Source organism: Phoenix dactylifera, chromosome 7 (assembly GCF_051530095.1).
Source record: "Phoenix dactylifera cultivar Ajwa chromosome 7, Ajwa_hap1_PhDact_Kaust_v1.1, whole genome shotgun sequence".
NCBI classification, from domain to species: Eukaryota; Viridiplantae; Streptophyta; class Magnoliopsida; order Arecales; family Arecaceae; genus Phoenix; species Phoenix dactylifera.
In genome coordinates this window covers 19563123-19707301 of record NC_143196.1, presented here as the reverse complement: position 1 = coordinate 19707301, position 144179 = coordinate 19563123, and positions in this window count along the sequence as shown.

The following is a 144179-nucleotide window of genomic DNA, read 5'->3' as shown; positions in this document are numbered from 1 at the left end:
GTGCTTCCTCTCCTCTCTTCAGCCGTCATCACCCCCTCTCCTCCCTTGGTTCGGCTGCAAGCAAAGGAAGAACAACTCCAAGTGTTGGCGGCCTCCTCCCCTTCCCTTCCTTCATCCAACGCAAGGAAGAAAAGAAGGCTGCGTGGGGATTCTTCTTCTTCCTCTTCTTCATCCTTCTTCTTCCTCCTCTCAAGTACATTCAAGAGTTGAAAGAAAGAGAGGAGATCAGCCATCAAAAGAAGTCTTTGCAAGGGAGCTAGCACCCCGGGAAGACGAGAGAGCTTTGATCGGATCTCTGCTTCGTGTGGATACCTGTAGAGGCCGGACACTTGAACGGCTTCAAGGGAACCCTCTTCCTAAAACCACGAATTCAAATTTGCGGTGATCATCTACCCGCACAAGGTGAAGATCTGATCTTCTTAAAGTTATAAAAAGTTTTTAATCCTTACCTATCTACGAACGGTTATCAAACGACGTTCATGCGATGAACGTCGATCCCGCACATGCCCCTTCCGCTGCCATCTGATTTTTATTTTGAAATATCAGCGGCATGGGCGGTTTTATAACAGTGGTATCAGAGTCTGGGCTTCGTAGATTAAGGTAAGAATTAATTATCTAAAGGCTTATTAGATCTGAAAATTGAATGATCATGCATGCTGAAAATTTCTGCATGCAGATTTTTCACGGTTGCTGAATTTTTGCATGCTGATTTTTATGTGATAAGATGATGATTCTAATTGCATTGATAGTGAGATTACAAAGTTTAGAATCATGATTGGCATGATCAGCAACCTATGTCATAACATAATCAATTAATTCTCAGATCTGAAAATTATAATTGTTGCATATGGTGATAGGAAGTCAACATCTGGATATGTGTTCTTGTGCAATGGTGGTGCGGTGAATTGGAAGAGTTCTAAACAACCGATCATTGCTGATTCTACTATGGAATCTGAATACATCGCCGCCTCTGAAGCTGCTAAGGAAGGCTTCTGGTTCAAGAAATTCATTGCGGAATTGGATGCAATGTCATCAGATGCCATAACACTCTAATGCGATAATAATGGTGCCATAGCTCTTGCTAAGGAGCTAAGGTCTCATCAGAAGTCCAAGCATATAGAGCGGCGCTTCCATCTCATACGCGACTATGTTGAGAAGAAGTATGTCGAAGTGCAGAGAGTAGACTCCACGGATAACGTGGCAGACCCGTTCACTAAACAGCTAAGTCAGCAAAAGACTGAAGCCCACCTTGAGAAGATGGGACTAAGATATATGACTGATTGGCTTTAGTGCAAGTGGGAGATTGTTAGATGTATGCCCTAGAAGCCAATTTTGGCTGACACATTATTAATTCTAGGACATAATTTGTACTTGATTTTATTATTATTGAATAAATGAAAGGCATCTTTTTCATTCATATTATTATTGTGTCTATGAATCGTCCAAGGAATTAATAAGATGATGATGCATATTCTCAAGAGTTGAGAATTTGAGCCATGTATCATTAGTGATTAATTTCTGAACGCTCCTGATCGATGGATCATCACGAGGACGGTGATCGATCCGATGAGATCAGTGCACAGATTACTTTCCTTATGGATGGACGAGACTCGAGTCCACAGTGTGGCGACACTAAAGTAATAGTGCAGGTGCGTGTTAAGAACAAGGGTACTGAGCGTGACCAATACAAGAAGTCACTTGGATGTCTATCCACTCGTCAGTGACTTGCTTGATGTTGCAGTAGTGTGACTGGTCCTTTGACCTGCGGTGCTTCGGCTACTCACAGTGAGGTTATTGTAGTTTGACTGCACACATACACGGTCTCTAGCCATATGGGTTCATGCAGTGTAGTTTGGCTGCAGTAAGTTCACTGTAGGAGTAGGATATGCACCTATAAGGAATCTATCGACCTTGATAGATAAGGAGAGATCCTATGTGATTTATAAGAGAGAAGGAGGCCGGCGCCCCCTCTTAAGGAATCTAGTCTAGGGCTCCTAAATTGTAGGAGCCCTAGATGGCTATAAAAAAGGGAGGGATCATGGGCTGACGCCCTAAGGTGCTTCCTCTCCTCTCTTCAGCCGTCATCACCCCCTCTCCTCCCTTGGTTTGGCTGCAAGCAAAGGAAGAACAACTCCAAGTGTTGGCGGCCTCCTCCCCTTCCCTTCCTTCATCCAACGCAAGGAAGAAAAGAAGGCTGCGTGGGGATTCTTCTTCTTCCTCTTCTTCATCCTTCTTCTTCCTCCTCTCAAGTACATTCAAGAGTTGAAAGAAAGAGAGGAGATCAGCCATCAAAAGAAGTCTTTGCAAGGGAGCTAGCACCCCGGGAAGACGAGAGAGCTTTGATCGGATCTCTGCTTCGTGTGGATACCTGTAGAGGCCGGACACTTGAACGGCTTCAAGCGAACTGTGGAGTGATTGATTAAAACCCCATTTGATTTTGATGAGCTCAAAGCATTTGAGTATATCTTGTGATTACTAATGAATTCAATTGAGTGTTTCAGTGAAAATCCTGTCCAAGTGTCTCTAGATTTGGTTCATAGTATTTTGGATAAGGTAAGAAGTCTGCTGATCCAAAGTCTGAGACTCGAGTCGACTCCCGAGTATCACGAGTCGACTCCAAGCGTATCAAGTTCACTGGCACGAGCTCGAGTCGACTTCAGATCAGTACGAGTCGACTCCGACTGAGAACAGACAGAAGGACAGAAAGCTTCAACTCAGAAACTGTCAACGAGTCGACTTCCGAAGAACGCGAGTCGACTCCAATGGTTGGCAGGTCGACTCCAAAGAAGGTAAGAGTCGACTCTCAGAGGAACACAAGGAAAAAGTCAGAGAACGATTTTCGGACTCTGAGATTCGAGTCGACTCCCGCAGTACGCGAGTCGACTCCGAGACTGAGCGACCATCAACAGACAGAAGACCAACTTTCGGAAACTGAGAGCCGAGTCGACTCCAAGGAAGTTCGAGTCGACTCGAAGACTGGATGAGCCAAAAGACAGAGAATCGGGAGTTCGGGCTCTGAGATTCGAGTCGACTCCCAGGACAGTCGAGTCGACTCGAGTGGACAAAATTCAAAATTGGATCCACGGACTTCAGTGGATGAGCCGACTCCAAAATTGCCAGGTCAGCTCCAAAAGTTGGCGAGTCGACTCCAGGTCAAGACGAGTCGACTCCCAGTCTAGACGGCAACTTTAATTCAAATTTGGAACAGTTGCCGAGTCGACTCCGGAAAAGCGTGAGTCGACTCCTGCTACAGCCGAGTCGACTCCTGATCGCGCGAGTCGACTCCAACCCACCAACGGTCATATTGTCAGGCTGCGCAGAGTGTGCAGAGCGGCCAGAAAAAGTAGAGTAACGGCTAGTTTCCGTGGGGGTTGGCTTAAATAGCCACAGAGGACTGTAGCAAGGTAGAAAATAGATATTCCACTCCAAGCATTCAAGTTTTCAAGCTCTCCAAGTGCTCTTAAACGAAAAAGGGAAGATCTGCATTTACTGCTCCAACAACTTCTTCCCAACAATCAAAGCTTCCTCCTCCTGCATTCAAGTCGACCACTCTTTCAAGAGGAGACCGGAGTTCCAGAAGCCATACCTCTTCACCAGCTTAAAAGCGTTTGAGGGCTTCTAACTCCTTTATGATTATATTGTTTTAAATCTGCTTTTTGAGAAGCTATTTTCTGTTTTCTTCTATCTCTTGTATTTACTTGATTCAATCGGGGGATTGAATCAAGGGGTTTAAGGTTGGTTGGTGATCCAAGTTAAAACCAACGTGTGTAAGGGTTTGATTGTGAGCCCGGGAAAACAATCGAGGTTGGTTCTAGTCGGTGAACCTGGGAAAACCGACCGAGTTCGTTGTGAGCTCGTAAAACAACAAGTTTGGTTGTGAGCTTGCAAAACAACCGGCTGTAATCCAAGGGGGTTATAGTGAAATTCCCAAGTGAGACTTAGGGAGTGGACGTAGGAGCAAGGGTTAGCTCCGAACCACTATAAAACTTTGTGTTTGTAGTGCATTGTCTCTCATCTTCTTCCCCGCACATTACTCACAGCACTAGGCTTTAATTAAATAACTTGCTATAGTTTTTAATTAATCATCCTCAAAGTTTTAATTAGCCAAATTATTTTAAAAACCCAATTCACCCCCCCCTCTTGGGTTGTCTATTTGGGCAACACGAACCCTCTTCCTAAAACCACGAACTCAAATTTGCGGTGATCATCTACCCACATAAGGTGAAGATCTGATCTTCTTAAAGTTATAAAAAGTTTTTAATCCTTACCTATCTACGAACGGTTATCAAACGACGTTCATGCGATGAACGTCGATCCCGCGCATGCCCCTTCCGCTGCCATCTGATTTTTATTTTGAAATATCAGCGGCATGGGCGGGTTTATAACAGTTTGCATGTGATGTGAATGAGAGTCGGGTAGATAGGTTTACATGTGATGTAGCAAACCCAATTGAGACCTAAATTAAAACCTCCTCAATCAAGTCGAGAGTGAACCAATATGAGTGAGTCATATTAGATTAATTGATCTAATTGATGTCTAGGAAAGCATGAAAGGTGGTTACTTAATTAGGACCTTACTCTCTGAGTAAGGGGAGCCTCCCACCTGCTTACCTGGCCAATTGTTCGATTACCTCTTATGAAGAGCTCAAGTTGCAAACACTAAGACCTGATTAACCAATATTAAGTCAATAGGTCTTACCACTGTAGTAGAGCTGCTAAGGCCTTTCTGATGTTGATTTGTCTCGACTGGATACAGTGGTCAAGTTGCATCGGGCGGTTGGACCTCTCTATAGACGTGAGATGTTGTAGGATAAAGGTGGGGTTGGGCACCAATAACTGTTAGGTGAGGACCCAATGACGACTTTATTCCTACGGTTATACGGTGGATCTGACTTAACTAAAAAATGAGACCAATAACTGTTAGGTGAGGTTTTCATAGCTTAGAGACCAAGTTACACTACAACATGCTTGAGAAGCATTGTACAAGAGTTGTATATTCATCAATCTATTTGTCACCAATAACTGTTAGGTGAGGTGGCATGTAAATCGGTGGGACCGCAGTACCCACTAGAAACTCTAGTCGTGTGGGATTTTCGTTTTCCTACCAGGGGAGTGTGAAGAATTCGAAAAAATAGTGGGAGTTACATTTGTTCTAAAAGACCTTAGAACAGATTAGGATCAAGTACAAAAGTCTAACTAGAATCTTTACTCTCTGAGGATTATAAAGTTAGCTTCTAAACTCTTAACTCATATCCTATAGAACAACCGTTTGACCAAACTCAATTATAAAGATTGGCTCAGCAAATTTCAAAAATAGTTTTAAATTGTGAGAAATTCGGGTATGTGCTAGACCATGAAATCTCCGTGTTACCAATCCGTCCGATCACTGATCGGCGTAAGATGCTTGTTAAGTGGATGAACAATGACAATAAAGTTAAATGCTGCACAATGGCATCCATGTCCAATGCATTACAATGCCAGCATGATACATGAAGACTGCCAGGGATATATTAAATCACCTGCAAGAGTTGTATGGTGATCAGAGTCACGCAGCTCGGTTTGAAGTGTCCAAGAGGCTCTTCAAAACCAAGATGCACGATGGGCAGTCTGTCCATGATCATGGTTTGACCATGATAAAGGACTTAGAGAAGCTTGAGAAGCTTGGCATGACCATGCACAAGGAATTGCAAACGGATTTGATCCCGCAATCCCTTCCAGCTTCATATGAATAGTGTTGCTGGGGGTCCAAACCGAGAACGATTGGCACAGCGGTATGAACGGGGTTCCCTTGGAATTACTTCGGTTGCGCTCCACCTTCCGCCGGAAAACCTGCAAGCAAGCCTCGCACCACCACCGGGGTAGTGGGGGCCCTCCGACGATCAAGTTAGGGGAGATCGAAGGAGAAGAAGAGGTAGCAGGTAAGATAATACTCTGGAAAATCTTGCTTACCCTCCCCTTCCCCCCCAGCTGCATATATATCAGGCTGGGGGATTTTTTTGGGGATTGGTCATCGTGTGGCACGATGGGGTTGCCACTGACATGGTCGTTACAGGGCATCATGGGGCAGCGCTGGGTACGGCCATGGCAGGGCGTAGTGGAGCTCCGCTTTGTACGGCTGTTACAGGGGATCGTGTGACGCAATCGGGGTGGGCTGCAGATTTTTTTTCTTCTTTGAGGATGGCTAAATCTTTCTTCTCCTTTTTTTTTCTAAGCAATGGCAATGGAGGCTAGGGTTCTTTGTGGTGGAAGGAAGAAGAAAGAGGATGGGTTGGAAAAATTGATTTGAATTGGCAGCAATTGGCTCCAAAGAAAGGTTGGCGTTGGGCGGTTCTAGATTGCAATTGGATTCGTTGAGAGGAATCAATTCGAACCAATTGGATTGATCAATATAAGGTCTGATGGCTTGAGAGTTTTTTTTTTGAGTATTAGATGGATTCTGAAAGCGATGAAGTATTAAAGAGGATGGAAGAAACTTTACTTGAATTTAATCAGGATTTCTAATAGGTTGGTGATGGAAGAACTAGGGCACAATCAGTACACCAAAAGGAACTAGTATGAACCCAATTTGATGATCAATATGTTGGCTATATGAACGTAGATTTTTCTGAAGAATATGAAGGTTGGAAGCTCTTGTGGACGTGAGGGAACAATGGAGTATTTTTTTTTTTTTTTGGAATTTATTTCTAAAGGATAACTAAAGAAACTAGGTTGAGTCTCACACCCTAGGTTCCTAGAATTTGAGGAGAAGGTTGGGGCGTCTCACCTTTATCTTCTTCTCTCCAATGGTGTCTCACCAATGGCTGGAAAAGAGCACTTCTTTTCGTGGTCTCTCTCTCACAAATCTCTAGAATTTTTTTTTCAAATAAATTTGATATCATTTCATTCATCGAAACCTCCTCTTATAAAGAGAAAGAGGTTGGAAGTTACAAACAGATTTACTTGGACTCAAAATCAGATAAGGACATTTTTTAAAATTCAAATCTAATGATAAACTTCCTAAACAACTTGCCAACTAAAGGTTGGACAAGTGTCAACCCTTCATGGTGTGTGGGTTGGAGATTAGGAGCAGGAAACCCCAACCGCACCATTACTCAAACACCTTCTCGAGTACCAACATCAGCATGAAGTTCGGGAGACTCCTCAAATGTCATCTGATCTCCAAATTTTATGTTCTTATAGTCATTGGAAAGCTACGGATGTCTACTTTCCAACAAAATTTGAATCAACTTAATCAGACTTCTGTAGCTCTCGAAATCTTCAAAATACCATATGATGTTCAATCTGTCACGGATTTCAACTGGATCTGAACTCTGAATTTCTTCCACATGTGAGAGATCTTCATGGTTGAACTTCTCCACGTGATGAGTGATGATCTTCACGGTATTAGGAATCCTTCTTAATGGCACTCAATCATAAGGACTCAATCTTAAACACATGGACTCAATCCTCTCGCATAAGGACTCAATTTCACTCATACGACTAAACTAAATTCTCCACATATGACCCAATATGACTTGACTCAATCCTTGCATAACATGGACTCTTTTGATGCCACTTGGCATTCAATTACAAACATAAATCAGCAAATTGCAAACCCAAAATAAGAACTCAAGTAAACCCAAAATAAAAGGACTCAATGTGACCAAAATAGAATAGACTCAATCCAATTAAATGCTAGAAATTATGAACCCAATGTGTTTTCGGGCACTCCCAAGCAAGAATCCAAACTCGACGTACATCCATTATGATTTGGGCTCGTGCTCCTGCATCAATTCCCCCCTTCTGGAAAAAAGACTCGACTCCGTCGAGTTTCACAACTGATAGAGCTTGTAGAAGTTTGGGTTCAGCTGTTGGACTTCCTCCATCTTTAATCATGAGCGATCTGAATTTAGTCGGTCCTCCAATGAAAAACTTCTGATATCCTCCTCGGTGGGTGGACACTATCTGAACAACTAGGATGTCCTCAATGATGTCTGTCGGGGCTGATCGTCGAAGAAGTGAAGATGGTACAGATGGGATGTCTTCATCTTCAACATAGTGAGCATCATAGGGCTGCAACTCTTCAACATAGAAGATGGGGCTAACCTGCAAATCATCTGGTAACTCGAGCACAAAGGCCTTGGGTCCCATCCACTTCAGCACCTTGAAGAATTCGACTTGGCAAGGTTGAAGCTTCTGAAAATTTCTGCATTCAACACTCAACCACATCAACACAAAGTTTGCTTCCTTGCGTAGGGTCGGCAAATAGAACTTATCCTCCACCATGGTGACTGTTTTGACGTAGCCAAAGTGACCACCAAGGTCTCCGCCATGGACCTCTCGAACAATATGATCACCAAGTGAGGTCTCCGGGACACATAAAAGAAAGCAATCCTGGGTCAAAAATTCTGAATGCTGCCACTGATCCACTGCTGAAACTTCTGCATATATGGGCTGAAAATATACTTCAGAGGGGTACAAAAATTTTAGATTGGCAAACCCCATTACCTCAACATTCAAAAGAGTTAGAACATATGAATTTTGACTGAGGGCATCAGCAATAAAATCTTCTGCATGCGGCCCATGCTTCAGGACTTGGCGACGAGAATCCTCGTGTTCTTTTGGGTTCAACCAGCATGCAGGAAGGTTCGGCAAGCTTGATCTGGGCACCAAATCTATGGTGCGCTGGTTGTCTCTCATCAGTGGAAGATTCTTGGAAAGACTCTCAAGGGTTATATTAGAGGAATCATCCAATATGGACTTGAAATCAGGAGGAACAACTTCTGAAATTTCAGAACTAGCACCCTTGGCAACTGATGCGAGTAGGGCTTCATCCGTAGGGGTTTCTTCTTCGTCTCCTTCATTTTCTTCATCAACAGTGGGCTGAGGAGAAGGAGGAACTTCAGAAGGCTCTATGATCTTGTCCTCCTCACATACCAACGTGGAACGTTGGTCTCTGGTGGGGCAAACAACGGCGGAATGGCCTCGACCGCCGCACTTGTAGCAATCTGTAGAGTTACTTTCTTGCAGCATGGATTGGGGCATACATCCTTTACCCCTTTCATTGGCCCGTAAAGCACCTCTTTCTTGATAAGCACTTCGATTAAAAGAGGTTTTAGATCTGAAAGTAGGGGCGTTACCTTGAGGAAAAGGGACTCCTTGGCTACTGCGTTCTAGAGGCCGTCGCACGATCGGTGTTTGTGCAGGGCATCGTTGTCGCTGCTGTGACTCCATACGAAGCGCGAGTTGGTATGCCTCCTCCTTTTGCCGTATAAGATCCATTCGATGGAGAATTTCAGCCAGCTTCTTATCTTGTTGGCGACGATGTCGTAGTCGTGCCTCCGTACGATCCATCTCTTCTACTTCTCGTTGTTGATCATCATTGTAGGGATGGCAACGATCATCGTAGTAGGAACGACATCGATCGACATTGTAGGGATAATGTCGATCTTCATAGTAGGGATAGCGACATCTTGTACTCATGATGGTGCAATAGAATCAGCAACAAAATCAGAGATAATAAAAACCCTTTGGCCGTCACCCAAGGGATGAACCGACCCTCCTTATGGCTTCTTTCTCAAACTCTAACCCCCAGTGGTCGTCACCCAAGCGATGATCTGACCCACTTCAGATATATATTTTTTTCTTTTTACACCACTCATTCAACCTCCAACTCTTCCACGGTATGGGGTTTACAAAGATGAAGAACAAAAATTAAAATACCCCAAACCAAACTCAAACAAGAATTATTACTGCAGAAATTTCTGTATGATTCCAAACAAGTATAAGATGCTGAATTTTAATTCCCTTTAACTTCTATGAATCAATCAGATCTACCCAACACACCAAAAAATCAGATCTGAAAGTTCAAGATATGGATGTTACCTCCTAAGGGAAGATCTTCTTCTAGTACTCCTGTGGATCGATTCGCTCTGATACCAATTGACGCAATCGGGGTGGGCTGCAGATTTTTTTTCTTCTTTGAGGATGGCTGAATCTTTCTTCTCCTTTTTTTTTCTAAGCAATGGCAATGGAGGCTAGGGTTCTTTGTGGTGGAAGGAAGAAGAAAGAGGATGGGTTGGAAAAATTGATTTGAATTGGCAGCAATTGGCTCCAAAGAAAGGTTGGCGTTGGGCGGTTCTAGATTGCAATTGGATTCGTTGAGAGGAATCAATTCGAACCAATTGGATTGATCAATATAAGGTCTGATGGCTTGAGAGTTTTTTTTTTGAGTATTAGATGGATTCTGAAAGGGATGAAGTATTAAAGAGGATGGAAGAAACTTTACTTGAATTTAATCAGGATTTCTAATAGGTTGGTGATGGAAGAACTAGGGCACAATCAGTACACCAAAAGGAACTAGTATGAACCCAATTTGATGATCAATATGTTGGCTATATGAACGTAGATTTTTCTGAAGAATATGAAGGTTGGAAGCTCTTGTGGACGTGAGGGAACAATGGAGTATTTTTTTTTTTTTGGAATTTATTTCTAAAGGATAACTAAAGAAACTAGGTTGAGTCTCACACCCTAGGTTCCTAGAATTTGAGGAGAAGGTTGGGGCGTCTCACCTTTATCTTCTTCTCTCCAATGGTGTCTCACCAATGGCTGGAAAAGAGCACTTCTTTTCGTGGTCTCTCTCTCACAAATCTCTAGAATTTTTTTTTCAAATAAATTTGATATCATTTCATTCATCGAAACCTCCTCTTATAAAGAGAAAGAGGTTGGAAGTTACAAACCGATTTACTTGGACTCAAAATCAGATAAGGACATTTTTTAAAATTCAAATCTAATGATAAACTTCCTAAACAACTTGCCAACTAAAGGTTGGACAAGTGTCAACCCTTCATGGTGTGTGGGTTGGAGATTAGGAGCAGGAAACCCCAACCGCACCATTACTCAAACACCTTCTCGAGTACCAACATCAGCATGAAGTTCGGGAGACTCCTCAAATGTCATCTAATCTCCAAATTTTATGTTCTTATAGTCATTGGAAAGCTACGGATGTCTACTTTCCAACAAAATTTGAATCAACTTAATCAGACTTCTGTAGCTCTCGAAATCTTCAAAATACCATATGATGTTCAATCTGTCACGGATTTCAACTGGATCTGAACTCTGAATTTCTTCCACATGTGAGAGATCTTCATGGTTGAACTTCTCCACGTGATGAGTGATGATCTTCACGGCATTAGGAATCCTTCTTAATGGCACTCAATCATAAGGACTCAATCTTAAACACATGGACTCAATCCTCTCGCATAAGGACTCAATTTCACTCATACGACTAAACTAAATTCTCCACATATGACCCAATATGACTTGACTCAATCCTTGCATAACATGGACTCTTTTGATGCCACTTGGCATTCAATTACAAACATAAATCAGCAAATTGCAAACCCAAAATAAGAACTCAAGTAAACCCAAAATAAAAGGACTCAATGTGACCAAAATAGAATAGACTCAATCCAATTAAATGCTAGAAATTATGAACCCAATGTGTTTTCGGGCACTCCCAAGCAAGAATCCAAACTCGACGTACATCCATTATGATTTGGGCTCGTGCTCCTGCATCATCGTGGGGCAGCGCCGGATACGGCCGTTGCAGGGAGTAGTGGAGCAGGGGGCCGCGGCGTGCCTCAGGGGAACAGTCTGTTGTTGTCAAGAGATTGCCGACCTGGGGTCGGATTGCTGGATCAAGGGGCATCCGACTTGGGGTCGGGCTGCGGAGCCGAAGATATCCGACCCGAGGTCGGATTGCTGGATCAAGGGACAGCCGACCCGGGGTCGGGCTGCGGAGCCGAAGATATCCGACCCGGGGTCGGATTGCTGGACCAAGGGGCAGCCGACTCGGGGTCGGGCTGCGGAGCCGAAGATATCCGACCCGAGGTCGGATTGCTGGATCAAGGGGCAGCCGTAGTCTTCCTGGGCGCGCGTGCCGGTCACGTGGGGCATGGTGGCTAAGTTCCCCCGTAACAGTAGCCCCCCACTTCCGAGCCTGGAACCAGGAGGGGAACGGGTGAAGGGAGTGATGCTTCGAGATTGCCGCCATCCCTCGGAAAGGCGCGCGCGCTCCGAGCTCCCCGCCTTCTTTATGGCGTATGGCGGTTGTCGCTGATCTGGCGGTCTGCGGATTTCGGCGGACATCCTTCCTTAATGGCGTCGATTCGCCTTTGGGGCGCGAACGATCCTTCGGTAGCCAGGCGTCCTCTAGCGTCACCGAGGCGTCACCCGCCTTTCTGCCTATTTAACCGGGGGCCCTCCCCCGTCCGCCTTTCTCTTCACAGGCATCCTCGAGTTTCTCCCTTGTGCTGCTGCCGTTGCCGTCGGACTGTTCGTTCGCTCCTCCTTTGACGCTCTCGGAGCCGTTCTTCCTTCCCTTCCGGTGAGTTGCCCCACTCTTTAATTTAGGGCTCTCCGTACTTTCTCCTTTCGTATTAGTGTACCCCAGTCGTTCCGGTCCTTTCTCCCCTCTTGACCCCGTCCTAACCGTAGATTCACTGGCCGTTAGGGATGGACGAAGTAGGAGCGGACCGCATTCAGTCGGAGCTGGTCCCCGAAGACCTAGATAGGTTCGTGGCCCGGTACCACCTTCCCGAAGCCTGCAACGTTACGCTTCCGGGGCCTGAGGAGAGGATGTCCCATCCTCCTCCAGGGAAGGTCGCCATCAATGAGGACATCCTTCGGGCTGGGTTCCGCTTTCCCCTCTCGGACTTAGTCGTGCAGGTGCTTCGAGGTTTAAGAGTGGCGCCGACGCAACTGGTGCCGAACTCATGGCGTACCCTGACGGCCTTCCGGGTTCTCTGCCGCATGCACGAGGTTCCCGCCACCCTGAACGTCTTTTGGGAATGCTACGGCCTGAACGGCCACCCCCGGGACAGAGGGTGGTGGTGCTTTGCGGCGCGGCGAGGGTGCAGCCTCGTCAAGGAGGCTCCTTCCTCCATTCATGGCTGGAAGGAGCGTTTCTTTTTCATCGACGTAGATCCCTCTTGGGGAATCGGGACAACCTGGGAGACGCCGATGAAGTCCCCGATCGGCCTATCGAGATTGTCGAGGGAGGAGTCCGATGGCGTCGCCGTCTTGAGGGGGTTGGTTGCCGAGGGCCGGCTCCCCCCGGTGGCTCGCCTTATTTCCGAGGATGCCTTGGTGAACGTCGGTCTGAGCTCGGTCCCCGCCGACCGTGAGCCCGCCACCACTTCTTCTTTTTAGCTCTTTTCTCCTCTTTCATTTCTTCTTTCCATCAGTTTCTCGGTTTCTAACCATCTCGTCCTTTTTGCAGAAATCGACGACATCATGCAGTCGGACAAGGCAATGGCTGTTAGTAGGGCGTCCCTACTCGAAGCGGTCCGGAGGAAGAAACGGACTCCTCCGAGCGGGGTCCCACCGGCGAAGAAGCCCCGCCAGCAGGCGACTCCGACGCCGACAGACGGGTCCGGGCCCACCGATCAGGGGGATGGCTCGGACCGACAGTTGACGCCGCATCAGCCCTCCGGTGATGAGACTACCGTTTTTCTGGAGGTGTCATCCGGGCGCGCCCGAGACGGCCGGGTCGGATGCGGTCGGTCCCCAGCCCGGCCTTCGACTCGGTCGGCTTCGGATGATACGGGAAGGAGGGGCGCGCCGAGGCCCCGGCCGAGCGGAACCCTGTCGATTTCTGGCGTGGCCCCCGCCCCGAGCACGGTCGGCATGACTCTCCCCCAAGCGATGGGTAAGGGTAAGGCTGCAGAACCACCATCCGGCTCCGGGGCGAAGTCGGGGTCGGCCTTCACTTTCGCCGGCGCCCGAAACCTCGTCGAGACGGTGCTGCTGGAGGGGGACCGTAGGCAGGTCCGGCAGATGGGTATCCCTGAAGTTGGAGCTGCCAGCTGTGTCTGTCTCATGTCGGTGAGTGTTCTTTTGGTCGCTTTCGTCATTTATAGGCTCTATTGATCCCCGTCTGACGCTCTCATTTTTCCTACCTCTTAGCTCGCCCAATACATGATCCGCCTGGAGGAGAGCCACGAGGAACAGGCGAGGCTTCTGGCGAGGGCCGAGAGCCGATTGAAAGCTGTAGAGGAGGGAGGCCGGGCTGCGGCGGGGAGGACGACCAGGGACCTCGAGACGAGGCTCCAGGTGGCCGAAGAGCGGGCACTCGGCTTCGCCGCCCTCGAGAGGCAACTGTTGGAGGCTCAGGAGCAACTCAAGGTTGCCTCGGGTCTCGAAAGCGAGATCAGGAAGGCGGAGGAGCGGGCCGAAAAGCAGTCCCGGAAGGCTGCCGACTTCCGGGAGAGGTGGGAGAAGGCCCAGCAGTCGGCCGACAACGCCCGCAGCCGAACCCGATCTCTTGAAGCCAAGCTGGCCGAATTGGAGTCGGCCTTTGAGGGGACTCGTGCGAGCAACCAGGAGCTTCATTCGCGCCTGGAGGAGGCTGAGGCTGCTCGCGTCGCTGCCGAGGCGAAGCACATGGAGGCTCGGGCCGATCTGCTGAGGGTCTCCTCCGAGGCGGACGACCGGATTGTGGCGAAGGTCATGGAAGCGAAAGCTCAGATTACGGAGCGAGCGGAGGCGGCGCTGGCCGAGAAGAGCGCGGAAATCGGGCGTCAGGCGGTACAGGCCTATCGTCAGTCCGCCGAGTTCATCCGTGACATGTCGGACGTGGGGTCCGACTCCTTTGCCTTAGGCTTCGATGAAGGCCTGGCAAGGGTGTCCGCTAAATACCCCGAAATTGACCTGAGTGGGGTCTCCCTCCTTGACTCCCCTCCGATGCCATTGCCTACCGATTCTCCAACCGTCTCCCTACCCTTCGCGGATGCGCTCGCCGTTCCCGACCCAGGGGTTCCTCCAAGCTGACTCTCTGTACTTTTTTTTGTTCTTTTCTTTGTATGTTGGCGTTTTGCCACGTTGTATGGGTCTCGACCCTGATGCAACGAAAGTTAATGCAAACAAAGTGTTTCCTCATTTCACTTTCGTCCTTCCTCTTTTTAACTCCTGGTAGCGCCTCGCCGACTCCTGACTCTTGAAGTTCTTCCGGCGCTAGGCATCCGAGGGTTAGGCCTCAGAAAATTCTTCCGGCACTAGGCCAGGCGTCCGAGGGTTAGGCCTCAGAAAATTCCGCTCGTTGGTCGGCCAAGGCTGGCGCAAGCCGAGGCGACCGGTCGGGGCTTCAGGCTAGTCTGCTCCCGGGATGATCATCGGGTTAGCCTGGCATCCGAGGACCGAGCCTCGGAGAATTCTGCTCGTTGGTAGGCCAAGGCTGGCGCAAGCCGAGGCGACCGGTCGGGGCTTCAGGCTAGTCTGCTCCCGGGATGATCATCGGGTTAGCCTGGCATCCGAGGGCCGAGCCTCGGGGAATTCCGCTCGTTGGTCGGCCAAGGCTGGCGCAAGCCGAGGCGACCGGTCGGGGCTTCAGGCTAGTCTGCTCCCGGGATGATCATCGGGTTAGCCTGGCATCCGAGGGCCGAGCCTCGGGGAATTCCACTCGTTGGTCGGCCAAGGCTGGCGCAAGCCGAGGCGACCGGTCGGGGCTTCAGGCTAGTTTGCTCTCGGGATGATCATCGGGTTAGCCTGGCATCCGAGGGCCGAGCCTCGGGGAATTTCGCTCATTGGTCGGCCAAGGCTGGCGCAAGCCGAGGCGACCGATCGGGGCTTCAGGCTAGTCTGCTCCCGGGATGGTCATCGGGTTAGCCTGGCATCCGAGGACCGAGCCTCGGGGAATTCCGCTCGTTGGTCGGCCTAGGCTGGCGCAAGCCGAGGCGACCGGTCGGGGCTTCAGGCTAGTCTGCTCCCGGGATGGTCATCGGGTTAGCCTGGCATCCGAGGACCGAGCCTCGAGGAATTCCGCTCTTGGTCGGCCAAGGCTGGCGCAAGCCGAGGCGACCGGTCGGGGCTTCAGGCTAGTCTGCTCCCGGGATGATCATCGGGTTAGCCTGGCATCCGAGGGCCAAACCTCGGAGAATTCCGCTCGTTGGTCGGCCAAGGCTGGCGCAAGCCGAGGCGACCGGTCGGGGCTACAGGCTAGTCTGCTCCCGGGATGGTCATCGGGTTAGCCTGGCATCCGAGGGCCGAGCCTCGGGGAATTCCGCTCGTTGGTCGGCCAAGGCTGGCGCAAGCCGAGGCGACCGATCGGGGCTTCAGGCTAGTCTGCTCCCGGGATGATCATCGGGTTAGCCTGGCATCCGAGGGCCAAACCTCGGAGAATTCCGCTCGTTGGTCGGCCAAGGCTGGCGCAAGCCGAGGCGACCGGTCGGGGCTTCAGGCTAGTCTGCTCCCGGGATGGTCATCGGGTTAGCTTGGCATCCGAGGGCCGAGCCTCGGGGAATTTCGCTCGTTGGTCGGCCAAGGCTGGCGCAAGCCGAGGCGACCGGTCGGGGCTTCAGGCTAGTCTGCTCCCGGGATGATCATCGGGTTAGCCTGGCATCCGAGGACCGAGCCTCGGGGAATTCCGCTCGTTGGTCGCGCCCCTATCACTTGCCGCTCGACGGGGTTTCTCCGTGGCCAGCTGCGATCGTGTTTCTCCTCCTCTCGAAGCGTCGTCTGGGGAACACCAGAAGGCCATTAAATGCTAATTGAGGCGTTACCTGGGAAATCGGACCGAGCAGTTGCTGCTTGCGAGGAGTGCCAGTTAAGCGGCCGCGATACGCGCGTTCTTCGAGGCGGATGCGGCCTGGACGCGTGCGGAGATATGTGGGCCGCGGGATACACACCGCCCGGAGTGTCCTGCACGAAGAATGCAATTAAGGAGAACGACGCTTAGGAGATCGTGGGGGGATAAACCTCGAGAGCCGGAACGGCTCCTGATTCGTTGTGCCCGCATTTATTGGAGCCACCCGCATCGAAACGACCAGGGGGCCACAGTTTGGCTATAAATATAAGCGCAGGTGCGGTGGAGCCTGCCAAGCCGGAGCTGTTCAGGTTGCCATGGATCGTGGACCTCCTCTCCGGCGCGTGGCTGGGAAACCCCTGCCGGAGGAACGGGAGGCACGCCCCTCGCAACTTCCGCCAACTAGTCGTTTCATCTGGGATCAACAGGGAGATTCTCCCCAGTGGAACTCCGCTCTAGGCGTTTCATCCGGGATCACATCCCCCCTCTTTTCAGTCCCACCTCCCGATTGAGCTCTGCGCTAGACGCTTCATCCGGGATCGCGCCTCCTCGTGCTCTTCTCCCTTGTATTCCTTTCCTCCCCTTCTCCTGGGGAGGACCGGAATATCCCTTGGAGGTGGCGTTCCTCTAGAAGCAGTGCGAACTTCTTCTTCGTCCGCGCCGGCTCTTCGTCTTTTGTGTGAGGCGTCGATGGCGCCTCCGGGGGGAAGCACCCACGTCCGGTGGGAATGCAGCTGCTTCGGGTGGAGGGTTCGGGATCCCGGATCTTCAGCTCCACGGAGTCCCCACCTCTTCCTTACTTTCTTTACTCTCCAATTCCCCTCCGAGAATTCTTTGTAATCACACGAACACGCCATTGTAACCAGGAATTATTGAGATGAAAAGGACTATACATTTTTTGAACTGTCTTTCTGGCTTTGTCTTTCTACTGGCAATATACCCGCAGGTTAGCGGAATTCCAGCTCCTTGGAATTTCTCGACCATCTAGGGCCTCCAACTGGTAGGAGCCAGGTCGGTTTACCCAGCGAACCCTATACGGGCCTTCCCAATTTGGCGCCAGCTTCCCACCTTCCGCGGGTTGAGATGCTTTGGCTCGCCTTAGCACCAGATCTCCGATTCTGAAAAGTTTTGGTCGGACCTTGGAGTTATAATATTGGGCCACCCTCCGCTGATACATCGCCATCCGGACCTGTGCCATTTCCCTCGCTTCTTCCAAGAGGTCCAGGTTCCCTCGAAGTTGCTCCGAATTGGCCTCGGGTCGGTGCGCAGCCACCCGGGGCGAGGGGAGTCCGAGCTCCACGGGGACAACCGCTTCCGTGCCATAGGTTAGGCTGAAAGGCGTCTCCCCGGTAGGGGTCCGATGCGTGGTCCGATACGCCCAAAGGACGTTCTCGAGTTCTTCGACCCAAGCTTGCCCCGTCCGACCGATTCGCGCCTTAATTCCTTGGAGGATTGTCCGGTTTGTCACCTCGGCCTCACCGTTGGTTTGGGGATGCGACACAGATGTGAACCGATGCTCGATCCCGAACTCCTCGCAGAAGTCACGGAAATGCTTGTTGTCGAACTGTCGACCATTATCCGAGATGAGGACCCGGGGTACCCCAAATCGGATAATGATGTTTTTCTTCACGAACTTCCGGACTTGCGCCTCTGTGATAGTGGCCAGCGGCTCTGCCTCCACCCACTTGGTGAAGTAGTCGATTGCAACAATCAAGAATTTCTGCTGGGCTGAAGCGACGGGGAATGGTCCGAGGATATCCATTCCCCACTGTGCGAAGGGCCAGGGTGCGGTGATTGGTGCCAAGGGGACAGAAGGGACTCTCTGGACGTTGGCGTGGCGCTGGCAGGCATCGCATTTCCGTACATAATCCTTTGAGTCCTCCAACAAGGTAGGCCAATAATAGCCTTGCCTCATGATCTTGTGCGCCAAGGACCTAGCCCCCGAGTGCGATCCGCAGACGCCCTCGTGGACTTCGCCGAGGATGTAGGCCGCCTCCGAGGGGCGGAGGCACCTTAAGAGGGGGGCGGTAAACGAGGTCCGATACAGCCTCCCTTCATAGAGTACGTAGTGGGCGGACTTCTTGACAAGTCGCCGAGCTTGATCTTCGTCTTCAGGGAGGATCCCTTCGGCGAGGTAGGCGACGAGCGGGTCCATCCAAGACGGCTCCGGATCAATCGCCATCACCGCTCCAGCCTCGCCGATGCTCGGGGCATTCAGGGTCTCCAGGTAGATTGCCCTCGACAAGTTGTGCGCCTCTGCGCCCACCAAGCGGGACAAACTGTCGGCCCTGGCATTTTCGCTTCTGGGGACCTGCTGGATGTCGACACTGTCGAGGTCGGGAATGAGTGCTTGCACCTTCCGGACGTAGTTCTGCATGGTCGAGCTCCGGGCCTCGAACTCCCCACGGACCTGCCCGACCACCAGCTGGGAGTCGGTGAAGACCTTCAAACGCCGGATGCCGAGCTCCCCGGTGAGTTTGAGCCCCGCGACTAGGGCCTCGTACTCCGCCTCGTTGTTGGTAACTGGAAATCCAAACCTCAAGGCATACTCGGCTATCACTCCATCAGGACTGGTAAGGACCAGCCCGGCCCCTCCACCCTCGGGGTTCGACGACCCATCGATGTGAAGCGTCCAGGTCGGGAGGTCGAGGCTGGGCGTTTCCGGCGGTCCAGGTTCCGCCTCCTGCACCGTGCACTCAGCGAGGAAGTCCGCGAGCACCTGGGCCTTGATGGCGGGTCGAGGCTGGTAGCGGATGTCGAACTCACCGAGTTCTACTGCCCACTTCACCAGCCATCCCGCATTCTCGGGGTTGCTGAGGATCTGTCGTAACGGTTGATCAGTTAAGAGGGTGACAGAATGGGCCTGGAAATAGGGGCGGAGCCTCCTGGTCGTGGTCAGCAGCGCGAAGGCGATCTTTTCAGCCTTCGTATACCGCGTCTCGGCGTCCCGTAGGACCCGGCTGATGTAGTACACAGGCTTCTGGAGCTTTGCCTCTTTCCGAACCAGCACCGCACTGACCGCGGTTGGGGAGACCGCCAGATAGAGGTAGAGCATCTCCCCTTCCTGCGGCTTGGATAGCAGGGGAGGAGACGCCAGGTATTCCTTGAGCTGGTTGAACGCTGCTTGACATTCGGCCGTCCAGAGGAAGTCTTTCGGGCGTTTTAACACCTTGAAAAATGGTTGGCAGCGTTCGGCCGATTTTGCCACAAATCGTCCGAGCGCGGCGACCCTTCCAGCGAGCTCCTGAACCTCCTTCACTTTGGTCGGAGGGGACATACCTTGGATAGCCTTGATTTTGTCCGGGTTGGCTTCGATACCCCGCTGGTTGACAATGAAACCGAGGAACCTCCCGGCCGAAGCGCCAAAGGCGCACTTCGCTGGGTTCAGCTTCATGCGAAACTTCCGCAAGGTGGTGAAAGTCTCCTCCAGATCCACGATGTGCTGGTCTGCCTGGCGGCTCTTCACCAGCATATCGCCCACGTACACCTCCATGTTCCGGCCGATTTGCTCTTTGAAGATCTTGTTGACAAGGCGCTGGTAAGTGGCGCCAGCGTTCTTCAGACCGAAGGGCATTACCTTGTAGCAGTACAGCCCCCGGTCTGTTATAAAGGCAGTTTTCTTCTCGTCCTGTGGGGCCATCATTATCTGGTTGTAACCGGAGAAGGCGTCCATGAAAGACAGCAGCTGATATCCGGAAGTCGCGTCGACCAGTTGGTCTATCCGCGGAAGCGGGAAGCTATCCTTAGGGCACGCCTTGTTCAGGTCGGTATAGTCGACGCACATCCTCCACTTCTCGCTCGCCTTCCGGACAAGTACAACATTTGCCAGCCACTCGGGGTAACTCACCTCCCTTATGAATCCTGCCTCCAAGAGTTTGTCTACCTCCTGGTCGACCACCCGGATCCGATCCGGGGCACAGTGTCTCTTCTTCTGCTTCACTGGCCGGTGGGTCGGGTCGACGTTGAGGGCGTGAGAAATGACCTCCGGGTCGATCCCAGGTACATCGGCCGCCGACCAGGCAAATACATCGGCATTGGCTCGGAGGAATTCCACCAACCGGGCCCGAGCTCCCGGGTCGAGATTGGCGCCGACCCGGACCACCCGGTCCCGGCTGCCTTCCTCGAGGGGAACTTCGACCACACCCTCGGCCGGCTCCCCTGCCGCAAGGCCACCTCGTCTCTGGCATCAAGGGACTCGACGCTTAGGACTTCTGCGGGCTTTTTCCCTTTGAGGGTCGCTAGGAAACATTGCCGTGCGGTCGGTTGGTCGCCTCGGACCTCTCCGATCCCGACCGCCGTGGGGAACCGCATGAGCAAGTGGTACGTAGAGACCACCGCGCGAAGGGCGTTCAGTCCGGGTCGTCCGAGGATAGCGTTGTAGGCCGAGGGAACACGGACGACCAAGAACCCGAGTCGCACCATGGCTTCTGCGGGTGCGACGCCCGCAGTCACAGGCAGCTCAACGACACCTTCCGCCGGGATAGCGTCACCGGTGAATCCTATGAGGGGGGTGGATATTTTGTGCAACAATTGTCTGGACAAGCCCATCTTTTGGAAGGCCTCGTAAAACAAGATATTAGCTGAGCTTCCACTATCCACAAGAACACGCCTTACATCATAGTTTGCCATAGTGAGGGAGATCACCATGGCGTCATCGTGGGGGGTCTGAACCCCCTTTACATCCTCATCACAAAAGGTGATTACATTGCCGACCCTCTGCCTCTTTGCGACGGCCGCCCCTGACGCCTCCGTCGAGCCCCCTGCGTTCCTCACGGGCCGGGGGCAGCCCCCAGTGATAGTGTGGATCACGCCCGCAACGGGTCGATTCTGCTCCCGAGGCTCCGGAGGAGCCGGGTCGGCCGGACGCGGGTCTGCGGGGGGACGTCGGTCGCTCACATATCGACCGAGACGCCCCCGACGGATGAGAGCCTCGATCTCGTCCCGAAGCTGGAAGCAGTCCTCTGTGTCGTGGCCGTGGTCTCGGTGGTACTCACAGTACGCCCGGGAGGGCCTCTTCCCAGGTATCCTCCGCATCTGTCTCGGGGCCGGGAGGTCCTCCCGCCCCTTGATCTCCATAAGGATCTGGGCCCGGGGAGTCAGGAGAGGGGTGTACCGGTTGAAACGTCGGGGCGGAGAACGAGGGCGTGGGGCGCCGTGGTTCTTCGCCGGCGACGGGCTTCTGCGCCGACGCTGGGGCGTCGGGCTCCTCCTCTGGCGTGCCTCTTTCCGCCTTTACTTTCCAAGCTTTGGAGGGATCTCGACGGCCTCCTTGCTCCGGTGGGCGGCCGCCTCCTCGGCGTCCGCATACTGGTTCGCCCGGGACAACAGCTCTGGGAAGCTCCGCGGCAGGCGTTTGTCCAGGGAGAAGGTGAGTCTGCCCTTCCGGAAGCCATGCTTCAGGGCTGAAAGAGCTACCTCCTGACTCAGGTTCCGGACCTTCAGCGTAGCCCTGTTGAAGCGGGTAAGATAATCCCGCAGGCTTTCTCCCTCATTTTGTCGGACATCAAAGAGGGAGTCGGAGACCAGTCGCCGCCGGCTACTGACGGCGAAATGAGTGATGAAGAGGCGGGTGAACTGGTCGAAGGACCGGATTGAGTCAGCCTCCAGCCCGGCGAACCACGCCCTCGCCGGGCCATGGAGGGTTGCCGGGAAAGCCTTGCAGAGAAGGGGAACTGATGCTCCGTGGAGGAGCATAAGGGTCCTGAAACTCTCGACGTGATCCCGCGGGTCCGCCGTCCCGTCATAGGGCTCGATCGCCGGCATTTTGAATCCCGGCGGATTCGGGGTCCGCAGGATCCTCGAGGCAAGCGCCGGCTGGGAGGAGATCTCTAAGTTGGCGAAGGGATCTTTGGAATGGCCCTTCAGGACCTGGAGTTGTCGGTGGAGATCGTCCACCCGCCGGTCCAGGGAGCGCGACCGGTGGGTGGGAGACAAGGAGCGGCGAGAGGGGGACCGACTGGAGCGCGGGTTCCTCAAGGACTGGGGGGTCTGGGAACGCGCCCGGGCCCGCCTCTCGTACCCCGCGCAGCTCCGGTGGGAAGGTCCCGGTAGAATGGAGCGTGCTCGAGAATCCTCCTTGCGCCGGCGTTCCTCCCCATGGGAGAGGAAGGAGCGCGGGTTGAGGAGGACAGGCGAACGCTCAGGCAGCGGCGGCTCCTGAGCCCGCTGCGGCGCCCGGGACATCGCATCCTGCAGATTCTGCACCGCCTCCGCAAGGGTGCGAACCTGCTGGGTTAGCTGGTCGAACTGGGCGGCTTCGACCGTCTGAATGGGCGGTGGGGCGGTGGAGTGTTGCTGAGAGTGTGTTGGAGATGCAGCGGCCTCCCGGCCAGAGGCGCGAGAGGCCCCACGACCGGGAGCATTGGAAGCTCCACGACCACCTCGCCGTGCCATTACGATCGCTCTGAGATCCGGGCCCTTCCTCTAGCGCCAACTGTTGCTGGGGGTCGAAACCGAGAACGATTGGCACAGCGGTATGAACGGGGTTCCCTTGGAATTACTTCGGTTGCGCTCCACCTTCCGCCGGAAAACCTGCAAGCAAGCCTCGCACCACCACCGGGGTAGTGGGGGCCCTCCGACGATCAAGTTAGGGGAGATCGAAGGAGAAGAAGAGGTAGCAGGTAAGATAATACTCTGGAAAATCTTGCTTACCCTCCCCTTCCCCCCCAGCCGCATATATATCAGGCTGGGGGGTTTTTTTGGGGATTGGTCATCGTGTGGCATGATGGGGTTGCCACTGACATGGTCGTTACAGGGCGTCGTGGGGCAGTGCTGGGTACGGCCATGGCAGGGCGTAGTGGAGCTCCGCTTTGTACGGCTGTTACAGGGGATCGTGGGGCGGCGCCGGATACGGCCGTTGCAGGGAGTAGTAGAGCAGGGGGCCGCGGCGTGCCTCAGGGGAACAGTCTGTTGTTGTCAAGAGATTGCCGACTTGGGGTCGGATTGCTGGATCAAGGGGCACCCGACTCGGGGTCGGGCTGCGGAGCCGAAGATATCCGACCCGAGGTCGGATTGCTGGATCAAGGGGCAGCCGACCCGGGGTCGGGCTGCGGAGCCGAAGATATCCGACCCGGGGTCGGATTGCTGGACCAAGGGGCAGCCGACTCGGGGTCGGGCTGCGGAGCCGAAGATATCCGACCCGAGGTCGGATTGCTGGATCAAGGGGCAGCCGTAGTCTTCCTGGGCGCGCGTGCCGGTCACGTGGGGCATGGTGGCTAAGTTCCCCCGTAACAAATAGTTTATAGTAAACTACCATATGAACAAGGTTGTATGCACTAAAATAGAATTGTTAAATAAATTGGTAACTACCTTAGGGACCTTAAAGAGTTCAAGGGGCATCGTTCTTGCTGTCGAGTTGGTTTCTACTTCCAAGAGAGAGTCTACCTGGAAGAAGAAGAAGCCTGCGAAGAAGCAGAAGACCGAGAAAAGGTCAAGCAAGGAAGTTCCAAGAAAAGGCCGAATGCAAGGGAAAGCATTTCCATTGCATCATGAAATGGCCATTGGAAGATGAACTGTCCTACATACATGGGAAGCATAAAAAGCAATAAGGGTGATAGACCTTCAGAAGGTATGTCAGATATGCTTAGGATACTTAGAGACTGTTACCTACTACTAGCAGAAATTTGATTTCTGTATTTTGTTTAGCATAGGAAGAGTTTTGTAAAACTACTGTTCTATTTATTTGATAAATAAATGGGTTTCATATGGTTTTATGACTGACAGTCTCTATCACTTACATATAGATGTATCGGTGAATGTATCTGAGCAAACATTGAGTGCCATAGGATCAAGAAGATCTAGAGATGAGATAAACCAGAAGTATTTGTGGCACCTCAAACTTGGCCATATAGGAGAAGACAGAATAAACAAATTGGATAAATATGGGCTTTTGGGCTCATTGACTTTCGAGTCATATCCGATTTGTGAATCCTGCCTTCAAGGAAAGATTGCCAAATTATCCTTTGTAAGGACACAGGGGAGGTTCACTGAAATACTTACCCTAGTACACACAGATGTGTGTGGCCCATTCGATGTGCAGGCTAGGGGTTGTAATTTTTACTTCATTTACCGATGATTTCTTTTGGTATGGATATGTGTATGAGACACAAGTCTGAATCTTTGGAAAAGTTCAAAGAGTTCAGAAATGAACTAGAAAAACAAACTGCAAAAACCCTTAAGGCTCTTCAATCAGATCGAGGAGGAGAATACCTTAGTGGAGAATACCGGGCCTATCTCAAGGACAATGGCATAGTCTCACAATGGACACCTCCTGGTACACCTCAACTCAACGGGGTGTCAGAGAGGAGGAATCGGACCCTATTGGATATGGTCAGGTCCATGATGAGCTTCACTGATTTACCTATGTTTCTTTGGGGAGATACCTTACTTACCACAGTATACCTACTGAATAGAGTTTCCTCTAAATTCGTTCCTACCACACCGTATGAGATATGGCATGGTAAGAAACTAAGTCTTGGTCATCTCAAGATTTGGGGATGTCCGGCCCACGTCAAGAGACTACAGGCAGACAAGCTAGAGGCTAAGACCATAAGTGCTCGTTTTATATGATATCCTAAAGAGTCATTAGGATACAATTTTTACGTCTCAAAGGATCACAATGTGTTTGTGAGCCGTCACGCCATCTTCTTGGAAAACCAGTTTATCCTTGATAGAGGCAGTGGAAGGAAAATTGAGCTTGAAGAGAAAGTCTCTGAAAAGCAACGAGTCATGGATCCTATCAAACCCATTCATACAGAGCCAGTACACGATGTCCCTCAACCATCTCGCAGATCTAGTAGGGTCTTCCATCCTCCCGATAGATACTTAGGTATACTAGAAGAGGATACCGAGGAAATGTTCCTAGTGGGAGATAGGGATCACACGCAGGATCCCAAAACCTACGACGAGGTGATATCTGATATCGATTCCGAGAAATGGTTGGAAGCTATTAAATCAGAGTTAGACTCCATGCATTCCAACCAAGTCTGGACCTTAGTAGATCCACCAGAAGGTATTGTACCTATTGGATGCAAATGGATCTACAAAAGAAAGATAGGTTCAGATGGAGCGGTAGAGACCTATAAGGCAAGGCTTGTGGCGAAAATGTATAGTCAGCGCGAAGGCATTGACTATCAGGAGACCTTTTTCACCTGTAGCCATGCTGAAATCCATCCGAACATTGCTGGCCATTGCAGCATTTCATGATTATGAAATCTGGCAGATGAATGTGAAAACAGCTTTCTTGAATGGATATCTTGATGAAGACATCTATATGGAACAGCCTTTGGGTTTCACTTCCAGTGATGGAGATCACAAGGTCTGCAAGCTGCAAAGGTCGATCTATGGACTAAAGCAAGCATCTCGGAGTTGAAACACTCGTTTTGATGACGCAATCAAAACGTTTGATTTCATCAAAAATGAAGAGGAATCGTGTGTTTACAAAAGGGTTAGTGGGAGTACTGTCGTATTTCTCGTACTATACGACATCCTCCTGATAGGGAATGATATTCCCATGCTAACCTCGGTCAAGGTTTGGTTGTCAAAAGGGTTCTCCATGAAAGACCTTGGGGAAGCATCTTATATTTTGGGAATAAAGGTCTATAGAGATAGATCTAAAAGGATGCTTGGCCTATCACAGAAGATGTACATAGAGGAAGAGCTGAAAAGGTTCAGCATGGAAAACTCTAAAAGGGGTCTCTTACCCCTAAGGCATGAAATTAATCTCTCCAAGAAGATGTACCCCAACACATTTGAAGAGATTCAACGCATGAGCAAGATCCCCTATGCATCAGCAATAGGGAGCCTCATGTATGCCATGCTATGTACATGACTTGATATAGTACATGCTGTGAATGTCACGAGCATATGTCAATCAGATCCAGGCAAAAAGCACCGGATAGCTGTGAAGAACAGTCTTAAAGTACTTGAGAAGAACTAAGGACATGTTTTTGGTCTTTGGGAGAAGATCAGAGTTGAAGGTAGAAGGATGCACACATATTGATGATAGAAAGTCTACATCAGAATATGTGCAATGGTGGTTCAGTAAATTGGAAGAGTTCCAAACAACCGATCATTATAGATTCTACCTTAAAAGCTGAATGTTAAGCCGTATCTAAGGGTGCAGTGGAAACCTTCTGGTTAAAAGTTCATTGCAGAGTTAGGTGTAATGTCCTTAGATGCCATAACACTTTACTGCGATAACATTGGCACCATAGCACTAGCTATGGAGCCAAGGTCTCATCAAAAGTCCAAGCACATAGAGCGGCGCTTCCACCTCATACGCGACTATGTTGAGAAGAAATATGTAGAGTTGCAGAGAGTAGACTCCGCGGATAACGTGGCAGACCCGTTCACCAAGCAGCTAAGTCAGCAAAAGACTGAAGCCCACCTTGAGAAGATGGGGCTTAGATATATGACTGATTGGCTTTAGTGCAAGTGGGAGATTGTTAGATGTATGCCCTAGAAGCCAATCTGGCTGACACATTGTTAATTCTAGGGACATAATTTTGTACTTAACTATTTATTAATGAATAAATAGAAGGCATCTTTTCATTCATATTATTTATGTGTCTATGAATCGTCCAAGAAATTAATAAGATGATGATGTATATTCTCAACAGTTGAGAATTTGAGCCATGTATCATTGGTGATTAATTTCTAAATGCTCCTGATCAATGGATCATCACGAGGACGGTGATCGATCCGATCAGTGCACAGATCACTTTTCTTCTGGATGGACGAGACTGGAGTCCATAGTGTAGGAACACTGAAGTGATAGTGCAGGTACTTGTTAGAGAACAAGGGTACTGAGCGTGACCAAGACAAGAAGTCACTTGGATGTCTATCCACTCGTCAGTGACTTGCTTGATGTTGCAGTAGTATGACTGGTCCTTTGACCTGCGGTGCTTCAGCTACTCATAGTGAGGTTATTGTAGTTTGACTACACGTATACATGGTCTCTAGTCATATGGGTCCTTGTAGTGTAGATTGGCTGCAGTAAGTTCACTGTAGGAGTAGGGTATGCACTTACATGGAATCTATCGACCTTGATAGAAGAGGAGTGATCCTATGTGATTTGTTAGACTGAGTTCTAAGACCTAGGCCAAGGTACTAATATAAAGTGGAGAAAGAGTTTTCCACTAACGAACTCGAGTCGAATAAATCTTGACATATGACAGACGAAGGGGTTTGACGAGTTATCCATGACCTCCGTCCTATAGGGATCCACGATAGTAGGACTGTATCACACGATAACTGCACCTAGAGGTTCATCATTCTATTCTACTGGGTAGCCACTACATGCTGCTAGGTGTCACTGGTGGATGGTGGGACTCATAGGGATTATCTCGATGATCGATAAACCCTAATGAGTAGAGTTGGAATCGTTCCAATCCATTAAAAGGAGTTTTCAATGATATTGTGATAGAGATCATAATATATCTCACTATCAGTCAGAGTAGAACCTATGGGGTCACACACACTAGAAGTATTGACCGATCCGATGGTTGAATCGTGATTAGGAATCACAAGTAATCAATTCGATTGATATTCAGTTGAAGAAGGAACAAAGGAAATTAATTAATTGGACTTAAACACAAATCCTACTTCGAGTAGGATTCCTAGAGTCCTAATTGGATTAGGACTGGGAATCCTAGTTGGAGTAGGACTGGAATTCCTACTTGGAATAGGATTCCTACAATCCTAATTAGATTAGGAGTTTTGAATTAAAATTGGATTCCTACTTGGAGTAGGATTCCTAGAGTCCTAATCGGATTAGGACTTTGGATTCAAATTTGAGTCCTAATTGGATTAGGACTAAAATTAAATAAGTCCTAATTGGATTAGGGTTTCTTAAGTCCTAATTAATTATTAATCTAATGAATCAACATGACTCCTAATTGGGTTAGGATTGAAGAGTTCAATTGAGTCATGGTTCACTCAAGTTCTAATTGGATTAGGACTAGTATAGATTGAACCCAATTGATTCATGATTTGGTTAAACCCTAATTGGATTAGGGCTAAACCATATTAGGGGCTCCCAATCCTCATTAGATGAGGATTAGGGCAACACAAGAAGGAGGGGCTCAAGCCCCTCCTCATTTGCTTCATTGGTGCGGCAACACAAGAGGGACCGGCGCCCCTCTTGGAAAAAGGTCTAGGGCTCCTAACTTGTAGGAGCCCTAGATGCTTTATAAGGAGGTGAAAGGGGGCTGACGCCCTAATGCATGTGATGCTCTCCTCCTTGCAGCCGTGGCCTCCCTCTCCCCTCTCCTTGATTCAGCCGCAAGCAAGAGCAAAAGAAGAAGAAGGGTGGCGGCCTCCTCCTCCTCTCTTCCTCCTTCCAACGCAGGGAGAATAAAAGAAGGCTGCAGGCTTCATTCCGCTTCTCTCTATCCCTCCTTCTTCTTCCTCCTCTCAAGCACAATCGAGGGTTGATTGAAAGAGAGAAAATCAGCCATCCAAAGTTGTCTCTGCAAGGGAGCTAGCACCCCGGGGAGACAAGGAAGCTTTGATCGGTTTCTGCTTCGTGTGGATACCTGTAGAGGCCGGGCACTTGAACGGCTTCAAGCGATCCTTCATCCTAAACCACGAACTTCAGTTTGCGGTGATCATCTACCCGCATAAGGTAAAGATCTGATCTTCTAAAGGTTTTAAAAGTTTTTAATCCTTATCTATCTACGAACGGTTTTTGAACAACGTTCATGCGATGAACGGTTGATCCCGAGCATGCCTCTTCCGCTGAATCTGAATTTTTTAAAATTTCAGCGGCATGATCGGGGTTTTCTAATACTAGAGCCTCTCTTAGGAACTTAAATAATCATCTTGTATTTGTTTCACACTTAGAACCTAAAAACATAGAAGAAGCTGAAAGTGATGTAAATTGGATAAATGCTATGCAAGAGGAACTTAACCAATTTACAAGAAATAAAGTATGGAACTTAGTTGAAAGACCCACTGAATACTCAATAATAGGAACTAAATGGATATACAAAAATAAACTTGATGAAAATGGAATTGTGATTAGGAACAAGGCTAGACTAGTAGCAAAGGGCTATAATCAAGAAGAAGGTATAGATTTTGATGAGACTTTTGCTCCTGTAGCTAGACTTGGGGTAATTAGATTGTTACAAGCATTTGCATGCAATAAAGATTTCAAATTATTCCAAATAGATGTAAGAAGTGCCTTCTTGAATGGGTACATTAATGAGGAGGTTTATGTAGAACAACCTCCTGGTTTTGAGAATCATCAATACCCCATTCATGTTTATAAACTAAACAAAGCACTTTATGGTCTAAAACAAGCCCCTAGAGCATGGTATGAAAGACTTAGCAAATTTCTATTAGACCATGAATTTTTTAGAGAAAATGTTGATACAACTCTATTTTTGAAAAAGGAAAACAAAAATATGTTGGTAGTGCAGATTTATGTAGATGATATTATTTTCGGTGCCACTAACAATCGCCTTTGCGAAGAGTTTGCTGAGTTAATGCAGAGTGAAATTTGAAATGAGCATGATGGGAGAGCTGAATTATTTTTTCGGACTTCAAATCAAACAATCTAAGGAAGAGATTTTCATCAATCAACCTAAATACATCAAGAAAATGCTAAAGAAGTTTGATATGGATGGAAACAAGTCAATTAGCACTCCCATGAGCTCATCATGCAAACTAGATAAAGAAGAATCAGGTAAATCAGTAGATCAAAAGCTGTATAGAGGTATGATAGGATCTTTACTATATCTTACAGCAAGTAGACCTGATATTATGTTTAGTGTATGCATGTGTGCTAGGTATCAATCTAATCCTAAGGAATCACACCTAATTGCAGTAAAGAGAATCTTTAAATATCTAATAGGAACAAAAACCATAGGTCTATGGTACTCTAAAGAATCAAGCATAAATTTAATAGGATACACTGATTCAGACTTCGCTGGTTGTAAACTTGATAGAAAAAGCACCAGCGGGTCTAGTCAATTTTTAGAAGAAAACCTAATTTCATGGTTTAGCAAGAAACAAAACTCGGTTGCACTATCTACGGCTGAAGCCGAATATGTTGCTGCCGGGAGTTGTTGTGCTCAAATTTTATGGATCAAACAACAACTTGAAGATTATAGCATTAAACAAAATAAGATTTTCATAAATTGTGATAATACAAGTGCCATAAATCTAACTAAAAATCCAATTCAACACTCAAGAACTAAACATATTGAGATAAGACATCACTTCATAAGAGATCATGTGTTAAATGGTGATGTAATGCTTGAATTTGTTTGCACTGATGATCAACTTACTGACATCTTCACAAAATCCTTGAGTGAAGATCGATTTTGTATTCTTAGAAGAGGGTTAGGAGTAATTGATCCATTCTTGTGATACTCCCCTATAATTTATTGATTTTGATGATTAGCTTACATTGGATATAGAATTTCTTGTCTATGGTCATCAAATCATTCCTTAAGTTATAAAGATTTCCATATCTCTCTCCTTTGACACGGAATTAACTGAGTTATTTGGTTGTGTGCCAGAGTTCGAGTCGACTCGAATAGATTTTAGAGTCGGCTCATGAGCGAGTCGAATCACGCATATTTAGGAGTCGACTCGAGGTCGAGTCGACTCGCGACATACCAAAGTCGACTCAAGGTCGGGAATCCAATTTTTAACCCTAATTGAAATATTTATTCCTCACTTCTATTCTCGGCCGCCACTGTTCCAAAAATCCTAGAGTCGTCTCCGACCCGTTCTAGGTCCACTCCCTCAAGTTTTCTTCCATTTTTCTTGTCCATCCCTCGGTTTTTAGGTCAAAATGCCTAGAAAAGCCGTTGTCCCGAGCCGGAAGAGATCTCTCTCCGCGAGCAGCGCCGAGCGATGGTCCAAGGCACGGAACGAACCCGTGAGGCCACCACCTCCGGTTCCTTTCCCGCCTAGGCCGGTTTCCTCGCGTCCATGCACCGGAAGGGCAGTCTATACCGGGAGGAAAGTCAACTTTGACTTCCTCTTCCGGGAAGGGTTCACCCTAGGGCATCATCTTAGGGCTCAAGGGTTAGAGTTGTTCTGTTCGTTAGACCTCCCTACCTACCCAGGGTTAGTTAGGAAATTTTATGGAACTGTAGCCCGAGGTAGTGGGGTTATCCAGGGAACCGTAGCGGGTGTCCCTATTTTTATCTCGGAGGACTTCATTGCTCGAATCCTCCATCTCTCCCGAGAGGGAATTTTTTCCACTCATTCCCATGATAGGACTGAGGCCCTTACGACCATCTTAGGAAGCCCACCTCAATCCCCTATCGAGGAGGTGTTTGCAAATCAGCTTTCAGCTGAAATGCGGCTCCTCCTAAGTTCATTTCTAGGACTCTCTTTTCCAAAACTAGTAGGTTTGACTTCATCTCTGAGAGAGACCTAGCATTGATGTTCCACATTCTCCAAGACACTCCCATCAACTTTCCCAAACTCATCTACAAATATATCTGTGAAACCCTAGATAAACCTAGGTTGAGTCTCCCTTATGGCATGCTATTCACACTCTTCTTTAGGGAGTTAGAGGTCCCTATCCCTGAGGGGGAACCCTTTCATTCACTTCAAAATACTGATCACATGGATGAGGGGACTCTACACAGAATGGGGTTCCATAAAGTTGAAAATGTCTGGGTTAGGAAAACTTCTTCATCCACACCATCTGACCCTACCACTCATCACTCACCTAGTCCTGATCATGACCAGGACCACTACATAGCTCCTCCCACTTTTTCTTCCAAATATGGTCCATCATTCCCATCTACTTCTGCTGGACCATCTATAGCTCCACCACCTCAGCAACCTTTCGAAGTCCGGATCAGCATTGAGCAGCTCCGGAAGATGAGATAGGCGATTGTGAGGGAGATGAGAGATGATTTGTGACCCAGCTCACTTCGATACAGTCTAGGGCCACCTTGGAGATCATCGAACAGCTAGGGAACGTCTCTGAGGGGATAAGCTTGGTCATGCAAGTTAATAGACTGAGAACGGGAGCCACATCCTCCACTACAAAGAAACCCTAGAGGACTTTTTCTGTTATGTAATCACACTTGTACTCAAATTTGACTTTAATACAATGAGTAGAAATTTCCTTTCAAAACTGTGCAATTTGAGTTCTTATAGTTTTCTGTGTTTTGTGCCTTTTTGCTATGATGACAAAAAGGGGGAGAAAATATGTTGAATTGAAATGTAAAGGGAATCACTAAAAAGAAAATCCTTAAAGCAAAAATTAATTTGTTCTTAGTGGATTCGATACCTCGAGGCTCATTATCTCTCTGTTGGGGCTCCTCAAGGAGTAATCTCCAGAATCTATTCAAGGAATATTCGGAGATTAGTTGAATCATACTCAAGAACAAATTGTCAGATTTTCCCTCTAAAAGTAAAAATTTAAGCTCAAAAGCTTCAAGACATTAAAAGAAAATTCAGAGAACCTAAACAAAATTGAATGCATATGTTGAGGAGGAGAATCTGAAATCTTAAGAAAGTAAATTCATTGAACACATATAAGCCAAACAATTGATTGCATGATATGAAGGCTTATATAATTCCAAATGAAAGGAGGAGCTCTAATTTCAGGATTTACTGATTCATACCTTTCAATTTTGGATAAATTAAATGACTAGACATTTGAATTCATTTCAAAACTTTAATATAAATCACCTTTTGGTTGAGCAATTCGCTTTACAAATACTCAATATTTTGTCATCATCAAAAAGAAGGAGATTGTGGAGTGATTGATTATACCCCTATTTGATTTTGATGAGCTCAAAGCATTTGAATATATTTCATGTTGTACTAATGAATTCAATCTAGTGTCTCAGGCAAATATATGTGAATTTATTATTAAGAGCATCGAGCTTTTGTTCAAGATCTTTTGGCTAAGTGTTGAACTCAATTAAGCCAAAGTCTGAAGCTCGAGTCGACTCCAGAAGATTGCGAGTCGACTCTAAGTGTTTCAGAGGTTCTGGCACAAACTCGAGTCGACTCCGGTACACTACGAGTTGACTCCGACTGAGAACAGACATGATGACCCAAAGATTGATTCAAAAATTGATTTTGATGATCACAAAACCTTGAAGTATAAATACTAATGTTTGTGTTGCAAGGAGAAAGATATTTATTTTGCAAGGAACATAGCAAGTTGGAAGAACACAAGAAGGCCTCCAAAGCTCTCAAGAAAAGTTGGAAGAAAGCTACAATTTATCGGCCCAAGTTTCAAGTTCAAAGAATTCAAGTTGAAGGAGCAAATTCAAAGAAAAATTCAAAAGAATAGTCCTCGAGTCGACTCCTGGAAGTTTAGAGTCGACTCTGGCACTCTAGAGTTTCAAGAAACAGTTCTCGAGTCGACTCCGATACTCTACGAGTCGACTCCGACTGAGAACAAACAAAAAGACAGAGAGTTGATTTTCAGCACTACAGTGATCTCGAGTCGACTCCAACTTCAGCGGAGTCGACTCCCAGCTACAGTGCCGGCAGACTACTATTCACAGGTGGACTCTTGTTTCAGCCGAGTCGACTCGAGCACGCTGGGAGGCATAACGGCTAGTTTTTTCTTGATTCCAACGGCTCTATTTTTGTCTCTAACGGCTAGATTTTTGTTGGAACTCCCTCTAAAGCTATAAAATCAAGAGGAGAGCTAGGGAAGAGGATATGGAAGTGGGAAAAAACATTTAGAAAAGAGATTTGAAAGAGATTACAAGGAAAATCTCCCATAAGCAAAAAAGGGCCATCCAAAGTGAAATAGAGAGAAGAAGAGCATCCAAGTGAATCCCAAAGGCTCCTCTCCATCCGTGTGCTGCCTCGGTGATCCTCTACTTCGTGCCAAATCAGACGAGGGTCAAGTAAAGAAGAAGCCGAGCTCCTTCATCTTCAAAACTCGTTTGAGGGCTTCTCTTTACTCTAATTGATTATACTGTTATATTTGCTTGTTTAAGAAGCTTTGATTTGTTATAAACTTTGTTTTAATATCTTGTAACTTGATTCAATCAAGGGATTGAATCAAGGGATTAAGGTTTGTTAGTGAGCCAAAGGAAAAACCAACGGTGTTAGGTTGGTTGGTGAGCCGAGGGTAAAACCAACGTGTAAGGGTTCGATTGTGATCCCGGAAAAACAATCGGGGTGGTTCTAGTCGGTGAGCCTGGGAAAACCGACCGAGTTCGTTGTGAGCTCGTAAAACAACAAGTTTGGTTGTGAGCTTGTAAAACAACCAACTGTAATCTGTAGGATTATAGTGAAATTCTCAAGAGGTCTTGGAGAGTGGATGTAGGTGCTGGGGTGCACCGAACCACTATATGTTTGTTGTGTTTGTAATGCTTCTTGTTATTGTCTAACTAACATACTTACTTACTTAGATAAATTGCTTGCTTAACTCTTATCCGCGCATCCTTTAGTTGCAAGCATATTCAATCAAGTCACATTCTATACATCAAACTGTTGCTAAGTTTAACTTTCACTGTGCATCTATACAACTTAGCATAATTAATCAAAAAGTGCTAGAAGTAGCTTAAAAGTTTTAAAAGACCCAATTCACCCCCCCTCTTGGGTTGTATCTACTGGGCAACAAGTGGTATCAGAGCAGGTGCTCTAAGATTAATTATTGATCTCACGATCAAGAGCCAAAGATCATGACAACTCAAATAGATAGTTTTCTAGGAGAAGGACAATCAATTGATACACCTCCACTATTTAATGGCATAAACTATACACATTGGAAAATACGCATGCGCATTTTTATTCAATCACAAAACTATTATTTATGGAAAATCATAATAAATGACCTTCACACACTCTCTCAAACTATTAATGAAAAGGACTTAGCACAATTGAATGCTAATGCTATGAACATATTATATTGTGCTATTCATGAAACGAAGTTTAATGAAATTTCTGCATGCTTATCTGCTAAGAAGATCTGGGATATTTTAGAAAATATTTATGATAAATCTCAGATTAGCTCACATGTGCTTCAATTGCGTACTAACAATGAGATTGCAGAATCCTCCACAGTAGCCGAGTCGACTCCCAGTTTGTCCGAGTCGACTCCTAGAGAAGAACAGTCTGAAAGGCAGAGACACAGTCTTGAAGACCCTGTGAACGAGTCGACTCCAAGTAGTTCCGAGTCGACTCCCAAGTTAGCCGAGTCGACTCCGACAAGGCCCGAGTCGACTCCGAGGCAGAACAGTTCAAAAGACAGAGAATCATCTTTTAGGCCTCTGAGAACGAGACGTCTCCCGAAGATCTCGAGTCGACTCTCAAGTCAGTCGAGTCGACTCCAAGTAAACCCGAGTCGACTCGAGGAAGAAAGAACAACAAAAAAATTGAAAAGCTTCCTAAAAACAAAGAAGAAGAGGAAGCAAGAAGAAAGAAAGAAAGAGATAAAAAGGAAGAAAGTTTTGACCAAGGAAGAGTCAAGCAAGGAAATGAAAGCTAGGAGCAACAATGATGATATTAGCTCCAAAGAACTACAAGAGGTAACTAACTTTTGCTTTATGGCACAAGAAGATAAGGTAAAATCTCAATCTACTTTTACATCAAATAATTTTCAAGAAGAATTTTCTTATGATGAACTTTTAAATGCCTTTCATGATTTGTATGGTGAATGTAGAAAATTAGCTATGAAAAATAAAAAACTTAAAAAGTTAAATTTGCCAATTTCAAAAGAAAGAAATTCTATTGCTGAAATACAAGACAAACTAAATTCTGAAAATGAAAGTTTAAGGTTAAATTCAGAACAATTGATTCAGAAAAATCAGTATTTAATTAAAGAAAATCAAAAGTTAAGTGAAGAAATTAACCAATCAAAATCTCTTATTAACAAATTCACTGTAAGTTCAGAGCGATTAAAAATGATGTTTGAAAGCCAATATGTTGCTTATGATAAATCAAAACTTAGCTTGACTCCTTTACTTAACAATAAATCTCTAGAGAAAAAGGTTATCAATTCACCAAGCAAACCATTAAATAAGATAACATATTTCAAACATGAAAAGAATGGACATAACAACTTTACCTATCGTTCTAACATAATTAAATCAAGTGGTAAAGTTATTACAATTAAACAAATTTGGGTTCCAAAAGGAACCATATGTCCTAACTCTCAAGGACCCAAGCAAGCTTGGGTACCCAAAATGAAAATATGAGGATGAAGACATAGGTGTGCCAAGATACCCATGGAACAAATAGAACTTTCATACAAATGGGTGTTCTAAACACACGTCAAAAAAAATGAAACTTAAAACATACTTATGAAAAGTAATTTTAAATAATAAAATAATAATAATAATAATAATGAAATCAGTAAACCTTGCATTTCATCATTATTTTTGCTTTAGTATTTGATTAAAATATGAATTGCAAGTATTGACCAATTTTGTGATATAGAAAATACTTTTGGAAATATAATCAAATCACTTCATTTTATAGTATACTTTACTCACTATTGGATAAGTTGCTAAAAGATTAATCAATTTATTAAGAATAACTCTATGAATTCTCTATATGCTTGATTGAGAGTTTTTATCCATGGCATTATTGTTTATTGATCATAGATATGATAATGTGTACTTGGTGTGCTTTTGAATATATGCACTATGAATACCAAGATTAAAGAAACCATCTTTGGCATATAAAATCAACTCATGCTAGTATGTACTTAATCTCAAAAGACCTTGCCATTGGCTTACTTAGATTATCTTCTGAAAGGTCAAAGTTTACTATGCATGTTAACTAAGGAAACAAACAAGAATCAATTTCTAAATCTAAAGATGTTGTTTCCATCACTAAGTTTTCAAAAGCTTACATTGGATTTGTTCTGGGCAAATAAAATTGAAGAATTTTCTGTATTTGCTAAATCCTGTAAAAGTGTTTCAAATGAAAAAGGTTTCCAAACTGTGAAGATAAAGAGTATCATGGCACAGTGTAGAAAACCAAAATCCTGATAAAGTTTATACAGAAATTAATTATTTCAGCACCAAAGACACCTTAAGTAAAATAGTGTTAATAGAATTCTTGAAGAAATGAAAAAGACAATTGTGTATGATAGTCATCTACTTAAATGATTTTTAAAAGCTATCATCACTGCTTGTCATACATATGATTTCTATTAGATCTATTTTTTATGAAAACTTGTTTTTGTTCTTCTGAAAAATAGAAAATGAACTATTGCATATCTTTCAGTCGTACACGTTATGCTTGATATGTTCTTATGAAAATAATGCCAAATCTGATAAAGCTATTTCTATTCTTGGATATCATTCATCAAGCAATGCATATAGAACATTCAATGAAAAGATTTGAGTTGTAGAAATATCAATTCATTTTATTTTTTATGAGACTAATGATTAATTATCAAGAAATTGAAATTAAAATTATATATGTATATGGTTAATCTGTTGCATATAACAATCTGAAAACTTGTTAATAATTAGAACCAAATTGAGTTTTTCAGAAATAGACTTAATAAAGAAAAATTGATGACTACTAAAAGACTAAATTAAGAAAAGATGAAATAGATCTTAAGAAAATTCTTGCATGATTAGAAGTAAAGATCACCATTATCATTTGCTTGCTTTATGAGCTTTATATTCTATCAAATGAATGTGTAGAATACACTCCTAGGTGCTTATTAACAAAGATATATGTTAAATAACCACCATATTTGAAAACACTCATTACAAATATGATAAAGCAATATATAATTTGGAACAAGCATCAAAAGCAGGATATAAAAGCTTAAGTAACCTTTTTTTTTATATAGAAAGTAATAGTGATAAATCTATGCATCAAAAAGAAGAATTTGTGATATCTTATTTGCTCAAGGTATGCATTGATGACATCATTTTTGGTTCTACTAATGAAGAGTTATATGAAGATTTTACTAAGCTCATGCAAGGTAAGTTTGAAATATGTATGATGAATGAATTAACATCTTCTCTCAAACTCCAAACTAAGACAAACAAGAAAGGTGATCTTCATTGACCAAAGTTAGTCCACAAGAAAACTCTCATAGAAGATTGGCATGAAGAAGGTATGTCTATGACCCCATCTTGTAGAATTTGAAAAGAATGAGCAAAGTTGATCTATTGTTTTAAAGCTGTATTGAAGCATGATAGAATAATTATTTTATCATACAGCTCGTAGACCAGATTGTATTCTCATTATGCTACCTTGTGCAGGACTTCAATCTAACTTTAATGAATCATATTTTATTGATAACAAATAAATCATAATCTGAATTTTGATAAAAACAATTGTTTAAGATAAGTTGATTAAAACTTAGCTAGCATGTCTTATTGATAATTATCTTAAGCAAATAGAATCTAAGCTAAATTGATTCTAAAAATAAAAAAAAAAAATTTGATTTGACCTTGATGAATCTTCCTATTGCCTCACATGCTTGTCCTTGAACCATCTTGGTTAATGAAACTATCTCTTTAGTTCAAGTGACATGTGCTTGCTTATATTTAGGCAATCTCTTGAGTAAAGTGATTCAACATTTGATTATTGTCATTTCTTATATTGAGTCATCTAGTTAAGAAATATGTTGAATGAATATTTTGTATCTTAAAGAAACTAAAGACTTTCTTTCAAGAAAGAAAAGGAGTTTGTTAATAATGCAGGATCCTTGAGCAAGAAAATGAGAGATTTCAACTTGAAAGACACCTCCACATAAGATACAATAAACATTCACATGCAAACAAGAGAGAGGATCTTCTTCAGCCAAAAGTTCACACATAAGAAATCTAGTTTGGCTTGAAGAATATATAATGAATAGGTAATTTTAGATATCTTTCTCATAAATTAATTGAGCAAAGTCAATAACTTAAATCTTATTATGGCATGATTAAATTCTTTAATTATTAATTTTTGATATCATGTCTATATGTGTATTGACTGACTTATACTTTTAGAAACTGTTTCATGGTTTGCCCAAACTAAATTATTTCTTTGACTATATCATAACCATGAAATACACAAGTATATGCTTAAAATTTTGATGTAAAATAACTTGTGAGAAGTTATGAATCTATGAGCATAATGAAAATGTTGTTTGCATGATATACATATATATGATACATAAGATTAACTCTTTATTCTGCTCCTTCATGTAAATTACTTGAGAATAACAAAAAGAAAGAGAGATAAAGAAAAGAAAATGGATATTATTCAAGAGAAGTAAAATCTAAGTAAAGGCAAATACTTCAATCTTAAGGAAAAGCAAAACAAACATAATATATTCGGCACATTTGTGAGACTTGTGTGAGCATTCTTTTGGAAGGGATAAAATCCATAATTAATTACACTTAAACAGGGAAAGTTTGAAGTAAACATTTTAATCTTTCTATATTGCTCATCATAGGGATGGTGCCAATGGGGAGGCTAGTGGTAGTACCCGGCACTATTTGACCCAACTATTCGGTGTAGGGCATATTAGGGACGGCACAAGAGGGAGGCTAGTGGTAGTACCTCGTGCCCCTTCCCAACTCCACCGGATAGGGAGCAAATAGGGTATAGAGCATAAGAAAGTAAAAATGAAAGACAAAGTTAATGAAAGTATATAAGAAGAATCAAGTCATTTTGATCCTTGATATGCTTACTCTTAATATTCTAATGCATGACTTAACACATAATATATTTTGCATATGGCATGATGCTTTGAATTTTGGGTTCTCAATATTTTGTAATGCTCCATGCTTGGACAATTTGATTGAATGTTTGGAATACTACATAAAATTTTTTTTTTGTTTGGTATTATTGAAAAGAAATTTCAGATTTGTCATTCACAATCATCATTAAAATCTAAAAGTTGAATAAATTTGTAAAAAGGAGAAGAGAAGGATATCTCTATTTAGGCAAAATGAATTGAGTTTGTTTTATCCTTCAACTTGATTAACTTTGGTATATAATGTGCTAACTCATACCAAAACTCAACATAAATACAAATATTCTGAATATGCTTGAAATATGTGTTTTCAATCTTAATGATTTAAGATGAGCTATAATGTGGACGATACATATCTCAAATTATGATTTTGAAAGCCTCTATTGAAAATCCTATGTAATTCAGAATCTGATTTTGTATAAAAGCTTAAACTCCATATGATTTCTAAATAAAGTCTTAATTTAAGAAAAACAGAATTAATTTTGATGCCTTGGTTGATTGCTCCGATACGCATCCGAAACATATCATTTCTTATCTTCAAAGTATACTAATATTGGTCTAAATGATGTGTCTGTCAATGATCTTGATTGCAAGCAAATATTTTTAAATATATGATTTTATTTTGATATTAAAAATATTTATTGTGATTCATGTATACATTGCTGAAAAACTGTGATTAAGAAATTGAGTTCTATAAATATACATACCTCAATGATCATGTTTTTCTCTCCTACATTCTTAAAGACTTCCATCAGAATATATATATATAGAGTGAATGATCTTAAAGCTAGAAATATTTCAGCTCACTCAAATGATTCTAAAAGAAAGAAAATGTAAATGCTTTTGAAAGAAACTGAGCTTCAAATGAATCATTTTCTGACTAATATTTCTATACATTTTCTCTAAGATTAGGAGAAAGCATAACTTGTTCTTAAAGAATTAAAAAGAGTGATTGCTATAAATTTTGAACAGTTCTAGATTACTCTACATTCTCGATATCATAGAATTTCAGGTTTATTCACGCTTGTCAGTAAAATCTGAAATTCAACAAAAGAAAAGAATGATTAAAGAGGAATGCATCTTTTGAGGGAGAGCTTTAGATTCTTATCCTAAAGTTACTTTAATGCATACCTTGATTTTTATGAACCTCCTTATATAGCAAGACTTGCTTTAATTATATAATAAGTTTATACCTTGAGATGAGTTCTATAAAGGAAGTCCTATCTCAAACCTTGAGTCTTATGAAAATAAGCTGAAACTTATAGAAAATATATTTTTGAGATTGACAATTTTATTGAACATTATCTTCAAATTCTAAACTTTTAAATGGAATGATCAATTAAGAGGGAGAAAGAAAATTTTTTACGATACACCTTGAGGCTTGTTATTTGGTTAGTATGTGTTGACCCCCTAATAGATTTTGATGAATACAAAACACTAGAGTAAAATTCCATTATATCTTAACAATTTAATTGAGGAATTCATGTGTTTTATTAAGAATATTGTTAAGAAATGTCTAGGCAAGTTCCCATAATTTTTATGAATTTATTGAAGAATATTTTGAGTTAAAGAAAACAGATCAGGGACAGCCGAGACGTCTCCGGATAGTTTCAGAGACGTCTCTGGCACAAACAGGAAGAACCGGCACACTTGGAGACGTCCCCGACACCTGCCGAGTCGTCCCCGCGTTAGCGGAGTCGACTCTCTCAGTAGCGGAGTCGACTCTCTCAGTGGCGGCAGAAAGGCAGTTTTCAAGAGATATGCGCGAGACGTCCCCACAGTAAGCCGAGTCGTCCCCGCAAGTAAAAAGGAGACTTCCCGAGTCGTCCCCAAGATAGCGGAGACGGCTCTCTCAGGGTTTTCCAGAGAATAGTTTTTTGGTAATAAAGAAGCGGAGTCGTCCCCAGATCAGCGGAGTCGTCCCCATTCAAAAAGTGCAAACAAGCCGAGACGTCCCCTGAAAGTGCCGAGTCGACCCCAGACAATGGAAAAAGTAAAATCTTGTAGCCGAGACGTCTCCCGTTGAAGCGGAGACGTCCCCGGAGCGACTGGAACGCGACTGACAGCTTTTCAGGTTTGGTTTGAATTTCAAATCCTTCTTTTTTTGTCTCTAACGGCTATATTTGCTTTTTGGGCTATAAAAGGGACCTCTTAAGTGCTTCTCAACAACTCTTCACCAACCAAAAGCTAGATCATTCAAGAGAGAAGTAAGAAAGAAAAGTTCAAGGGAGTGAGTGCATTCAAGTGAAGAAATCAAGTGTTTTCAAGCTTCCCAAGTGATTTCAAGCTCAACCACTCTCGTGCACTTGGGATTCAAAGCTCACACTCAATCCTACGCGCTCCACATCGGAAGAATCAATATCTCCCACGCTTCCAACGGCAAAACGATTCTTCCGGGTTCAATTGTTCATAATTGTTATATTTGCTTTTTAGAGCTTTTATTTTCTTTTGTAAACTCTTTCATTGTGGTGCTTGTTCCAGTCAAGGGACTTGGAACAAGGAAAAGGCGTCCCAAGCCTAAGTGAAATTGGGGGTTTTGGGTTTGTTGTGAGCCCGGTGTAAAACAACGAGTTGGGTAGTGAACTCGCAAAACTACCGTACTGTAATCGTGGATTATAGTGGAAATTCCCAAAGGTGATTTGGGGAGTGGATGTAGGAGCAGTGGAAGCTCCGAACCACTATAAAACCTTGTGTTTGCGATTGACCTTTCTCATTCTTCCTTCTTTACGTTAGTGCATATATTCGTGTGTTTTATTTTTTAATTAGTCAAAAGTTTTTAAAACACCCAATTCACCCCCCTCTTGGGTGACCATCTCTGGGCAACAAGTGGTATCAGAGCGGGTGCTCTGTGTATTTCTTGAAAGACCTAACCGTCTTAGCCAAAGATCTAGATGGCAACACCCTTTAACAATGTTCCTGCCGAGGGGCAAGCAACCAATAGACCTCCACTCTTCAATGGGACAAATTATACCTATTGGAAGACTAGAATGAGAATCTTCATTCAAGCACAAGACTATGCCTTGTGGAGGGTTATAGTCAAGGGACCACAAGAACCATCACATGTGGTTAATGGCATTCGAGTTCCCAAACCTGAGGAGGATTGGGATGAGAATGATGATAGGATGGCTCAACTCAATTCTAGAGCCATGAACTCACTATTTTGTTCTTTAGATGTAAATGAGTTCAATAGAGTCTCTACATGTAGTTCCGCTAAGGAAATATGGGATAGGCTTGAAGTTACCCACGAGGGTACAAATCAAGTCAAAAAGTCCAAAGTGAACATTCTAGTTCACAAATATGAATTGTTTAAGATGGAACCTAATGAAACCATCACATGCATGTTTACACGTTTTACCGAAATTATTAATGGCCTAAAAAGCTTGGGCAAATCTTACACTAACCCCGAACTTGTGAGTAAAATTCTCAGGTCACTGCCAAAAGCATGGGAAGCAAAGGTCACGGCGATTGTAGAAGCCAAAGACCTCAACACTTTGGGGCTAGAACAACTCTTGGGCTCATTGATGACGCATGAGCTCACGATGAAGCAGCATGAAGAAGAGTTGCCAAAGAAAAAGACAATCGCACTCAAGGCTACCTCAAGTGTATGTGAAGAAGAGAGCAGTGAGAGTGAAGAAGAAAGTCAAGATGAGGACTTGGGTTTAATAGTAAGGAAGTTTAAAAAATTCATGAGAAGAAAGAAACCCTTCCCAAGAAAGAAATTTGGAGGGAGAAATGATTGGGAAAAAGAAAAGGAAAAAGAAAGAGACCCAATCGTATGCTATGATTGCAAGAGACCGGGACATATTCGTTCCGAATGCCCTCAACAAAAGAAGTATTTTGTAAAGAAGAAGAAGAAGGCATTGAAGGCAACATGGGATGATAGTGACACATCATCCTCCGAGGAAGAGAAGGAAGAGACCGCCAATCTATGCTTCATGGCGTTCGAAGACGACGAGGTATGTCAAAACCCAACCATAAATTTTACTTTAGAAGAATTATATGAGGCTTTTCAAGAACTTATGGGTGATTGTAGTATGTTAGGAGCAAAGAATAAAGAATTAAAAGCCTCCAATCAAAAACTAAAGGAAAATATTGAAAACTTATTAATTGAAAAGGAGAGCATTAAAAATATTGACACTACTAACCTAGAAATCAAAAATTCAAAACTGAGCATTGAAAATGAAAAGGCAAAAACACTAATTAAGGAATTAAATCTAAAAGTAAAATCCCTACTCGATAATAATACCTCACTTGCACAAAATGTTAAATCTCTTAAAAAGGATAAGGAAGAACTAGTCAAAGAAAATTTGAATCTTAAGAATGAGGTACATAAATACAAACCAATTGTTGAAAAATTTACACAAAGCTCTGAAAAATTAAATCTTATTCTTTCAAATCAAAGAGCTGTTTTTAATAAAGCCGGATTAGGATATAAAACTAATGAGCAACAAAAGTATCTAAAGAATTTCTTTGTAAAAGCAAAAGACGTAAAAACTGAAAAACCAACATGCTTTCTTTGTGGAAAGAATGGACATAAAGCCTACTCTTGTATTCAAAGAAAAATCCAAACTAACAAGAATACATTTGTAAAAGCTAAAAGCATAACTAAAGTATGGGTGCCTAAGGGAACCAACTACACTAACCACGAAGGACCCAAGAAAACTTGGGTACTTAAGAGCTTCACATGATCATTTTGCAGGTATGCCTTGCAGCCGGGAATAAAAAGAGAATGTGGTATCTTGATAGTGGTTGCTCAAGGCATATGACCGGTGACAAGAGTCTCTTCGTCACCTTGGAATCAAAAGAAGGAGGAATAGTCACATTTGGAGACAATGCTAAAGGCCGAATTATTGGTGTTGGTAAAATCTCCATATCACCCTCCTCATTTATTGATAATGTATTGTTAGTTAATGGACTAAAACATAATTTGTTAAGTATAAGTCAATTTTGTGACAAGGGCTTTAAAGTATCATTTGAATCATCACTATGCATAATTAGTAGTCCATTTGACAATGAGATCATACTCACAGGACATAGGCATGGAAATGTTTACATGGTAGATCTTGATGATCTCACCATGAAGGATGGCCAATGTCTTGTAGCCATGAATCCCAAAGTCAATGAGACTAGTTGGTTATGGCATCGTAGGTTAGGGCATGCTAGCATGGATTTAATCTCAAAATTAATTACAAAGGATCTAGTCAAAGGTCTACCAAAAATAGACTTTGAAAAGAATAAAATCTGTGCTGCATGTCAATTAGGGAAACAAACAAGAAGTTCTTTCAAGTCTAAGAACATAGTTTCAACATCAAAACCCTTAGAACTAATTTACATGGATTTGTTTGGACCCACTAGAACTGCTAGTCTAGGGGGTAAGAAATTTGGTCTTGTAATTGTTGATGATTTTTTACGTTTTATATGGGTTTCATTTCTTGCACACAAAGATGAGTCCTTTCCCGCTTTTATCAAGTTTCATAATAGGGTTTCAAATGAACTCAATCTTAAACTAAAAGCAATTAGGAGTGATCATGGTACCGAGTTTGAAAATCAGTATTTTGAAAAATTTTGTGAAGAAAATGGTATCAATCACAACTTCTCGGCACCTAGGACACCCCAACAAAATGGGGTGGTAGAAAGGAAGAATCGCACACTAGCAGATATGGCTCGTACCGTGTTGTGCGAATCGGATCTACCAAAGTATTTTTGGGCTGAAGCAATAAATACTTCATGTTATATCTTAAATCGTGCTTTAGTTAGATCCATCTTAAAGAAAACACCGTATGAGTTGATAAAAGGTAAGAAACCAAATATAAGTTATTTTCATGTTTTCGGTTGTCGATGCTTTATTTTGAACAATGGAAAGGACAATCTCAGTAAATTTAGTGCTAAATCAGATGAGGGGATCTTCTTAGGTTACTCCTCATCTAGTAGAGCATACAGGGTCTTCAACAAGAGAACTCTCGTTGTTGAAGAATCCATTCATGTTGTCTTTGATGAAACTAATGGAGATTCTTCTAGAAAAGAAGAAGATGGTGATGTAGGTATACTTGAAGACCAAATGAAGGAACTCTCCACTCAAGACAAACAACATGAGGATGAGATCAAAGAAGATACAAATCAGCGAGATGAAGAAGATCAACCTCCATCAAGAAATCAAGATCTTCCTAAAGAATGGAGGTATGCACATGGTCATCCAAAGGATCTAATCCTTGGTGATCCGTCACAAGGTATAAGAACTAGATCCTCTTTAAGAAGCACTAGTAATTATCTTGCTTTCGTTTCACAAATAGAGCCTAAATCACTAGAAGAAGCTGAAAAAGATGATAATTGGATGAATGCTATGCAAGAGGAATTAAACCAATTCGAAAGAAATGAAGTTTGGACTCTAATGAAAAGACCCCCTAATGTTTCAATTATAGGCACCAAATGGGTATATAGAAATAAACTAGATGAAGATGGGATAGTAATAAGAAACAAAGCTAGGCTAGTGGCCAAAGGATATAATCAGGAGGAAGGAATAGATTTTGATGAAACTTTTGCTCCGTTGCTAGGTTAGAGGCTATTAGACTGCTTTTAGCATATGCATGCTTCATGGATTTTAAACTCTATCAAATGGATGTAAAAAGTGCATTCTTAAATGGCTATATAATGGAGGAAGTTTATGTAGGACAACCTCCAGGTTTTGAAAATCACTTACATCCAGATTATGTGTATAAATTGCATAAAACATTGTATGGACTTAAGCAAGCTCCTAGGGCATGGTATGAAAGATTAAGTAATTTCCTTATTGAGAACAAATTTAAGAGAGGAAATGTAGACAAAACCCTCTTTATTAAAAGAAAAGGAAGTGACTTATTGCTTGTACAAATTTATGTGGATGATATAATTTTTGGTGCTACTAATGATAGTCTTTGTCAAGAGTTTGCCAAGCTTATGCAGGGAGAATTTGAAATGAGCATGATGGGTGAGCTCTATTTCTTCCTTGGGCTGCAAATAAAACAATCAGAGGAAGGCATCTTCATCAGTCAGACCAAGTATATCAAAGAAATGTTGGAGAAATTCAAGATGAAGGATGCAAAAGAAATCAGCACACCCATGGGCTCAAGTTGCAAGCTTGACAAAGATGAAAAAGGTAAAAGTATAGACTGCAAATTATACAGAGGTATGATAGGCTCTTTACTTTACCTTACTGCTAGTAGACCAGATATATTATTCAGTGTTTGTATGTGTGCTAGATACCAAGCATGTCCTAAGGAATCACACTTGCAAGCTGTTAAGAGAATTTTTAGATATCTAGTAGGGACATCTAATGTAGGCTTATGGTATTCTAAACAATCTGACATAAATTTAATTGCTTATTCCGATGCTGATTTTGCCGGGTGCAAACTCGATAGAAAAAGCACAAGTGGCACATGTCAATTCTTGGGTGCTAATTTGGTTTCTTGGTTTAGCAAGAAACAAAATTCAGTTGCCTTGTCCACAGCTGAGGCTGAGTACATTGCAGCTGGAAGCTGTTGTGCCCAAGTTCTTTGGATTAAGCAACAACTTGAAGACTACGGTATCAAAATGGATAATATACCAATTAAGTGTGATAATACAAGTGCAATTAACTTAACAAAAAATCCTGTCCAACACTCTAAGTCAAAGCATATAGAGATTAGGCATCATTTTATTAGGGATCATGTGCTGAAAAATGATGTGATGATTGAATATGTATGTACTGAAAATCAATTAGCTGATATCTTTACAAAGCCCCTTTGTAAAGAAAGATTCAATTTCTTAAGGAATGCTTTGAGCTTGTATGATCCTAGCAAATGAATTGAACTTGTATTGCATTGTTTGCTGCGCAAACTAGTAATCAACCTCAAGGTAAACATAAGTGAAAACATGAATTCATGTAAGCTAAATGACGAACTGTTTGACTTTCCGGAGGATGGTTACCCTCCCTTGGACTCTTCATGGAGATATTTTCAGAGCCTATTTCATAGGTATTCGAAATTTGGTCAAACACTCCTCATTTCAATATTAATAATTCAAAAATCATTATCAAATTATTATAGGATGTATCATTAAGGGGGAGGATCACAAACAAATTCACTCTAAGTTTATCAAAAGAGATCATGTTGATTAAGTTGATTTAACAGAAATTGGGAGAAGATAGAATACAGTCTGAAATTTTTCAGTGCCGGAGACGTCTCTGGCAAATCGCAGAGACGTCCCCCCAGGGGAGACGTCTCGCCTTAGTCGCGGAGACGTCTCGGAGACCGAATGAGGGCTTTTTAAATAGGTCGAAATCGCTCGAGCCGACTCGAGCTTTCTCCTTCATTCCCGACCAAAACGAAAAACCCTAGCCTCCATTTGCTCTCCACCTCAAATCCTAGCCTCCATTTGCTCTACATCACAAACCCTAGCATCCATGGCACCAAAGAAGGCTAGGACGACCCGTGGAAGGCGACCTAGGGTAGCGGCCGACGGTGAGGAACGACGGGAAGAACCCTCCGCGCCGTCTCCTCCGGTTGCTCTGCCAACCACGACTATTTCCTGTGCAAATCGCACAGTCACGACAGGAAGGTACATAGATTTCTCCTTTTTAGATCATGAGGGGTTCTCTATTGGAGAGAGACTCCGAGCCCAAGGGTGGGAGCACCTTTGTACCCTAAATACCTTGACCTACCCCGGCCTAGTTAGAGAACTTTTTAGCAATATGGCCTTAGGGGACCTAGGGTACACTGGATATGTCCAAGGGACATTAGTAGAAGTCAATGAAGATGTCCTATCCACTGTCCTACAAATTCCTAGGGACGGTGAGGCTCCAACCTCACATCCCCAAAGGGAGTCAGCCCTAAATTTACTTTTAGGAAGAGAGGACTGCGGCCCTCTTGATGTTGTCAATTCCCAGGACCTAAATGCAGAGATGAGACTTCTCTTAAGTATTGTCAACCGGGTCCTATTTCCTAAAATCGGTCGCTTTGATTTTGTTTCGGAGCGAGACTTAGTTATAATGCACCACATCCTACTAGGGATCCCTCTAAACCTCCCTAGACTCATGCTAAATTACATTGCCCTATGTCATAGGTATTCTAGGTTTAGTATACCCTATGGCATGATCTTTACCTTAATCTTTAAACACTTCAAGGTTCCCATTCCAACAAATGAACCTGCAAAACCCTTGAGAAACACCGACTATTACAATGAGGGCACAATGAGAAGAATGGAATTTCATAAGATAGATGGATCGTGGGTCAAGGTACCAAAGAGAAAAACCCAAATTCTAGAGCCTGAGATCCCACATCATGAGTCTGACCATCACTCTCCTCCACTTAGCCACATGGATATCCCTGATATTCCCTCCAGCTCAGCTGGACCTTCCACATCCATGCCACCACCTCCTCCAGTTAGTGGGCCCTCCTTTCTGTCAGAGGATCAGATGCGCACCTTAGCATCTGCCATTTGCCAGCAGATGAGGGAGGAGATGAGATCCATGATCTCCACAGAGTTGGCCCCCATCAGAGCTTCACATGAAGGGCTTCTACAAGAGATGAAGGATATTAGAAGTCAAATTGAAGCTACAACACAAGAAATAATTGGTGTGGGTGCCACCCAAACCATCAGATCATTAGAGCTCAAGGACAGCTTGAAGAGCATTTCCAAGAGTCTTAAAGAGCTAACAAAACCAGATGGCAATGTGAGAACCTTAGTTGCCCAACTCAGAGGAAGAATTGAAATGGCAACTATAGAGTTTGAGGCACTTGTGGCAGGTTTCCACAAGTCAGAGGGAGATCAATTTAAGACCCTCATGGATTCCATCAATACATTCATAGATGCAGCTTGTAAAGTTTATGAACAAAATACAGCTGGTAGGGGCCATGAGCAACGTCGCCGATGATGGATATCTTGTAGGATCTTCTTTTTGTAAATCCTTGGCTATTTTGAAACACTTTTGTATTAGAAATCAATACTTGTAATGATTTCTTCTTTTTGACTATGTACTGACTTCAAAGGTTCACAATGATACATGAATACAATCCCTTTTGAAAACTGTGTACATTGCCAACTCTATGTATGTGTTTCTATGAATGTGAATGTGCCTCTTGATGTGTCATAAGAATCTCATAACATACATTAAGTATTCAGATTTGGCACAACGTATCAAAGCATCTGAAACAGGGGGAGCACAACCTGAATATCAAAGGGGGAGTAAAATGAACACTGAATATATTGAATATAGAGATAATTTGTCCCCTTCATTGTTGATGACAAAAAGGGGGAGTAGATATTGAATGTAGAGATATTGAAAGGGGGGAGCAGTTATATATATGGATATTGAATATGGAATGCAAAATTTATAATCATACTCCAAAGTTGATTTAGAAAAGATAAAATTGAAGAATATTGACCTTAAGATAATTGCCCTTCTGGAAAAGAAAGGGGGAGTCAAAAAGAATCTAGCTTTCAATTATCCTCAGCATCAATACTTCATTTTAACTTGATTCAAATTCAGTTGATATGCTAAAATCATTTAAGAACTATAAAGATCAATCTTATGCACAAGGAAAGAACTGAAAATTGAATACCTTGAGTGATGCACATTGTATCTAGTTCTAATCAAAACATTATACTTGTACATCTGATCAAATACTGTGTATATGTTTAAATCTCAAATTTTGCATATACTCAGTGTTTTGTCATCATCAAAAAGGAGGAGATTGTTGACCCCCTAATAGATTTTGATGAATACAAAACACTAGAGTAAAATTCCATTATATCTTAACAATTTAATTGAGGAATTCATGTGTTTTATTAAGAATATTGTTAAGAAATGTCTAGGCAAGTTTCCATAATTTTTATGAATTTATTGAAGAATATTTTGAGTTAAAGAAAACAGATCAGGGACAGCCGAGACGTCTCCGGATAGTTTCAGAGACGTCTCTGGCACAAACAGGAAGAACCGGCACACTTGGAGACGTCCCCGACACCTGTCGAGTCGTCCCCGCGTTAGCGGAGTCGACTCTCTCAGTAGCGGAGTCGACTCTCTCAGTGGCGGCAGAAAGGCAGTTTTCAAGAGATATGCGCGAGACGTCCCCACAGTAAGCCGAGTCGTCCCCGCAAGTAAAAAGGAGACTTCCCGAGTCGTCCCCAAGATAGCGGAGACGGCTCTCTCAGGGTTTTCCAGAGAATAGTTTTTTGGTAATAAAGAAGCGGAGTCGTCCCCAGATCAGCGGAGTCGTCCCCATTCAAAAAGTGCAAACAAGCCGAGACGTCCCCTGAAAGTGCCGAGTCGACCCCAGACAATGGAAAAAGTAAAATCTTGTAGCCGAGACGTCTCCCGTTGAAGCGGAGACGTCCCCGGAGCGACTGGAACGCGACTAACAGCTTTTCAGGTTTGGTTTGAATTTCAAATCCTTCTTTCTTTGTCTCTAACGGCTATATTTGCTTTTGGGGCTATAAAAGGGACCTCTTAAGTGCTTCTCAACAACTCTTCACCAACCAAAAGCTAGATCATTCAAGAGAGAAGTAAGAAAGAAAAGTTCAAGGGAGTGAGTGCATTCAAGTGAAGAAATCAAGTGTTTTCAAGCTTCCCAAGTGATTTCAAGCTCAACCACTCTCGTGCACTTGGGATTCAAAGCTCACACTCAATCCTACGCGCTCCACATCGGAAGAATCAATATCTCCCACGCTTCCAACGGCAAAACGATTCTTCCGGGTTCAATTGTTCATAATTGTTATATTTGCTTTTTAGAGCTTTTATTTTCTTTTGTAAACTCTTTCATTGTGGTGCTTGTTCCAGTCAAGGGACTTGGAACAAGGGAAAGGTGTCCCAAGCCTAAGTGAAATTGGGGGTTTTGGGTTTGTTGTGAGCCCGGTGTAAAACAACGAGTTGGGTAGTGAACTCGCAAAACTACCGTACTGTAATCGTGGATTATAGTAGAAATTTCCAAAGGTGATTTGGGGAGTGGATGTAGGAGCAGTGGAAGCTCCGAACCACTATAAAACCTTGTGTTTGCGATTGACCTTTCTCATTCTTCCTTCTTTACGTTAGTGCATATATTCGTGTGTTTTATTTTTTAATTAGTCAAAAGTTTTTAAAACACCCAATTCACCCCCCTCTTGGGTGACCATCTCTGGGCAACAGTATGTCTTATGCATCAATCATGAACCAAATTGCAATTCAAATAGTTGATCTTAAGAGCCTCTAATCTAATGAAAAAGGGGGAGAATAACGTGTTGAATTTTTTTGAGTATCTCTTAGAAAATCTATTTTGGAATTCACTAATGAGTCCTAATTAGCTTGCTCTTTAGAACTTCAATTTTGTGCCAATTCATATTTTTATATATGTATCAAATTGTGCTTATTTTCCAAAGGAATAAAAGAAAGTTTGTAAAAGAGCTCTAAGATGTATCAAAAACTGCATGAATTCATATTTTGGTATTTGTGCCCCAATGCTCTTATTATCATAAAAGAACTTTGAAGTCATTAAGAATTAATGATCCAACATGATGATATGTCTTTCAAGTATATAAGTTTTGATCTTTTACTCTGAAAATTAATTAAATTGCTCTCATGTTGATAAAATACTTAATAGATTGGGCAAAAGATCTTAAATGAACAAGCTTTCATACTTATTATTGAAGAGAGGTTAAATTTCCACTCGAACTTTCTTTGAATATTATTCGTGGTACTTCTTGAATTAACTTAAGAAAGATTCCACCTACACTTGATTAGAAAACTATCTGTGGTATCAAATTAGAAAACTTCTTGAAATCACATTCGATATGTTCTGCTCTGAAATTATCTTAATTGGCTCTGATCTATGCTCATTAATCTGATTCTAATATTATTGCCTTGAGTTATATGATTCATATCCTTGCAATAATTTGACATGCAAATCAGAGTACAATAAGGAAAAGAAATATTTGAGTATTCTTATCTTTGTGCTTAATGTTTCATTATCTTTTTGATGTTGTCAAAAAGGGAGAGAAATATCTAAGTATATGCTCATAATGCTTTGTGTTTTGTATTGAACACCAACTCAGCTTAAATTGAAATAGGTTGATTGTGTTAAGCTGATTAAATCTAAAGCATCATCATGAAGTATGTTTTAAATATATATGTTTTCTACTTCATGCAACTCAGCTATGTATTACATGTTTTCTACTTCATGCAACTCAGTTATGTATTACTTCTAGAAAACAATATCTTTTATATTGCATACACTCCAAGTTTTGTCATCATCAAAAAGGGGGAGACTGATGACCCAAAGATTGATTCAAAGATTGATTTTGATGATCACAAAATCTTGAAGTATAAATACTAATGTTTGTGTTGCAAGGAGAAAGATATTTATTTTGCAAGGAACATAGCAAGTTGGAAGAACACAAGAAGGCCTCTAAAGCTCTCAAGAAAAGTTGGAAGAAAGCTACAATTTATTGGCCCAAGTTTCAAGTTCAAAGAATTCAAGTTGAAGGAGCAAATTCAAAGAAAAATTCAAAAGAATAGTCCTCGAGTCGACTCCTGGAAGTTTAGAGTCGACTCTGGCACTCTAGAGTTTCAAGAAACAGTTCTCGAGTCGACTCCGATACTCTACGAGTCGACTCCGACTGAGAACAAACAAAAAGACAGAGAGTTGATTTTCAGCGCTACAGTGATCTCGAGTCGACTCCAACTTCAGCGGAGTCGACTCCCAGCTACAGTGCCGGCAGACTACTATTCACAGGTTGACTCTTGTTTCAGCCGAGTCGACTCGAGCACGCTGGGAGGCATAACGGCTAGTTTTTTCTTGATTCCAACGGCTCTATTTTTGTCTCTAACGGCTAGATTTTTGTTGGAACTCCCTCTAAAGCTATAAAATCAAGAGGAGAGCTAGGGAAGAGGGTATGGAAGTGGGAAAAAATATTTAGAAAAGAGATTTGAAAGAGATTACAAGGAAAATCTCCCATAAGCAAAAAAGGGCCATCCAAAGTGAAATAGAGAGAAGAAGAGCATCCAAGTGAATCCCAAAGGCTCCTCTCCATCCGTGTGCTGCCTCGGTGATCCTCTACTTCGTGCCAAATCAGACGAGGGTCAAGTAAAGAAGAAGCCGAGCTCCTTCATCTTCAAAACTCGTTTGAGGGCTTCTCTTTACTCTAATTGATTATACTGTTATATTTGCTTGTTTAAGAAGCTTTGATTTGTTATAAACTTTGTTTTAATATCTTGTAACTTGATTCAATCAAGGGATTGAATCAAGGGGTTAAGGTTTGTTAGTGAGCCAAAGGGAAAACCAACGGTGTTAGGTTGGTTGGTGAGCCGAGGGTAAAACCAACGTGTAAGGGTTCGATTGTGATCCCGGAAAAACAATCGGGGTGGTTCTGTTGGGAACCCGCCCATGCCGCTGATATTTCAAAACAAAAATCAGATGGCAGCGGAATCGGCATGCACGGGATCGACGTTCATCGCATGAACGTTGTTTCGAGACCTTTCGTAATTAGGTAAGAATTAAAACTTTTAAAACTATTAGGAAGATCAAATCTTCACCTTGCGCGGGTAGATGATCACCGCAAATCTGAATTCGTGGTTTTGGAAGAGGGTTCGCTTGAAGCCGTTCAAACGTCCGGCCTCTACGGGTATCCACACGAAGCAGGATCCGATCCAAGCTCTCTATCTCACCGGGGTGCTAGCTCCCTTGCAGAGATAGCTTTTGATGGCTGATCTCCTCTCTTTCAATCAACCCTTGATTGTGCTTGAGAGGAGGAAGAAGAAGGATGAAGATGGGAAGAAGATCAAAAGCCCCTGCAGCCTTCTTCTTTTTCCATGCGTTGGAGCCAAGGAAGAAGACCAAGAGGAGGGAGACGCCTCCTCTTCTTTTCCCTTTGCTGATGGCGGCTGAACCAAGGAGAGATGGAGAGGGGGTGGCCACGTGATGAAGAGGAGAAAGGTTCATCTAGGGCGCCGGCCCTAGTCCTCCTTTAATAAGGATGAAGGGCTCCTACAAGTTAGGAGCCCTTGACTACTTTCCAAGAGGGGGCGCCGGCCCCCCTTCTCTCTTCATGTCGCACCAACTAAGTGAAGAGGGGCTGATGCCCCTCTTACTTGGTTAACCCAATTCTCTTCCAAAAAGGATTAGGTGCCTCTCTCATGGTTTAATCCTAATCTAATTAGGATTAGCCAAATTTGGGTTCAATCTACGCTAGTCCTAATCCAATTAGGACTTGAATGAATCATGACTTAATTGAACTCTTCAATCCTAATCCAATTAGGAGTCATGTTGATTCATTAGATTAATAATTAATTTAGACTTAAGGAATCCTAATCCAATTAGGATTTGTTTAATTTTAGTCCTAATCCAATTAGGACTTTATTTGAATTCGAAGTCCTAATCCAATTAGGATTTCTAGGAATCCTACTCCAAGTAGGAATCCAATTTTAATTCAAAGTTCCTAATCTCATTAGGATTGTAGGAATCCTATTCCAAGTAGGAATCCCAGTCCTACTCCAACTAGGATTCCCAGTCCTAATCCAATTAGGACTCTAGGAATTCTACCCAAAGTAGGATTCTTGTTTCAAGTCCAATTAATTAATTCCCTTTCCTTCTTCAACTTCTTATCAATCAAATTGATTACTTGTGATTCCTAATCACGATTTCAACCATCGGATCGGTCAATACTTCTAGTGTGTGTGACCCCATAGGTTCTACTCTGACTGGTAGTGAGATATATTGTGATCTCTATCTCAATATCATTGAAAACTCCTTTCAATGGGTTGGAACGATTCCAACTCAACTCATTAGGGTTTATCGATCATCAAGATAATCCCTATGAGTCCCACCATCCACCAGTGACACCTAGCAGCATGTAGTGGCTACCCAGTAGAATAGAAAGATGAACCTCTAGGTGCAGTTAACGTGTGATACAGTCCTACTATCGTGGATCCCTACAGGACGGAGGTCATGGACAACTCGTCAAACCCCATCGTCTGTCAAATGTCAAGATTTATTCGACTTGAGTTCGATAGTGGAAAACTCTTTTTCACTTTATATTACTGCCCTGGCCAAGGTCTTAGAACTCAGTCTAACAAATCACATAGGATCACTCCTTTTCTATCAAGGTCGATAGATTCCTTATAGGTGCATACCCTACTCCTACAGTGAACTTACTGCAGCCAATCTACACTGCATGGACCCATATGGCTAGAGACCATGTATGTGTGCAATCAAACTACAATAACCTCACTGTGAGTAGCCGAAGCACCGCAGGTCAAAGGACCAGTCACACTACTGCAACATCAAGCAAGTCACTGACGAGTGGATAGACATCCAAGTGACTTCTTGTCTTGGTCACGCTCAGTACCCTTGTTCTCTAACAAGCACCTGCACTATCACTTCAGTGTCCCTACACTGTGGACTCAAGTCTCGACCATCCAGAAGGAGAATGATCTGTGCACTGATCGGATCGATCACCGTCCTCGTGATGATCCATTGATCAGGAGCATTTAGAAATTAATCACCAATGATACATGGCTCAAATTCTCAACTCTTGAGAATATGTATCATCATCTTATTAATTTCTTGGACGATTCATAGACACATAAACAATATGAATGAAAAGATGCCTTTTATTTATTCAATAATAAATAGTCAAGTACAAAATTATGTCCCTAGAATCAACAATGTGTCAGCCAAATTGGCTTCTAGGGCATACATCTAACAATCTCCCACTTGCACTAAAGCCAATTGGTCATATATCTTAGGCCCATCTTCTCAAGGTGGGCTTCAGTCTTTTGCTGACTCAGCTGCTTAGTGAACGGGTCTGCCACGTTATCCGCGGAGTCTACTCTCTGCACCTCTACATCATAGTCGCGTATGAAATGGAAGCGCCGCTTTATGTGCTTGGATTTCTGATGAGACCATGGCTCCATAGCTTGTGCTATGTTGCCAATGTTATCGCAGTAAAGTGTTATGGCATCTAATGACATTACACCTAACTCTGCAATTAACTTTTAATCAGAAGGTTTCCACTGCACCCTTAGATACGGCTTAACATTCAGCTTGTAAGGTAGAATCTATAATGATCGGTTGTTTGGAACTCTTCCAATTTACTGAACCACAATTGCACATATTCTGATGTAGACTTTCTATCATCAATATGTGTGCATCCTTCTACCTTCAACTCTGATCTTCTCCCAAAGACCAAGAACATGTCCTTAGTTCTTCTCAAGTACTTAAGACTGTTCTTCACAGCTATCCAGTGTTCTTCACCTGGATTCGACTGATATCTGCTTGTGACACTCACAGCAAGAGCTATATCAGGTCGTGTACATAGCATGGCATACATAAGGCTTCCTATTGCCGATGCATAAGGAATCTTGCTCATGCGTTGAATCTCTTCAGATGTGTTGGGGCACATCTTCTTGGAGAGATGAATTCCATGTCTTAGGGGTAAGAGACCCCTCTTGGAGTTTTCCATGCTGAACCTCTTCAGCACCTCCTCTATGTACATTTTCTGTGAAAGGCCAAGCATCCTTTTAGATCTATCTCTATAGACCTTTATTTCCAAAATATAGGATGCTTCCCCAAGGTCTTTCATGGAGAATTCTTTTGACAACCAGACCTTGACCGAGGTTAGCATGGGAATATCATTCCCAATCAGGAGAATGTCATCTACGTACAGTACGAGAAAAACGACAGCACTCCCACTAACCTTTTTGTAAACACACGGTTCCTCTTCGTTTTTGATGAAATCAAACGTTTTGATTGCATCATCGAAACGAGTGTTCCAACTCCGAGATGCTTGCTTTAGTCCATAGATGGACCTTTGCAGCTTGCAGACCTTGAGATCTCCATCACTGGAAGTGAAACCCAAAGGCTGTTCCATATAGATATCTTCATCAAGATATCCATTCAGGAAAGCAGTTTTCACATCCATCTGCCAGATTTCATAATCATGAAATGCTGCAATGGCAAGCAATGTTCGGATGGATTTTAGCATGGCTACAGGTGAAAAGGTCTCCTGATAGTCAATGCCTTCGCGTTGACTATACCCTTTCGCCACAAGCCTTGCCTTATAGGTCTCTACCTCTCCATCCGAACCTATCTTCCTTTTGTAGATCCATTTGCGTCCAATAGGTACAATACCTTCTGGTGGATCTACTAAGGTCCAGACTTGGTTGGAATGCATGGAGTCTAACTCTGACTTCATAGCTTCCAGCCATTTCTCGGAATCGATATCAGATATTGCCTCGTTGTAGGTTTTGGGATCCTGTATGTGATCCCTATCTCCCACTAGGAACATTTCCTCGGTATCCTCTTCTAGTATACCTAAGTATCTATCGGGAGGATGGGAGACCCTACTAGATCTACGAGGTGGTCGAGGGACATCGTGTACTGGCTCTGTATGAATGGGTTCAATAGGATCCATGACTCGTTGCTTTTCAGAGATTTTCTCTTCAAGCTCAATTTTCCTCCCACTGCCTCTATCAAGGATAAACTGATTTTCCAAGAAGATGGCATGTCGGCTCACAAACACATTGTGATCCTCTGAGACGTAAAAATTGTATCCTAATGACTCTTTAGGATATCTTATAAAACGAGCACTTATGGTCCTAGCCTCTAACTTATCCGCCTGTAGTCGCTTGACGTGGGCCGGACATCCCCAAATCTTGAGATGACCCAGACTTGGTTTCTTACCATGCCATATCTCATACGGTGTGGTAGGAACGGATTTAGAGGGAACTCTATTCAATAAATAAATCGCTGTGAGTAAGGCATCTCCCCAAAGGAACATAGGTAAATCAGTGAAGCTCATCATGGACCTGACCATATCCAATAGGGTCCGATTCCTCCTCTCTGACACCCCGTTGAGTTGAGGTGTACCCGGAGGTGTCCATTGTGAGACTATGCCGTTTTCTTTGAGATAGTCCCGGAATTCTCTACTAAGGTATTCTCCTCCTCGATCTGATCGAAGAGCCTTAAGAGGTTTTCCAGTTTGTTTTTCTACTTCATTCTTGAACTCTTTGAACTTTTCAAAAGATTCAGACTTGTGTCTCATAAGATACACATACCCATACCGTGAATAATCATCGGTAAAGGTAATGAAGTAAGAATAACGTCCCCTGGCTAGCACATCGAATGGGCCACATACATCTGTATGTACTAGGGTAAGTATTTCAGTGGTCCTCTCCCCATGTCCTACAAAGGGCAGTCTAGCCATTTTTTCTTGAAGACAGGACTCGCAAACTGGATATGACTCGGAAGTCAATGAGCCGAGAAGCCCATCTTTATCCATTTTGTTCATCCTATCCTCTCCAATATGGCCAAGTCTGAGGTGCCACAAATATCTTTGGTTTATCTCATCTCTGGATCTTTTGGATCCTTTGGCACTCACTTCTTGCTCGGTAACATTCACAGATACATCCATATGTAAATGATAGAGACTGTCAATCATAAAACCACGTGCGACTATTTTATTTCTCAAATAAATAGAACAGCAGTCTTTGTCAAATGTAAAAACATGACCTTCCTGTGCTAGACATGAAACAGAAATCAAATTTCTGCTAGCAATAGGTACATAATAGCAGTCTCTAAGTATTAAACTAAATCCAGACGGTAGTCGCAGATGGTAGGTGCCCACAGCCACAGCAGCAACTTTTGCCCCGTTGCCAACCCTAAGGGTTACCGCACCTTCCGCCAGCCTTCTACTTTCCTTTAGACCCTGCATGGTAGTGCACAGATGAGCACTAGAACCAGAATCTATAACCCAACTAGAAGTAGAAGAAACCGTTAGATTAGTTTCAATTATGAGCAAGTTTATACCTTCTGAAGGTGTGTCACCTTTCTTGTTCTTCAGGCTCTCGAGGTATGAAGGACAGTTTCTCTTCCAGTGGCCTTCGACATTGCAGTGGAAACATTTTCCTTTGTCGTTAGCCTTTTTCTTTTGAACTTCCTTCTTTGGTTTCTTGTCCTTCTTCTGCTTCTTAGCAGGCTTCTTTTTCTTCCAAGTAGACTTTCTCTTGGAACCAGAAGTCAACTCAGCAGCAAGGACATTGCCCCTTGAACCTTTCAAGGCTCCCTCAGCAGTTACCAACATGTTGATTAGTTCAGTCTTAGTGCATTCAATCTTATTCATGTGGTAGTTTACTATAAACTGACCAAATGAATCAGGAAGTGACTGTAGGATCAAATCCACTTGTAATTCCTTGTGCATGTCCATACCGAGCTTCTCAAGCTCCTCTAGGTCCTTGATCATGGTCAGACCGTGATCATGGACAGACTGCCCCTCGCGTATCTTCGCTTTGAAGAGCCTCTTGGACACTTCAAAACGAGCTGTGCGACTCTGCTCACCATACAACTCTTGCAGGTGTGCCAGTATGTCCCTAGCAGTCTTTATATTTTCATGCTGGCATTGGAGTTCATTAGACATGGATGCCATCATATAACATTTTATTCTAATGTCATCATCCAACCACTTTTTATGCATTTCACGCTGAACATCAGTAGGACGTGCTGGTAGTGTGGGGATATCTGAATCGAGTATGTAGCCTATCTTCTCACAGTCCAAAACTATTTTGAGATTTCTAAGCCAGTCTTTGTAATTGGTTCCGGTCAGTCGGTTGGTCTCAAGAATACGGGTCAAAGGGTTTGAAGCTGACATTGTATCTGCAGAGAGTAAAGATTCTAGTTAGACTTTTGTACTTGATCCTAATCTGTTCTAAGGTCTTTTAGAACAAATGTAACTCCCACTATTTTCTCGAATCCCTCACACTCCCCTGGTAGGGAAACGAAAATCCCACACGACTAGGGTTTCTAGTGGGTACTGCGGTCCCACCAATTTACATGCCACCTCACCTAACAGTTATTGGTGACACATAGATGGATGAGTGTACAACTCTTGTACAATGCTTCTCAAGCATGTTGCAGTGTAACTTGGTCTCTAAGCCATGAAGACCTCACCTAACAGTTATTGGTCCCATTTCTTAGTTAAGTCAGACCCACCGTATAACCGTAGGAATAAAGTCGTCATTGGGTCCTCACCTAACAGTTATTGGTGCCCAACCCCACCTTTACCCTACAACATCTCATGTCTATAGAGAGGTCCAGCCCCCCGATGCAACTTGACCACTGTGTCCAGCCGAGACAAATCAACATCAGAAAGGCCTTAGCAGCTCTACTACAGTGGAAGACCTATTGACTTAATATTGGTTAATCAGGTCTTAGTGTTTGCAACTTGAGCCCTTCATAAGAGGTAATCGAACAATTGGCCAGGTAAGCAGGTGGGAGGCTCCCCTTACTCAGAGAGTAAGGTCCTAATTAAGTAACCACCTTTCATGCTTTCCTAGACACCAATTAGATCAATTAATCTAATATGACTTGCTCATGTCGGTTCACTCTCGACTTGATTGAGGAGGTTTTGATTTAGGTCTCAATTGGGTTTGCTACATCACATGTAAACCTATCTACCCGACTCGCATTCACATCACATGCAAACGGTACATCACAGGCAGTTATAATCGCAGCATCAAATTAAAGCTAAACTTTAACTAGGTGATGATCATGGATTCTAATTAGGTCGTATTACAAGCACATGCACATCAATCGATCAAGTGGTCTTCAACTCTTGAATTGGTTCCAAGCCTCCTTGATTCGATCCTTGATCAACCCTTGATCCCATCGCCATCAACCGCTTGGATCACCTTTCATCTCATGCTTTTGCTTCAGCTTGATCGTTGATGTACATCACATCACAGAAATACAACCAGATGTAAAATAAAAATAAAAATAAATTACATCTCCTTTTAGGAGGCACGCAGGCCTCTCAAAACATCAAATAAGATGCATGCAAGCATCTGAAAAATTACATGACATCACAGATCATATCGCAGGTCATTACATTTGATACCAAAAGGGGTTGAATCCTATGATCATCACCGTATGCAACAATTATAATTTTCAGATCTGAAAACTAACTAATTATATCATGACATAGGTCGCTGATCATGCTAATCATGATTCTAAACTTTGTAATCCCATTAACAATGCAATTAGAATCATCTTTTTATCACATAAAAATCAGCATGTAAAAAATCAGCACCCCTGAAAAATCTGCATGCAGAATTTTTCAGCATGCATGATCATTCAATTTTCAGATCTAATATGCCTTTAGATATTTAATTCTTACCTTAATGTACGAAGCCTAGGCTCTGATACCACTGTTGGGAACCCGCCCATGCCGCTGATATTTCAAAACAAAAATCAGATGGCAGCGGAATCGGCATGCACGGGATCGACGTTCATCGCATGAACGTTGTTTCGAGACCTTTCGTAATTAGGTAAGAATTAAAACTTTTAAAACTATTAGGAAGATCAAATCTTCACCTTGCGCGGGTAGATGATCACCGCAAATCTGAATTCGTGGTTTTGGAAGAGGGTTCGCTTGAAGCCGTTCAAACGTCCGGCCTCTACGGGTATCCACACGAAGCAGGATCCGATCCAAGCTCTCTATCTCACCGGGGTGCTAGCTCCCTTGCAGAGATAGCTTTTGATGGCTGATCTCCTCTCTTTCAATCAACCCTTGATTGTGCTTGAGAGGAGGAAGAAGAAGGATGAAGATGGGAAGAAGATCAAAAGCCCCTGCAGCCTTCTTCTTTTTCCATGCGTTGGAGCCAAGGAAGAAGACCAAGAGGAGGGAGACGCCTCCTCTTCTTTTCCCTTTGCTGATGGCGGCTGAACCAAGGAGAGATGGAGAGGGGGTGGCCATGTGATGAAGAGGAGAAAGGTTCATCTAGGGCTCCGGCCCTAGTCCTCCTTTAATAAGGATGAAGGGCTCCTACAAGTTAGGAGCCCTTGACTACTTTCCAAGAGGGGGCGCCGGCCCCCCTTCTCTCTTCATGTCGCACCAACTAAGTGAAGAGGGGCTGATGCCCCTCTTACTTGGTTAACCCAATCCTCTTCCAAAAAGGATTAGGTGCCTCTCTCATGGTTTAATCCTAATCTAATTAGGATTAGCCAAATTTGGGTTCAATCTACGCTAGTCCTAATCCAATTAGGACTTGAATGAATCATGACTTAATTGAACTCTTCAATCCTAATCCAATTAGGAGTCATGTTGATTCATTAGATTAATAATTAATTTAGACTTAAGGAATCCTAATCCAATTAGGATTTGTTTAATTTTAGTCCTAATCCAATTAGGACTTTATTTGAATTCGAAGTCCTAATCCAATTAGGATTTCTAGGAATCCTACTCCAAGTAGGAATCCAATTTTAATTCAAAGTTCCTAATCTCATTAGGATTGTAGGAATCCTATTCCAAGTAGGAATCCCAGTCCTACTCCAACTAGGATTCCCAGTCCTAATCCAATTAGGACTCTAGGAATCCTACCCAAAGTAGGATTCTTGTTTCAAGTCCAATTAATTAATTCCCTTTCCTTCTTCAACTTCTTATCAATCAAATTGATTACTTGTGATTCCTAATCACGATTTCAACCATCGGATCGATCAATACTTCTAGTGTGTGTGACCCCATAGGTTCTACTCTGACTGGTAGTGAGATATATTGTGATCTCTATCTCAATATCATTGAAAACTCCTTTCAATGGGTTGGAACGATTCCAACTCAACTCATTAGGGTTTATCGATCATCAAGATAATCCCTATGAGTCCCACCATCCACCAGTGACACCTAGCAGCATGTAGTGGCTACCCAGTAGAATAGAAAGATGAACCTCTAGGTGTAGTTAACGTGTGATACAGTCCTACTATCGTGGATCCCTACAGGACGGAGGTCATGGACAACTCGTCAAACCCCATCGTCTGTCATATGTCAAGATTTATTCGACTTGAGTTTGATAGTGGAAAACTCTTTTTCACTTTATATTACTGCCCTGGCCAAGGTCTTAGAACTCAGTCTAACAAATCACATAGGATCACTCCTTTTCTATCAAGGTCGATAGATTCCTTATAGGTGCATACCCTACTCCTACAGTGAACTTACTGCAGCCAATCTACACTGCATGGACCCATATGGCTAGAGACCATGTATGTGTGCAGTCAAACTACAATAACCTCACTGTGAGTAGCCGAAGCACCGCAGGTCAAAGGACCAGTCACACTACTGCAACATCAAGCAAGTCACTGACGAGTGGATAGACATCCAAGTGACTTCTTGTCTTGGTCACGCTCAGTACCCTTGTTCTCTAACAAGCACCTGCACTATCACTTCAGTGTTCCTACACTGTGGACTCAAGTCTCGTCCATCCAGAAGGAGAGTGATCTGTGCACTGATCGGATCGATCACCGTCCTCGTGATGATCCATTGATCAGGAGCATTTAGAAATTAATCACCAATGATACATGGCTCAAATTCTCAACTCTTGAGAATATGTATCATCATCTTATTAATTTCTTGGACGATTCATAGACACATAAACAATATGAATGAAAAGATGCCTTTTATTTATTCAATAATAAATAGTCAAGTACAAAATTATGTCCCTAGAATCAACAATGTGTCAGCCAAATTGGCTTCTAGGGCATACATCTAACAGGTTCTAGTCGGTGAGCCTGGAAAAACCGACCGAGTTCGTTGTGAGCTCGTAAAACAACAAGTTTGGTTGTGAGCTTGTAAAACAACCAACTGTAATCTGTAGGATTATAGTGAAATTCCCAAGAGGTCTTGGGGAGTGGATATAGGTGCTGGGGTGCACCGAACCACTATATGTTTGTTGTGTTTGTAATGCTTCTTGTTATTGTCTAACTAACATACTTACTTACTTAGATAAATTGCTTGCTTAACTCTTATCCGCGCATCCTTTAGTTGCAAGCATATTCAATCAAGTCACATTCTATACATCAAACTGTTGCTAAGTTTAACTTTCACTGTGCATCTATACAACTTAGCATAATTAATCAAAAAGTGCTAGAAGTAGCTTAAAAGTTTTAAAAGACCCAATTCACCCCCCCTCTTGGGTTGTATCTACTGGGCAACAAGACAGAAGAACAGAAAGATGAATTTTAGACTCTGTCACCGAGTCGACTCCGACGATTTCGAGTCGACTCCGATGCTTGCCGAGTCGACTTCCGACGGTTCCGAGTCGACCCCAAGGAGTAATAGACAAAAAGACAGAGAAGTGTTTTCTAGACCCTGCTACCGAGTCGACTCCAGAAGGATTCGAGTCGACTCCAACATTTGGTGAGTCGACTCCTAAACATGCCAGAGTTGACTCTCAGAGGAAAGCAGACTGAAAGACAGAGGATCAATTTTTGGGCTCTGAGAGCCGAGTCGACTCCAAGATAATCTGAGTCGACTCTGAGGCAGTTCAACTCGAAAGACAGAGGATCAGTTTTTGGGCTCTGAGAGCCGAGTCAACTTCAAGATAATCCGAGTCGACTCCGAGGCAGTTCAACTCGAAAGACAGAGGATCAGTTTTTGGGCTCTGAGAGCCGAGTCGACTCCAAGAGGATCCGAGTCGACTCGAGAAAGAAATGCAGAAAAATAGATCTCTGAAATTCTGAGAACGAGCCGTCTCCAAAAGTATTGAGTCATCTCCGGATATTGGGGAGTCGACTCCAGGTTTGGTCCGAGTCTACTCCAGGACGGGACAACACTTTAATTCAAATCCTGAACAGTGGGCGAGTCGTCTCCAGTAAAGTATGAGTCGACTCCAGCATCAGCCGAGTCGACTCCAGATCGAGCGAGTCGGCTCCGACCCCAACGGATACATTGTCAGGAAGTGCATGCAGACTATGCAGAACGGCCACAAATCAGTGTCTAACGGCTATTTTTCAAAGAGGACTGTTTAAATAGCTAGAGTGAATAGTAGTAGACATCAAGAGAGTTACTCGATCTGTGCATTAAGTGTTTTCCAACTTTCAAGAGTCCATTGAAAGAAAAGTCAAGCAAAAGAAGGAAGAACCGCATTCAATACATTCCTAGAAGTCTTCCCTTCCCATTCAAGGCTCTTCCTCTAACATCAGATATTCAGTGCACTCAAAGAGGAGACTCAGAGTTCGAGAAGCCCCTTCTTTCTCTTCCAAAATCTATTTGAGGGCTTCTAACTCTACTCTATTCATATTGATTAATATTTGCTTATTAAGAAGCTATCCTTGTAACTTTTTCCAAACTGTTATCTTACTTGATTCAATCAGGGGATTAAATCAAGGGTTGTAAGATTTGTTGGTGAGCCGAAGTTAAAACCAACAGTGTAAGGGTTCGATTGTAATCCCGGAAAAACAATCGGGTGGTTCTAGTCGGTGAGCCTATGAAAACCGACTGAGTTCGTTGTGATCTCGCAAAAACAACAAGTTGGGTTGTGAACTTGTAAAACAACCGGCTGTAATCCAAAGGATTATAGTGAACTCCAATGTGAAGCTTGGGGAGTGGACGTAGGAGCAAGGATTAGCTCCGAACCACTATAAATTGGTTTGAGTTTGTATCGGCTGCTGTTGCTGGTGGTCCAAACCGAGAACGATTGGCACGGCGGTGTGAACGGGGTTCCGTTTGAGTTGCCTTGGTTGGTGTTGAGTGCGCTCCACCTTCCACCGGGAAACCTGCAAGCAAGCTTCGCACCACCACTGGGGTAGTGGGGGCCCTCCGACGATCAAGTCAGAGGAGATTGGAGGATAAGGAGAGATAATAGTAGCAAGTAAGAGAATGCTCTGGAAGTTCTTGCTTACCCCCCCTTCTCCCCCCAGCCGCATATATACCAGGCTGGGGGGTCTTTCAGGGGGGTTCGTCATCGTGGGGCACGATGGAGCTGCCACTGACACGGCCGTTACAGGGCGTCGTGGGGCAGCGCTGGGTACGGCCGTGATAGGGCGTAGTGGAGCTCCTTCTTGTATGGCTGTTACAGGGGATCGTGGAGCAGCGCCAGAAACAACCGTTGCAGGGAGTAGTGGAGCAGGAGGCTGCGGCGTGCCTCTGGGGAATAGCCTGTCGTTGTCGAGAGATGTCCGACTCGGGGTCGGGCTGCGGAGACGAAGATGTCCGACTCGGGGTCGGATTGCTGGATCAAGGGGCTGCCGACTCGGGGTCGGGCTGCGGAGACGAAGATGTCCGACTCGGGGTCGGATTGCTGGATCAAGGGGCAGCCGACTCGGGGTCGGGCTGCGGAGCCGAAGATGTCCGACTCGGGGTCGGATTGCTGGATCAAGGGGCTGCCGACTCGGGGTCGGGCTGCGGAGACGAAGATGTCCGACTCGGGGTCGGATTGCTGGATCAAGGGGCAGCCGACTCGGGGTCGGGCTGCGGAGCCGAAGATGTCCGACTCGGGGTCGGATTGCTGGATCAAGGGGCTGCCATAGTCTTCCTGGGCGCGCGTGCCAGTCACGTGGGGCATGGTGGCTAAGTTCCCCCGTAATAGTAGCCCCCCACTTCCGAGCCTGGAACCAGAAGGGGAACGGGTGAAGGGAGTGATGCTTCGTGATTGCCGCCATCCCTCGGAGAGGCGCGCGCGCTTCGAGCTCCCCGCCTTCTTTATGGCGTATGGCGGTTGTTGCTGACCTGGCAGTCTGAGGATTTCGGCGGACATCCCTCCTTAATGGCGTCGATTCGCCTTTGGGGCGCGAGCGACCCTTCGGCAGCCAGGCGTTCTCACCGTGGCGTCACCCACCTTTCCGCCTATTTAACCGGGGGCCCTCCTCCGTCCGCCTCTCTCTTTACAGACATCTCCGAGTTTCTCCTTTGCGCTGCCGTCATTGCCGTCGGACTGTTCGCTTGCTCCTCCTTTGACGCTCTCGGAGCCGTTCTTCCTTTTCTTCCGGTGAGTTGCCCCATTCTTCAATTTAAGGCTCTCCATACTTTCTCCTTTTGTATTAGGGTACTCCAGTCGTTCCGGTCCTTTCCCCCTTCTTGACCCCGTCCTGACCGTAGATTCACTGGCCATTAGGGATGGGCGAAGTGAGAGCAGACCGCATTAAGTCGGAGCTGGTCGCTGAAGACCTAGATAGGTTCGTGGCTCGATACCACCTTCCCGAGGCCTGCAATGTTACACTCTCGGGGCCTGAGGAGAGGATGTCCCATCCTCCTCCAGGGAAGGTCGCCATCAATGAGGGCATTCTTCAGGCTGGGTTTCGCTTTTCCCCCTCGGACTTAGTTGTGCAGGTGCTTCGGGGTTTAAGAGTGGCGCCGACGCAACTGGTGCCGAACTCATGGCGCGCCCTGACGGCTTTCCAGGTTCTCTGCCGCATGCACGAGGTTCCCGCCACCCTGAATGTCTTTTGGGAATGCTACGGCCTGAGCGGCCACCCCCAGGACAAAGGGTGGTGGTGCTTTGCGGCGCGGCGAGAGTGCGGCCTCGTCAAGGAGGCTCCTTCCTCCATTCACGGCTGGAAGGAGCGTTTCTTTTTCATTGACGTAGATCCCTCTTGGGGAATCAGGGCAACCTGGGAGACGCCGATGAAGTCCCCGATTGGCCTATCGAGGTTGTCGAGGGAGGAATCCGATGGCGTCGCCGTCTTGAAGGGGTTGGTTGCCGAGGGCCGGCTCCCCCCGGTGGCTTGCCTTATTTTCGAGGATACCTTGGTGAACGTTGGTCTGAGCTCGGTCCCCACTGACCGTGAGCCCGCCACCATTTCTTTTTTAGCTCTTTTCTCCTCTTTCGTCTCGTTCTTTCCTTCAGTTTCTCAACCTCCGACCACCTCGTCCTTTTTGCAGAGATCGACGACGTCATGCGGTCGGACAAGGCAACGGCTGTTGGTAGGACGTCCCTACTGGAAGCAGTCCGGAGGAAGAAACGAGCTCCTCCGAGCGGGGCCCCACCGGCGAAGAAGTCCCGCCGGCAGGCGACTCCGACGCCGACAGACGGGTCCGGACCCACCGATCAGGGGGACGCCGCGGGCGCGGACCGGGAGTTGACGCTGTATCAGCCCTCCGATGCCGAGACTACCGTTTCTCCGGAGGCATCACCCGGGCGCGCCCGAGATGGACGGGTCGGACGTGATCGGTCCCCAGCCCAGCCTTCGACTCGGTCGGCTTCGGATGATACGAGGAGGGACGCGCCGAGGCCCCGGCCGAGCGGGACCCTGTCAATTCCAGGGGCGGTCCCCGCCCCGAGCATGGTCAGCATAACTCTTCCCCAAGCGATGGGTAAGGGTAAGGCTGCAGAACCACCGTCCGACTCCGGGGAGAAGTCGGGGTCGGCCTTCACTTTCGCCGGCGCCCGAAACCTCATCGAGACGGTACTGCTGGAGAAGGACCGCAGGCAGGTCCGGGAGATGAGGGTCCCTGACGTTGGGGCTGCCAGCTGCGTCTGTCTCATGTCGGTGAGTGTTCTTTTGGTCGCTTTCATCATTTATAGGCTCTGTTGATCCCCGCCTGACGCCCTCGTTTTTCTTATCTCTTAGCTCGCCCAGTACATGATCCGCCTGGAGGAGTGCTACGAGGAACAGGCGAGGCTTCTGGCGAGGGCCGAGAGCCAACTAAAGGCAGTAGAGGAGGGAGGTCAGGCTGCGACGGGGAGGACGACCAGGGACCTCGAGACGAGGCTCCAGGTGGCCGAAGAGCGGGCATTCGGCTTCGTCACCCTCGAGAAGCAACTGTTGGAGGCTCAGGAGCAACTCAAGGTTGCCTCGGGTCTCGAGGGCGAGATCAAGAAGGCGGAGGAGCGGGCCGAGAAGCAGTCCCGGAAGGCTGCCGACTACCGGGAGAGGTGGGAGAAGGCCCAGCGGTCAGCCGACAACGCCCGCAACCGAACCCGGTCTCTTGAAGCCAAGCTGGGCGAATTGGAGTCGGCCTTGGAGAAGTTCCGCGCGAGCGACCAGGAGCTTCATTCGCGCCTGGAGGAGGCTGAGGCTGCTCGCATTGCTGCCGAGGTGAAGCACAAGGAGGCTCAGGCTGATCTGCTGAGGGTCTCCTCCGAGGCGGATGACCGGATTGTGGCGAAGGTCTTGGAGGCGAAGGCTCAGATTATGGAGCGGGCAGAGGCGGCGCTGGCCGAGAAGAGTGCGGAGATCGGGCGTCAGGCGGTACAGGCTTATCGTCAGTCCGCCGAGTTCACCCGTGATATGTCGGAGGCGGTACAGGCCTATCGTCAGTCTGACGAGTTCGTCCGTGACATGTCGGACGCGGGGTCCGACTCCTTTGTCTTAGGCTTCGACGAAGGCCTGGCAAGGGTGTCGGCTAAGTACCCCGAAATTGACCTGAGTGGGATCTTCCTTCTCGACTCCCCTCCGGCGCCATTGCCTGCTGCTTCTCCAACCGTCTCCCTACCCCCTGCGGACGTGCCCGGCGTTCCCGACCCGGGGGTTCCTCCAAGCTGACCTTCTGTATTTTTGTTCTTTTCTTTGTGTGTTGGCGTTTTGCCAAGTTGTATGGGTCTCGGCCCTGAAACAATGAAAGTTAATGCAAACAGAGTTTCTTCATTTCACTTTCGTCCTTCTTCTTTTTAACTCTTGGTAGCGTCTCGCTGACTCCCGACTCTTGAAATTCTTCTGGCGCTAGGCCAGGTATCTGAGGGTTAGGCCTCAGGGAATTCTTCCGGCGCTAAGCCAGGCATCCGAGGGTTAGGCCTCAGGAACTTCTTCCGGCGCTAAGCCAGGCATCCGAGGGTTAGGCCTCAGGAAATTTTTCTGGCGCTAGGCCAGGCATCCGAGGGTTAGGCCTCAGGAACTTCTTCCGGCGCTAAGCCAGGCATCCGAGGGTTAGGCCTCAGGAAATTTTTCTGGCGCTAGGCCAGGCATCCGAGGGTTAGGCCTCAGGAACTTCTTCCGGCGCTAAGCCAGGCATCTGAGGGTTAGGCCTCAGGAACTTCTTCCGGCGCTAAGCCAGTCATCCGAGGGTTAGGCCTCAGGAACTTCTTCCGGCGCTAAGCCAGTCATCCGAGGGTTAGGCCTCAGGAACTTCTTCCGGCGCTAAGCCAGGCATCCGAGGGTTAGGCCTCAGGAACTTCTTCCGGCGCTAAGCCAGGCATCCGAGGGTTAGGCCTCAGGAACTTCTTCCGGCGCTAAGCCAGGCATCCGAGGGTTAGGCCTCAGGAACTTCTTCCGGCGCTAGGCCAGGCATCCGAGGGTTAGGCCTCAGGAAACTCTTCCGGCGCTAGGCCAGGCATCCGAGGGTTAGGCCCCAGGGAATTCTTCCGGCGCTAAGCCAGGCATCCGAGGGTTAGGCCTCAGGAACTTCTTCCGGCGCTAAGCCAGGCATCCGAGGGTTAGGCCTCAGGAAACTCTTCTGGCGCTAGGCCAGGCATCCGAGGGTTAGGCCTCAGGGAATTCTTCCGGCGCTAAGCCAGGCATCCGAGGGTTAGGCCTCAGGAACTTCTTCCGGCGCTAAGCCAGGCATCCGAGGGTTAGGCCTCAGGAACTTCTTCCGGCGCTAAGCCAGGCATCCGAGGGTTAGGCCTCAGGAAACTCTTCTGGCGCTAGGCCAGGCATCCGAGGGTTAGGCCTCAGGGAATTCTTCCGGCGCTAAGCCAGGCATCCGAGGGTTAGGCCTCAGGAACTTCTTCCGGCGCTAAGCCAGGCATCCGAGGGTTAGGCCTCAGGAACTTCTTCCGGCGCTAAGCCAGGCATCCGAGGGTTAGGCCTCAGGAAATTCCGCTCGTTGGTCGGCCAAGGCTGGCGCAAGCCGAGGCGACTGGTCGGGGCTTCAGGCTAGTCTGCTCCCGGGATGATCATCGGGTTAGCCTGGCATCCGAGGGCCGAGCCTCGGGAGATTCCGCTCGTTGGTCGGCCAAGGCTGGCGCAAGCCGAGGCGACCGGTCGGGGCTTCAGGCTAGTCTGCTCCCGGGATGACCATCGGGTTAGCCTAGCATCCGAGGGCCGAGCCTCGGAAGATTCCGCTCGTTGGTCGGCCAAGGCTGGCGCAAGCCGAGGCGACCGGTCGGGGCTTCAGGCTAGTCTGCTCTCGGGATGATCATCGGGTTAGCCTGGCATACGAGGGCCGAGCCTCGGAAAATTCCGCTCGTTGGTCGGCCAAGGCTGGCGCAACCCGAGGCGACCGGTCGGGGCTTCAGGCTAGTCTGCTCCCGGGATGATCATCGGGTTAGCCTGGCATCCGAGGGCCGAGCCTCGGAAAATTCCGCTCGTTGGTCGGCCAAGGCTGGCGCAAGCCGAGGCGACCGGTCGGAGCTTCAGGCTAGTCTGCTCCCGGGATGATCATCGGGTTAGCCTGGCATCCGAGGGCCGAGCCTCGGGAAATTCCGCTCGTTGGTCGGCCAAGGCTGGCGCAAGCCGAGGCGACCGGTCGGGGCTTCAGGCTAGTCTGCTCCCGGGATGATCATCGGGTTAGCCTGGCATCCGAGGGCCGAGCCTCGGGAAATTCCGCTCGTTGGTCGGCCAAGGCTGGCGCAAGCCGAGGCGACCGGTCGGGGCTTCAGGCTAGTCTGCTCCCGGGATGATCATCGGGTTAGCCTGGCATCCGAGGGCCGAGCCTCGAAAAATTCCGCTCGTTGGTCGGCCAAGGCTGGCGCAAGCCGAGGCGACCGGTCGGGGCTTCAGGCTAGTCTGCTCCCGGGATGATCATCGGGTAGCCTGGCATCCGAGGGCCGAGCCTCGGAAAATTCCGCTCGCTGGTCGTGCGCCTGTCGCTTGCCGCCCGACGGGATTTCTCCGTGGCCAGCTGCGATCGTGTTTCTCCTCCTCTCCAAGCGTTGCCTGGGGAACACGAGATGGGCATTAAATGCTAATTGAGGGGTTACCTGGGAAATCGGATCGCCAGTTGCTGCTTGCGAGGAGTGTCAGTTAAGCGGCCGCGATACGCGCGTTCTTCGAGGCGGATGCGGCCTGGGCGCGAGCGGAGATATGTGGACCTAGGGGTACAGGCCATCCGGAGTGTCCTGCACAAAGAATGCAATTAAGGAGAATAACGCTTAGGAAATCGCGGAAAGATACACCTCAAGAGCCGGATCGGCTCCGAATTCAATGCGCCCGCATTTATTGGAGCCACCCGCATCGGAACGACCGGGGGGCCACAGTTTGGCTATAAATATAGGTGCAGGTGCGATGGAGCCTGCCAAGCCGGAGCTGTTCAGGTTGCCATGGATCGTGGGCCTCCTCTCCGGCGCATGGTTGAGAGACCCCTACCGAAGGAATGGGAGGCGCGCCCTTCGCGACTTCCGCCAACTAGCCGTTTCATCTGGGATCAACAAGGAGGTTCTCCCCGGCGGAACTCCGCTCTAGGCGTTTCATCCGGGATCACGTCTCCCCTCCTTGAAGTTCGGCCTCCCGATTGAGCTCCGCACCAGGCGCTTGATCCGGGACCGCGCCTCCATATGCTCTTCTCCCTTGTATTCCTTCTCTCCCCTAACACTGGGGAGGACCGGAATATCCCTTGGAGGTGGCGTTCCCCTGGAGGCAGCGGGAGCTTCGTCTGCGGCGGCTCCTCGTCTTTTTCGTAAGGCGTGGATGGCGCCTCTGGGTAGGAGCAGTGTGGACTTCTCCTTCGTCCGCTTCTTCTTCATCCGCGCTGGCTCTTCGTCTTTTTCGTGAGACGTCGATGGCGTCTCCGGTTGGAGGCACCCACTTCCGGTGGGATTGCAGCCGCTTCGGATGGAGGTTTCGGAATCCCAGATCTCCAGCTCCTCGGAGTCTCCACCTCTTCTTTACTTTCTTTACACCCTAATTCCCCTCTGGGAATTCCTTGTAATCACACGAGCACGCCGTTGTAACCAGAAATTATTGAAATGAAAAGTGTTATACATTTTCGAACTGTCTTTCTGGCATTGTCGTTCTACTGGTAATACATCCGCAGGTTAGCGGAATTCCAGCTCCTTGGAATTTCTCGACCATCTAGGGCCTCCAACTGGTAGGAGCCAGGTCGGTTTACCCAGCGAACCCTATACGGGCCTTCCCAATTTGGCGCTAGCTTCCCACCTTCCGCAGGTGGAGATGCTTTAGCTCGCCTTAGCACCAGATCTCCGATTCTGAAAAGCTTCGGTCGGACCTTGGAGTTGTAATATCGGGCCACCCTCCGCTGATACATCGCCATCCGAACCTGCGCCATTTTTCTCGCTTCTTCCAAGAGATCCAGGCTCCCTCGGAGTTGCTCCGAATTGGCCTCGTAAAACAAAATATCAGCTGAGCTTCCACTATCCACAAGAACACGCCTTACATCATAGTTTGCCATAGTGAGGGAGATCACCATGGCGTCATCGTGGGGGGTCTGAACCCCCTTTACATCTTCATCACAAAAAGTGATTACATTACCGACCCTCTGCCTCTTTGCGACGGCTGCCCCTGACGCTTCAGTCGAGCCCCCTGCGTTCCTCTCGGGCCGGGGGCAGCCCCCAGTGATAGTGTGGATCACGCCCGCGACGTGTCGATTCTGCTCCCGAGGCTCCTGAGGGGCCGGGTCGGCCGGACGCGGGTCTGCTGGGGGACGTCGGTCGTTCACATATCGACCGAGACGCTCTCGGCGGATGAGAGCCTCAATCTCGTCCCGAAGCTGGAAGCAGTCTTCGGTGTCGTGGCCGTGGTCCCGGTAGTACCCACAGTACGCCCGAGAGGGCCTCCTCCCAGGAATCTTCTTCATCTGTCTCGGGACCGGGAGGTCCTTCCGCCCCTTGATTTCCATGAGGATCTGGGCCCGGGGAGTCAGGAGAGGAGTGTACCGGTTGAAACGTCGGGGCGGAGAACGAGGGCGTAGGGCGCCGTGGTTCCCCGCCGGCGACAGGCTTCTGCGCCGACGTTGAGGCGTCGGGCTCCTCCTCTGAAGTGCCTCTTTTCGCCTTTTCTTCCCGAGCTTTGGAGGGATCTCGGCGGCCTCCTTGCTCCGGTGGGCGGCCGCCTCCTCGGCGTCCGCATACTGGTTCGCCCGGGACAACAGCTCCGGGAAGCTCCGCGGCAGGCGTTTGTCCAGGGAGAAGGTGAGTCTGCCCTTTCGGAAGCCACGCTTCAGGGCTGAAAGAGCCACCTCCTGGCTCAGGTTCCGGACTTCCAGCGTAGCCTTGTTGAAGCGGGTAAGATAATCCCGCAAGCTTTCTCCCTCGTTTTGCCGGACATCAAAGAGGGAGTCGGAGACCAGTCGCCGCCGGCTACTGACGGCGAAATGGGTGATGAAGAGGCGAGTAAATTGGTCGAAGGACTGGATTGAGTTAGCCTCCAAGCCGGCGAACCACGCCCTTACCGGGCCACGGAGGGTCGCCGGAAAGGCCTTGCAGAGGAGAGGATCTGATGCTCCGTGGAGGAGCATAAGGGTCCTGAAACTCTCGACGTGATCCCGCGGGTCCGCCGCCCCGTCATAGGGCTCGATCGCCGGCATTTTAAACCCTGGCGAATTCGGGGTCCGCAGGATCCTCGAGGCAAGCGCCGGCTGGGAGGAGATCTCCAAGTCGGCGAAGGGATCTTTGGAGTGTCCCTTCAGGACCTGGAGTTGTCGGTGGAGATCGTCCACCCGCCGGTCCAGGGAGCGCGACCGATGGGTGGGAGACAAGGTGCACCGAGAGGGGGACCGACTGGAGCGCGGGTTCCTTGAGGACTGGGGGGTCTGGGAACGCGCCCGGGCCCGCCTCTCGTACCCCGCGCAGCTCCGATGGGAAGGTCCCGGCAGAATGGACCGTGCTCGAGAATCTTTCTCGCACCGGCGCTCCTCCCCATGGGAGAGGAAGGAGCGCGGGTTGAGGAGGACAGGTGAGCGCTCAGGGAGCAGCGGCTCCTGGGCCCGCTGCGGCGCCCGAGACATCACACCCTGCAGGTTCTGCACTGCCTCCGCGAGGGTGCGAACCTGCTGGGCTAACTGGTCGAACTGAGCGGCTTCGATCATCTGAATGGAGGGTGGAACGGTGGAGTGTTGCTGAGAATGTGTTGGAGACGCAGCGGCCTCCCGGCCGGAGGCGCGAGAGGCCCCGCGACCGGAGGCATTGGAAGCTCCACGACCACCTCGCCATGCCATTACGATCGCTCTGAGATTCGGTCCCTTCCTCTAGCGCCAACTGTTGCTGGTGGTCCAAACCGAGAACGATTGGCACGACGGTGTGAACGGGGTTCCGTTTGAGTTACCTTGGTTGGTGTTGAGTGCGCTCCACCTTCCACCGGAAAACCTGCAAGCAAGCCTCGCACCACCACTGGGATAGTGGGGGCCCTCCGACGATCAAGTCAGAGGAGATTGGAGGATAAGGAGAGATAATAGTAGCAAGTAAGAGAATGCTCTGGAAGTTCTTGCTTACCCCCCCTTCTCCCCCCAGCCGCATATATACCAGGCTGGGGGGTCTTTCAGGGGGGTTCGTCATCGTGGGGCACGATGGAGCTGCCACTGACACGGCCGTTACAGGGCGTCGTGGGGCAGCGCTGGGTACGGCCGTGACAGGGCGTAGTGGAGCTCCGCCTTGTATGGTTGTTACAGGGGATCGTGGAGCAGCGCCAGATACAACCGTTGCAGGGAGTAGTGGAGCAGGAGGCTGCGGCGTGCCTCTGGGGAATAGCCTGTCGTTGTCGAGAGATGTCCGACTCGGGGTCGGGCTGCGGAGACGAAGATGTCCGACTCGGGGTCGGATTGCTGGATCAAGGGGCTGCCGACTCGGGGTCGGGCTGCGGAGACGAAGATGTCCGACTCGGGGTCGGATTGCTGGATCAAGGGGCAGCCGACTCGGGGTCGGGCTGCGGAGCCGAAGATGTCCGACTCGGGGTCGGATTGCTGGATCAAGGGGCTGCCGACTCGGGGTCGGGCTGCGGAGACGAAGATGTCCGACTCGGGGTCGGATTGCTGGATCAAGGGGCAGCCGACTCGGGGTCGGGCTGCGGAGCCGAAGATGTCCGACTCGGGGTCGGATTGCTGGATCAAGGGGCTGCCATAGTCTTCCTGGGCGCGCGTGCCGGTCACGTGGGGCATGGTGGCTAAGTTCCCCCGTAACAGCTGCTGATCTTTCTCTCTCTCTTCATTCACATCATCTAGTAACTTCATCTAGTAACTTAACTAATTTGCTTGCAATAGAATTAGTTAATTACTAATCATAGTTTTTAATTGGTCGAGAATTAGTCCAAACCCAATTCACCCTCCCTCTTGGGTTGTCTTCTTGGGCAACATCCCCCCTCGGACTTTTCTCTTACGAGACCTCGACTTTGGTAGCCGTGGCCGATCTCTTCTTCATTCTTCTCCTCTGATGAATCAGCGTAAGGTCGGTCTTCATAGCGGTGATAAATGCGAAACTAGGAATGAGGTCAGAAAGGAATGCAACAAAGCGGAAAGATAGAGAAAGAGTTTAGGAGGAGCTTACCCAGGGATCGGTCGGGCTTAGACCGATTTATTTAGTCTCCTCGGACAACAGCTCCTGAAGGGCAGAAAGTTCGGATCAAGATTCTAGAAGCTTGTCCACCTTTGATCGTCGTCGGACAGCCTCGGGGGCCAATTCAGGTCTCTTTGAGGCATCCTCCACTCGGTCTCAAACCCCCATGGCTGCTTAGAGGAAACAAAATAATATTTTTCTTCATCCATGGATAGAGGAGGGAGTGCCTTGGATCAACTGGGGGGGCTTTCTGAGGAGAAAAGTACCACCAGTTGCTATTCCAAGGATGTTTTTTCAAGGTTAAGCATCCTTGAAAAAGAGGCACTGACGCTCAGATATTCCAAAGAAAATGAAGAGAAAAGAAACCAACTAAGACTTGCCAGAAGTTCGGCACCAGCTAGGTCAGAACGAGGCTATAAGATCTTATCCACTGCACAAAGTAGGGGTGGAGAGAAAGTCTTAGGCTGGCCCTCAAAGTCTCCTCATACAACCCGAGCCGAGTAGGACGAGGGATGGTTACCCAGTCATCAGGATCGGCAAGCTCATAGATGGACTCATGAGGCACAAAATGCTAAGCTCAGATTAGGTCCATTTCCATCTGAGTAAGAATGGACGCCTCATAATTCGGGCCCGATCAGACCTCAGACACAGCCTCGCCTGAAGGCGATGACTGTCGGGCTTGAGAAGAGCGGTCAGATGATCGACTCCCCTCTAAGGGGTTAACCTCACTGCTACTCTGGGGGAAAGATGAAGAAGGACGAAGAGATGAGGTAGTGAGAAAGAGACAAAGGGAAATGGCCAAGCAACTGAGGAATAGAAACCCACCGAAAATGGAGATGTGGGTGATTCACCAGATCACTACATTTATGATGCCTCAAGAAGGACCTGCAATGATGATGCCTCGAGGCACCCTAAATATGGTAACACTTCGAGAAGATCGATCGACACATTGATGCCCCTTGACAAAGGTTTCACCTCGATTGAGGTAATGACTCGACTTCCATCGCCCGAATTGAAATACAGCCCGACCTTGAAAGTGAGGGGCAAGTGATGGAGAAAATATTGACCACCTTGAAAAAATCATAACTTAATTAAAAAAAATCAAAACTTAAGTGAAGAAGTTAACCAACTGAAATATCTTATTAACAAATTCACTGTAAGTTCAGAAAGATTAAAAATGATGTTTGAAAGCCAACATACTGTTTTTGATAAATCAAGACTTGGCTTGACTCCTTTGCTTAACAATAAACCTCTAGAGAAAAAGGTTATCAATTCACAAGCAAACCATTAAATAAGATAACTTATTTCAAACATGAAAAGAATGGGCATAACAACTTTACTTATCGTTTTAACACAATTAAATCAAGTGGTAAAGTTATTACAATTAAACAGATTTGGGTTCCAAAAGGAACCATATGCCCTAACCCGCAAAGACCCAAGCAAGCTTGGGTACCTAAAATGAATAACTAAGATTATCTTGTCAAAGCAACCCTTGAAACTCATGTGAAACTCTTAACTAGGTGCCATGACACGTGACTTATAAATAAATTTTATTTCATCATTTGTGAATGTAATTTAAATTGCCATTTCATATCTTGATATGCTTAAATTTGTAAATTCAATTATGCTATTGAATATTTACTAAATGCTTTATATAATGATAAATTTTATCTCAACAATCTTAGCATGAAATCCTCTAGTGCTTGCATGATAATGAATATGCACAACTTTCTTCTTTGAGTTTTTCAAAATCAAAACTCTCTCTCGAGTATAAATGTTTGAGGCTGATTTTATGCTTTCATGCTAAAACTTTATCGAGCATAATCCTTATAAAATCTTATTTCATCCTTTGTTGAGTTATGAATGCAATTTATCATGATATCATTGTCTCATTCACTCCTTAAGTAATTATCTGAAATATGATTTGCCCTATAAGACTCATGTGTGCAACATATGTTAAATCATAATCAGAATTTTGATAGAGACAAATGTTCAAGATAATTCAATTAGAACTTAACTTGTATACCCAATTAATAATTATCTTAAGCAAATAGAATCTAAGCTAAATTGATTCTAAAAATAAGAAATTGATTTGACCTTTTACTATTGTCTCACATACTTGTCCTTGAACCATCTTGCTTAATAAAACTATCTCTTTAGTTCAAGTGACTTATGTTTGCTTATATTTAAGCTATCTCTTGAGTAGAATGACTCAATAATCATGTTTTATTTTGAGTCATCTAGTTAAGAAATATGTCGTATATTTTGAAGAAACTAATGACTTTCCTTCGAGAAAGAAAAAGATTTTGCTAATAATGCAGGATCTATGAGCAAGAAATGAGAGATTTCAACTTGAAGGTCACCTCCATATAAGATACAATAAACACTCATATGCAAACAAAAGAGAGGACCTTCTTCAGCCAAAAGTATACACATAAGAGATCTAGTAGGTATTTGACTTGAAGAATGCTGAATGAATTGGTAATTTCACATACCTCTCTTATAAATTAGCTAAGCAAAGTCAATGACTTACATCTTATTGTGGCATGATTAAAATCTTTAATTACTAATTTCTTGATATCAAGTCTACATATGTATTGATTGACTTATGCTTTTGGAAATTATTTCATGGTTTACCTAAATTGAAATATACCTTTGCTTATGTAATGCATAATCATGAAATATACAAGTTTATACTTCAAATTTTGATTTTAGAGGGAACTCTATTCAGTAGATATACTGCGGTAAGTAAGGCATCTCCCCAAATAAACATAGGTAAATCAGTGAAGCTCATCATGGACCTGACCATATACAATAGGGTCTGATTCCTCCTCTCTGACACCCCGTTGAATTGAGGTGTACCCTGAGGTGTCCACTGTGAGACTATGCCGTTTTTCTTGAGATAGTCCCGGAATTCCCCACTAAGGTATTCTCCTCCTCAATCTGATCGAAGAGCCTTAAGGGGTTTTCCAGTTTGTTTTTCTACTTCATTTCTGAACTCTTTGAACTTTTCAAAAGATTCAGACTTGTGTCTCATACACATATCCATACCAAAAGAAATCATCGGTAAATGAAGTAAAAATTACAACCCCTAGCCTGCACATCGAATGGGTCACACACATCTGTGTGTACTAGGGTAAGTATTTCGTGGACCTCCCCTGTGTCCTGCAAAGGATAATTTGGCAATCTTTCCTTGAAGGCAGGATTCACAAATCGAATATGACTCGAAAGTCAATGAGCCCAAAAGCCCATGTTTATCCAATTTGTTTATTCTGTCTTCTCCTATATGGCCAAGTTTGAGGTGCCACAAATACTTCTAGTTTATCTCATCTCTAGATCTTCTTGATCCTATGGCACTCACTATTTGCTCAGATACATTCACCGATACATCTATATGTAAGTGATAGAGACTGTCAGTCATAAAACCACATGAAACCCATTTATTTATCAAATAAATAGAACAGTAGTTTTACAAAACTCTTCCTATGCTAAACAAAATACAGAAATCAAATTTCTGCTAGTAGTAGGTAACAGTCCCTAAGTATCCTAAGCATATCTGACATACCTTCTGAAGGTCTGTCTGCCTTTTTGTTCTTCAGGCTCTCGAGGTATGAAGGACAGTTTCTCTTCCAGTGGCCGTCGACATTGCAGTGGAAACATTTTTCCTTTGTCATTGGCCCTTTTTTTTGAACTTCCTTCTTTGGCTTCTTGTTTTTCTTCTGCTTCTTAGCAGGCTTCTTTTTCTTCCAAGTAGACTTTCTCTTGGAACCAGAAGTCAACTCAGCAGCAAGGACATTGCCCTTGAACCTTTCAAGGCTCCCTCAGCAGTTACCAACATGTTTATCAGTTCAATCTTAGTGCATTCAATCTTATTCATGTGGTAGTTTACTATAAACTTACCAAATGAATCAGGAAGTGACTGTAGGATCAAATCCACTTGCAATTCCTTGTGCATGTACATTCCGAGCTTCTCAAGCTCCTCTAGGTCCTTGATCATAGTCAGACCGTGATCATGGACAGACTGCCCTTCGTGCATCTTTGTCTTGAAGAGCCTCTTGGACACTTCAAAACGAGCTGTGCGACTCTGCTCACCATACAACTCTTGCAGGTGTGCCAGTATGTCCCTAGCAGTCTTCATATTTTCATGCTGGCATTGGAGTTCATTGGACATGGATGCCATGATATAGCACTTGACCCTAATGTCATCGTCTGTCCACTTTTCATGCATCACACGCTGATCAGTAGTCGGACGTGCTGGTAATGTGGGGATATCATTTTTGAGTATGTAGCCTATTTTCTCGCAGTTCAAAACTGTTGACCCCCTAATGGATTTTGATGAATACAAAATACTAGAGTATAATTCCATTTATCTTAACAATTTACTTGAGAATTTTAGGTGATTAATTAAGAATATTGTTAAGAAATGTCTAGGCAAGTTTCCATAATTTTTATGAATTTATTGAAGAATTTTTTGAGTTGAAGAAAACAGATCAGGGACAGCCGAGACGTCTCCGGTTTGTCCCAGAGACGTCTCTGGCACAAACAGGAAGAACTGGCACGTTTGGAGACGTCCCCGGCACCTGGCGAGGCGTCTCGCAGGGTCGGAGTCGACTCTCTCAGTGGCGGCAGAAAGGCTGATTTCAAGAGATGCGCGCGAGTCGTCTCCACAGGACGCGGAGTCGTCCCCGCAAGTAAAAAGCAGACTTCCCGAGTCGTCCCCGAAGTAGCGGAGTCGACTCTCTCAGGGTTTTCCAGAGGATGTCTTTTTCGGTGATAAGGCAGCGGAGACGTCCCCTGAAAGAGCGGAGTCGACTCTCTCAGAGAATTCCAGAAGACTTGTTTTTCGGAGATATAACGGCGGAGTCGTCCCCAAGGCAGCGGAGTCGTCCCCATGCAAAAAGCGCAAACAAGCCGAGACGTCCCCGTAAAGTGCCGAGGCGACCCTCTCAGAAAAACAGAAAAACAAGTATTCAAACGGCTCATTTCCAGAGTCGTCCCCGTAAAGCGCCGAGTCGACCCCAAACATCGTCAAAAGTAAAATCTTACAGCCGAGACGTCTCGCGATGAAGCGGAGACGTCTCCGGAGCACCTGGGACGCGACTGACAACTTTTGCAGGTTTGGTTTGAATTTCAAATCTCTTTAACTTTATCTCTAACGGCTATATTTGCTTTTTGGGCTATAAAAGAGAGCTCTTAAGTGCTTTCCAACAACTTCTCACCAACCCAATACAAGATCATTCAAGAAAAAAGAAAGAAAAAGAGGTTCAAGGGAGTCAGTGCATTCAAGTGAAGAAATCAAGTGCCTTCAAGTTTCCCAACTGATTTCGTACTCAACTACTCTCTCCCGTTCGGCATTCAAAGCTCACATTCAAGCCAACGCGATCCACATCGGAAGAACCACCATTTCCCACGCTTCCAACGGCTAAAAGGGTTCTTCCGGGTTTCATTGTTTATCAATGTTATATTTGCTTATTTAGAGCTTTCAAATCTTTTGTAAAACTTTTTCAATATTGTGCTTGTTCCAGTCAAGGGACTTGGAACAAGGGAAAGGCGTCCCAAGCCTAGGTGAAATTGGGGGTTATAGGGTTCGTTGTTAGCCCGGTGTAAAACAACGAGTTGGGTAGTGAACTCGCAAAACTACCGTACTGTAATCTTGGATTATAGTGGAAATTCCCAAAGGTGCTTTGGGGAGTGGATGTAGGAGCAGTGGAAGCTCCGAACCACTATAAAAGCTTGTGTTTGCGATTGTCTGTTTTCATACCTTTATTTTTACTTTAGCTCATACATTTGTGTGTTTTATTTTTAATTAGACAAAAAGTTTTAAAACACCCAATTCACCCCCCTCTTGGGTGACCATCTTTGGGCAACAAGTGGTATCAGAGCGGGTGCTCTGTAGACCTAACCGTCTTAGCTAAAGATCTAGATGGCAACACCCTTCAACAATGTTCCTGCTGAGGGGCAGGCAACTAATAGACCTCCACTCTTCAATGGGACAAATTATACCTATTGGAAGACTAGGATGAGGATCTTTATTCAAGCACAAGATTATGCCTTGTGGAGGGTTATAGTTAACGGACCACAAGAACCATCACACATGGTGAATGGCATTCAAGTTCCCAAACCTGAGGAGGATTGGGATGAGAATGATAATAGGATGGTTCAACTCAACTCTAGAGCCATGAACTCATTATTTTGTGCTCTAGATGTGAATGAGTTCAATAGAGTTTCAACCTGTACTTCCACCAAGAAAATATGGGATAGACTTGAAGTTACCCACGAGGGTACAAATCAAGTCAAAGAATCTAAAGTGAACATTCTAGTTCACAAATATGAGCTATTTAAGATGGAACCTAATGAAACCATCACATGCATGTTTACACGCTTCACCGATATAATTAATGGTCTAAAGAGTTTGGGTAAATCTTATACTAATCCGGAACTTGTGAGTAAAATTCTCAGGTCTTTGCCGAAAGCATGGGAAGCAAAGGTCACGGCGATCGTAGAAGCCAAAGACCTCAACACTTTGGGACTAGAACAACTATTGGGCTCATTGATGACGCATGAGCTCACAATGAAGCAACATGAAGAAGAGTTGCCAAAGAAAAGGACAATCGCACTCAAGGCCACTTCGAGTGTGTGTGAAGAAGAAAGTAGTGAGAGCGAAGAAGAAAGCGAAGATGAGGATTTGGGTTTGATAGTGAGGAAGTTTAAGAAATTCATGAGAAGAAAGAAACCCTTCCTAAGGAAAAAGTTTGGATGGAGAAATGATTGGGAAAAAGAAAAAGAAAAAGAAAGAGACCCAATCATATGCTATGATTGCAAGAGACCGGGACACATTCGTTCCGAATGCCCTCAACAAAAGAAGTACTTTGGGAAGAAGAAGAAGAAGAAGGCATTAAAGGCAACTTGGGACGATAGTGACACATCCTCCTCCGAGGAAGAGAAGGAAGAGACCGCCAATTTGTGCTTCATGGCGTTCGAAGATGACGAGGTATGTCAAAACTCAACTATAAATTTACTTTAGAAGAATTGTATGAAGCTTTTCAAGAACTTATGAGTGATTGTAGTATGTTAGGAGCAAAGAATAAAGAATTAAAAGCCTCCAATCTAAAACTACAGGATGATATTAAAAATCTATTGATTGAGAAAGAGAGCGTTGAAAATGTTAACACCATTGATCTAGAAAATAAAAATTCAAAACTTAGCATTGAAAATGAAACGGCAAAAACACTAGTTAAGGAATTAAATCTAAAAGTAAAATCCCTACTCGATAATAATACCTCACTTGCACAACATGTTGAATCCCTTAAAAAGGATAAGGAAGAACTAGTTAAAGAAAATTTGAATCTTAAGAATGAGGTACATAAGTACAAACCAATTGTTGAAAAATTTACACAAAGCTCTGAAAAATTAAGTCTTATTCTTTCAAATCAAAGAACTGTTTTTAATAAAGCCGGATTAGGATATAAAACTAACAAGCAACAAAAGTATCTAAAGAATTTCTTTGTGAAAGCAAAAGATGTCAAAACTGAAAAACCTACATGCTTTCATTGTGGAAAAAGTGGACATAAAGCTTACTCTTGTATTCAAAGAAAGATCCAAACAAACAAGAGTACATTTGTAAAAGCTAAAAACATAACTAAAGTATGGGTGCATAAGGCAACCAACTACACTAACCACGAAGGACCCAAGAAAACTTGGGTACCTAAGAGCTTCACATGATCAATTTGCAGGTATGCCTTGCAGCCGAGAATAAAAAGAGAATGTGGTATCTTGATAGTGGTTGCTCAAGGCATATGACCGGTGACAAGAGTCTCTTCGTCACCTTGAAATCAAAAGAAGGAGGAGTAGTCACATTTGGAGACAATGCAAAAGGTCAAATCATTGGTGTTGGTAAAATCTCCATATCACCCTCCTCATTTATTGACAATTTATTGTTAGTTAATGGACTAAAACATAATTTATTAAGTATAAGTCAATTTTGTGACAAGGGTTTTAAAGTGTCATTTGAATCTTCACTATGCATAATTAGTAGTCCAGTTGACAATGAGATCATACTTACGGGACATAGGCATGGAAATGTTTACGTGGTAGATCTTGATGATCTCACCATGAAGGATGGCCAATGTCTTGTAGCCATGGATCCCAAAGTTAATGAGACTAGTTGGTTATGGCATCGTAGGTTAGGGCATGCTAGCATGGATTTAATTTCTAAATTGATTACAAAAGATCTAGTCAAAGGACTATCAAAAATAGACTTTGAAAAGAACAAAATTTGTGCTGCATGCCAATTAGGGAAACAAACAAGAAGTTCTTTCAAGTCTAAGAACATAGTCTCAACATCAAAACCCCTAGAACTAATTCACATGGATTTGTTTGGACCCACTAGAACTGCTAGTCTAGGGGGTAAGAAATTTGGTCTTGTAATTGTTGATGATTTTTCACGTTTTACATGGGTTTCATTTCTTGCACATAAAGATGAGTCCTTTCCCGCTTTTATCAAGTTTCATAATAGAGTTTCAAATGAACTCAATCTTAAACTAAAAGCAATTAGGAGTGATCATGGTACCGAGTTTGAAAATCAGTACTTTGAAAAGTTTTGTGACGAAAATGGTATCAATCACAATTTCTCGGCACCTAGGACACCTCAACAAAATGGGGTGGTAGAAAGGAAGAATCGCACACTAGCAGATATGGCTCGTACCATGTTGTGCGAATCGGATCTACCAAAGTACTTTTGGGCTGAAGCAATAAATACTTCATGTCATATTTTAAACCGTGCTTTAGTTAGATCCATCTTAAAGAAAACACCTTATGAGTTAATAAAAAGTAAGAAACCAAACATAAGCTATTTTCATGTTTTCGGTTGTCGATGCTTTATTTTAAACAATGGAAAGGACAATCTAAGCAAATTTAGTGCTAAATCAGATGAGGGATCTTCTTAGGTTATTCCTCATCTAGTAGAGCATACAGGGTCTTCAACAAGAGAACTCTCGTTGTTGAAGAATCCATTCATGTTGTTTTTGATGAAACTAATGGAGATTCTTCTAGAAAAGAAGAAGATAGTGATGCAGGTATACTTGAAGACAGAATGAAGGAATTCTCCATACAAGACAAGCAACTTGAAGATGAAGTCAAAGAAGATACAATTCAGCAAGATGAAGAAGATCAACCCCAAGCAAGAAATCAAGATCTTCCTAAGGAATGGAGGTATGCACATGGTCATTCAAGGGATCTAATCCTTGGTGATCCTTCGCAAGGGGTAAGGACAAGATCCTCTCTAAGAAATACTAGTAATTATCTTGCTTTCGTTTCACAAATAGAGCCTAAATCACTAGAAGAAGCCGAAAAAGATGATAATTGGATGACGCTATGCAAGAGGAATTAAACCAATTTGAAAGAAATGAAGTTTGGACTCTAATGAAAAGACCTCCTAATGTTTCAATTATAGGCACCAAATGGGTATATAGAAATAAACTAGATGAAGATGGAATAGTAATAAGAAACAAAGCTAGGCTAGTGGCCAAAGGATATAATCAGGAGGAAGGAATAGATTTTGATGAAACTTTTGCTCCTGTTGCTAGGTTAGAGGCTATTAGACTACTTTTGGCATATGCATGCTTCATGGATTTTAAACTCTATCAAATGGATGTAAAAAGTGCATTTTTAAATGGTTATATAATGGAGGAAGTTTATGTAGGACAACCTCCAGGGTTTGAAAACCACTTACATCCAGATTACGTTTATAAATTGCATAAAGCATTGTATGGACTTAGGCAAGCCCTAGAGCATGGTATGAAAGATTAAGTAATTTTCTAATTGAAAATAAATTTAAGAGAGGAAATGTAGACAAAACCCTCTTCATTAAAAGAAAAGGAAATGACTTATTGTTTGTACAAATATATGTGGATGATATAATTTTTGGTGCTACTAATGATAGCCTTTGTCAAGAGTTTGCCAAGCTTATACAGGGAGAATTTGAAATGAGCATGATGGGTGAGCTTAACTTCTTCCTTGGGCTACAAATAAAACAATCAGAGGAAGGCATCTTCATCAGTCAGTCCAAATATATCAAGGAAATGTTGAAAAAATTCAAGATGAAGAATGCAAAGGAAATCAGCACACCCATGGGCTCAAGTTGCAAGCTTGACAAAGATGAAAAAGATAAAAGTATAGACTGCAAATTGTACAGAGGTATGATAGGCTCTGTTACGGGGAAACTTAGCCACCATGCCCCACATGACCGGCACGCGCGCCCAGGAAGACTATGGCAGCCCCTTGATCCAGCAATCCGACCCCGAGTCGGACATCTTCATCTCCGCAGCCCGACCCCAAGTCGGCAGCCCCTTGATCCAGCAATCCGACCCCGAGTCGGACATCTTCGGCTCCGCAGCCCGACCCCGAGTCGGCTGCCCCTTGATCCAGCAATCCGACCCCGAGTCGGACATCTTCGTCTCCGCAGCCCGACCCCGAGTTGGCAGCCTCTTGATCCAGCAATCCGACCCCGAGTCGGACATCTTCGTCTCCGCAGCCCGACCCCGAGTTGGCAGCCTCTTGATCCAGCAATCCGACCCCGAGTCGGACATCTTCGTCTCCGCAGCCCGACCCCGAGTCGGACATCTCTCGACAACGACAGGCTATTCCCCAGAGGCATGCCGCAGCCTCCTGCTCCACTACTCCCTGCAACGGTTGTATCTGGCGCTGCTCCACGATCCCCTGTAACAGCCATACAAGGCGGAGCTCCACTACGCCCTGTCACGGCCGTACCCAGCGCTGCCCCACGACGCCCTGTAACGGCCGTGTCAGTGGCAGCTCCATCGTGCCCCACGATGACGAACCCCCCTGAAAGACCCCCCAGCCTGGTATATATGCGGCTGGGGGGAGAAGGGGGGGTAAGCAAGAACTTCTAGAGCATTCTCTTACTTGTTACTATTATCTCTCCTTATCCTCCAATCTCCTCTGACTTGATCGTCGGAGGGCCCCCACTACCCCAGTGGTGGTGCGAGGCTTGCTTGCAGGTTTTCCGGTGGAAGGTGGAGCGCACTCAACACCAACCAAGGCAACTCAAACGGAACCCCGTTCACACCGCCGTGCCAATCGTTCTCGGTTTGGACCACCAGCAACAGTTGGCGCTAGAGGAAGGGACCGAATCTCAGAGCGATCGTAATGGCACGGCGAGGTGGTCGTGGAGCTTCCAATGCCTCCGGTCGCGAGGCCTCTCGCGCCTCCGGCCGGGAGGCCGCTGCGTCTCCAACACATTCTCAGCAACACTCCACCGTTCCACCCCCCATTCAGATGGTCGAAGCCGCTCAGTTCGACCAGTTAGCCCAGCAGGTTCGCACCCTCGCGGAGGCAGTGCAGAACCTGCAGGGTGTGATGTCTCGGGCGCCGCAGCGGGCCCAGGAGCCGCTGCTCCCTGAGCGCTCACCTGTCCTCCTCAACCCGCGCTCCTTCCTCTCCCATGGGGAGGAGCGCCGGCGCGAGGAAGATTCTCGAGCACGGTCCATTCTGCCGGGACCTTCCCATCGGAGCTGCGCGGGGTACGAGAGGCAGGCCCGGGCGCGTTCCCAGACCCCCCAGCCCTCAAGGAACCCGCGCTCCAGTCGGTCCCCCTCTCGGTGCACCTTGTCTCCCACCCATCGGTCGCGCTCCCTGGACCGGCGGGTGGACGATCTCCACCGACAACTCCAGGTCCTGAAGGGCCACTCCAAAGATCCCTTCGTCGACTTGGAGATCTCCTCCCAGCCGGCGCTTGCCTCGAGGATCCTACGGACCCCGAATCCGCCGGGGTTTAAAATGCCGGCGATCGAGCCCTATGACAGGGCGGCGGACCCGCGGGATCACGTCGAGAGTTTCAGGACCCTTATGCTCCTCCACGGAGCATCAGATCCTCTCCTCTGCAAGGCCTTCCCGGCGACCCTCCGTGGCCCGGCAAGGGCGTGGTTCGCCGGCTTGGAGGCTAACTCAATCCAGTCCTTCGACCAGTTTACTCGCCTCTTCATCACCCATTTCGCCGTCAGTTGCCGGCGGCGACTGGTCTCCGACTCCCTCTTTGATGTCCGGCAAAACGAGGGAGAAAGCTTGCGGGATTATCTTACCCGCTTCAACAAGGCTACGCTGGAAGTCCGGAACCTGAGCCAGGAGGTGGCTCTTTCAGCCCTGAAGCGTGGCTTCCGAAAGGGCAGACTCACCTTCTCCCTGGACAAACGCCTGCCGCGGAGCTTCCCGGAGCTGTTGTCCCGGGCGAACCAGTATGCGGACGCCGAGGAGGCGGCCGCCCACCGGAGCAAGGAGGCCGCCGAGATCCCTCCAAAGCTCGGGAAGAAAAGGCGAAAAGAGGCACGCCAGAGGAGGAGCCCGACGCCTCAACGTCGGCGCAGAAGCCTGTCACCGGCGGGGAACCACGGCGCCCTACGCCCTCGTTCTCCGCCCCGACGTTTCAACCGGTACACTCCTCTCCTGACTCCCCGGGCCCAGATCCTCATAGAAATCAAGGGGCGGGAGGACCTCCCGGTCCCGAGACAGATGAAGAAGATTCCTGGGAGGAGGCCCTCTCGGGCGTACTGTGGGTACCACCGGGACCACGGCCACGACACCGAAGACTGCTTCCAGCTTCGGGACGAGATCGAGGCTCTCATCCGCCGAGGGCGTCTCGGTCGATATGTGAACGACCGACGTCCCCCCGCAGACCCGCGTCCGGCCGACCCGGCCCCTCAGGAGCCTCGAGAGCAGAATCGACACGTCGCGGGCGTGATCCACACTATCACTGGGGGCTGCCCCCGGCCCGAGAGGAACGCAGGGGGCTCGACTGAAGCGTCAGGGGCAGCCATCGCAAAGAGGCAGAGGGTCGGTAATGTAATCACTTTTTGTGATGAAGATGTAAAGGGGGTTCAGACCCCCCACGATGACGCCATGGTGATCTCCCTCACTATGGCAAACTATGATGTAAGGCGTATTCTTGTGGATAGTGGAAGCTCAGCTGATATTTTGTTTTACGAGGCCAATTCGGAGCAACTCCGAGGGAACCTGGATCTCTTGGAAGAAGCGAGGGAAATGGCGCAGGTTCGGATGGCGATGTATCAGCGGAGGGTGGCCCGATATTACAACTCCAAGGTCCGACCGAAGCTTTTCAGAATCGGAGATCTGGTGCTAAGGCGAGCTAAAGCATCTCAACCTGCGGAAGGTGGGAAGCTAGCGCCAAATTGGGAAGGCCCGTATAGGGTTCGCTGGGTAAACCGGCCTGGCTCCTACCAGTTGGAGGCCCTAGATGGTCGAGAAATTCCAAGGAGCTGGAATTCCGCTAACCTGCGGATGTATTACCAGTAGAACGACAATGCCAGAAAGACAGTTCGAAAATGTATAACACTTTTCATTTCAATAATTTCTGGTTACAACGGCGTGCTCGTGTGATTACAAGGAATTCCCAGAGGGAAATTAGGATGTAAAGAAAGTAAAGAAGAGGTGGAGACTCCGAGGAGCTGGAGATCTGGGATCCCGAAACCTCCATCCGAAGCGGCTGCAATCCCACCGGAAGTGGGTGCCTCCAACCGGAGGCGCCATCGACGTCTCACGAAAAAGACGAAGAGCCAGCGCGGATGAAGAAGAAGCGGACGAAGGAGAAGTCCACACTGCTCCTACCCAGAGGCGCCATCCACGCCTCACGAAAAAGACGAGGAGCCGCCGCAGACGAAGCTCCCGCTGCCTCCAGGGGAACGCCACCTCCAAGGGATATTCCGGTCCTCCCCAGTGTTAGGGGAGAGAAGGAATACAAGGGAGAAGAGCATATGGAGGCGCGGTCCCGGATCAAGCGCCTGGTGCGGAGCTCAATCGGGAAGCCGAACTTCAAGGAGGGGAGACGTGATCCTGGATGAAACGCCTAGAGCGGAGTTCCGCCGGGGAGAACCTCCTTGTTGATCCCAGATGAAACGGCTAGTTGGCGGAAGTCGCGAAGGGCGCGCCTCCCGTTCCTTCGGTAGGGGTCTCTCAACCATGCGCCGGAGAGCAGGCCCACGATCCATGGCAACCTGAACAGCTCCGGCTTGGCAGGCTCCATCGCACCTGCACCTATATTTATAGCCAAACTGCGGCCCCCCGGTCGTTCCGATGCGGGTGGCTCCAATAAATGCGGGCGCATTGAATCCGGAGCCGATCCGGCTCTCGAGGCGTATCTTCCCGCGATTTCCTCAGCGTTATTCTCCTTAATCGCATTCTTTGTGCAGGACACTCCGGGTGGCCTGTACCCCTAGGTCCACATATCTCCGCTCGCGCCCAGGCCGCATCCGCCTCGAAGAACGCGCGTATCGCGGCCGCTTAACTGACACTCCTCGCAAGCAGCAACTGGCGATCCGATTTCCCAGGTAACCCCTCAATTAGCATTTAATGCCCATCTGGTGTTTCCCAGGCGACGCTTGGAGAGGAGGAGAAACACGATCGCAGCTGGCCACGGAGAAATCCCGTCGGGCGGCAAGCGACAGGCGCCCGACCAACGAGCGGAATTTCCCGAGGCTCGGCCCTCGGATGCCAGGCTAACCCGATGATCATCCCGGGAGCAGACTAGCCTGAAGCCCCGACCGGTCGCCTCGGCTTGCGCCAGCCTTGGCCGACCAACGAGCGGAATTTCCTGAGGCTCGGCCCTCGGATGCCAGGCTAACCCGATGATCATCCCGGGATCAGACTAGCCTGAAGCCCCGACCGGTCGCCTCGGCTTGCGCCAGCCTTGGCCGACTAACGAGCGAAATTTTCCGAGGCTCGACCCTCGGATGCCAGGCTAACCCGATGATCATCCCGAGAGCAGACTAGCCTGAAGCCCCGACCGGTCGCCTCGGCTTGCGCCAGCCTTGGCCGACCAATGAGCGGAATCTCCCGAGGCTCGGCCCTCGGATGCCAGGCTAACCCGATGGTCATCCCGGGAGCAGACTAGCCTGAAGCCCCGACCGGTCGCCTCGGCTTGCGCCAGCCTTGGCCGACCAACGAGCGGAATCTCCCAAGGCTCGACCCTCGGATGCCAGGCTACCCGATGATCATCCCGGGAGCAGACTAGCCTGAAGCCCCGACCGGTCGCCTCGGCTTGTGCCAGCCTTGGCCGACCAACGAGCGGAATTTTCCGAGGCTCGGCCCTCGGATGCCAGGCTAACCCGATGATCATCCCGGGAGCAGACTAGCCTGAAGCCCCGACCGGTCGCCTCGGCTTGCGCCAGCCTTGGCCGACCAACGAGCGGAATTTCTCGAGGCTCGGCCCTCGGATGCCAGGCTAACCCGATGATCATCCCGGGAGCAGACTAGCCTGAAGCCTCGACCGGTCGCCTCGGCTTGCGCCAGCCTTGGCCGACCAACGAGCGGAATTTCCCGAGGCTCGGCCCTCGTATGCCAGGCTAACCCGATGATCATCCCGGGAGCAGACTAGCCTGAAGCCCCGACCGGTCGCCTCGGCTTGCGCCAGCCTTGGCCGACCAACGAGCGGAATTTTCCGAGGCTCGGCCCTCGGATGCCAGGCTAACCCGATGATCATCCCGGGAGCAGACTAGCCTGAAGCCCCGACCGGTCGCCTCGGCTTGCGCCAGCCTTGGCCGACCAACGAGCGGAATTTCCTGAGGCCTGACAACCCTCAGATGCCAGGCTAACCCGATGATCATCCCGGGAGTAGACTAGCCTGAAGCTCCGACCGGTCGCCTCGGCTTGCGCCAGCCTTGGCCGACCAACGAGCGGAATCTCCCGAGGCTCGGCCCTCGGATGCCAGGCTAACCCGATGATCATTCCGGGAGCAGACTAGCCTGAAGCCCCGACCGGTCGCCTCGGCTTGCGCCAGCCTTGGCCGACTAACGAGCGGAATCTCCCGAGGCTCGGCCCTCGGATGCCAGGCTAACCCGATGGTCATCCCGGGAGCAGACTAGCCTGAAGCCCCGACCGGTCGCCTCGGCTTGCGCCAGCCTTGGCCGACCAACGAGCGGAATCTCCCGAGGCTCGGCCCTCGGATGCCAGGCTAACCCGATGATCATCCCAGAAGCAGACTAGCCTGAAGCCCCGACCGGTTGCCTCGGCTTGCGCCAGCCTTGGCCGACCAACGAGCGGAATTTCCTGAGGCCTAACCCTCGGATGCCTGGCTTAGCGCCGGAAGAAGTTCCTGAGGCCTAACCCTCGGATGCCTGGCTTAGCGCCGGAAGAATTCTCTGAGGCCTAACCCTCGGATGCCTGGCCTAGCGCCAGAAGAGTTTCCTGAGGCCTAACCCTCGGATGCCTGGCTTAGCGCCGGAAGAAGTTCCTGAGGCCTAACCCTCGGATGCCTGGCTTAGCGCCGGAAGAATTCCCTGAGGCCTAACCCTCGGATGCCTGGCCTAGCGCCAGAAGAGTTTCCTGAGGCCTAACCCCCGGATGCCTGGCTTAGCGCCGGAAGAAGTTCCTGAGGCCTAACCCTCGGATGCCTGGCTTAGCGCCGGAAGAAGTTCTTGAGGCCTAACCCTCGGAAGCCTGGCTTAGCGCCGGAAGAAGTTCCTGAGGCCTAACCCTCGGATGACTGGCTTAGCGCCGGAAGAAGTTCCTGAGGCCTAACCCTCGGATGACTGGCTTAGCGCCGGAAGAAGTTCCTGAGGCCTAACCCTCGGATGCCTGGCTTAGCACTGGAAGAAGTTCCTGAGGCCTAACCCTCGGATGCCTGGCCTAGCGCCAGAAAAATTTCCTGAGGCCTAACCCTCGGATGCCTGGCTTAGCGCCGGAAGAAATTCCTGAGGCCTAACCCTCGGATGCCTGGCCTAGCGCCAGAAAAATTTCCTGAGGCCTAACCCTCGGATGCCTGGCTTAGCGCCGGAAGAAGTTCCTGAGGCCTAACCCTCGGATGCCTGGCTTAGCGCCGGAAGAATTCCCTGAGGCCTAACCCTCAGATACCTGGCCTAGCGCCAGAAGAATTTCAAGAGTCGGGAGTCAGCGAGACGCTACCAAGAGTTAAAAAGAAGAAGGACCAAAGTGAAATGAAGAAACTCTATTTGCATTAACTTTCATTGTTTCAGGGCCGAGACCCATACAACTTGGCAAAATGCCAACACACAAAGAAAAGAACAAAAATACAGAAGGTCAGCTTGGAGGAACCCCCGGGTCGGGAACGCCGGGCACGTCCGCAGGGGGTAGGGAGACGGTTGGAGAAGCAGCAGGCAATGGCGCCGAAGGGGAGTCGAGAAGGGAGATCCCACTCAGGTCAATTTCGGGGTACTTAGCCGACACCCTTGCCAGGCCTTCCTCGAAGCCTAAGACAAAGGAGTCGGACCCCGCGTCCGACATGTCACGGACGAACTCGTCAGACTGACGATAGGCCTGTACCGCCTCCGACATATCACGGGTGAACTCGGCGGACTGACGATAAGCCTGTACCGCCTGACGCCCGATCTCCGCACTCTTCTCGGCCAGCGCCGCCTCTGCCTGCTCCATAATCTGAGCCTTCGCCTCCAAAACCTTCGCCACAATCCGGTCATCCGCCTCGGAGGAGACCCTCAGCAGATCAGCCTGAGCCTCCTTGTGCTTCGCCTCGGCAGCAATGCGAGCAGCCTCAGCCTCCTCCAGGCGCGAATGAAGCTCCTGGTCGCTCGCGCGGAACTTCTCCAAGGCCGACTCCAATTCGCCCAGCTTGGCTTCAAGAGACCGGGTTCGGTTGCGGGCGTTGTCGGCTGACCGCTGGGCCTTCTCCCACCTCTCCCGGTAGTCGCAGCCTTCCGGGACTGCTTCTCGGCCCGCTCCTCCGCCTTCTTGATCTCGCCCTCGAGACCCGAGGCAACCATGAGTTGCTCCTGAGCCTCCAACAGTTGCTTCTCGAGGGTGACGAAGCCGAGTGCCCGCTCTTCGGCCACCTGGAGCCTCGTCTCGAGGTCCCTGGTCGTCCTCCCCGTCGCAGCCTGACCTCCCTCCTCTACTGCCTTTAGTTGGCTCTCGGCCCTCGCCAGAAGCCTCGCCTGTTCCTCGTAGCACTCCTCCAGGCGGATCATGTACTGGGCGAGCTAAGAGATAAGAAAAACGAGGGCGTCAGGCGGGGATCAACAGAGCCTATAAATGATGAAAGCGACCAAAAGAACACTCACCGACATGAGACAGACGCAGCTGGCAGCCCCAACGTCAGGGACCCTCATCTCCCGGACCTGCCTGCGGTCCTTCTCCAGCAGTACCGTCTCGATGAGGTTTCGGGCGCCGGCGAAAGTGAAGGCCGACCCCGACTTCTCCCCGGAGTCGGACGGTGGTTCTGCAGCCTTACCCTTACCCATCGCTTGGGGAAGAGTTATGCTGACCATGCTCGGGGCGGGGACCGCCCCTGGAATTGACAGGGTCCCGCTCGGCCGGGGCCTCGGCGCGTCCCTCCTCGTATCATCCGAAGCCGACCGAGTCGAAGGCTGGGCTGGGGACCGATCACGTCCGACCCGTCCATCTCGGGCGCGCCCGGGTGATGCCTCCGGAGAAACGGTAGTCTCGGCATCGGAGGGCTGATACAGCGTCAACTCCCGGTCCGCGCCCGCGGCGTCCCCCTGATCGGTGGGTCCGGACCCGTCTGTCGGCGTCGGAGTCGCCTGCCGGCGGGACTTCTTCGCCGGTGGGGCCCCGCTCGGAGGAGCTCGTTTCTTCCTCCGGACTGCTTCCAGTAGGGACGTCCTACCAACAGCCGTTGCCTTGTCCGACCGCATGACGTCGTCGATCTCTGCAAAAAGGACGAGGTGGTCGGAGGTTGAGAAACTGAAGGAAAGAACGAGACGAAAGAGGAGAAAAGAGCTAAAAAAGAAATGGTGGCGGGCTCACGGTCAGTGGGGACCGAGCTCAGACCAACGTTCACCAAGGTATCCTCGAAAATAAGGCAAGCCACCGGGGGGAGCCGGCCCTCGGCAACCAACCCCTTCAAGACGGCGACGCCATCGGATTCCTCCCTCGACAACCTCGATAGGCCAATCGGGGACTTCATCGGCGTCTCCCAGGTTGCCCTGATTCCCCAAGAGGGATCTACGTCAATGAAAAAGAAACGCTCCTTCCAGCCGTGAATGGAGGAAGGAGCCTCCTTGACGAGGCCGCACCCTCGCCGCGCCGCAAAGCACCACCACCCTTTGTCCTGGGGGTGGCCGCTCAGGCCGTAGCATTCCCAAAAGACATTAAGAGTGGCGGGAACCTCGTGCATGCGGCAGAGAACCTGGAAAGCCGTCAGGGCGTGCCATGAGTTCGGCACCAGTTGCGTCGGCGCCACTCTTAAACCCCGAAGCACCTGCACAACTAAGTCCGAGGGGGGAAAGCGAAACCCGGCCTGAAGAATGCCCTCATTGATGGCGACCTTCCCTGGAGGAGGATGGGACATCCTCTCCTCAGGCCCCGGGAGCGTAACATTGCAGGCCTCGGGAAGGTGGTATCGAGCCACGAACCTATCTAGGTCTTCAGCGACCAGCTCCAACTTAATGCGGTCTGCTCTCACTTCGCCCATCCCTAATGGCCAGTGAATCTACGGTCAGGACGGGGTCAAGAAGGGGGAAAGGACCGGAACGACTGGAGTACCCTAATACAAAAGGAGAAAGTATGGAGAGCCTTAAATTGAAGAATGGGGCAACTCACCGGAAGAAAAGGAAGAACGGCTCCGAGAGCGTCAAAGGAGGAGCAAGCGAACAGTCCGACGGCAATGACGGCAGCGCAAAGGAGAAACTCGGAGATGTCTATAAAGAGAGAGGCGGACGGAGGAGGGCCCCCGGTTAAATAGGCGGAAAGGTGGGTGACGCCACGGTGAGGACGCCTGGCTGCCGAAGGGTCGCTCGCGCCCCAAAGGCGAATCGACGCCATTAAGGAGGGATGTCCGCCGAAATCCTCAGACTGCCAGGTCAGCAACAACCGCCATACGCCATAAAGAAGGCGGGGAGCTCGAAGCGCGCGCGCCTCTCCGAGGGATGGCGGCAATCACGAAGCATCACTCCCTTCACCCGTTCCCCTTCTGGTTCCAGGCTCGGAAGTGGGGGGCTACTGTTACGGGGGAACTTAGCCACCATGCCCCACGTGACCGGCACGCGCGCCCAGGAAGACTATGGCAGCCCCTTGATCCAGCAATCCGACCCCGAGTCGGACATCTTCGGCTCCGCAGCCCGACCCCGAGTCGGACATCTCTCGACAACGACAGGCTATTTCCCAGAGGCACGCCGCAGCCTCCTGCTCCACTACTCCCTGCAACGGTTGTATCTGGCGCTGCTCCACGATCCCCTGTAACAGCCATACAAGGCGGAGCTCCACTACGCCCTGTCACGGCCGTACCCAGCGCTGCCCCACGATGCCCTGTAACGGTCGTGTCAGTGGCAGCTCCATCGTGCCCCACGATGACGAACCCCCCTGAAAGACCCCCCAGCCTGGTATATATGCGGCTGGGGGGAGAAGGGGGGGTAAGCAAGAACTTCCAGAGCATTCTCTTACTTGCTACTATTATCTCTCCTTATCCTCCAATCTCCTCTGACTTGATCGTCGGAGGGCCCCCACTACCCCAGTGGTGGTGCGAGGCTTGCTTGCAGGTTTCCCGGTGGAAGGTGGAGCGCACTCAACACCAACCAAGGCAACTCAAACGGAACCCCGTTCACACCGCCGTGCCAATCGTTCTCGGTTTGGACCACCAGCAACAGATAATATACCAATTAAATGTGATAATACAAGTGCAATTAATTTAACAAAAAATCCTGTCCAACACTCTAAATCAAAGCACATAGAGATTAGGCATCACTTTATTAGGGATCATGTGCTGAAAAATGATGTGATGATTGAATATGTATGTGTTGCTGGTGGTCCAAACCGAGAACGATTGGCACAGCGGTGTGAACGGGATTCCGTCTGAGTTGCCTTGGTTGGTGTTGATTGTGCTCCACCTTCCACCGAGAAACTTGCAAGCAAGCCTCGCACCACCACTGGGGTAGTGGGGGCCCTCCGACGATCAAGTCAGAGGAGATTGGAGGAGAAGGAGAGATAATTGCAGGTAGTAGGAGAATGCTCTGGAAGTTCTTGCTTACCTCCCCCCTTCTCCCCCCCCCCGCAGCATATATATCAGGCTGGGGGGTCCTTCGCGGGGGGTTGGTCATCGTGTAGCACGATGGAGTTGCCACTGACATGGCCGTTATAGGGCGTCGTGGGGCAGCGCTAGGTACGGCCGTGACAGGGCGTAGTGGAGCTCCGCCTTGTATGGCTGTTACAGGAGATCGTGGAGCAGCGCCGGATACGACCGTTGCAGGGACAGAGGGTCGTGGCGTGCTTCAGGGGAACAGCCTGTCGTTGTCGAGAAATTGCCGACTCGGGGTCAGATTGCTGGATCAAGGGGCAGCCGACTCGGGGTCGGGCTGCGAAGCCGAAGATATCCGACTCGGGGTCGGGTTACTGGATCAAGGGGCAGCCGACTCGGGGTCGGGCTGCGAAGCCAAAGATATCCGACTCGGGGTCGGGTTACTGGATCAAGGGGCAGCTGTGGTCTTCTTGGGCGCGCATGTCGGTCACGTGGGGCATGGTGGCTGAGTTCCCCCATAACAGTAGCCCCCCACTTCCGAGCCTGGAACCAGAAGGGGAACGGGTGAAGGAAGTGATGCTTCGAGATTGCCGCCATCCCTCGGAGAGGCGCGCGCGCTTCGAGCTCCCCGTCTTCTTTATGGCGTATGGCGGTTGTTGCTGACCTGGCAGTCTGAGGATTTCGGCGGACATCCTTCCTTAATGGCGTCGATTCGCCTTTGGGGCGCGAGCGACCCTTCGGCAGCCAGGCGTCCTCTGGCGTCACCGGGGCGTCACCCACCTTTCCGCCTATTTAACCGGGGGTCCTCCTCCGTCCGCCTTTCTCTTTACAGATATCTTCGAGTTTCTCCTTTGCGCTGCCGTCATCGCCGTCGGACTGTTCGCTTGCTCCTCCTTCGACGCTCTCGGAGCTGTTCTTCCTTCTCTTCCGGTGAGTTGCTCCATTCTTTAATTTAGGGCTCTCCATACTCTCCTTTTGTATTAGTGTACTCCAGTCGTTCCGGTCTTTTCCCCCTTTTCGACCCTGTCCTGACCGTAGATTCACTGGCCATTAGGGATGGGCGAAGTGAGAGCAGACCGCATTAAGTCGGAGTTGGCCGCCGAAGACCTAGATAGGTTCGTGGCTCGATACCACCTTCCCGAGGCCTGCAATGTTACACTCCCGGGGCCTGAGGAGAGGATGTCCCATCCTCCTCCAGGGAAGGTTGCCATCAATGAGGGCATTCTTCAGGCCGGGTTCCGCTTTCCCCCCTCGGACTTAGTCGTTCAGGTGCTTCGGGGTTTAAGAGTGGCGCCGACGCAGCTGGTGCCGAACTCATGGTGCGCCCTGACAGCCTTTCAGGTTCTCTGCCGCATGCACGAGGTTCCCGCCACCCTGAATGTCTTTTGGGAATGCTACGGCCTGAGTGGCCACCCCCAGGATAAAGGGTGGTGGTGCTTTGCGGCGCGGCGAGGGTGCGGCCTCGTCAAGGAGGCTCCCACCTCCATTCACGGCTTGAAGGAGCGCTTCTTTTTCGTTGACGCAAATCCCTCTTGGAGAATCAGGGCAACCTGGGAGACGCCGATGAAGTCCCCGATTGGCCTATCGAGGTTGTCGAGGGAGGAATCCGATGGCGCCGCCGTCTTGAAGGAGTTGGTTGCCGAGGGTCGGCTCCCCCCGGTGTGTCGCCATATTTCCGAGGATACCTTGGTGAACGTCGGTCTGAGCTCGGTCCCTATTGACCGTGAGCCCGCCACCATTTCTTTTTTAGCTCTTTTCTCCTCTTTCGTTTCGTTCTTTCCTTCAGTTTCTCAACCCCCGACCACCTCGTCCTTTTTGCAGAGATCGACGACGTCATGCGGTCGGACAAGGCAACAGCCGTTGGTAGGACGTCCCTACTGGAAGCAGTCCGGAGGAAGAAACGAGCTCCTCCGAGCGGGGCTCCGCCGGCGAAGAAGTCCCGTCGGCAGGCGACTCCGACGCCGACAGACGGGTCCGGACCCACCGATCAGGGGGACGCCGCGGGCGCGGACCGGGAGTTGACGTTGTATCAGCCCTCCGATGCCGAGACTACCGTTTCTCCGGAGGCATCACCCGGGCGCGCCCAAGATGGACGGGTCGGACGTGATCGGTCCCCAGCCCAGCCTTCGACTCGGTCGGCTCCGGACGATACGAGGGGGGACGCGCCGAGGCCCCGGCCGAGCAGGACCCTGTCAATTCCAGGGGCGGCCCCCGCCTCGAGCGTGGTCAGCATGACTCTTCCCCAAGCGATGGGTAAGGGTAAGGCTGCGGAACCACCGTCCGACTCCGGGGAGAAGTCGGGGTCGGCCTTCACTTTCGCCGGGGCCCGAAACCTCATCGAGACGGTACTGCTGGAGAAGGACCGCAGGCAGGTCCGGGAGATGAGGGTCCCTGACGTTGGGGCTGCCAGCTGCGTCTGTCTCATGTCGGTGAGTGTTCTTTCGGTCGCTTTCATCATTTATAGGCTCTGTTGATCCCCGCCTGACGCCCTCGTTTTTCCTATCTCTTGGCTCGCCCAGTACATGATCCGCCTGGAGGAGTGCTACGAGGAACAGGCGAGGCTTCTGGCGAGGGCCGAGAGCCAACTAAAGGCAACAGAAGAGGGAGGTCAGGCTGCGGCGGGGAGGACGACCCGGGGCCTCGAGACGAGGCTCCAGGTAGCCGAAGAACGGGCACTCGGCTTCGCCACCCTCGAGAAGCAACTGTTGGAGGCTCGGGAGCAACTCAAGGTTGCCTCAGGTCTCGAGGGCGAGATCAAGAAGGCGGAGGAGCGGGCCGAGAAGCAGTCCCGGAAGGCTGCCGACTACCGGGAGAGGTGGGAGAAGGCCCAGCGGTCAGCCGACAACGCCCGCAACCGGACCCGGTCTCTTGAAGCCAAGCTGGGCAAATTGGAGTCGGCTTTGGAGAAGTCCCGCGCGAGCGACCAGGAGCTTCATTCGCGCCTGGAGGAGGCTGAGGCTGCTCGCATCGCTGCCGAGGCGGAGCACAAGGAGGCCCAGGCTGATCTGCTGAGGGTCTCCTCCGAGGCGGATGACCGGATTGTGGCGAAGGTCTTGGAGGCAAAAGCTCAGATTATGGAGCGAGCAAAGGCGACGCTGGCCGAGAAGAGTGCGGAGATCGGGCGTCAGGCGGTACAGGCTTATCGTCAGTCCGCCGAGTTCACCCGTGATATGTCGGAGGCGGTACAGGCCTATCGTCAGTCCGACGAGTTCGTCCGTAATATGTCGGACGCGGGGTCCGACTCCTTTGTCTTAGGCTTTGAGGAAGGCCTGGCAAGGGTGTCGGCTAAGTACCCCGAAATTGACCTGAGTGGGATCTCCCTTCTCGACTCCCCTCCGGCGCCATTGCCTGCTGCTTCTCCAACCGTCTCCCTACCCCCTACGGACGTGCCCGACGTTCTCGACCCGGGGGTTCCTCCAAGCTGACCTTCTGTATTTTGTTCTTTTCTTTGTGTGTTGGCGTTTTGCCAAGTTGTATGGGTCTCAGCCCTGAAACAATGAAAGTTAATGCAAATAGAGTTTCTTCATTTCACTTTCGTCCTTCTTCTTTTTAACTCTTGGTAGCGTCTCGCTGACTCCCGACTCTTAAAATTCTTCCGGCGCTAAGCCAGGCATCCGAGGGTTAGGCCTCAGGAAATTTCTCCGGCGCTAAGCCAGGCATCCGAGGGTTAGGCCTCAGGAAATTCCTCCGGCGCTAAGCCAGGCATCCGAGGGTTAGACCTCAGAAAATTCTTCCGGCGCTAAGCCAGGCATCCGAGGGTTAGGCCTCAGGAAATTCCTCCGGCGCTAAGCCAGGCACCGAGGGTTAGGCCTCAGGAAATTCTTCCGGCGCTAAGCCAGGCATCCGAGGGTTGGGCCTCAGGAAATTCCTCCGGCGCTAAGCCAGGCATCCGAGGGTTAGGCCTCAGAAAATTCCTCCGGCGCTAAGCCAGGCATCCGAGGGTTAGGCCTCAGGAAATTCTTCCGGCGCTAAGCCAGGCGTCCGAGGGTTAGGCCTCAGGAAATTCTTCCGGCGCTAAGCCAGGCATCCGAGGGTTAGGCCTTAGGAAACTCTTCCGGCGCTAAGCCAGGCATCCGAGGGTTAGGCCTCAGGAAATTCCTCCGGCGCTAAGCCAGGCATCCGAGGGTTAGGCCTCAGGAAATTCCTCCGGCGCTAAGCCAGGCATCCGAGGGTTAGGCCTCAGGAAATTCTTCCGGCGCTAAGCCAGGCATCCGAGGGTTAGGCCTCAGGAAATTCCTCCGGCGCTAAGCCAGGCATCCGAGGGTTAGGCCTCAGGAAATTCTTCCGGCGCTAAGCCAGGCATCCGAGGGTTGGGCCTCAGGAAATTTCTCCGGCGCTAAGCCAGGCATCCGAGGGTTGGGCCTCAGGAAATTCTTCCGGCGCTAAGCCAGGCATCCGAGGGTTAGGCCTCAGGAAATTCCTCCGGCGCTAAGCCAGGCATCCGAGGGTTAGGCCTCAGGAAATTCTTCCGGTGCTAAGCCAGGCATCCGAGGGTTAGGCCTCAGGAAATTCTTCCGGCGCTAAGCCAGGCATCCGAGGGTTAGGCCTCAGGAAATTCTTCCGGCGCTAAGCCAGGCATCCGAGGGTTAGGCCTCAGGAAATTCCGCTCGTTGGTCGGCCAAGGCTGGCGCAAGCCGAGGCGACCGGTCGGGGCTTCAGGCTAGTCTGCTCCCGGGATGATCATCGGGTTAGCCTGGCATCCAAGGTCCGAGCCTCGGGAAATTCCGCTCGTTGGTCGGCCAAGGCTGGCGCAAACCGAGGCGACCGGTCGGGGCTTCAGGCTAGTCTGCTCCCGGGATGATCATCGGGTTAGCCTGGCATCCGAGGGCCGAGCCTCGGGAAATTCCGCTCGTTGGTCGGCCAAGGCTGGCGCAAGCCGAGGCGACCGGTCGGGGCTTCAGGCTAGTCTGCTCCCGGGATGATCATCGGGTTAGCCTGGCATCCAAGGACCGAGCCTCGGGAAATTCCGCTCGTTGGTCGGCCAAGGCTGGCGCAAACCGAGGCGACCGGTCGGGGCTTCAGGCTAGTCTGCTCCCGGGATGATCATCGGGTTAGCCTGGCATCCGAGGGCCGAGCCTCGGGAAATTCCGCTCGTTGGTCGGCCAAGGCTGGCGCAAGCCGAGGCGACCGGTCGGGGCTTCAGGCTAGTCTGCTCCCGGGATGATCATCGGGTTAGCCTGGCATCCAAGGGCCGAGCCTCGGGAAATTCCGCTCGTTGGTCGGCCAAGGCTGGCGCAAGCCGAGGCGACCGGTCGGGGCTTCAGGCTAGTCTGCTCCCGGGATGATCATCGGGTTAGCCTGGCATCCAAGGGCCGAGCCTCGGGAAATTCCGCTCGTTGGTCGGCCAAGGCTGGCGCAAGCCGAGGCGACCGGTCGGGGCTTCAGGCTAGTCTGCTCCCGGGATGATCATCGGGTTAGCCTGGCATCCAAGGGCCGAGCCTCGGGAAATTCCGCTCGTTGGTCGGCCAAGGCTGGCGCAAGCCGAGGCGACCGGTCGGGGCTTCAGGCTAGTCTGCTCCCGGGATGATCATCGGGTTAGCCTGGCATCCAAGGGCCGAGCCTCGGAAAATTCTGCTCGCTGGTCGTGCGCCTGTCGCTCGCCGCCCGACGGAATTTCTCCATGGCCAGCTGCGATTGTATTTCTCCTCCTCTCCAAGCGTCGCCTGGGGAACACCAGATGGGCATTAAGTGCTAATTAAGGGGTTACCTGGAAAATCGGATCGCCAGTTGCTGCTTGCGAGGAGTGTCAGTTAAGCGGCCGCGATACGCGCGTTCTTCGAGGCGGATGCGGCTTGGGGCGCGAGCGGAGATACGTGGACCTAGGGGTACAGGCCACCCGGAGTGTCCTGCACAAAAAATGCGATTAAGGAGAATGACGCTTAGGAAATCGCAGAAAGATACGCCTTGAGAGCCGAATCGGCTCCGGATTCAATGCGCCCGCATTTATTGGAGCCACCCGTATCAGAACGACCGGGGGGCCGCAGTTTGGCTATAAATATAGGTGCAGGTGCGATGGAGCCTGCCAAGCCGGAGCTGTTCAGGTTGCCATGGATCGTGGGCCTCCTCTCCGACGCATGGTTGAGAGACCCCTGCCGAAGGAACGGAAGGCGCGCCCTTCGCGACTTCCGCCAACTAGCCGTTTCATCTGGGATCAACAAGGAGGTTCTTCCCGGCGGAACTCCGCTCTAGGCGTTTCATCCGGGATCACGTCTCCCCTCCTTGAAGTTCGGCCTCCCGATTGAGCTCCGCACCAGGTGCTTGATCCGGGACCGCGCCTCCATACGCTCTTCCCCCTTGTTTTCCTTCTCTCCCCTAACACTGGGGAGGACCGGAATATCCCTTGGAGGTGGCGTTCCCCTGGAGGCAGCGGGAGCTTCGTCTGCGGCGGCTCCTCGTCCTCTTCGTGGGGCGTGGATGGCACCTCCGGTTGGAGGCAGTGTGGACTTCTCCTTCGTCCACTTCTTCTTCATCCGCGCCGGCTCTTCGTCTCTTTCGTGAGACGCCGATGGCGCCTCCGGTTGGAAGCACCCACTTCCGACGGGATTGCAACCGCTTCAGATGGAGGTTTCGGGATCCCAGATCTTCAGCTCCTCGAAGTCTCCACCTCTTCTTTACTTTCTTTACACCCTAATTCCCCTCTGGGAATTCCTTGTAATCACACGAGCACGCCGTTGTAACCAGAAATTATTGAAATGCAAAGTGTTATACATTTTTGAACTGTCTTTCTGGCATCGTCGTTCTACTGGTAATACATCCGCAGGTTAGCGGAATTCCAGCTCCTTAGAATTTCTCGACCATCTAGGGCCTCCAACTGGTAGGAGCCAGGTCGGTTTACCCAGCGAACCTTATACGGGCCTTCCCAATTTGGCGCTAGCTTCCCACCTTCCGCAGGTTGAGATGCTTTAGCTCGCCTTAGCACCAGATCTCCGATTCTGAAAAGCTTCGGTCGGACCTTGGAGTTGTAATATCGGGCCACCCTCCGCTGATACATCGCCATCCGAACCTGCGCCATTTCCCTCGCTTCTTCCAAGAGATCCAGGTTCCCTCGGAGTTGTTCCGAATTGGCCTCGGGTCGGTGCGCGGCCACCCGAGGTGAGGGGAGTCCGAGCTCCACGGGGACAACGGCTTCCGTGCCATAGGTTAGGCTGAAAGGCGTCTCCCCGGTAGGGGTCCGATGCGTGGTCCGATACGCCCAAAGGACATTCTCGAGTTCTTCGACCCAAGCTCGCCCCGTCCGACCGATTCGCGCTTTGATTCCTTGGAGGATTGTCCGATTTGTGACCTCGGCCTCGCCGTTGGTTTGGGGATGCGACACAGATGTGAACCGATGCTCGATCCCGAACTCCTCGCAGAAGTCACGGAAATGCTTGTTGTCGAACTGTCGGCCATTATTCGAGATGAGGACCCGCGGTACCCCGAATCGGACAATGATGTTCTTCTTCACGAACTTCCGGACTTGCACCTCCGTGATAGTGGCCAGCGGCTCTGCCTCCACCCACTTGGTGAAGTAGTCGATTGCAACAATCAAAAATTTCCGCTGAGCTGAAGCGACGGGGAATGGTCCGAGGATATCCATTCCCCACTGGGCGAAGGGCCAGGGTGCAGTGATTGGTGCCAAGGGGACAGAAGGGACTCTCTGGACGTTGGCGTGGCGCTGGCAGGCGTCGCATTTCCGTACATGATCCTTTGAGTCCTCCAACAAGGTAGGCCAATAATAGCCTTGCCTCATGATCTTGTGCGCCAAGGACCTAGCCCCCAAGTGGGATCCGCAAACGCCTTCGTGGACTTCGCCGAGGACGTAGGCCGCTTCCGAGGGGCGGAGGCACTTTAAGAGGGGGGCGGTGAACGAGGTCCGATACAGCCTCCCTTCGTTGAGTACGTAGTGGGCGGACTTCATAACAAGTCGCCGAGCTTGATCTTCGTCTTTAGGGAGGATCCCTTCGGCGAGGTAGACGACAAGCGGGTCCATCCAAGACGGCTCCGGGTCAATCGCCATCACCGCTCCAGCCTCGCCGATGCTCGGGGCATCCAGGGTCTCCAGGTAGATCGCCCTCGACAAGTTGTGCGCGTCTGCGCTCACTAAGCGGGATAGCCTGTCGGCCCTGGCATTTTCACTTCTTGGGACCTGCTGGATGTCGACATTGCCGAGGTCGGGAATGAGTGCTTGCACCTTCCGGACGTAATTCTGCATGGTCGGGTTCCGGGCTTCGAACTCCCCACGGACCTGCCCGACCACCAACTGGGAGTCGGTGAAGACCTTCAGGCGCCGGATGCCGAGCTCCTTGGTGAGTTTGAGTCCCGTGACTAGGGCCTCATACTCCGCCTCGTTGTTGGTCACTGGAAATCCGAACCTCAAGGCATACTCGGCTATCACCCCATCAGGGCTGGTGAGGACCAGCCCGGCCCCTCCACCTTCGAGGTTCGACGACCCATCGATGTGAAGCGTCCAAATCGGGAGGTCGAGGCTAGGTGTTTCCGGCGACCTAGGTTTCGCCTCCTGCACCGTGCACTCAGCGAGGAAATCCGCGAGCGCCTGGGCCTTGATAGCGGGTCGGGGCTGGTAGCGGATGTCGAACTCACCAAGTTCTACTGCCCACTTCACCAGCCGTCCTGCATTCTCAGGATTGCTAAGGATCTGCCGCAGCGGTTGATCGGTCAAGAGGGTGACAGAATGGGCCTGGAAATAGGGGCGAAGCCTCCTGGTCGCGGTCAGCAGCGCGAAGGCGATCTTTTCAGCCTTCGTATACCGCGTCTCGGCATCCCGTAAGACCCGGCTGATGTAGTACACAGGCTTCTGGAACTTTGCCTCTTTCCGAACCAGTACCGCACTGACTGCGGTTGGGGAGACCGCCAGATAAAGGTAGAGCATCTCCCCTTCTTGCGGCTTGGACAGCAGGGGAGGAGACGCCAAGTATTCCTTGAGCTGGTCGAATGCTGCTTGACATTCGGCCGTCCAGAGGAAGTCTTTCGGGCATTTCAACACCTTGAAGAAAGGTTGGCAGCGTTCGGCCGACTTTGCCACAAATCGTCCGAGCGCGGCGACCCTCCCAGCGAGCTCTTGAACCTCCTTCACTTTGGTCGGAGGGGACATATCTTGGATGGCCTTGATTTTGTCAGGGTTGGCTTCGATCCCCCGCTGGTTGACAATGAAACCGAGGAACCTCCCGGCCGAAGCGCCAAAGGCGCACTTCGCTGGGTTCAGCTTCATGCGAAACTTCCGCAGGGTGGCAAACGTCTCCTCCAGATCCGCGATGTGCTGGTCTGCATGGCGGCTCTTTACCAGCATATCGTCCACGTACACCTCCATGTTCCGGCCGATTTGCTCTTTGAAGATTTTGTTGACGAGGCGTTGGTAAGTGGCGCCAGCATTCTTCAGACCGAAGGGCATTACCTTGTAACAGTACAGCCCCCGGTCTGTTATAAAGGCAGTTTTCTCCTCGTCCTGTGGAGCCATCATTATCTGGTTGTAGCCGGAGAAGGCGTCCATGAAAGACAGCAGCTGATATCCGGAAGTCGCGTCGACCAGTTGGTCTATCCGCGGAAGCGGAAAGCTATCCTTGGGGCATGCCTTGTTCAGGTCGGTGTAGTCGACGCACATCCTCCACTTTCCGCTCGCCTTCCGGACAAGTACGACATTTGCCAGCCATTCGGGGTAGCTGACCTCCCTTATGAATCCTGCCTCCAAGAGCTTGTCTACCTCCTGGTCGACCACTCGGATCCGATCCGGGGCACAGTGTCTCTTCTTCTGCTTTACTGGTCGGTGGGTTGGGTCGACGTTGAGGGCGTGAGAAATGACCTCCGGGTCGATCCCAGGTACATCGGCCGCTGACCAGGCAAATACATCGGCGTTGGCTCGGAGGAATTCCACCAACCGAGCCCGAGCTCCCGGGTCGAGATTGGTGCCGACCCGGACCGTCCGGTCCGGGCGACCTTCCTCGAGGGGGACTTCGATCACACCTTCGGCCGGCTCCCCGTGCCGCAAGGCCACCTCGTCTCTGGCGTCGAGGGACTCGACGCTTAAGGCTTCTACGGGCTTCTTCCCTTTGAGAGTTGCTAGGAAACATTGCCTTGCGGTCGGTTGGTCACCTCGGACCTCTCCAATCCCGGCCGCCGTGGGGAACCGCATGAGCAAGTGGTACGTTGAGACCACCGCGCGAAGGGCGTTCAGTCCGGGTCGTCCGAGGATAGCGTTGTAGGCCGAGGGAACACGGACGACCAAGAACCCGAGCCGCACCGTGGCTTCTGCGGGTGCAACGCCCGCAGTCACAGGCAGCTCAACGACACCTTCGGCCGAGACAGCGTCTCCAGTGAATCCTATGAGGGGGGTGGATGTTTTGTGCAACAATTGTCTGGACAAGCTCATCTTTTGGAAGGCCTCGTAAAACAAAATATCAGCTGAGCTTCCACTATCCACAAGAACACGCCTTACATCATAGTTTGCCATAGTGAGGGAGATCACCATGGCGTCGTCGTGGGGGGTCTGAACCCCCTTTACATCTTCATCACAAAAAGTGATTACATTACCGACCCTCTGCCTCTTTGCGACGGCTGCCCTTGATGCTTCAGTCGAGCCCCCCGCATTCCTCTCGGGCTGGGGGCAGCCCCCAGTAATAGTATGGATCACGCCCGCGGCGGGTCGATTCTGCTCCCGAGGCTCCGGAGGGGCCGGGTCGGCCGGACGCGAGTCTGCGGGGGGACGTCGGTCGTTCACATATCGACCAAGACGCCCTCGGCGGATGAGAGCCTCGATCTCGTCCCGAAGCTGGAAGCAGTTTTCGGTGTCGTGGCCGTGGTCCCGGTGGTACTCACAGTACGCCCGAGAGGGCCTCCTCCCAGGGATCTTCTTCATCTGTCTCGGGATCGGGAGGTCCTCCCGGCCCTTGATTTCCATGAGGATCTGGGCCCGGGGAGTCAGGAGAGGAGTGTACCGGTTGAAACGTCGGGGCGGAGAACGAGGGCGTAGGGCGCCGTGGTTCCTCGCCGGCGACAGGCTTCTGCGCCGACGCTGAGGCGTCGGGCTCCTCCCCTGGCGTGCCTCTTTTCGCCTTTTCTTCCCGAGCTTTGGAGGGATCTCGGCGGCCTCCTTGCTCCGGTGGGCGGCCGCCTCCTCGGCGTCCGCATACTGGTTCGCCCGGGACAACAGCTCCGGAAAACTCCGCGGCAGGCGTTTGTCCAGGGAAAAGGTGAGTCTGCCCTTTCGGATGCCACGCTTCAGGGCTGAAAGAGCCACCTCCTGGCTCAGGTTCCGGACTTCCAACGTAGCCTTGTTGAAGCGGGTAAGATAATCCCGCAAGCTTTCTCCCTCGTTTTGCTGGACATCAAAGAGGGAGTCGGAGACCAGTCGCCGCCGGCTACTGACGGCGAAATGGGTGATGAAGAGGCGGGTAAACTGATCGAAGGTCTGGATCGAGTTAGCCTCCAAGTCGGCGAACCACGCCCTTGCCGGGCCATGGAGGGTCGCCGGGAAAGCCTTACAGAGGAGAGGCCCTGATGCTCCGTGGAGGAGCATAAGGGTCCTGAAACTCTCGACGTGATCCCGCGGGTCCGCCGCCCCGTCATAGGGCTCGATCGCCGGCATTTTAAACCCCGGCGGATTCGGGGTCCGCAGGATCCTCGAGGCAAGCGCCGGTTGGGAGGAGATCTCCAAGTCGGCGAAGGGATCTTTAGAGTGGCCCTTCAGGACCTGGAGTTGTCGGTGGAGATCGTCCACCCGCCGGTCCAGGGAGCGCGACCGATGGGTGGGAGACAAGGAGCACCGAGAGGGGGACCGACTGGAGCGCGGGTTCCTTGAGGACTGGGGGGTCTGGGAACGCGCCCGGGCCCGCTTCTCGTACCCCGCGCAGCTCCGATGGGACGGTCCCGGCAGAATGGACCGTGCTCGAGAATCTTCCTCGCGCCGACGCTCCTCCCCATGGGAGAGGAAGGAGCGCGGGTTAAGGAGGACAGGTGAGCGCTCAGGGAGCAGCGGCTCCTGGGCCCGCTGCGGCGCCCGAGACATTACACCCTGCAGGTTCTGCACCGCCTCCGCGAGGGTGCGAACCTGCTGAGCTAACTGGTCGAACTGAGCGGCTTCGACCATCTGGATGGGGGGTGGAACGGTGGAGTGTTGCTGAGAATGTGTTGGAGACGCAGCAGCCTCCCGGCCGGAGGCGCGAGAGGCCCTGCGACCGGAGGCATTGGAAGCTCCACGACCACCTCGCCGTGCCATTACGATCGCTCTAAGATTCGACCCTTCCTCTAGCGCCAACTGTTGCTGGTGGTCCAAACCGAGAACGATTGGCACAGCGGTGTGAACGGAATTCCGTCTGAGTTGCCTTGGTTGGTGTTGATTGTGCTCCACCTTCCACCGAGAAACCTGCAAGCAAGCCTCGCACCACCACTGGGGTAGTGGGGGCCCTCCGACGATCAAGTCAGAGGAGATTGGAGGAGAAGGAGAGATAATTGCAGGTAGTAGGAGAATGCTCTGGAAGTTCTTGCTTACCTCCCCCCTTCTCCCCCCCCGCAGCATATATATCAGGCTGGGGGGTCCTTCGGGGGGGGGTTGGTCATCGTGTAGCACGATGGAGTTGCCACTGACATGGCCGTTACAGGGCGTCGTGGGGCAGCGCTAGGTACGGCCGTGACAGGGCGTAGTGGAGCTCCGCCTTGTATGGCTGTTACAGGAGATCGTGGAGCAGCGCCGGATACGACCGTTGCAGGGACAGAGGGTCGTGGCGTGCTTCAGGGGAACAGCCTGTCGTTGTCGAGAGATTGCCGACTCGGGGTCGGATTGCTGGATCAAGGGGCAGCCGACTCGGGGTCGGGCTGCGAAGCCGAAGATATCCGACTCGGGGTCGGGTTACTGGATCAAGGGGCAGCCGACTCGGGGTCGGGCTGCGAAGCCAAAGATATCCGACTCGGGGTCGGGTTACTGGATCAAGGGGCAGCTGTGGTCTTCTTGGGCGCGCGTGTCGGTCACGTGGGGCATGGTGGCTGAGTTCCCCCGTAACAGTATGTACTGAAAATCAATTGGCCGATATCTTTACAAAGCCCCTTTGTAAAGATAGGTTCAACTTCTTAAGGAATGCTTTGAGCTTGTATGATCCTAGCAAATAAATTCAACTTGTATTGCAATGCTTGGCTACACAAACTAGTAATCCACCTCAAGGTCCATAAGTGAAAGCATGAATCCATCTAAGCTAAATGACGAACTGTTTGACTTTCCGGAGGATGGTTACCCTCCCTTGGACTCTTCATGGAGATATTTTTAGAGCCTATTTCATAGGTATTCGAAATTTGGTCAAACATTCCTCATTTCAATATTAATTATTCAAAAATCATTATCAAACTTTTATAGGATGTATTATTAAGGGGGAGGATCACAAACAAACTCACTCTGTATTCACCAAAAGAAATCATGTTGATTAATGTGGTTAAATAAAATAAATTGGGAAAAGGTTACAAATCAGTCTGAAATTTTTCAGTGCCGGAGACGTCTCTGGCAAATCGCAGAGACGTCCCCCCGGCGAGACGTCTCGCATCAGTCACGGAGACGTCTCGGGGACCGAACGAGGGTTTTTAAAATAGGTCGAAACAGCTCGAGCCGAACAGACCAAAAAGATTAAGTCAGACCAAAAAGATTAAGGCTGACCACAATCTGGCAGAATGCTTCTATTGTAAGAAGCTGGGGCATTGGAAGAGGAATTGTCCTCAGTACCTTACCTCACTTGACCCGAACAGGCCAAGCAAGAGAAAAGGGCAATCATTTGCTGATCAAGGTATTTATATGATAACACCTTGTAATTTCTCTATATGTGATAATTCGACCTAGGTATTAGATACTGGAAGTCCGTTTAATATATGCAATTCGTTGCAAGGACTTCAGGTCAATGAGAGATTTGAAAACAGCGAGAGATTCCTGAATGTTGGAGATGGAAGATCTGTTCTAGTTCTAGCTTTAGAAAATTTCAAACTTGTTTTCAATTCTCATGTAGTTGTCTTGAGTGATTGTCACTATTATCCTACATTCTTATTGAATGTAATTTCCGTAGGCCTTTTGGCCATGAATGGTTATGAAATTTCAATAAAGAAATGTTCTTGTGATATCATTATGAATGGTGTTACTGTAATGAATGGACAATTGAGCAATGGCATCTACTTGTTATCACAATCTGTTAATGTAATGTACACGTCAAGTAAGCATCCTAGAATAGATAATGTCACGGATGTCTACCTTTGGCATCATAGGCTAGGTCATATTAACAAGAACAGGATGAACAGGTTAAGTAAAGAGGGAATCCTCAATGTTAATGATTGTGAATTATTGACAACCTGTGAGTCATGTCTTCTTGATAAGATGACCAAATCACCTTTTACCGGAAAAGGTAAACGAGCCAGTGATTTATTGATCTTTGTACATTCTGATGTATATGGGCCAATGAGCACAAATGCTAGAGGTGGGTATTCATATTTCATTACGTTTACAGACGACCTTTCTAGGTATGGTTATGTCTATTTAATGAGACATAAATCTGAATCATTTGAAATGTTCAAATTATATCGTAATGAAGTAAAAAACAAACTGAAAAGAGTATTAAAACTCTTCGATCAGATTGAGGAGGCGAATACCTTTCCAATGAGTTTTTGACATATTTAGGAGAGAATGGGATTCTCTCTCAATGGACTCCTCCTGGTACACCACAGTATAACGGTGTATCAGAAAGAAGAAATCGAACTCTGTTAGACATGGTTCGATCCATGATGGGGTTTGCGAGTCTGCTCATATCCTTTTGGGGATATGCACTTGAGTTAGCCTGCTACATTCTAAATAAAGTTCCAAGTAAGTCTGTAAATAAAACACCACATGAGATGTGGACTGGACGTAAGCCGATGCTCTCTCACCTTAGGGTTTGGGGGTGTCCAGCGTACGTCAAACATTTGAAAACAGACAAACTTGAACCCAAGTCTGACAAATGTTTCTTTATTGGTTATCCTAAAGAAACTAAATGATATTACTTCTACTTTGCTGAAGAACAAAAGTTATTCGTAAGCAATAGAGCTGTTTTCTTAGAGAAAAAATTCCTTAGTGAAGGAACTAAAAGCTCTAATGTTGAGCTTAGGGAAGTTCAACATGTAGAAGATCCGACACCATCTACTGAACTAGTTGAGTCGGATTTGATTAGATCAGATCCAGAACCCATCTTAGATGCACCATTAAGGCGATCAGGTAGAGTACCACGTCAGCCGGACAGATACTACGGTTTCTTGGTCCAGGACGGGGATCCTGTCGAACTTGATGAAAATGATGAGGATCCGATCACCTATATGGATGCTATGCAGAGGCATGACTCTGATGCATGACTTGGAGCCATGCAATCCGAAATGGAATCCATGAAGGTCAATGATGTATGGACATTAGTTGACCCACCCGAAGGGATTAAACCCATAGGGTGTAAGTGAATTTTCAAAAGAAAACGGGGCGCAGACGGAAAAGTAGAGACCTATAAAACCCGTCTGGTTGCCAAGGGATATCGTCAACATTATGGTATTGACTTGTTAGATGTATGCCCTAGAAGCCAATCTGGCTGACATATTATTAATTCTAGGGACATAATTTTATACTTGACTATTTATTATTGAATAAATAAAAGGCATCTTTTCATTCATATTATTTATGTGTCTATGAATCGTCCAAGAAATTAATAAGATGATGATGCATATTCTCAAGAGTTGAGAATTTGAGCCATGTATAATTGGTGATTAATTTCTAAATGTTCCTGATCAATGGATCATCACGAGGACGGTGATCGATCCGATCAGTGCACAGATCACTTTCCTTCTGGATGGACGAGACTTGAGTCCACAGTGTAGGAACACTGAAGTGATAGTGCAGGTGCTTGTTAGAGAACAAGGGTACTGAGCATGACCAAGACAAGAAGTCACTTGGATGTCTATCCACTCGTCAGTGACTTGCTTGATGTTGCAGTAGTATGACTGGTCCTTTGACCTGCGGTGCTTCAGCTACTCACAGTGAGGTTATTGTAGTTTGACTGCACGTATACATGGTCTCTAGTCATATGGGTCCTTGTAGTGTAGATTGGCTGCAGTAAGTTCACTGTAGGAGTAGGGTATGCACTTACATGAAATCTATCGACCTTGATAGAAGAGGAGTGATCCTATGTGATTTGTTAGACTGAGTTCTAAGACCTTGGCCAGGGCAGTAATATAAAGTGGAGAAAGAGTTTTTCACTAACGAACTCGAGTCGAATAAATCTTGACATATGACAGACGAAGGGGTTTGACGAGTTATCCATGACCTCCGTCCTATAGGGATCCACGATAGTAGGACTGTATCACATTCTACTGGGTAGCCACTACATGCTGCTAGGTGTCACTGGTGGATGGTGGGACTCATAGGGATTATCTAGATGATCGATAAATCCTAATGAGTAGAGTTGGAATCGTTCCGACCCATTGAAAGGAGTTTTCAATAATGTTGCGATAGAGATCACAATATATCTCACTACCAGTCAGAATAGAACCTATGGGGTCACACACACTAGAAGTATTGACCGATCCGATGGTTGAAAAGTGATTATGAATCACAAGTAATCAATTCGATTGATAATAAGTTGAAGAAGGAATGGAAATTGATTAATTGGACTTAAAACACGAATCCTACTTGGAGTAGAATTCCTAGAGTCCTAATTGGATTAGGACTGGGAGTCCTACTTGGAGTAGGACTGGGATTCCTACTTACTTAAATCCTAATTAGATTGGGATTTTGAATGAAAGATAGATTGGGTTCACTTAATCCTCTTTATAAAAGAATTGGGTTCCCATCCATGTGGCTACATCAACCCCACTTAATATGATTAAGTGGGGGCATGAGATAAGAGGGAAAAAGAGGGAGGGGCGGGGAAAAAGAGGGAGGGGCATACGCCCCTCCCTTGATTCTTGGCGTGAGAAAAAGAGGGAGGGGCGTACGCCCCTCCCCTTTTCAAAAAAATCACCTAGGGCGTACCCTTGTTTCCCTCCTTTTAATATGCCGTGTTGAGGTTCTTTTTTGGAAAGGGGAGGGGCGTACGCCCCTCCCTCTTTTTCTCACGCCAAGAATCAAGGGAGGGGCGTACGCCCCTCCCTCTTTTTCCCTCTACGCCCCTCCCTCTTTTTCCCTCTTATCTCATGCCCCCACTTAATCATATTAAGTGGGGTTGATGTAGCCACATGGATGGAAACCCAATTCTTTTATAAAGAGGATTAGGTGAACCCAATCTATCTTTCATTCAAAATTCCAATCTAATTAGGATTTAAGTGAATCATGACTCAATTGAACTCTTCAATCCTAATCCAATTAGGAGTCATGTTAATTAGCTTAAAATTAATTAGGACTTTAAAAAAACTTAATCTAATTAGGACTTATTTAATTTTAGTCCTAATCCAATTAAGACTCTAATTTGAATCCGAAGTCCTAATCCAATTAGGACTTCTAGGAATCCTATTCTAAGTAGGAATCCAAATTGAATTCATAATCCTAATCTAATTAGTGTAGGAATCCTACTCTAAGTAGGAATCCCAGTCCTACTCCAAGTAGGACTCCCAGTCCTAATCCAATTAGGACTCTAGGAATTCTACTCCAAGTAGGATTTGTGTTTTAAGTCCAATTAATCAATTTCCATTCCTTCTTCAACTTATTATCAATCGAATTGATTACTTGTGATTCATAATCACTTTTCAACCATCGGATCGGTCAATACTTCTAGTGTGTGTGACCCCATAGGTTCTATTCTGACTGGTAGTGAGATATATTGTGATCTCTATCGCAACATCATTGAAAACTCCTTTCAATGAGTCGGAACGATTCCAACTCTACTCATTAGGGTTTATCGATCATCTAGATAATCCCTATGAGTCCCACCATCCACCAGTGACACCTAGCAGCATGTAGTGACTACCCAGTAGAATAGAATGGTGAACCTCTAGGTGCAGTTATCATGTGATACAGTCCTACTATCGTGGATCCCTACAGGACGGAGGTCATGGATAACTCGTCAAACCCCTTCGTCTGTCATATGTCAAGATTTATTCGACTCGAGTTCGTTAGTGAAAAACTCTTTCTCCACTTTATATTACTGCCCTGGCCAAGGTCTTAGAACTCAGTCTAACAAATCACATAGGATCACTCCTCTTCTATCAAGGTCAATAGATTCCATGTAAGTGCATACCCTACTCCTACAGTAAACTTACTGCAGCCAATCTACACTACAAGGACCCATATGACTAGAGACCATGTATACGTGCAGTCAAACTACAATAACCTCACTGTGAGTAGCTGAAGCACCGCAGGTCAAAAGACCAGTCATACTACTACAACATCAAGCAAGTCACTGACGAGTGGATAGACATCCAAGTGACTTCTTGTCTTGGTCACGCTCAGTACCCTCGTTCTCTAACAAGCACCTGCACTATCACTTCAGTGTCCCTACACTGTGGACTCAAGTCTCGTCCATCCAGAAGGAAAGTGATCTGTGCACTGATCGGATCGATCACCGTCCTCGTGATGATCCATTGATCAGGAGCATTTAGAAATTAATCACCAATGATACATGGCTCAAATTCTCAACTCTTGAAAATATGCATCATTATTTTATTAATTTCTTGGACGATTCATAGACACATAAATAATATGAATGAAAAGATGCCTTTTATTTATTCAATAATAAATAGTCAAGTACAAAGTTATGTCCCTAGAATTAGTAATGTGTCAGCCAGATTAGCTTCTAGGGCATACATCTAACAATCTCCCACTTGCACTAAAGCCAATCAGTCATATATCTAATCCCCATCTTCTCAAGGTGGGCTTCAGTCTTTTGCTGACTTAGCTGCTTAGTGAACGGGTCTGCCACGTTATCCGCGGAGTCTACTCTCTGCACCTCTACATATTTCTTCTCAACATAGTCGCGTATGAGGTGGAAGCGCCGCTCTATGTGCTTGGACTTCTGATGAGACCTTGGCTCCATAGCTAGTGCTATGGTGCCAATGTTATCGCAGTAAAGTGTTATGGCATCTAATGACATTACACCTAACTCTGCAATGAACTTTTAACCAGAAGGTTTCCACTGCACCCTTAGATACGGCTTAACATTCAGCTTCTAAGGTAGAATCTATAATGATCGGTTGTTTGGAACTCTTCCAATTTATTGAACCACCATTGCACATATTCTGATGTAGACTTTCTATCATCAATATGTGTGCATCCTTCTACCTTCAACTCTGATCTTCTCCCAAAGACCAAGAACATGTCCTTAGTTCTTCTCAAGTACTTAAGACTGTTCTTCACAGCTATCCAATGCTTTTTGCCTGGATCTGATTGACATATGCTCGTAACATTCACAGCATGTACTATATCAAGTTATGTACATAGCATGGCATACATGAGGCTCCCTATTGCTGATGCATAGGGGATCTTGCTCATGCGTTGAATCTCTTCAGATGTGTTGGGGCACATCTTCTTGGAGAGATTAATTTCATGCCTTAGGGGTAAGAGACCCCTTTTAGAGTTTTCCATGCTGAACCTTTTCAACACTTCCTCTATGTACATCTTCTGTGATAGGCCAAGCATCCTTTAGATCTATCTCTATAGACCTTTATTCCCAAAATATAGGATGCTTCCCCAAGGTCTTTCATGGAGAACCTTTTTGACAACCAGACCTTGACCGAGGTTAGCATGGGAATATCATTCCCTATCAGGAGGATGTCGTACAGTACGAGAAATACGACAGCACTCCCACTAACCCTTTTGTAAACACATGGTTCCTCTTCGTTTTTGATAAAATCAAACGTTTTGATTGCATCATCGAAACGAGTGTTCCAACTCCGAGATGCTTGCTTTAGTCCATAGATGGACCTTTGCAGCTTGCAGACCTTGTGATCTCCATCACTGGAAGTGAAACCCAAAGGCTGTTCCATATAGATGTCTTCATCAAGATATCCATTCAGGAAAGCTGTTTTCACATCCATCTGCCAGATTTCATAATCATGAAATGCTGCAATGGCAAGCAATGTTCGGATGGATTTTAGCATGGCTACAGGTGAAAAGGTCTCCTGGTAGTCAATGCCCTCGTGCTGACTATACCCTTTCGCCACAAGCCTTGCCTTATAGGTCTCTACCTCTCCATCCGAACCTATCTTCCTTTTGTAGATCCATTTGCATCCAATAGGTACAATACCTTCTGGTGGATCTACTAAGGTCCAGACTTGGTTGGAATGCATGGAGTCTAACTCTGACTTCATAGCTTCCAACCATTTCTCGGAATCGATATCAGATATCACCTCGTCGTAGGTTTTGGGATCCTGCGTGTGATCCCTATCTCCCACTAGGAACATTTCCTCGGTATCCTCTTCTAGTATACCTAAGTATCTATTGGGAGGATGGGAGACCCTACTAGATCTGTGAGGTGGTTGAGGGACATCGTGTACTGGCTCTGTATGAATGTGTTCGATAGGATCCATGACTCGTTGCTTTTCAGAGACTTTCTCTTCAAGCTCAATTTTCCTCCCACTGCCTCTATCAAGGATAAACTGTTTTTCCAAGAAGATGGCATGACGGCTCACAAACACATTGTGATCCTCTAAGACGTAAAAATTGTATCCTAATGACTCTTTAGGATATCCTATAAAACGAGCACTTATAGTCCTAGCCTCTAACTTGTCTGCCTGTAGTCTCTTGACGTGGGCCGGACATCCCCAAATCTTGAGATGACCAAGACTTGATTTCTTACCATGCCATATCTCATATGGTGTGGTAGGAACGAATTTAGAGGGAACTCTATTCAGTAGATATACTGCGGTAAGTAAGGCATCTCCCCAAATAAACATAGGTAAATCAGTGAAGCTCATCATGGACCTGACCATATCCAATAGGGTCTGATTCCTCCTATCTGACACCCCGTTGAATTGAGGTGTACCCTGAGGTGTCCACTGTGAGACTATGCCGTTTTCCTTGAGATAGTCCCGGAATTCCCCACTAAGGTATTCTCCTCCTCAATCTGATCGAAGAGCCTTAAGGGGTTTTTCAGTTTGTTTTTCTACTTCATTTCTGAACTCTTTGAACTTTTCAAAAGATTCAGACTTGTGTCTCATACACATATCCATACCAAAAGAAATCATCGGTAAATGAAGTAAAAATTACAACCCCTAGCCTGCACATCGAATGGGTCACACACATCTGTGTGTACTAGGGTAAGTATTTCGTGGACCTCCCCTGTGTCCTACAAAGGATAATTTGGCAATCTTTCCTTGAAGGCAGGATTCACAAATCGAATATGACTCGAAAGTCAATGAGCCCAAAAGCCCATGTTTATCCAATTTGTTTATTCTGTCTTCTCCTATATGGCCAAGTTTGAGGTGCCACAAATACTTCTGGTTTATCTCATCTCTAGATCTTCTTGATCCTATGGCACTCACTATTTGCTCAGATACATTCACCGATACATCTATATGTAAGTGATAGAGACTGTCAGTCATAAAACCACATGAAACCCATTTATTTATCAAATAAATAGAACAGTAGTTTTACAAAACTCTTCCTATGCTAAACAAAATACAAAAATCAAATTTCTGCTAGCAGTAGGTAACAGTCCCTAAGTATCCTAAGCATATCTGACATTCCTTCTGAAGGTCTGTCTGCCTTTTTGTTCTTCAGGCTCTCGAGGTATGAAGGACAGTTTCTCTTCCAGTGGCCGTCGACATTGCAGTGGAAACATTTTTCCTTTGTCATTGGCCCTTTTTTTTTGAACTTCCTTCTTTGGCTTCTTGTTTTTCTTCTGCTTCTTAGCAGGCTTCTTTTTCTTCCAAGTAGACTTTCTCTTGGAACCAGAAGTCAACTCAGCAGCAAGGACATTGCCCTTGAACCTTTCAAGGCTCCCTCAGCAGTTACCAACATGTTTATCAGTTCAATCTTAGTGCATTCAATCTTATTCATGTGGTAGTTTACTATAAACTTACCAAATGAATCAGGAAGTGACTGTAGGATCAAATCCACTTGCAATTCCTTGTGCATGTTCATTCCGAGCTTCTCAAGCTCCCCTAGGTCCTTGATCATAGTCAGACCGTGATCATGGACAGACTGCCCTTCGTGCATCTTTGTCTTGAAGAGCCTCTTGGGCACTTCAAAACGAGCTGTGCGACTCTGCTCACCATACAACTCTTGCAGGTGTGCCAGTATGTCCCTAGCAGTCTTCATATTTTCATGCTGGCATTGGAGTTCATTGGACATGGATGCCATGATATAGCACTTGACCCTAATGTCATCGTCTGTCCACTTTTCATGCGTCACACGCTGATCAGTAGTCGGACGTGCTGGTAATGTGGGGATATCATTTTTGAGTATGTAGCCTATTTTCTCGCAGTTCAAAACTGTTGACCCCCTAATGGATTTTGATGAATACAAAACACTAGAGTATAATTCTATTTATCTTAACAATTTACTTGAGAATTTTAGGTGATTAATTAAGAATATTGTTAAGAAATGTCTAGGCAAGTTTCCATAATTTTTATGAATTTATTGAAGAATTTTTTGAGTTGAAGAAAACAGATTAGGGACAGCCGAGACATCTCCGGTTTATCCCAGAGACGTCTCTGGCACAAACAGGAAGAACTGGCACGTTTGGAGACGTCCCCGGCACCTGGCGAGGCATCTCGCAGGGTCGGAGTCGACTCTCTCAGTAGCGGAGTCGACTCTCTCAGTGGCGGCAGAAAGGCTGATTTCAAGAGATGCGCGCGAGCCGTCTCCACAGGACGCGGAGTCGTCCCCGCAAGTAAAAAGCAGACTTCCCGAGTCGTCCCCGAGGTAGCGGAGTCGACTCTCTCAGGATTTTCCAGAGGATGTCTTTTTCGGTGATAAGGCAGCGGAGACGTCCCCTGAAAGAGCGGAGTCGACTCTCTCAGAGAATTCCAGAAGACTTGTTTTTCAGAGATATAACGGCGGAGTCGTCCCCAAGGCAGCGGAGTCGTCCCCATGCAAAAAGCGCAAACAAGCCGAGACGTCCCCGTAAAGTGCCGAGGCGACCCTCTCAGAAAAATAGAAAAACAAGTATTCAAACAGCTCATTTCCAGAGTCGTCCCCGTAAAGCACCGAGTCGATCCCAAACATCGTCAAAAGTAAAATCTTACAGCCGAGACGTCTCGCGATAAAGCGGAGACGTCTCCGGAGCACCTGGGATGCGACTGACAACTTTTGCAGGTTTGGTTTGAATTTCAAATCTCTTTAACTTTATCTCTAACGGCTATATTTGCTTTTTGGGCTATAAAAGGGAGCTCTTAAGTGCTTTCCAACAACTTCTCACCAACCCAACACAAGATCATTCAAGAGAGAAGAAAGAAAAAGAGGTTCAAGGGAGTCAGTGCATTCAAGTGAAGAAATCAAGTGCCTTCAAGTTTTCCAACTGATTTCGTGCTCAACTACTCTCTCCCGTTCGGCATTCAAAGCTCACATTCAAGCCAACGCGATCCACATCGGAAGAACCACCATTTCCCACGCTTCCAACGGCTAAAAGGGTTCTTCCGGGTTTCATTGTTTATCAATGTTATATTTGCTTATTTAGAGCTTTCAAATCTTTTGTAAAACTTTTTCAATATTGTGCTTGTTCCAGTCAAGGGACTTGGAACAAGGGAAAGGCGTCCCAAGCCTAGGTGAAATTGGGGGTTATAGGGTTCGTTGTTAGCCCGGTGTAAAACAACGAGTTGGGTAGTGAACTCGCAAAACTACCGTACTGTAATCTTGGATTATAGTGGAAATTCCCAAAGGTGCTTTGGGGAGTGGATGTAGGAGCAGTGGAAGCTCCGAACCACTATAAAAGCTTGTGTTTGTGATTGTCTGTTTTCATACCTTTATTTTTACTTTAGCTCATACATTTGTGTGTTTTATTTTTAATTAGACAAAAAGTTTTAAAACACCCAATTCACCCCCCTCTTGGGTGACCATCTCTGGGCAACAAGTGGTATCAGAGCGGATGCTCTGTATATTTCTTGAAGACCTAACCGTCTTAGCTAAAGATCTAGATGGCAACACCCTTCAATAATGTTCCTGCTGAGGGGCAGGCAACTAATAGACCTCCACTCTTCAATGGGACAAATTATACCTATTGGAAGACTAGGATGAGGATCTTTATTCAAGCACAAGATTATGCCTTGTGGAGGGTTATAGTTAAGGGACCACAAGAACCATCACACATGGTGAATGGCATTCAAGTTCCCAAACCTGAGGAGGATTGGGATGAGAATGATAATAGGATGGTTCAACTCAACTCTAGAGCCATGAACTCATTATTTTGTGCTCTAGATGTGAATGAGTTCAATAGAATTTCAACCTGTACTTCCGCCAAGGAAATATGGGATAGACTTGAAGTTATCCACGAGGGTACAAATCAAGTCAAAGAATCTAAAGTGAACATTCTAGTTCACAAATATGAGCTATTTAAGATGGAACCTAATGAAACCATCACATGCATATTTACACGCTTCACCGATATAATTAATGGTCTAAAGAGTTTGGATAAATCTTATACTAATCCGGAACTTGTGAGTAAAATTCTCAGGTCTTTGCCGAAAGCATGGAAAGCAAAGGTCACGGCAATCGTAGAAGCCAAAGACCTCAACACTTTGGGACTAGAACAACTATTGGGCTCATTGATGACGCATGAGCTCACAATGAAGCAACATGAAGAAGAGTTGCCAAAGAAAAGGACAATCACACTCAAGGCCACTTCGAGTGTGTGTGAAGAAGAAAGTAGTGAGAGCGAAGAAGAAAGCGAAGATGAGGATTTGGGTTTGATAGTGAGGAAGTTTAAGAAATTCATGAGAAGAAAGAAACCCTTTCCAAGGAAAAAGTTTGGAGGGAGAAATGATTGGAAAAAAGAAAAAGAAAAAGAAAGAGACCCAATCATATGCTATGATTGCAAGAGACCGGGACACATTCGTTCCGAATGCCCTCAACAAAAGAAGTACTTTGGGAAGAAGAAGAAGAAGGCATTAAAGGCAACTTGGGACGATAGTGACACATCCTCCTCCGAGGAAGAGAAGGAAGAGACCGCCAATTTGTGCTTCATGGCGTTCGAAGATGACGAGGTATGTCAAAACTCAACTATAAATTTTACTTTAGAAGAATTGTATGAAGCTTTTCAAGAACTTATGAGTGATTGTAGTATATTAGGAGCAAAGAATAAAGAATTAAAAGCCTCCAATCTAAAACTAAAGGATGATATTAAAAATCTATTGATTGAGAAAGAGAGCGTTGAAAATGTTAACACCATTGATCTAGAAAATAAAAATTCAAAACTTAGCATTGAAAATGAAACGGCAAAAACACTAATTAAGGAATTAAATCTAAAAGTAAAATCCCTACTCGATAATAATACCTCACTTGCACAACATGTTGAATCCCTTAAAAAGGATAAGGAAGAACTAGTTAAAGAAAATTTGAATCTTAAGAATGAGGTACATAAGTACAAACCAATTGTTGAAAAATTTACACAAAGCTCTAAAAAATTAAGTCTTATTCTTTCAAATCAAAGAGCTGTTTTTAATAAAGCTGGATTAGGATATAAAACTAACAAGCAACAAAAGTATCTAAAGAATTTCTTTGTGAAAGCAAAAGATGTCAAAACTGAAAAACCTACATGCTTTCATTGTGGAAAAAGTGGACATAAAGCTTACTCTTGTATTCAAAGAAAGATCCAAACAAACAAGAGTACATTTGTAAAAGCTAAAAACATAACTAAAGTATGGGTGCATAAGGGAACCAACTACACTAACCACGAAGGACCCAAGAAAACTTGGGTACCTAAGAGCTTCACATGATCATTTTGCAGGTATGCCTTGCAGCCGAGAATAAAAAGAGAATGTGGTATCTTGATAGTGGTTGCTCAAGGCATATGACCGGTGACAAGAGTCTCTTCGTCACCTTGAAATCAAAAGAAGGAGGAGTAGTCACATTTGGAGACAATGCAAAAGGTCAAATCATTGGTATTGGTAAAATCTCCATATCACCCTCCTCATTTATTGACAATGTATTGTTAGTTAATGGACTAAAATATAATTTATTAAGTATAAGTCAATTTTGTGACAAAGGGTTTAAAGTGTCATTTGAATCTTCACTATGCATAATTAGTAGTCCAGTTGACAATGAGATCATACTTACGGGACATAGGCATGGAAATGTTTACATGGTAGATCTTGATGATCTCACCATGAAGGATGGCCAATGTCTTGTAGCCATGGATCCCAAAGTTAATGAGACTAGTTGGTTATGGCATCGTAGGTTAGGGCATGCTAGCATGGATTTAATTTCTAAATTGATTACAAAAGATCTAGTCAAAGGACTACCAAAAATAGACTTTGAAAAGAACAAAATTTGTGTTGCATGCCAATTAGGGAAATAAACAAGAAGTTCTTTCAAGTCTAAGAACATAGTCTCAACATCAAAACCCTTAGAACTAATTCACATGGATTTGTTTGGACCCACTAGAACTGCTAGTCTAGGGGGTAAGAAATTTGGTCTTGTAATTGTTGATGATTTTTCACGTTTTACATGGGTTTCATTTCTTGCACATAAAGATGAGTCCTTTTCCGCTTTTATCAAGTTTCATAATAAAGTTTCAAATGAACTCAATCTTAAACTAAAAGCAATTAGGAGTGATCATGGTACCGAGTTTGAAAATCAGTACTTTGAAAAGTTTTGTGACGAAAATGGTATCAATCACAATTTCTCGGCACCTAGGACACCTCAACAAAATGGGGTGGTAGAAAGGAAGAATCGCACACTAGCAGATATGGCTCGTACCATGTTGTGCGAATCGAATCTACCAAAGTACTTTTGGGCTGAAGCAATAAATACTTCATGTCATATTTTAAACCGTACTTTAGTTAGATCCATCTTAAAGAAAACACCTTATGAGTTAATAAAAAGTAAGAAACCAAACATAAGCTATTTTCATGTTTTCGGTTGTCGATGCTTTATTTTAAACAATGGAAAGGACAATCTAAGCAAATTTAGTGCTAAATCAGATGAGGGGATCTTCTTAGGTTATTCCTCATCTAGTAGAGCATACAGGGTCTTCAACAAGAGAACTCTCGTTGTTGAAGAATCCATTCATGTTGTTTTTGATGAAACTAATGGAGATTCTTCTAGAAAAGAAAAAGATAGTGATGCAGGTATACTTGAAGACAGAATGAAGGAATTCTCCATACAAGACACTTCTAGAAAAGAAGAAGATAGTGATGCAGGTATACTTGAAGACAGAATGAAGGAATTCTCCATACAAGACAAGCAACTTGAAGATGAAGTCAAAGAAGATACAATTCAGCAAGATGAAGAAGATCAACCCCTCGCAAGAAATCAAGATCTTCCTAAGGAATGGAGGTATGCACATGGTCATTCAAGGGATCTAATCCTTGGTGATCCTTCGCAAGGGGTAAGGACAAGATCCTCTCTAAGAAATACTAGTAATTATCTTGCTTTCATTTCACAAATAGAGCCTAAATCACTAGAAGAAGCCGAAAAAGATGATAATTGGATGAATGCTATGCAAGAGGAATTAAACCAATTTGAAAGAAATGAAGTTTGGACTCTAATGAAAAGACCCCCTAATGTTTCAATTATAGGCACCAAATGGGTAAATAGAAATAAACTAGATGAAGATGGAATAGTAATAAGAAACAAAGCTAGGCTAGTGGCCAAAGGATATAATCAGGAGGAAGAAATAGATTTTGATGAAACTTTTGCTCCTGTTGCTAGGTTAGAGGCTATTAGACTACTTTTGGCATATTCATGCTTCATGGATTTTAAACTCTATCAAATGGATGTAAAAAGTGCATTTTTAAATGGTTATATAATGGAGGAAGTTTATGTAGGACAACCTCCAGGGTTTGAAAACCACTTACATCCAGATTACGTTTATAAATTGCATAAAGCATTGTATGGACTTAAGCAAGCCCCTAGAGCATGGTATGAAAGATTAAGTAATTTCCTAATTGAAAATAAATTTAAGAGAGGAAATGTAGACAAAACCCTCTCCATTAAAAGAAAAGGAAATGACTTATTGCTTGTACAAATTTATGTGGAGGATATAATTTTTGGTGCTACTAATGATAGCCTTTGTCAAGAGTTTGCCAAGCTTATGCAGGGAGAATTTGAAATGAGCATGATGGGTGAGCTTAACTTCTTTCTTGGGCTACAAATAAAACAATCAGAGGAAGGCATCTTCATCAGTCAGTCCAAATATATCAAGGAAATGTTGGAAAAATTCAAGATGAAGAATGCGAAGGAAATCAGCACACCCATGGGCTCAAGTTGCAAGCTTGACAAAGATGAAAAAGGTAAAAGTATAGACTGCAAATTGTACAGAGGTATGATAGGCTCTTTACTTTACCTTACTGCTAGTAGACCAGATATATTATTCAGTGTTTGTATGTGTACTAGATACCAAGCATGTCCTAAGGAATCACACCTGCAAGCTGTTAAAAGAATTTTTAGATATCTAGTAGGGACATCTAATGTAGGCTTATGGTATTCTAAACAATCTGACATAAATTTAATTGCTTATTCCGATGCTGATTTTGCCGGGTGCAAACTCGACAGAAAAAGCACAAGTGGCACATGTCAATTCTTGGGTGCTAATTTGGTTTCTTGGTTTAGCAAGAAACAAAATTCAGTTGCCTTGTCCACAGCTGAGGCTGAGTACATTGCAGCTGGAAGCTGTTGTGCCCAAGTTCTTTGGATTAAGCAACAACTTGAAGACTTCGGTATCAAAATGGATAATATACCAATTAAATGTGATAATACAAGTACAATTAATTTAACAAAAAATCCTATCCAACACTCTAAATCCAAGCACATAGAGATTAGGCATCACTTTATTAGGGATCATGTGCTGAAAAATGATGTGATGATTGAATATGTATGTACTGAAAATCAATTGGCCGATATCTTTACAAAGCCCCTTTGTAAAGATAGGTTCAACTTCTTAAGGAATGCTTTGAGCTTGTATGATCCTAGCAAATAAATTCAACTTGTATTGCAATGCTTGGCTACACAAACTAGTAATCCACCTCAAGGTCCATAAGTGAAAGCATGAATCCATCTAAGCTAAATGACGAACTGTTTGACTTTCCGGAGGATGGTTACCCTCCCTTGGACTCTTCATGGAGATATTTTCAGAGCCTATTTCATAGGTATTCGAAATTTGGTCAAACAATCCTCATTTCAATATTAATTATTCAAAAATCATTATCAAACTTTTATAGGATGTATTATTAAGGGGGAGGATCACAAACAAACTCACTCTGTATTCACCAAAAGAAATCATGTTGATTAATGTGGTTAAATAAAATAAATTGGGAAAAGGTTACAAATCAGTCTGAAATTTTTCAGTGCCGGAGACGTCTCTGGCAAATCGCAGAGACGTCCCCCCGGCGAGACGTCTCGCATCAGTCGCAGAGACGTCTCGGGGACCGAACGAGGGTTTTTAAAATAGGTCGAAACAGCTCGAGCCGACCCGAGCTATCCCTTTCATCCCCGACAAAAACAAAAACCCTAGCCTCCATTTTCTCTCCAACACAAACCCTAGCCTCTTTCTCCTCATTTCCCTAGGTTTTCCATTCAATGGCACCTAAAAGAGCTAGGAGGACTGGTGGGAGGCGTCCTAGGGCAGCGACCGACGGTGAGGAACGGAGGGAAGAGCCTTTCGAGCCGTCTCCTCCGGTTGCTCCGCCAACCGCGACCATTTCCTGTGCGAATCGCACAGTAACCACTGGAAGGTACATAGATTTTCATTTTCTAGATAGTGAGGGGTTCTCTATTGGAGAGAGACTCCGTGCCCAAGGTTGGAAACACCTTTGTACCCTCAATACATCGACCTACCCCGGCCTAGTTAGAGAACTATTTAGCAATATGGCCTTAGGGGACTTAGGGTACACTGCACATGTCCGGGGGACGTTGGTAGAGATTAATGAAGATGTCCTATCTAGCGTTTTGCAAATCCCTAAGGACGGTGAGGCTCCTACCTCACATCCTCAAAGGGAAATAGCCCTAAACTTGCTTTTAGGACGAGAGGACTGCGGCCCTCTTGATGTAGTGAACTCACAAGACCTAAATGCCGAGATGAGACTACTTTTGAGTATTGTCAACCGGGTCTTGTTTCCAAAAACCGGTCGCTTCGATTTTGTTTCGGAGCGAGACCTAGTTATCATGCACCACATCCTACTAGGGATTCCCCTAAACCTCCCTAGACTTATGTTGAACTACATTGCTACATGTCATAGGTATTCTAGGTTTAGCATACCTTATGGGATGATCCTTACCCTACTCTTCAAACATTTCAAAGTACCCATTCCAGAAAATGAACCTGCAAAACCCTTGAGAAACACCGACTATTATAATGAGAGCACAATGCGAAGAATGGAGTTTCACAAGGTAGATGGGTCATGGGTCAAGGTACCAAAGAGAAAAGCTCAAACCCTAGAGCCTGAGATCCCACTTCAGGAGCCTGACCACCACTCTCCTCCACATAGCCACATGGACTTTCCTGATGTACCCTCCAGCTCAGCTGGACCTTCCACATACATGCCACCACCTCCTCCAGTCAGTGGGCCCTACTCCCTATCAGAAGACCAGATGCGCACTTTAGCATCTGTAATTTGCCAGCAGATGAGGGAGGAGATGAGATCGATGATCTCTACTGAGTTGGCCCCCATCAGAGCCTCACATGAAGGGATTCTATAAGAGCTGAAGGAAATTAGAGCTCAGATAGAAGCTACAGCGCAAGAACTAGTTAGTGTGAATGCCACCCAAGCCTTTAGATCAATTGAGCTACAAGACAGCTTGAGGACCATTTCAAATAGCCTTCAAGAACTGACAAGCCCTGGAGGTAATGTGGGCACTGTGGTTGCCCAACTTCGAGGAAGAATTGAAAGGGCAAGCATTGAATTTGAAGCACTAGTGGCAGCCTTTCATCAGTCCCAGGGAGAGCAGTTCAAAACATTATTAGATTCCATCAATGCATTTATAGATGCAGCTTATAGGGCTTATGAGCAACGTCGCCGATGCGGGACATTTTGTAGACATCTAGGGTTCTTCTTTGTAAACCCTAGGCTTATTTTGAAACACTTTTTGTATTAGAGATGAATACTTGTAATGATCTCCTCTTTTAACTTTGTAATGACTTCAAAGGTTTACAATGATATATGAATGACATACAATTTCTTTTGAAACCTTGTGTACATTTCTGACTCTGTGTATGTGACTCTATGATGTGCCTTAAAGATCTCATAACATACCTTAAGTGCTCAAATTTGACACAATTTATGAATGCATACAAAACAGGGGGAGCACAATTACTTTTACAAAGGTCTGAAATGAATTACTTTTACAGGGGGAGCACAACCTGAATATCAAAGGGGGAGTGAAATGAATTCTGAATTCATTAATAAAACAATAGATAGTGGGAGCATAACTTGAATATCTTTGAGTGATTCATTGTAATATGCTGAATTTCCCTAGGAATTGTGTTTTAAGTACCTACGTATAATTTGTCCCCTTCATTGTTGATGACAAAAAGGGGGAGTAGATATATAGAACTTATATATGGAGTAGAACCAATAGGGAATGCAAAATTGAAGAATATTGGCTTTAAGATAATTGCCCTTCTGGAAAAGAAAGGGGGAGTCAAAAAAAACTTAGCTTTCAATTATCTTTAGCATCAATATCTCATTTTAACTTGATTCAAATTCAGTTGATATGCTAAAATTGCTTAAGAGCTATTAAGATCAATCTTATGCATAAGGATAGAACTGAAAATTGACTATTTTGAATTATGCACACTGTATCTAGCTATAATCAAAACATTATACTTGTATATCTGATCAAATACTGTGTATATGTTTAAATTTCGAATTTTGCATATACTCAGTGTTTTGTCATCATCAAAAAGGGGGAGATTGTTGACCCCCTAATGGATTTTGATGAATACAAAACACTAGAGTATAATTCCATTTATCTTAACAATTTACTTGAGAATTTTAGGTGATTAATTAAGAATATTGTTAAGAAATGTCTAGGCAAGTTTCCATAATTTTTATGAATTTATTGAAGAATTTTTTGAGTTGAAGAAAACAGATCAGGGACAGCCGAGACGTCTCCGGTTTGTCCCAGAGACGTCTCTGGCACAAACAGGAAGAACTGGCACGTTTGGAGACGTCCCCGGCACCTGGCGAGGCGTCTCGCAGGGTCGGAGTCGACTCTCTCAGTAGCGGAGTCGACTCTCTCAGTGGCGGCAGAAAGGCTGATTTCAAGAGATGCGCGCGAGCCGTCTCCACAGGACGCGGAGTCGTCCCCGCAAGTAAAAAGCAGACTTCCCGAGTCGTCCCCGAGGTAGCGGAGTTGACTCTCCCAGGGTTTTCCAGAGGATGTCTTTTTCGGTGATAAGGCAGCGGAGACGTCCCCTGAAAGAGCGGAGTCGACTCTCTCAGAGAATTCCAGAAGACTTGTTTTTCAGAGATATAACGGCGGAGTCGTCCCCAAGGCAGCGGAGTCGTCCCCATGCAAAAAGCGCAAACAAGCCGAGACGTCCCCGTAAAGTGCCGAGGCGACCCTCTCAGAAAAACAGAAAAACAAGTATTCAAACGGCTCATTTCCAGAGTCGTCCCCGTAAAGCGCCGAGTCGACCCCAAACATTGTCAAAAGTAAAATCTTACAGCCGAGACGTCTCGCGATGAAGCGGAGACGTCTCCGGAGCACCTGGGACGCGACTGACAACTTTTGCAGATTTGGTTTGAATTTCAAATCTCTTTAACTTTATCTCTAATGGCTATATTTGCTTTTTGGGCTATAAAAGGGAGCTCTTAAGTGCTTTCCAACAACTTCTCACCAACCCAACACAAGATCATTCAAGAGAGAAGAAAGAAAAAGAGGTTCAAGGGAGTCAGTGCATTCAAGTGAAGAAATCAAGTGCCTTCAAGTTTCCCAACTGATTTCGTGCTCAACTACTCTCTCCCATTCGGCATTCAAAGCTCACATTCAAGCCAACGCGATCCACATCGGAAGAACCACCATTTCCCACGCTTCCAACGGCTAAAAGGGTTCTTCCGAGTTTCATTGTTTATCAATGTTATATTTGCTTATTTAGAGCTTTCAAATCTTTTGTAAAACTTTTTCAATATTGTGCTTGTTCCAGTCAAGGGACTTGGAATAAGGAAAAGGCGTCCCAAGCCTAGGTGAAATTGGGGGTTATAGGGTTCGTTGTTAGTCCGGTGTAAAACAACGAGTTGGGTAGTGAACTCGCAAAACTACCGTACTGTAATCTTAGATTATAGTGAAAATTCCCAAAGGTGCTTTGGGGAGTGGATGTAGGAGCAGTGGAAGCTCCGAACCACTATAAAAGCTTGTGTTTGCGATTGTCTGTTTTCATACCTTTATTTTTACTTTAGCTCATACATTTGTGTGTTTTATTTTTAATTAGACAAAAAGTTTTAAAACACCCAATTCACTCCCCTCTTGGGTGACCATCTCTGGGCAACAAAAACAATTTTGAGGTTTCTAAGCCAGTCCTTGTAATTGGTTTCGGTCAGTCGGTTGGTCTCAAGAATACGGGTCAAAGGGTTTGAAGCTGACATTGTATCTGCAGAGAATAAAGATTCTAGTTAGACTTTTGTACTTGATCATTAATTTGTTCTTAGGTCTTTTAGAACAAATGTACCTCCCACTATTTTCTCGAATTCCTTACACTCCCCTGGTACTGCGATCTCACCAATTTACATGCCACCTCACCTAACAGTTATTGGTGACACATAGATTGATGAATGTACAACTCTTGTACAATGCTTCTTAAGCATGTTGCAGTGCAACTTGGTCTCTAAGCCATGAAAACCTCACCTAACAGTTATTGGTCCCATTTCTTAGTTAAGTCAGACCCACCGTATAACCGTAGGAATAAAATCGTCATTGGGTCCTCACCTAACGGTTATTGGTGCCCAACCCCACCTTTACCCTACAACATCTCATGTCTATAGAGAGGTCCAGCCCCCCGATGCAACTTGACCACTGTATCCAGCCGAGACAAATCAACATCAGAAAGACCTTAGCAGCTCTACTACAGTGGAAGACCTATTGACTTAATATTGGTTAATCAGGTCTTAGTGTTTGTGATGCATAAAATAAAACTGCTCTCCCAAGTGCAGGAGATTCGCACAAGCAGTAAAACTCGGAAGTCCGAGGTCGATTCCTCAGGGAACGATCTATGTATTATTAGCGTAACTTCATGTGTAATTTTCAGTTGATTTTTTTTAGAAATTAAAAGCAGAGAATAATAGATGAATAAACAAAGTTCAATAAGATAGAGATGGTTAGGGATCCGGAATCCCCCTTGATAATATTACTTTCAACAAATAAACTCGGCGATTCTCGATCAAGGATCAAATAAATAAAATAGTTCTAATCATGAAATATATCGTTTGAATATATGAACTCAATGTTTAAGCATTCATCGTGTCAATTATGTCTACGACAAATCAAATATCAGAGCAATCCATGCATCAATAAATATAAAACATGATGAATCTATCTAAAAAATAAATAAGAGAGAATCAGAACATATGAAAAGATGTAACTCAATTAAAATCAAGGTTCAGAGTTTACTTCAAGAGAGTAACTAATCAAGGGTTCTCCCATCACCCTTAACCAAAGGGATTAGCCTCCCATTACAATAGCAGCCTCCCTTTTTTTATTATTTTTTTTTCTTTTCCTTTCTCTTCTTTGAAAACAGAGTCTCCTTCTCTGTTTTTCCGAATGAGAGCTCCCCCGTTTTTGTGTGGGAATCAAGGACAACCTCCCAGCCGACCCCTCCCCTGTTTTATACAATGAAAACCTTCCCAAAAAACAAGATTTCCTCACAAATTAAAACCAAAATTTCCAAACTAAAGATGCTGGAATTTTGCTGGGAGGAGGAGATCGTCCGGGATGCCCATCTCGGCTGGCCGCGGGATGCCCGGTCGCCGGATCCGGCTGTGACGAGGACTCCGGAAGAGGTGGATGCCCTGGGAGGTGATCGCGGAAGATGGATTCGTTGCTGGGGCGCTGCAGAAGGAAGAAACGGGTGCTGCAGAGGCGGAGGGCGTCAATCCGTGGCTGGATTTCGGGCTGGAGGTTGGCACGCGGACGCGGTTGGACGCGGTTCACGGATGCATGATGCTGGGAGGTGATCGCAGGATGATCACGGAAGATTGCTCGCGGGGGAGAAGCTTGGACGGACGCCGTGGAGGAGGCGGATGGCTGGGATACGGGGTCGCACGCGGAAGGAGGAAACTGGGAAGCGCCTTAAACGGGCGGAAGATGAGGGCGTTGATCGCAGGATCTGGATGAGGGGTTGCGGGAGATCAAATCACAGATCCGTTGTGGAGTTTTGGATCCTCCCGGATGATGAAATTAGACCCTTAGTGGATCCATCTTGCGCTACCTCCGGATGGCTGCCATGTGTCCCTCGGGTGCAAGTGTGCTTGACCGGGTTCAATTTTGTTCCAGTGTAATCAGGCTTGAAGTCAACCAAATGCACATTTAAACTCTGATTTATGATAATCTGTGCCAAATAAAATATAAAATTAATGCAGCCCTTTTATCAATATTTGTTAGCAATAATATTAATTTAAGCAACGTGTATAATGCACTTTTGTGCTCTCATCATACCCCCCAACTAGCTTATTGCTAGTCTCTAGCAATTCAGAGTAATTAATAACATGAGAGTACCAAAAAGTGTTGGTTGACCCTTTGATGTTTTATTAGAACTAATTGTATAAAATTAAGTTAAGTACTCACTTTCGTAGGAATCACGATTGCACTTAACACGTGCAACAAGCCGTTAAACCCCTAGGTTACCCTAGTGGACGAGCGTTGTCTCGTGAAGGTTTGCAGTGATGTTACCCACAAACATAATTCATAAAATGCTATATAATGAAATCTAAGTTAATACACACGTGATATATATATTTTTCTCAAGCTTAGCAACTATCAAAGCAAGGGGAATACTAAAGTGTAGTATGCATAAACAGAATGACTTTCTTAGAGCACTAATACCTCCACCACAACATGGTACCGCTTGAATTTTAGGTGCACTACTCAAGTTCGCAAGTGTTTACTACAGTTTATTAGAACCTGATCTATCAAATTTTCAGAATATCACATGTTGTCTACATTCGTCAAGAATGGTTCGTATGTAAAGAAAGAGCTATCAATCCCAACTAAATATCCAAAGTACACAAAGGTCCAATACAATGGAGTCAAACCAGCCATTACCACATGTCACTGGGTTCAGCCCGACCAACCCTATTCATGCTATTTTTTTTTTTATATATATATATATTGGAAACACATATGGTGATTACAATAGTCCAACCCCCTTAGGCTCTAGCAAGGTCCATGTAGCGAGTTTTCGGCCAATGACTCTTGATCCAGTTGGCTCAAGGCATTAGGTGTAAACACCCCTCGGGCTTAATTACTCGAACCAAACTACGCCACGAGGTTAGACTTGTCATCTCCTCATTTATTTATTTATTTAATTTTTTTTTTCAAAATAGAGAAGGTAAACTGAACCATATAATGTGACTGCAACGTGACTATAGGTCAACCAAGATCGGAACATAAGGCACTTAGATGATCTAGCCGGGGTATTCAACCTCGATCTTTATGTGAAAACCAAATCAAGAACCTTATAGTACGGACAAGGATACTCGTACTTCTTTTACAGATATAGCTTAAAAAATGCATTAAACAAATGTGAACTCCTGAGGCCTTCCTATAATCATTAAATACATGTGCGGGGATCTAATAATAGGTCTCTTGTTGACCCCCTAATAGATTTTGATGAATACAAAACACTAGAGTATAATTCCATTTATCTTAACAATTTAATTGAGGAATTCATGTGATTAATTGAGAATATTGTTAAGAAATGTCTAGGCAAGTTCCCATAATTTTTATGAATTTATTGAAGAATATTTTGAGTTAAAGAAAACAGATCAGGGACAGCCGAGACGTCTCCGGATAGTTTCAGAGACGTCTCTGGCACAAACAGGAAGAACTGGGACACTTGGAGACGTCCCCGGTACCTGTCGAGTCATCCCCGCACTAACGGAGTCGACTCTCTCAGTAGCGGAGTCGACTCTCTCAGTGGCGGCAGAAAGGCAATTTTCAAGAGATATGCGCGAGACGTCCCCACTGTACGCGGAGTCGTCCCCGCAAGTAAAAAGGAGACTTTCCGAGTCGTCCCCAAGATAGCGGAGACGGCTCTCTCAGGGTTTTCCAGAGAATGGTTTTTTCGGTGATAAGGAAGCGGAGTCGACCCTGAGACAGCGGAGTCGTCCCCATGCATAAAGTGCAGACAACCCGAGACGTCCCCTGAAGGAGCGGAGTCGACTCTCTCAGGAAATTCCAGAGGACATGTTTTTCAGAGATAAAGAAGCGGAGTCGTCCCCAAAGCAGCGGAGTCGTCCCTATTCAAAAAGTACAAACAAGCCGAGACGTCCTCTTAAAGTGCCGAGTCGACCCCAGACAACGTAAAAAGTGAAATCTTGTAGCCGAGACGTCTCTCGTTGAAGCGGAGACGTCCCCGGAGCGCCTGGGACGCGACTGACAGCTTTTCAGGTTTGGTTTGAATTTCAAATCCTTTTTACTTTGTCTCTAACGGCTATATTTGCTTTTTGGGCTATAAAAGGGACCTCTTAAGTGCTTCTCAACAACTCTTCACCAACCCAAAAGCTAGATCATTCAAGAGAGAAGTAAGAAAGAAAAGTTCAAGGGAGTGAGTGCATTCAAGTGAAGAAATCAAGTGTTTTCAAGCTTTCCAAGTGATTTCAAGCTCAACCACTCTCGTGCACTTGGGATTCAAAGCTCACACTCAATCCTACGCGCTCCACATCGGAAGAATCAATATCTCCCACGCTTCCAACGGCAAAACGATTCTTCCGGGTTCAATTGTTCATAATTGTTATATTTGCTTTTTAGAGCTTTTATTTTCTTTTGTAAACTCTTTCATTGAGGTGCTTGTTCCAGTCAAGGGACTTGGAACAAGGGAAAGGCGTCCCAAGCCTAAGTGAAATTGGGGGTTTTAGGGTTTGTTGTGAGCCCGGTGTAAAACAACGAGTTGGGTAGTGCACTCGCAAAACTACCGTACTGTAATCGTGGATTATAGTGAAAATTTCCAAAGGTGATTTGGGGAGTGGATGTAGGAGCAGTGGAAGCTCCGAACCACTATAAAACCTTGTGTTTGCGATTGACCTTTCTCATTCCTCCTTCTTTACTTTAGTGCATATATTCGTGTGTTTTATTTTTAATTAGTCAAAAGTTTTTAAAACACCCAATTCACCCCCCTCTTGGGTGACCATCTCTGGGCAACAAGTGGTATCAGAGCCGGTGCTCTGTGTATTTCTTGAAAGACCTAACCGTCTTAGCCAAAGATCTAGATGGCAACACCCTTTAACAATGTTCCTGCCGAGGGCAAGCAACCAATAGACCTCCACTCTTCAATGGGACAAATTATACCTATTGGAAGACTAGAATGAAAATCTTCATTCAAGCACAAGACTATGCCTTGTGGAGAGTTATAGTCAAGGGACCACAAGAACCATCACATGTGGTTAATGGCATTCGAGTTCCCAAACCTGAGGAGGATTGGGATGAGAATGATGATAGGATGGCTCAACTCAATTCTAGAGCCATGAACTCACTATTTTGTTCCTTAGATGTAAATGAGTTCAATAGAGTCTCTACATGTAGTTTCGCTAAGGAAGTATGGGATAGGCTTGAAGTTACCCACGAGGGTACAAATCAAGTCAAAGAGTCCAAAGTGAACATTCTAGTTCACAAATATGAATTGTTTAAGATGGAACCTAATGAAACCATCACATGCATGTTTACACGTTTTACCGAAATTATTAATGGCCTAAAAAGCTTGGGCAAATCTTACACTAACCCCGAACTTGTGAGTAAAATTCTCAGGTCACTGCCAAAAGCATGGGAAGCAAAGGTCACGGCGATTGTAGAAGCCAAAGACCTCAACACTTTGGGGCTAGAACAACTCTTGGGCTCATTGATGACGCATGAGCTCACGATGAAGCAGCATGAAGAAGAGTTGCCAAAGAAAAAGACAATCGCACTCAAGGCTACCTTAAGTGTATGTGAAGAAGAGAGCAGTGAGAGTGAAGAAGAAAGTCAAGATGAGGACTTGGGTTTGATAGTAAGAAAGTTTAAAAAATTCATGAGAAGAAAGAAACCCTTCCCAAGAAAGAAATTTGGAGGGAGAAATGATTGGGAAAAAGAAAAGGAAAAAGAAAGAGACCCAATCGTATGCTATGATTGCAAGAGACCGGGACACATTCGTTCCGAATGCCCTCAACAAAAGAAGTATTTTGGAAAGAAGAAGAAGAAGGCATTGAAGGCAACGTGGGATGATAGTGACACATCATCCTCCGAGGAAGAGAAGGAAGAGACCGCCAATCTATGCTTCATGGCGTTCGAAGACGACGAGGTATGTCAAAACCCAACCATAAATTTTACTTTAGAAGAATTATATGAGGCTTTTCAAGAACTTATGGGTGATTGTAGTATGTTAGGAGCAAAGAATAAAGAATTAAAAGCCTCCAATCAAAAACTAAAGGAAAATATTGAAAACTTATTAATTGAAAAGGAGAGCATTAAAAATATTAACACTACTAACCTAGAAATCAAAAATTCAAAACTGAGCATTGAAAATGAAAAGGCAAAAACACTAATTAAGGAATTAAATCTAAAAGTAAAATCCCTACTCGATAATAATACCTCACTTGCACAAAATGTTGAATCTCTTAAAAAGGATAAGGAAGAACTAGTCAAAGAAAATTTGAATCTTAAGAATGAGGTACATAAATACAAACCAATTGTTGAAAAATTTACACAAAGCTCTGAAAAATTAAATCTTATTCTTTTAAATCAAAGAGCTGTTTTTAATAAAGCCGGATTAGGATATAAAACTAATAAGCAACAAAAATATCTAAAGAATTTCTTTGTAAAAGCAAAAGACGTAAAAACTGAAAAACCAACATGCTTTCTTTGTGGAAAGAATGGACATAAAGCCTACTCTTGCATTCAAAGAAAAATCCAAACTAACAAGAGTACATTTGTAAAAGCTAAAAACATAACTAAAGTATGGGTGCCTAAGGGAACTAACTACACTAACCACGAAGGACCCAAAAAAACTTGGGTACCTAAGAGCTTCACATGATCATTTTGCAGGTATGCCTTGCAGCCGGAAATAAAAAGAGAATGTGGTATCTTGATAGTGGTTGCTCAAGGCATATGACCGGTGACAAGAGTCTCTTCGTCACCTTGGAATCAAAAGAAGGAGGAGTAGTCACATTTGGAGACAATGCTAAAGGCCGAATTATTGGTGTTGGTAAAATCTCCATATCATCCTCCTCATTTATTGACAATGTATTGTTAGTTAATAGACTAAAACATAATTTGTTAAGTATAAGTCAATTTTGTGACAAGGGCTTTAAAGTATCATTTGAATCATCACTATGCATAATTAGTAGTCCATTTGACAATGAGATCATACTCACAGGACATAGGCATGGAAATGTTTACATGGTAGATCTTGATGATATCACCATGAAGGATGGTCAATGTCTTGTAGCCATGAATCCCAAAGTCAATGAGACTAGTTGGTTATGGCATCGTAGGTTAGGGCATGCTAGCATGGATTTAATCTCAAAATTAATTACAAAGGATCTAGTCAAAGGACTACCAAAAATAGACTTTGAAAAGAATAAAATTTGTGCTGCATGTCAATTAGGAAAACAAACAAGAAGTTCTTTCAAGTCTAAGAGCATAGTTTCAACATCAAAACCCTTAGAACTAATTCACATGGATTTGTTTGGACCCACTAGAACTGCTAGTCTAGGGGGTAAGAAATTTGGTCTTGTAATTGTTGATGATTTTTCACGTTTTACATGGGTTTTATTTCTTGCACACAAAGATGAGTCCTTTCCCGCTTTTATCAAGTTTCATAATAGGGTTTCAAATGAACTCAATCTTAAACTAAAAGCAATTAGGAGTGATCATGGTACCGAGTTTGAAAATCAGTATTTTGAAAAATTTTGTGAAGAAAATGGTATCAATCACAACTTCTCGGCACCTAGGACACCTCAACAAAATGGGGTGGTAGAAAGGAAGAATCGCACACTAGCAGATATGGCTCGTACCATGTTGTGCGAATCGGATCTACCAAAGTATTTTTGGGCTGAAGCAATAAATACTTCATGTTATATCTTAAATCGTGCTTTAGTTAGATCCATCTTAAAGAAAACACCGTATGAGTTGATAAAAGGTAAGAAACCAAATATAAGTTATTTTCATGTTTTCGGTTGTCGATGCTTTATTTTGAACAATGGAAAGGACAATCTCAGTAAATTTAGTGCTAAATCAGATGAGGGGATCTTCTTAGGTTACTCCTCATCTAGTAGAGCATACAGGGTCTTCAACAAGAGAACTCTCGTTGTTGAAGAATCCATTCATGTTGTTTTTGATGAAACTAATGGAGATTCTTCTAGAAAAGAAGAAGATGGTGATGTAGGTATACTTGAAGACCAAATGAAGGAACTCTCCACTCAAGACAAACAACATGAGGATGAGATCAAAGAAGATACAAATCAGCGAGATGAAGAAGATCAACCTCCATCAAGAAATCAAGATCTTCCTAAAGAATGGAGGTATGCACATGGTCATCCAAAGGATCTAATCCTTGGTGATCCTTCACAAGGTATAAGAACTAGATCCTCTTTAAGAAACACTAGTAATTATTTTGCCTTCGTTTCGCAAATAGAGCCTAAATCACTAGAAGAAGCTGAAAAAGATGATAATTGGATGAATGCTATGCAAGAGGAATTAAACCAATTCGAAAGAAATGAAGTTTGGACTCTAATGAAAAGACCCCCTAATGTTTCAATTATAGGCACCAAGTGGGTGTATAGAAATAAACTAGATAAAGATGGAATAGTAATAAGAAACAAAGCTAGGCTAGTGGCCAAAGGATATAATCAGGAGGAAGGAATAGATTTTGATGAAACTTTTGCTCATGTTGCTAGGTTAGAGGCTATTAGACTGCTTTTAGCATATGCATGCTTCATGGATTTTAAACTCTATCAAATGGATGTAAAAAGTGCATTCTTAAATGGCTATATAATGGAGGAAGTTTATGTAGGACAACCTCCAGGTTTTGAAAATCACTTACATCCAGATTATGTGTATAAATTGCATAAAGCATTGTATGGACTTAAGCAAGCTCCTAGGGCATGGTATGAAAGATTAAGCAATTTTCTAATTGAGAACAAATTTAAGAGAGGAAATGTAGACAAAACCCTCTTTATTAAAAGAAAAGGAAATGACTTATTGCTTGTACAAATTTATGTGGATGATATAATTTTTGGTGCTACTAATGATAGTCGTTGTCAAGAGTTTGCCAAGCTTATGCAGGGAGAAGTTGAAATGAGCATGATGGGTGAGCTCAACTTCTTCCTTGGGCTACAAATAAAACAATCAGAGGAAGGCATCTTCATCAGTCAGTCCAAATACATCAAGGAAATGCTGGAAAAATTCAAGATGAAGGATGCAAAAGAAATCAGCACACCCATGGGCTCAAGTTGCAAGCTTGACAAAGATGAAAAAGGTAAAAGTATAGACTGCAAATTATACAGAGGTATGATAGGCTCTTTACTTTACCTTACTGCTAGTAGACCAGATATATTATTTAGTGTTTGTATGTGTGCTAGATACCAAGCATGTCCTAAGGAATCACACTTGCAAGCTGTTAAGAGAATTTTTAGATATCTAGTAGGGACATCTAATGTAGGATTATGGTATTCTAAACAATCTGACATAAATTTAATTGCTTATTCCGATGCTGATTTTGCCGGGTGCAAACTCGACAGAAAAAGCACAAGTGGCACATGTCAATTCTTGGGTGCTAATTTGGTTTCTTGGTTTAGCAAGAAACAAAATTCAGTTGCCTTGTCCACAGCTGAGGCTGAGTACATTGCAGCTGGAAGCTGTTGTGCCCAAGTTCTTTGGATTAAGCAACAACTTGAAGACTTCGGTATCAAAATGGATAATATACCAATTAAGTGTGATAATACAAGTGCAATCAATTTAACAAAAAATCCTGTTCAACACTCTAAGTCAAAGCATATAGAGATTAGGCATCATTTTATTAGGGATCATGTGCTGAAAAATGATGTGATGATTGAATATGTATGCACTGAAAATCAATTAGCTGATATCTTTACAAAGCCCCTTTGTAAAGATAGATTCAACTTCTTAAGGAATGCTTTGAGCTTGTATGATCCTAGCAAATGAATTGAACTTGTATTGCATTGTTTGCTGCATGAACTAGTAATCAACCTCAAGGTAAACATAAGTGAAAACATGAATTCATGTAAGCTAAATGACGAACTGTTTGACTTTCCGGAGGATGGTTACCCTCCCTTGGACTCTTCATGGAGATATTTTCAGAGCCTATTTCATAGGTATTCGAAATTTGGTCAAACATTCCTCATTTCAATATTAATAATTCAAAAATCATTATCAAATTATTATAGGATGTATCATTAAGGGGGAGGATCACAAACAAATTCACTCTAAGTTTATCAAAAAAAATCATGTTGATTAGGGTGATTAAACAAAAATTGGGAGAAGATAGAATTCAGTCTGAAATTTTTCAGTGCCGGAGACGTCTCTGGCAAATCGCAGAGACGTCCCCCCAGGGGAGACGTCTCGCCTTAGTCGCGGAGACGTCTCGGGGACCGAAGGAGGGCTTTTTAAATAGGTCGAAATCGCTCGAGCCGACTCGAGCTTTCTCCTTCATTCCCGACCAAAACGAAAAACCCTAGCCTCCATTTGCTCTCCACCTCAAATCTTAGCCTCCGTTTGCTCTACATCACAAACCCTAGCATCCATGGCACCAAAGAAGGCTAGGACAACCCGTGGAAGGCGACCTAGGGTAGCGGCCGACGGTGAGGAACGACGGGAAGAACCCTCCGCGCCGTCTCCTCCGGTTGCTCCGCCAACCACGACTATTTTCTGTGCAAATCGCACAGTCCCGACCGGAAGGTACATAGATTTCTCATTTTTAGATCATGAGGGGTTCTCTATTGGAGAGAGACTCCGAGCCCAAGGGTGGGAGCACCTTTGTACCCTAAATACCTTGACCTACCCCGGCCTAGTTAGAGAACTTTTTAGCAATATGGCCTTAGGGGACCAAGGGTACACTGGATATGTCCAAGGGACATTAGTAGAAGTCAATGAAGATGTCCTATCCACTGTCTTACAAATTCCTAGGGACGGTGAGGCTCCAACCTCACATCCCCAAAGGGAATCAGCCCTAAATCTACTTTTAGGAAGAGAGGACTGCGGCCCTCTTGATGTTGTCAATTCCCAGGACCTAAATGCAGAGATGAGACTTCTTTTAAGTATTGTCAACCGGGTCCTATTTCCCAAAACCGGTCGCTTCGATTTTGTTTCGGAGCGAGATTTAGTTATAATGCACCATATCCTACTAGGGATACCCCTAAACCTCCCTAGACTTATGCTAAACTACATTGCCCTATGTCATAGGTATTCTAGGTTTAGTTTACCCTATGGCATGATCTTTACCTTAGTTTTCAAACACTTCAAAGTTCCCATTCCAACAAATGAACCTGCAAAGCCCTTGAGGAACACCGACTATTATAATGAGGGCACAATGAGAAGAATGGAATTTCATAAGATAGATGGGTCGTGGGTGAAGGTACCAAAGAGAAAAGCCCAAATCCTAGAGCCCGAGAACCCACATCATGAGTCTGACCATCACTCTCCTCCACCTAGCCACTTGGATATCCCCGATATACCCTCCAGCTCAGCTGGACCTTCCACATCCATGCCACCACCTCCTCCAGTTAGTGGGCCCTCCTTTCTGTCAGAAGATCAGATGCGCACCTTAGCATCTGCCATTTGCCAGCAGATGAGGGAGGAGATGAGATCCATGATCTCCACAGAGTTGGCCCCCATCAGAGCTTCACATGAAGGGCTTCTACAAGAGATGAAGGATATTAGAAGTCAGATTGAAGCTACAACACAAGAGATAATTGGTATGGGTGCCACCCAAACCATCAGATCATTAGAGCTCAAGGACAGCTTGAAGAGCATTTCCAAGAGTCTCAAAGAGCAGACAAAACCAGATGGCAACGTGGGCACATTGGTTGCCCAACTCAGAGGGAGAATTGAAATGGCAACCATAGAGTTTGAAGCACTTGTGGCAGGTTTCCACAAGTCACAGGGAGATCAATTTAAGACCCTCATGGATTCCATCAATGCATTCATAGATGCAGCTTGTAAGGCTTATGAACAAAGTGCAGCTGGTAGGGCCCATGAGCAACGTCGCCGATGAGGGACATTTTAGGCTCTTCTTTTTGTAAATCCTAGGCTATTTTTGAAACACTTTTGTATTAGAAATCACTACTTGTAATGATTTCTTCTTTTTGACTATGTACTGACTTCAAAGGTTCACAATGATACATGAATACAATCCCTTTTGAAAACTGTATACATTGCCAACTCTATGTATATGTTTCTATGAATGTGAATGTGCCTCTTGATGTATCATAAGAATCTCATAACATACATTATGTATTCAAATTTGGCACAACTTATCAAAGCATATGAAACAGGGGGAGCACAACCTGAATATCAAAGGGGGAGTAAAATGAATGCTGAACTCTTTAATAAAGATAACTTGAATATCCTTGAGTGGTTAATTATATTATACTAT